This window comes from Ambystoma mexicanum, chromosome 4q (assembly GCF_040938575.1).
Source record: "Ambystoma mexicanum isolate Mex_15411 chromosome 4q, UKY_AmexF1_1, whole genome shotgun sequence".
NCBI lineage: Eukaryota > Metazoa > Chordata > Amphibia > Caudata > Ambystomatidae > Ambystoma > Ambystoma mexicanum.
The window spans coordinates 737,209,244-737,353,422 of record NC_090928.1 but is presented as its reverse complement, the minus strand read 5'-3'; the positions used below and the strand labels follow the sequence as shown (position 1 = coordinate 737,353,422).

The window sequence follows — 144,179 nt, the reverse complement described above, 5'->3', positions numbered from 1 at the left end:
GACTGGAAGGGATACAGCCCTCAGGACAGGACATGGGAGCCTAGAAAGCACGTCCATGCGCCACGCCTGGTAAGATGATTTCATCTTAACCATCCGACCATACCAGGGCCAGACGGAAGAAATACCCTGAGAGGGGCCTTGGGGGGAGTGCTGTCAAGATCCATGCCCCTGACCCCCTCAAGTATAACAGCCCCCTGGCAGCAGTGGGGGTAAAGCCCTTCACACTGGCCCCAAGGGCCTTAAAACTCCATCAGAAAAATACATGTAGTCAGTCATGGCACCTTTGGTGCCAGGCTCATTATCAGGAATAAAGCAATACCAAGTTTTGGACCTTAATCCAACATGGAGGCCTATTACACAGCTCAGTTCTTTAGAACCAAGCCATGTGGTCTAGTGTTTTGGGTGTGGCTGGGCCTGGAACTACTTGGCCTGGAACTACTTTACCTGGGCTATTTAAACCACACCCAAACAGCAGAAAATGCTTTGCGTTATTCTGCACTCCTGCAGCGTAACCATGTCCAGCTCTGCCTGATCTGCTTCTCCGGCAGCCCGATCCTGAAGCCCTAGATCCGGATTCCATTAATAACCTGGAAGAACAAGAACAGCATTAGCGAGCAAGAACACTTACCTGTGAAGTAACCGGCCTTGAATCCATCCTGCGCTTCACGTACCTCGCCCATCTGCAGAGTTTGCCTCAACCTGCAAAGGTAAAGAAACAAGGAAAGCATTAATAACAATTCTTACATGGGCAAGCGGCGAGTCCTGGAAGCACCCTGCACTTCTCTTACCTCGCCCATCTCTGGGTTTCACTGAAACCTGCAAAGGAGAAGGAACAAGGTCAGCATTAACAAAGCACTTACCTGGGCAAGCAGCGCTTCGATCGCTCATCACTCCGGAACATCACCGCAAGCTGTAAAAAGAAGAGAAGAGAACAGAGGTTAGCAATTAACACCAATGAACAGCGCAGCGCTCCGCGCATCAATAACTCATCATGGTCTTCGCCATCGGCAACCATCCCTGTGAAACCAAAAAGAGACATTGTTAGGGAACAGCATAGTGGAGCAAGACACCGAGAAGACAGAGAAAACGGAGGGAAAGAAAGAGACAGAATAAAGACGGAAAAGACATTATAACTCACCTGGAAGACAGCAGGCAGAGTCACAGCCGGTCTGGCCCCGACATAAGAGCACATGGACAAGTGAAGCAACTAGGTCCACGGAACGCCTGCACCAACCACGCGCCCCTGCACAGAGACGCAGGACGGAGAGTTCAACGCACAAAAACCTAAGGTGAGCAATAACCCCAAGGGAGGAGATTTGGACCAGAGGGAGGTGGGAGTCCACCCATCACAGAACCAGTATCTTAACCCTCCATTCTCCTGTATAGGCGCTACTCAACGTCTGGCAAATAACCAAGCAGAGAGGGGTCCGGGATATCGCTTAGACCTCCAGTATCGTGTGGCGCCCCCATGGGTACCAGGTGAGTGCAACAGGCAGCCGTCGTGGCCGAACCACCCGAGGACTTCTTCATGGCCGCCGCAGACACTACAGAATCTGGGGAAGGCTGGGCCCGTAAACACTTGGGCGTGGAGTCCGGCACCTTGTTCTTCTCGAGGCGATCCCTCATCGTCGGAGCCATGAAGGGTTCTTCATGAGGGCCAAACCCTCGTCCCAAATGTCATCCAGGAGTGGGACCGATAGGATGGTCTTCCTCTTCGCCTCTCTGTGTGGATATAAGAAGCCCTCCTTCTCCTCCGGAGATGAAAAAGTTTGACGCTCTGGAGATCATTGAGTGGAACGAGCCAATCTCGTCCGGCGGCGAAGATCTGGGCAGCTGTGATGGGAGGTCCCCTAAACTGCCCTTGTCGTCCATGCCCTTCGTTGCTGTGTCCGGATCCGTCTCATCCCTCGGGGTGGAGAGCGGGGCGACGGGGGCAAAGGGTGGTGAAGAGGTGGAAGGTGCACCCTCTTCGTGGCTGGGGGTTCCCCCATGGTGGTGCCGGCCGTTGCGGGCGGGGCCCCCGGCACATAGGAATCCTCGTCTGGATCTCCGATACCAGCGTATGCAGTGCCGAAAGGATGTCCACTGAAGGCCTCTAGGAGGTGCCCGAGGAGGGGGTGGCAGCTGAGGTGCAGCCGGAATAGGCCGCTGGGGCCCCGGCTGGGTTGTTGCCTTTGTTGGCGCGCTCATCATAGGGCCTGCTTCCCAAGTTTCCCTCCTCCTTGTAACGCTCACCTGGTATCCACGGGGATGTCACTCAGCCTGTTCTGACCTCTTACGACCTCAAACCCTTCCATGGAGCCTACTCAACTGGAGACTGGGCCTTGTTTTCTTGGAAAGTGTGCTCTCCATCCTGCTTTCAGCGCAGGGGCGCGTTGATTGATGCGGGCTCGTTGCTGCCTAGTTACTTCACTGGAAAGAGTCCGACAGGTAAGTATAATGAGTCTTTTGAACAGTTCTCTAACTTCGTTCCTTTCCTTCCTTAGATGATGGCCGGCGTCCGGGGATGGCGACGTGCTGCTGAGATGAGTAGCGCTGAAGGTGAGTGAGAGCGCGATGCGAGATGCGACCCTTTCGTATTTGTATTGAACTGAGTTATTTTTCTGTGTCTTTTAGGTGCCGTGAAGTTTTCAGCGTGGATGCCGGTTATGGAGAAGAAATGCGGTGAGTAAGCGCGGTATGCAGCGCCTCTAGATGTTTCCACGCTAACCTGGAGTGTCTTTTCCCTCTTGCAGATGGATGAGAAGTTCCGGAGACAGAGTTCCCCCAGAGCGGCTGGGATTCAGGTAAGCGTTTGAAGCTCGTACAGTCTTTAAAAATAAGCAAAGATTTGCTGAATGCTTACTAATGCCTTTTTTCTGTTCTTTTCCCTTAGGAAGCAGCGTGCTGGGATGGGAATGACACCGCCGAAGATGCCCGTAGAAAAGAAGAAGCGATGAATGATGGGCAGAAGCGCCGCAAGGTAAGGCTGTTCCTAACGGTGTTCTTGTTCTTGCAGGAGAAGAACGCAGAAGAAAGATGCAGGCCTACTGGAGACCGATCCGAACATGGTGAGTGTCACGCTGCATGTGCAGAAAACACAAAGCATGTTTCTCAGCCTGGGTGTGGCTTAAATAGTCTCTGGGTATCCCAGGTGTCTCTGAGCTGAACCACACCCAAAAGACTAGACCGCACATGCAGTTCTGGGAACCAACATATGTGGGGGCATCCATCTTGTCCCCATCAATGCACTACAAGTCCAATCCCCAATGTTATCCTATGGGAGTGAGTGAGTCTGGTGCCACAAGCGCCAGGTCTGACTCCAAGTGGGTCTTTGGAGGGATGGGCCATATAGGTGATTGTGGCCTGGCTCCAGCCTGACATCTTGGAGGGCTGGGGACATGAGGGGCAGGAATCATGACACTCCTGGATGGTTTGCAGACCGTTGAGCTCCTCCTCAGAGGAGATATCCGTACCCTGGAGGGTCAATGCACGCCCCCTCCTTTGCTTTCATCGGTGAAGGTCTCCGGGAGATGATGGGCATCTTCTTCTCCAGGGTCTTCTCTATGGGCTGGAATGCGACCTCCTTCCTGGGAGGAATGGACACTCTGGCCTTAGGGGTCGCATCCTGCGGGGCCGTCTCGGCAGCATTCGCTAGAGATGCCGCCATCCCTTTGATGGAAGGCTGGGACTTCGTTGGGGACACCTGGGCCTTCACGGTCAGGGCCGGAGCCTTGTCCTTGGCCTACTCCTTAGGGGGAGGGTCTGAGTCCCGCTCCCTCTTGGGCTTCTCCGGTGGGATGGACTTTTGCTTCTCCTTTAGCTTGCCAGAATGGTCCGACTTTCTCTTGGCCGAAGATCCTGAGAGTTGACTGGTGACCAAGGCTGCAGATGTCGAACGTGCCCAGGCCGCCGAGGAGGCTGTTGCAATGGCGCTCTCGTGGTAGTGGACACGCGGTGCTTAGCCATCTGTTCGAGCCCCGTACGAGGGGCATCCCCGAAGGACTTAGAAGCTTGCTCAGACTTCTTGGAACTTTGAGAGGCATGCTGCTGGGACCAACCAAGAGCAGAGGCCTTGGCCTGTATCCACTCGTTCAGCCACCTGTGCCAATCCCTGATCATGTGCGGGGCCATCTCCTGGAAAAACGCACAATCCTCCTCGTTGTGCACCGGGTACAGGCAGTAGAGGCACTAGGAATGCTTGTCGTCCGAAAAGACATTCCGCAAGCTGCAGCTGGAGCAAATCCTGAACAGGGGAGCTGAATCCTTTTCCTCCGACATGGTCCACGCGGCGTAGGCCTGAGAATCTTCTGGAAGCATCCATGAAGAAACTCGACGAAATCTGCCCTTGAGGGGCACTGAAGAATCCAAAAACGGGTCCCCATTAATCGGAAGGTTGATCAATGGAGCACAAGGCCCGATTGACCGAAAAATTGAGTAACTGTAAAATAAAATGCAAAAACGCTGTAAAAGCTCGAGAGTTAAACACGAGGACTCCCAACACTTGAACGTGCAGTAAAAATCTGAAGATGGCTGCCTGAGAAGGGGCTAAGGTAGAGGGCAGTCATTGGCTGGGGGCAGTATGACCCAGAGCTCAGTGATTGGTTGTTAGGAGAAGACAGTTCAGAAATGAAACTGACTTTTCTTTACCGAGGATTCCCAGCCTGACGACGGGGAATATTCATGAGTAAGTGAATCCATGTCAGACCCCATGCTGGACAATAAGGGGGAGAAGGATGATCCTTGTAGTACTCCGCATGTGGATTCTCTTGGGTTGGATTTGAAAGGTTTCCTCCATATGGTCTCTGTTCCGTTTGTTAGGAAAGATTCGATCCACTGTAGGGTGCTGTCTGTTATTCACAGTCCTTCCAATCTCGTGGTGAGTATGTCGTGATTAACTGTTGAATGCCACAGAAAGGTCAAAGGTCTAGAAGTATCAAGGCAGTAATGTTGTCAGAGTCTGCATTTGCTTTTAGGTGATGCCATAGTGAGAGAGTGCTGATTCCGTTCCTCTCATTGGTCTGAAACCAACTTGTGCCTGGTCTAGTAGGCAGTGCTCTTCTATGAATTCTTTGGTTGTTTTGTACATGTACGTTTCGAGCAGTTTAGCAGGATATGGGATGTTGGAAATGGGACTGTAATTGGAGAGGTCATCTACATTACCTGCTGTATCTTTGAGTAGCGGCCTGATGTACTTAGGTTTGAAGGATTGTGGCACTTTCCCTGTAGAGATTGAAAGGTGGAGGATATTCCGGTGGTATTCCATGGGAGTTCCTTATCTGAGGAGGGATTTGTATATCTCCGGTGGGCAGGGATCCTCAGGGGGCCCTGTTTTGTTGCTTTGATTTACCAGTTTGACGAAAGTCTCCACTGATATTTCGGGGAAGGTGCGTAGTGTATTTGGGTGTTCCTCGTAAGGGTGGGTGGGTTCTGTAGTCTGATCTCTTGGTCTGTTTTGTATGGTTTGTTGGATGGTAGGGATTTTGTTTTGAAGTGGTTTGCTAGGTCATTGCATAGTTTCATTAAGGGTATTGGCGTGTTGTTGCAGCCAGGTGGATTTTTTTTAATTTCATTTATGATTTTGAAGAGTTCTTTTTGGTTGTTTGGTGCTTTGAAGGTTCAGGTGTCGTAATTCCTTTTAGCATTTCCTTTTTGTATGAGTGGATAAGTTGTTGAAATTTCAATTTATTTCCACTGTCGTTTTTGATCCTCCATTCTAGTTCCAGTTTTCTTTTTTTTCCTTTTCATGGCACTGAGTAGTGGGGTGGACTATTTTGCAGTTGCTTTTTTTGCGTGAAGAGGTGAAGGGTTTTTCTTTGGCGACTTTGTCGATTGTTTTTGTGATATAGTTGTGGAGTAGGGTTACTTTTTTGTCCAGGTCAGCTTCTTCCATAGTTGTTGCTTGCGGTTTGCTGAGTTCCAGAAGTTCTGTTAGGTTGGAGTTTTTGATGGTTTTCCAATTTCTTTTCATGGTGATTGGTGGTTTGTGTTTTTGCTTGTTTATTGGAGTGGTCAGTGTGATTATGAAGGGAATGATGAGGTGGTCGCTCCGGGGTATTTGAAATGGGGGTGCCGTGGTAATGAGTTGTTTATTGGCGAAGATTGCATCAAGTGTGTGCCCTGAAGTGTGAATAGCTACTTTGACTAGTTGTTGTAAATTCATTGCTTTTAGTTGGCTTGATAGAGATTTTTTGTGTGGTTGTGGTTTCTTCTTCGAACCAGATGTTTGAATCTCCGAGGACAATCGGATGATTATGTTCGATGGCTAGGTTGGTGAGTGCCACCATGAAGGTTGCATCGTAGGTTGGTGGTGTGTATGTCAATACGAATTTCATGTTTGTTTTGGTGTTTACTGATTGGTGTAGGATTAAGGATCCACATTTATCAGTGTTTAAAGGGTCTTCCAATTTGCTAACCAGGTGTTTCTTGTGGACGATTGCCAGTCCACCACCTCTTTTGGTTTTCCTGTTTGCTTGGATGCATTTGAAGTTGTTAGGCAGGCAGTTGTTGAGGGTGATCTTGTAGTTGTCCTCTAGCCATGTTTCAGTTACAAATAGGATGTTGATACCTCTGTCACATAGGAGATCATAGATTTTGGTGGAATGTTTGGACATTGACCTGGCATTGATTAGATTGTGGATTTTTCTGGTCTGGTTTTGCTTATTTGCTGTTCCTTGTTTTGGTTTGTGGATGTTGAATCTGGGTGCTTCTGTATTGTTGTTGATTGGATTAAGATCAGCAAAGGCTGCTTCTTCATTGAAGCGGTCTGCTAGATTGATAGTTGGGCTGTTCAATCGTGGTGCTTCTCCATTGATGCCGATTGGTTGAAGATTAGTGAAGCCCACTTTTTCATTGAATCAGTCTATTAAGTTAGTGGTTAGGTTGTTTACTACCATAGCTTCATCGTCCAATATGGTATTTTGTGGGTATCGATAGTGCCCTTCTGTTCTTGTGATGTGTGGGGTGAAGGGTGGAAGTTTTCCCAGTCTCTTCTTGGATGTTCTTGGAGGGGGGGGGGTTCTTTGTTTGTCCTTATCATTTAGGTGTCGAGGTACTGCGATTGTCGCAAGGTATGGTGTAAGATACAAGGATGTATCTCTTACAATGGTGGTTCTTTTGATAGCTGTATTTGGCGGGGTGTGTTCTGCAATCGGGGCTGCTTCTACTGGGGCAAGTTGAAACTGTGCATCCGTATTAGGTGTTGCATGTTCCTGCTCTTTTTCTCTGCGTCCATTTCTGCATCGGGGCATTTCGAGTTTTCAGTGGCAAGGGTTGATCTCAGTGCAGAGTTTAGAGGGCAGTGGCCGTCTGTTGTGTCTTGTGCATTATTGGCGTTTCCTCTTGCATTACTATTCCAGAGTACTGGCAGGAGCGGTATGTCCTTTCCAAAGGGTGGTTAGGTATATTCTTATGGGGTTACTATCCAGGTGAGTGGGGTACTAGGATCTGGATGGTTCAGCTATTAGGCTAAGTGAGGGTAAGCATTGTAGGTTAGAGGATTAATAGCTAGGGAAGCTGCTGTATGGTCTTGGTTGTAGGTTGGTCTAGAACTCAAATTAAGGTAGGTATCGATGGAGTGCCCAGGGGTTGGGAGCAACAAGATATATGGAGCCTATGTTTCACTAGCATTGTAGTAGAGAATAGCACACAGTACTTAATGCCTTGATTGGGAGACCTAGAAGGCGAGAGTCCCTAGGTTCAAACCATCGTAGGTGGTAGAGTAGTTAGGTTTGGAACCCTTTGGACACAGTGTTTAACGCTTTGATTGAGAGACCTAGGAGGCAGGAGAGAGGCTTGGTTTCAAACAGTTGTAGGTAGCAATTTCAATAGCTATAATTGAGACACCTAGATAGCGGGAGAAGGCCCAAGTTTCAAGGATTGGCAGGCAGTAGTTTGGTACCTAGAACTGAAGGACCAGGCAACCCTGGAGAAGGCCTAGGCAATTTCTAGATGTGAATCAACTCAATATGAACAACTCTCTATCGTGCAACTCGGCCAACATCCGTAACTATTGTTCTCCAACATGGGTTTGGCATGGATTCAAATGCTCATGAATATTCCCCGTCATGCTGGGAATCCTGGGTAAAAAGAAAAAACGTTTCACTTTCACTTACAAACTGTATTTCTCTTCTAAACCAATCACTGTCCTCTGGGTCATACTGCACCCATCCAATGGCAACAGTTGGTTCGCCAACCTATGACAGTACATGATGCAGCCAGAGAGTCACCACAAGGCCTTCCCATGGTTCACAGGACCAAAGTTCACAAACAGCTATGAAGTCTTTCGGAATCCCTTTGTGCGTGCCAAGTAGAACTTCGGGGCACGAGCGATGTCCAGCGTGTGCAAGGCCCTTTCAGTCGGTGACCAAGGTTTCGGGAAAAAAACGGGCAACAAAGGTTCATTGAGGTGGAATTCCGATGGAACCTTGGTATGAAAGAGGGGTGCGTCCGCAGCACCAACCTCGATTCGTGGAAAGTCAGGTATGGCCGCTTGCATGATAGGGTCTGTATCTCACCCACCCTCCTGGCGGTGTCAGACTTGAAATCCTGTGGGTTGTCCGCAGAAGCTGCTGAACTCCCCGTAGTCCCCAGCGAATGCTGCCCTCTCAACTGATTGCATACAGTTAAGCTGGGAGTATCCCTAAGGGAAAAGGGGAGGTGGGACAAAATAAAAACATCAGGTCTTGCTTAACTTCTTGAAGTCTCTCAAACTACGAAAAAAAAGAAAAGAAACAGCAAATCTGGGTCACTAATGTTTTTTAGTTGTTAATATCCAAGAAGGCAAAGAAACACAACACCATACCAGACTCTCCTCTTCTGACAACTTGGAGGAATACATTTCTTACTGAATGAAGCTTGAAGTGTCACTCCCACAGTTTCTGCCTTAGATTGAGAAGACTGGTTGCATGCAGTATCAGTATTTTATATTCCATATAAGGATTAGTCTCATCAACACTAGGGTTATATATTCTTCCCATAGTGAAGACACGTTACTCTTCAAAGCTGCAGAATATATATTGAAAGGTTCTTCTCACTCATAAATATTCAATGTTTAGGTCTTTGGCACAGAAAATCATTAAAGGAACCTTACTACTGCACATGCGTGAATTCAATAGTATCTGAATTGGTTCACTCTCAATGGACGTATCGATTTCTACCGCGCATGCGCGAGTATGCAGTGTTTCTTTTGAAATCTTTGGAAAATGCGCATGCGTGAGAAGAATAGTGTTTCATATAATTGTTCTCCCGAGACGTGCTCACGCGATGGACAGTGTTCCTTCAGATTAATCCTTAGCGGTGCGCATGCACGAGGAAAGCTGTGGCTTAGATAATTACACGCACACTGGTAAGTAAAGTCAGATTTCACCGTGAGACGAGTAATGAAGATACGCAAATCAATAAAGTCTTACAGAGCTCTCACCACCCGAGCACCTGTCATCGCTGTCATTTGCGCAGACAGTGGAAGATTTCTAACAAACGCGTACCGGCGCTCCGATAGAGCACTACAATAACCAGTGCCCTGAATAGTGTCATAGCTCCGTAGGACGCGCATCACAAACAAGAGTTCCTTTTACATGAGTTTGAGCCCCAGACACGCTTTCCTGGCACGCGCACAAAATGTTACGAAGCACATGAATGATGAAACGGTTCAATATATCAATTTCAGTCTTTCTTTTCGCTTTAGCTTCAACAGACTCTTTACTGGTGAGGAACAAGTAAACTGGAAATTAAATTAAACTAGGGGAATTAATCTCTCACAGAGAAACAGAGTTTAGCAATTTTAAAGGTCACTTAGCTTGCTTCTTTCTTTAGCTGGTGATTTCTGAAATTACTCCTCAGTTCTCCGGACTCTCTCCTGATCCTGATTGACTTAACATAGGCATAAAGGCCCATCAAAGTCACAAAACATCAGAGTTTCAAACACAGGTCCTTCCTGCTGGGCTGCTGACAATGAAAGGCAGTATATGATGTTCAGTCTATGCCTTTCATACACTCCAGGCCAATCAGAGAGCTTGCTTGGAATCTCCATCTTGGATTGGGAAGCTCTCCACACTCTGTACCTCAAGGTTAAGGCCCAAACCAAAGGTATAGGAAACAAATATTCTCACAATCACCATTCAACCTGACAGGCGGAGGTGATGGCCACGAGGAAAGCAGTTTTCCATGAGAGGAAAAACTTGAGGGGCCTGATGCAAAGGCCTGATGGGCCCTCCCATTTACCCCCCTCCCATGAGCCTCGTCAGCACTATGTTGAGTCTCACACAGGGGCAGGAGCCTTCACCGGCAGGAAAGAACAAAGCCACCAGAGGTACCAGGTCTAAGGGCTAGAAGAAGCTCAGAAATTTATTTTGAACACTGTCTCTTTTGGTGTTGACATCCCTACACATAGTATGTTTAGTTGTGAGGGTAAGTATAGGTTTTGGACACAGACAAACCTTTAAGTTGAACTTACTGACATGTCCTTAGTTTCTTTAGGTAGGGAAATCCCGCCTTACCATAGGGCAAGTTAGGCCTTATTCCAACCTGACATTTAAAATAAAATACTTTTGTTAAGAAATGTGAATCTGTTGTCTGTGTCTTGCTTCATGATGGCTTCACAGTATAAAAGTGAAAAGGGAAAATGTCTTTAACCTGGTGATCCAAATAAAGAGTTCATGAAGGAAAGATAGAACAGCTCCAACATATATGCTCTACAAAGAAAAATAATTTTGGTTCCATAAGGTGGTTCCCTTCCCCTGGATTCTTCGAAAATGCCAATGATTCTTGGCCTAACTGTTTTTTGTGTCTTTCTTGGCCCACAACAATCCTGTTTGTTACAAAAGCTACTTAGCCTAGTAGTTCCTTCTTTCAAAAGTTCCTCCTTGTTCAGCAAACACAGTTTTATATCCTTTCTTTGGACTTTATGTAGATTTGCAGCTGCCGGGTATACTCCGCTGGCAAGACTTCTCATGCACTTACAACTACCTGTTTTACTCGCCTGCCAGGACTGCTTATATTCACAGATAACAGATCCTCTTACTTCCACAATTGCATATATCTTCTTTAGTATTGCACATCTGGTTGATTCAATATTTGCTCTGTGTTCCCCCCATATTTGCATTCCATGCACTCATATATGACTTATTTTCAATATGCCTCCTTGGTTTGCAATTCGTCTCTTTAATGTCTCCATTTCTGCAGCTTCACTGAATGCCCCGGGGTCCCCCCTTTGCTTGAGTTGACTCACTGGCTCTGTGTGGCATCTTCGGTCCCAATTGCGCTTCCCTCGGCCATTACAGCAGAACTACTCCCTTATCATGTACCCGCTGTTTGTTCACCCCATCTAACTTCCCACGCATGTGGTACGCGATCCGACCCCACCTAATATATGGTATGTCCATCGCACATGGACTGCCCCAACCACCCGTACTCCATGTTGCCACCATCATGAAGTAGGCGGCAACCTGCATTTGGTCCATGCACCACCCTTAGCTACAAGTAACCTGCCTATTGTTGTTTTTGCATTGCCCTAGTGGAAATTGAACCTGCCTACTGCTGATTTTGCATTGCCCTAGGGGAAATTGAACCTGCCTATGGCTGATTTTGCCTTGCCCTAGGGGAAACTGAATTTGCCCATAGATACAAAGCATATCCCCTAGGTGCTCACCTACCATGCTCCTTAAGGCCCGCCTCACTATACGGTTCCTTTCTCTGCCCTCTGAAATAACATTCTTCACTCAGCCACGCATGTATCCGACACGGCCGACTCACCCTCAGCCACCAAACACTTTGGGCCTCATTACACGGTAGGCGGTAAGGGTTTACCGGTACCGGTATTTTACCGGTACCGGTAAATCCTTACCGCCTTACTACGAGGTTCCTTTGCGGGTTGGGGAATTTAACGCATGCTTTTTGCAGGCGTTAAAAACCAACCCGCAAAGGGACCCAGGGAGCTAATTACGGTACCGCAATTTGCGGTACCGAAATTAGCGCCTTCCCCATTCCCATTATGCCCTATGGGGCAAAAATGGGGAAGGGCAATGGTGGAAGGGGGAAGTACCGCCCCGCCAACCTTGGAATGGGGCGGTAATTCCTTTTTCCACCAAGGCGGTACCGGTAAATTACCGGCATGAACCATGGCGCTAAGAGCGCCATGGTTTACCGTCTACCGTGTAATGAGGCCCTATGTCTCACCCCAGTCTTGCCCCACAGACTTCGCGCCTGACGACCTCCACAATGGACCCTACGACACCCACCTTAGGCCTCCAACACCTCAATACTGACATCAATCCCTACCTCAATGACCCAGCTCTCTGGTTGGAACACTTTGTTAGCAAACCTACTCCAAACCAACCGTGCCCTCATCTCTTAGAAATAAAAGATTAATCACTAGATTCCGCATACGCCCTTACCCGTTATAACCTCCCTAAGCAAACACGACACACACTCCCATGCCCACCCACTGCACTCAATAACAGCAAACTCCCCTCTACAGAGGCAAAACTGCCTGTCATCAAAGACGCCCTTATCAACACTAGATATTCCCCAAACTCTAGGGCTGCAGCCGCAAAGCCCTCAGATTGAGCGATCCTGGATTGTGATGCAGGATTGCGCCTCATTCTCAGGTGAGAAGATCCAGGACTACTGGTAGCTTGATCGCAGGTGACGCTGACAGGCTGAGAAGGTCGGGATACCAAATCTGCCTCTGCCACGTGAGAATCATCCTGCACCGACACGGTCTAAATATATTGATGACTCATTGCAGGAGAGGCAACAGAGCAAACACGAACAGAAACATCCCTTCCCACAAGGAGAACGCATCCCGCAGGCTCCTCAGCTGGTGCATCTGCTGGGAAACTTCTGGCGTTTGGAGTTCGATCTGGGACCTGCCCCGCTTGGTGAAGATGTGGTCCACCTGGCCCTGCCGAAGTTCCCACTCATGGCAGGAGCTCAATTCCTTGCTGAGGGAATCCATGATGGTGTTCTTGACTCCCGCTAGGTGGAGAGGCACGAGGAACATTTCTTGTCCGATGGCCCAGTGTCAGGGCTGGGCAAGTTGGTAGCATCTGGGGTCCACAAACACTCTGTAACAGGCAGCTTTATGCTGCTAAACCACTGTTTAAGCCTTCCATGTGCTATTCAAGGAGGCTAATCCATCCTTGTTGCAGGCAGAACACTTGGGGCAAAGAAGAACCCGAGAACTAAGTTTCCCAGCAGGCCGTGTGCTCCATGGGTCTGCCGGCAAGGAAAGGCAAGGAAAAGCAACACCCAACGCACTGTGCAGGCCGCTCCCGCGTGAACCTGCTTGCTGTTCCAGCTCTCGGAGAGGACAGATGTCTCCACCGAAGCTCCTGTAAGGCACGCCTAGGCGGGGCTACAACTGCCTGAACACCTCCCAGGCCCCGCTCCACAATACAGATAAGTGGAACTTTAAGCTTCTACACCGTATGGGCGCATGTTTTGGAACACAGTGAACACCGTAATGAGGGGCAGACACTAACCGCATGAAAGCATGCATAAGGGAGTGACTGAACGTTGAGAACCGAACTCAGCCCAGCTTCGCGCGGCAGCAACCCCGGCCATGTGGTCTCTGTGTTAGCAACGGCAGATCACGGCTGGCAAATGAACATGTAAGTTCTGAGTGCTTCAAATCCGTCCCGTGCGCATCAGAGAATTTTCGGAAAGGGCACATTAGCAAGCCAGCAGCGTCTTACCCTACGCACCTGCTGCCCCTTCTTACTTATCTTTTGGTATTTTCCAGTGTAACGCACATAGAACATTCTGAACTTTCCTGATAGCCCATGAGGAGCGTTGGACTTCAAACTGCTGCTAAGTGTTTTTACATTATTTTCATGTGCATGAGCACTGTGCATGTCCTAGTTTCACGTGCTGCCAGCATTTCAAATGCATAGCATGCATGCAGGGCATAGCCAGCGATTCTTGGAAATGACAAATGTCAAATCAGTGCAGAGACACTTGGGGGAACCGCTATAAGTCTATGCCATTGGTCTCCGAGCTTGTGCTGAACACTCCTAACAGAGTATGTGTGCTTGGTTCTAGAGCCCCAGGCAAAGGCTCCATCTGGCAGTGTGTGGTTGAAGCTCCATTACAAAGGCTTCCTATGAGCTTAGGCAATCCAAGTTAGTGTGTTGAGTGATTGGGCGGAGTATAAATGCCACGCTTAAGGAGGCCTGCAGCAGGAGCTGAGGAGCATGTTACCCTGAGATCCCCCAACCACTTCCTAACCCTCTTTCTGGTTACCCTGTGTTAGGGAGAATTCTCATAAATGGCTAATTTCCCTTACCTACTGAGTCCCTCAGCAGCTTTGCTGGATTTCGAGGATTTATTTTTTTCACGTAGTAAGAATGTGAGCCTTTTTTCCCCACTCTTACATGTGTTTTGCTGTATGTGTTTTTACTATTTGTGTGATCTTGGGCTCTGGATCCTCACCTACTCCAAGAGCACCATTTTTGTGTGCGTTACACAGCATCTTCAGTGCAGTAACACAGGGTTGTCTTTTAGACTTCCCTCTGACTCCATTTTTCTGGGACTGACTACTGTTTCCCAGAAACATGTAAAGTTGCCATTAACTTTATGTAGCCTCTTTAAACAACAGACCCAGTACACCCCATTTTACATGGAGTATTGCAAAGGGGTAATTCCTACCTCTTTTTGTCTGTGTCTCTCGGAGCACTGTTTTGCTCCCTTCACATTAAGACTTGGCTGGTGGCAGTGGTAACTACTCTAATTTTTCTACCGCGGTTATGTTATATAACCATGGTATTGTTTTAGGCTATCATATTAGCCTCAAACATAAACCCGCTTGACCAAATGCATTTTATTTTGGGTCCGGCTGGGTTTATTCGCCATTTATTTTTGTTAAAGTCTTTTTCGTGTTCTTCACTGCACGCCAAACCGGGGTTGATTCCTTTGTTCGCCGTTTTTCGCGGGCTTCTGCACAGAAGCCCTCCATAAGGCGCCTGAAAGTCTGCGTAGGGAGGATGTGAGGGAGGGGTTTTAGGACCACTGCCATGGGTTCCCTTGGTAAGCCAAGTCACACTCCTGTTTGATTGGCTGGGTGACTGTCCTTGCCCGGACAGCCACCCTGCTGTGTGATTGACAGCCAGGCTGAATGAATGGGGGAAAACTGCATAAAAAGCAGGTCTCTTGGACTGGAAAGGCAGAGTCGCCACTGGAACGAAAGAACCAACGAGGAGCTGATGGAAGAGAACCCCTTCAATGACTGAACCGTCCTTTGAAGCTCTGCTGCAGGTCCGAATCGTCAGAATCTGCCGACAGAGAAGATCCTCCAGGGAACTTCTTCCCTTGTGCTGGTGGGACCAACCAGCTCGCCCAAACTGCAAGCCAGGACCCCTCATCTGGTCAAATTCACTGTACAGAGCTACAGTGGGCCGGATAGCCAGGAAGGTCGGACCCTGTTTGGGTTTTAAGGAGCGCACCTTTTATTCGTTGCTTTGCTCTGCTGCTGGTTTCTTCCCTGGGTAGTGAAGGACCCTCCAGTCTTCCTACTTTGTGTCAATCCGACAGTCGCTTCAGGAATCGTGAGCCCACTGGAACTACCAGGAACGTCCGCCTCAGCTACAGCTTCCTCTCCGTTTTAAGGTACTGTGCAAACCTGGTTGCTCGTTTCGTTCAGCCGCGGGGAAAGCGTGTGAAATCTTTCTCCAATCCGAGGGCTTGTCCTTCTCTTCTCTTTGAACTAACTTTTCTACCACCCAACCTCCTCCGTGATCCGTGGCACAAACTTTACCGCAAACTACCCTGAACCGTGTGATCTTGAGCAAACGACTTTTGTCCTATTGACTTTGGCCCTAAGCCTTTTTGATCTGATCCTATCACTGTAGTTCCTCTTGCTCCATTGCTCTGAGTACTTACCTGTTGGTGTGGTTCAATTTGTGTATAACTTTGTCTTTCCCTCTCTTTTAAATTGCTGGAGTGCCATTTTGCTCCCACTTCATTTTGTGAGCTTAACTTGTCTGGGATTTAATGGAAGTGGTGTGGTGTATTAAGAGTGTGATTTTTAAACTGCTTATAATAGTGTAATGTTATACAACTGAAGAGTGAAATAAAGGTACATTCTTTTACTTGAAAACCTTGAGTTAGTGTTTACCTGAATCATAGTAATTGCTGTCCTTTGTGTAACTATTTGATATGGCTCACTTCTCACCTACTCTTGAGATAAGTCTGGCTGCTCAGCCATCACTACCACTTTAACTGTGTAGTACGGGCCTGTACCAAAGGTGAATTTGAGCTGTCACTTGTAGTCTTAATTGTGTGTGGTGTTCCTAAAGGGTGCTGCATATAATTCTGCCTAACACCGTGCATCCCTCTACCCATCCAATCCACAGACCCTAATCCTCTTTCCCCGGTGGGTTTCTGTTGCCTGCGGTTCATACTAGTCCCAGGTGCCAAAACTCAACGGGCAGGCAGAAGTTTGTGCTGCCTCTGCGCCAGTCAAGACTGCAGACCCGACACCCAGTGAGTCCTGTGCTTCCCTGGAGAGCACCGGTGATAGAGTGTCCCCTTGTTTTCTGATGTAGAACATTGTGGTGGTCTTGTCCATGAAGATCCTCACCACCTTGCCCTTCAGAGATGGAAGGAATGACCTTAGGGCCAAGAACAGTGTCGGTGGCTCCAGGATGTTGATATGGAGATCCTTCGCCTCTGGCAGCCAGAGGCCTCTGGCATGCAGACGTCCGGTGTGGGCTCCCTAGCCTTTCAGGGAAGTGTCCGTGGTGACCGTTTCCTGGAATGGAGGGTCCTGAAACCCTGTGTCCCGGGGGATGTTGGACGGGACACCCCACTACCTTATCGCCCAACAGAACTCGTCATCCAGAGCAATCTTTTCCATGAAGTTTCTGGACACTTGCACCCAACGGGCATCCAGCAACTCCTGAAGAGGTTGCATCTGTAACACGCAGTGCCGGATGAGGTAGATGATGCAGGACGTCATCATGGCAAGCAACAACTTGATGGTCCGCACGGTGGCCGTCTTCATTGACCACAGCCGCTGCACCTTAACCCTGAATGGCCGCTACCCTCTCCTCTGATGCTAGGCAGGACACTGTATAGAGTCTGGCCCCCAGGAATAGCACGTTCTGCGATGGTGTCAAGAAGGACTTTGGATAATTGATGGAGAATCCCAGATCCGTCAGCAGCTTGACGGCTGCATCCGTGGGTCTGACGGCCAACACTCGCGAGTGGGCCGGATGAGCCAGTTGTCGAAGTACAGGTATACGTACTTCGACATGTGTACCTGTGTAAAGGTACACAGACACAGATAACGCCAACAGTGCCGGGCACTTAGTGAAGACTCTGGGGCCGATTTCAAGCCGAAGAGTAGGGTTTTGAACTGGTAGTGCTGTCCCTGCACTACAGAGATTAGAAACTTCTGGTGTTTCCTGTGAACGGGGAGGTGGAAGTAGGCGTCCTCCAGGTCCAGCGATGTCAAGAAATCCACTCTTTGCAGTTGGCTGAGCATGTGCTGCAACTTGACCATCCTGAATTTCTGAGACTTAAGGTACTTGTTTAAGGAGAATTCTCATAAATGTGCCAATTCCCTTCATCATAGAGACCCCCACAGCAACTTTGCTGGATTTTGAGGACTTGATTTTTTTTTTTACCTGGAAAGAGTGCAAGCCTTTTTTCCCCACTCTTTCATGTATTTTGATGCACGTTTTACTCGTGTTCTTGGATTATGGTGTTTTAAGATAACTCCATAGGCATTTTCTCATTTGTGTTACACGGCACACTCAGTGCAGTGACACACGGATGTCTTTTTAGACTTCCCAAAGGTTTAAATACTTTCTCTGAACTACTGTTTCCCAGAGAATGGAAGGTTAAATTGACTTTACTAGTCTTTTTAAATTCTTAGAGCCAGCACACACCATCTTCCTATAGAGTGCTGGAGGGGTTACATAGTATCCCCTGTGTCTAGAAACTCATGTAGAAGTCAAATGATACCCTTTTCTATCGTAATGGCTGGTAGCAGTGGTTTTAGAACAAACTACCATGATTGAGAAAAATTAAAAAGAAATCACAGGAGCCATGTTTTTCAAGATGGTGCCTTAAGCCCCTTTGTTTAAACGGGTCCCGGTCTTCTTTATTCGCCATTTCTTGTTGGAAAGGTCCTTTTAGAGTTTGTCTCTGCGCGTCACACCAGGTTTGGTCCCTTTGTTTCCATGCCTTTGGCGGGATTCAGGACTGAAGACCGCCTTTGGCTCCAGAGTGTCTGGGGTGGCCAGGAAGTGAGGGAGGTGCCCAAAACTATCTGTGCTTAGTCTCCTAGTAGACCCAAATGCACTCTGGCATGATTGGCTGGCTGACTGTCCGGCAAGGACAGCCACCCGCCTGGGTGAGTGGGAGCTAAGCTGGAATGAATGGGAAAAAACTGTTTAAAAGGCGAGTCTCCTGGACTGGAAAGCAGAGTCGACCACTGGAACAAAAGAACTGAAGACGAGCTTGAAGAGGACGGCTGCTGCAACTCCTGGACCGTTGGTTTGCCCGGTGAAGCCCTGCTGCAGGTCCGAATTACCAAGTTAATCTCGACAGAGAAGCCCCTTCAAGGAGGACTTCTTCCTTTGAGTTGGTGGGACCAATCAACTCGTAAGCCACCTGGATACCATTCTCGAAACTGGTTAGGATTAACCAGGGGGAAGGACACCTTGTGCACTTGAACAGCTACTCGAACTGAAGTGACTCCATTTTGTCAGCGGTTTCCGATGATCCCGTGCAGTGCAGGAGTCCTCACTCTTGTCCCCATGACTGAGGCACAGGAACAGTGAGATCAGCAGGAACCAACGTCTTGAGCTGCATCTTTTGCTTCATACCAAGGTACTGTGCCAACCCGATTGAGAGAACGCTTCTCTCGCAGATAGTTTGTGGAACTTTCCCAAATTACAGGCCTAATCAGTGTGCCTAGCTGCTCAGCTTGCTACCACAAAACTGTGTACTACACACTTATACCAAAGGTTGGTTTTTGCTTACACCTGTAGTCCTAATTGTATGTGGTGGCCCCAGAGAGTACTGCATGCAATTCTGCCTAACATTTGCCGCAGGTCTAGAACAGGCCTCCAACCCCCAGTCTTCTTTCTTAGTAAGAAGCATCTGGAATAGACTCTGGTGTCCCGGAGTCGCTGGGGAAACAGCTCTATTATCCCTTTTCGTAGCATGGCCCATACCTCTTCCAAGAGCCGAAGGATGTGCTGCTCCCGACGGGCACTGGAGGGATCCACGGACACTTGTGCTGAAATTCCAGGTTATGTCCTTGAGCGAGAGCACCCAGCATCCATCTGTTGGTGGTGATCTTTTCCCACTCGCTGACGAACCTCGTCGGCTGGTCTCTCACAGGGGTGCATGGGTGGGGGCCCCTGACGTCTAGGTCAGTTCAGGCTTGCTTTGGTGCCGGAACCCTGCTGGCCACGCTGTCCTACTCCACCACATGCCTGGGAACAGCCTCTATGGACTTCATGGGTCATTGATATGGAAGGCTGACGGTACGAGGAAAAAAAACTTTTCAAAGACTTGCCGGCCTTTCCCCTGGAGAAGTGAAAGGAAGAACAGTGGTGCTGGAGGGTGCTCAGAGAATGGGCCGTCTATGTATCTGCCCTGATGGCCTGTAGGGACTCTGTGACCTTCCCGAAAAGGTTATCTCTGTCGAAAGGCATGTCCAGTACCCTCGTTTGGACCTCATGGTGGAAATTCATGGCCTTAATCCAGCCTTTGGTGATGAAGGCAGACCAGGTTTCCCATCTTCTTACCCTCGCTGTCCTGAGGGACTGAACATGACGAGGACGGGTTAGATGACCGTTTCCTCACTGCTGCCAAACCTATCAAATCAGACGATGGTTGAAGCATCAGGCTCTTGGGTGCGGATTCCGGCACCCGGTACTTCTCCAGCCTTTGCTGCTTGGCTGGAGCCGTGCAAGTGTTCTTCAAAAGGGCCAGGTCCTCCTCCCACACAACCTCCAGGAGGGGCACCACCATGATTCTCTTCCTCTTGGCCTCGTGCCTCTGGTACAGGAATCCCTCCTTCCTGGTTTCTCGGGCACAAGCAAACAGCTCAGAGGCTCCGACTATCATGGAATGGAATGACACCACCTCTTTCGATGGGGACACCTGAGGCTGCGGGGACCCGCTGCCTGCTCTGATGATATCGTCGTTCGTCGTTGTGGCTGTATCCGTTCCCATGTCTGGTTCTGCTGGGGAGAGGGTGCCCGACGCAGATGTGGAGGCTGAAAGGGGGCCGTCAGATGGCACATCCGCTTCGTCAGCGGTTGCTCGGGGCCTGGTGGACAGTTGGAACAGGTCCACGAGGCATCCTCTTCTGGATCTCCAACACCAAGGTGTGGAGTGCTGATAGGATGTCCAGAGACATCCCTCGGTGGAACTGGCGTGTTCTGAAACACTAGGCCCTGTACCTTCGTCACCCTCCTCCTCTTCCACGTCCTTGTGGACCGTATGTAGGGACACCAGGTCCTCATCGTAAATGAATGAATTTTCCATGGCTTGGTCCACGTCCTGGGACTGATCCAGAGCCACCTCCTCCCCCACCTTTTTCCACCCTGAGGGGCTGGAACCGTGTTCTGAGATGGTGTCCCCCTTCTCCAGCGTGCTGGTAGACCTTGTCAAAGTCACCACAGTGGCCTCGCGCCTCAGAGGGAGGGATACCTTCAGCGCTGTGGGGATACCTTTTCAGGGTCATCCCCTTTAGCTTTCAAGAGAGCAGCCGCCAACAGCTCTATCATCGACAAAGACTTATGTGCCGACTTTTTGGGCAGCTCGGGCTGCTTCTCCTCTGTCCACGGCTTCTCTGGCTTCTTCCGCAGTTCAGCTGGGTTGGACACCGTTCAGTTCGAGGAGGAGCTCGATTGTCGGCTGGCAATGGAAGGTGATGTCGATTGCGCCCTGTCTGCCGCGGGACCCGCTTCTGTGGCGACCCCGGTGGACCCGGACCTGCAGCGCTTGGTTTTATCTTGGGCCCCCACTAAGGAGGCACCCTTACACTTACAGCACTTAGAAGCCTGCTCCTCTGACCGACTGGCCTTGGGTGAGGCATGATCCTGCTTGAAGCACGGGGCAGAGGGCTTAGCGTTCAGCCATGCCACCAGTCAGTCTCCTGTGTCTGTCCATTGTCGTCTTCTTGGAGAAGCTGCATCATATCTCGCAATCACCTTCCTTGTGGTCCGGATGCAGGCAGTAGAGGCATTGCAGGGGCTTGTCTGCCACAAACACATTTCAAAGCTTGCACTTGGTGCGGGACTTGAAGAGGGACTTTCATTCCTTCTCTGTCATGGTAGGAGGGTGCAAAGTTGGTCCAATGGCCTTCTAGAAACTTTGATGATCTTCACCTTTGAGGGGCGCTGAATTTCACCGACAATGGATCCCCGCTGTCGGCAGATGGAGAGAAGAGCACACAGGCTCTTTCGGAACAAAAATAGAACAATTTTCCATGAAAAAACGTAGAAGTAGCTCGCAGAGCAAACTCAAGGACTCCCAAAACTGAAGCGTGCGGTAAAAATCTGAAGATGGACTGCCAGAGGAGGGGCATATGGAGAGGACTGTCATTGGATGGGGGAATTATGACCCAGAGGACATAGATCGGTTTAGAGGAGAAATACAAATACAGTTTGTAAGTCAAAGTGAAACTGTTTCTTTTTACAGAGGATTCCCAGTCTGACAGCGGGGAATTGTCATGACCACTGCTTCCAAGGAGTCAGGAGAAGCCCAACGCCCTTGGAAGCAGGCTCATAACATTCATTGCAGACGCCAGCAAGTCCCTTTAGGGACCTTTTGGGCCTTGTCCTGGCACCGGTGGTGCCAGGCTCATTGCGGAGACTGGTCCCGGCACAAGAAGCGCCGGGCTCATAGCAAATTCAGAAGTGCTTGGGTGGACCTACCTGCAGCAGACCATGCTGCTTCCTTACCAACAGGATGAAGTCTTCATCCTCCTCTGGCAGGAACTACTTTTCTTCTGGGTGGGGCTGGAACCACTCCCTAGGACTGGAACTCTTCTGGAAACTGGAACTCTTTTTCTTACCTGGGCGAGGCTGTGGAAGAAGATGCCGAAGCACTCCTGTGCACTATTTAAACCACACCCGATTGGTGCCACGTGCTTCGCGTTATTCTGCATCAGCAGCAGGACGCTCACCGTGTCAGCTCCAGGGAATCTTCCATTCCAGCTCCTGTGAACGCGAAATCTCCGGATTTACCTGATGAGGATCCATTCTTCAGTCTTCAGCAGCATCTGCACAACAACAAAAACACAGATTAGAAGAGTCAAGGTCAGCGCTTCAACTTACCCGATCCACCAGAGCGTTTAAGGTATTCGCTGCACCCTTTCTCCGCCATCGAGCCCTGCAAAGACAAAAGAACATTGGTTAGTAACGTTTTGTTTCTGAACGGCTTACCTTTGCGACGTACGCTCCAAAGTCAGCTCACACCGCACTCCGCTACCTGCAAGGCAAAGAGAGACATTAAGGTGCGTTTAAAGGCCTTGAACAGACTTTCTACTTACGTGCCTTCCTATTCTCCATCATCTTGTTCGCGCCTCGGTACGAACCTGGGCATCATCACCGGCGCCTTCATCATTCTCCATCTGAAAGCAAGAGAGAGACATTAAGGTGCGTTGAAAGGCCCTGCACAGACTTTCTACTTACGTGCCTCCACGAACTTTGGCATTCTTTCGCCATCATTTCTTCTCAGCCAACCCTGCAAGAAAGGGACGTTAAAAGAGGACATTAAGGACTTGATATATGCAAAATCCGCTCGTGCAATTAACGGCGGCATCGCTCTCTACTTACCCTCTGCAATCAAGAGGCTGATCCCAAAACCAGTGAAGTAACTGGACCCAGAGCCCCTGCACAAGACGCAGGATGGAGAGCCCGGCATTCACCTATTTAAGGTGAGCACAGTTAGCAACCGAGTACCACGGGAGGAGAGCGTGTGGGGGTAGAGACTTCATCTAACCTTCCAGCTACTAACACCCCCTGATCTTTTCCACTTGTAGACATCTCACCCTCCAAGTCAAGCTTTCGGTGAGAAGGGGACCAAACCAGGGAGCCAGACGGACCCTACGCCTAACTTTGAAGACGGTTTCACTGCCCAGCCAAGACCCGCGCCTCCGAGGGAACCAGGTGAGCGTTACAGAACGCGAAGCCTTACCGCATACCCGCCCAGGCGCAATGGAAACCTCAGCCACAGACCAATTGGCCCAATTGCTTGGGGAGTTGAGGGCAGAAGTACACGCAGCACGCCAGGAAACGAATGCCTTAAGGAGAGAGTTAGTTGTTTCTAAGGAGCGAACTGATGATCTTGCCAGACAGTTGTTACAAGCCCAAGCGGGACAAACTCCTCTGCCCGCCTCGGGAGGGAGCCATGCTCCAACGGCTTCCACTAATCCGGTGCAGATTAATCTACCAGGAAATGTACCTTTGGCCCCGCCCGAGCGTTTTTCTGGTGATCCAAGGAGATTTGCTGTCTTCTTCAATCAATGTCGCTTGCACTTTTTGTGTAGACCCGCCGCATTTCCAACGGACCAGGCCAAGGTGGCCTTCGTGCTCTCATATCTTAGTGGCAGTGCCGCAGATTGGTCTATACCTTTAGTGACTCAGGATGACCCTGTTCTTCATAACTTCCAAGACTTTCAAGCCAGTATGGAGAGATTGTTCGCACGACTCTCCCAGGGTCAGGCCTTGGATAATGAACTTCTTTCACTACGACAGGGTAATCAAGACCTCTTGACTTACATTGCGTCATTTAACAGACTAGTGGTGGAAACCGGATGGCCGGAAGACAAGAGAATCACGCTTTTCTACAGAGGCCTGCGAGGGGAACTTAAAGACGTTCTGGCCCAGGTGGTAAATCCGCCACAAGACTGTTCTGAATATATCGATCTGGTGGTTCAATTAGATCACAGGCTGCAGAATCGGAAGGCCGATCGTTCCAGATTTGAATCCCGTGTTTTTTCAAGACCACAGAGCTCCGCTAAAGGAAATGATTCCGTGGAACCCATGCAAATTGGGGTCGTGAAAGGACCCCTAACCCAAAAGGAACGAGAAAGGAGAAGACAATTGCAATTATGCCTCTATTGCGGAAATTCTGGACACTTTCTTCGAGATTGCCCTGTGAAACCAAAGAAAAAGATGGTAGGAGCATCCGATAAAGGTGCCGAAGGTTCTGAGTCGGAAAACGACCTCACCCGACAAGTGTAGAGGTCTGCTTGCCGAGTGTTAAAACCAGTTCTTTGACCTCGCATTTCGTCATGCCTATGGTCCTCGTGAGTCCAGAGCAGCCCAATCGTATGCATGCCATAAAAGCATACATTGATAGTGGCGCGATCGGCAATTACGTGGACTGTGAAATGGCCGCCAGGATGAATCTATCTCTTTGTCCTAAGGCGGTGAGAGACGTCATTACCACAGTGGACGGTACGGAAATAGCTTCCGGACCAGTAACTCACACCACCTTGGAAGTGACGTTGGTAGGCCAAGATGGACATCAAGAGAAGATCGTGTTTGACGTGATCATGGCTCCGCGATTTCAAGTTATTCTGGGAATCCCTTGGTTGGAGAAGCACAATCCTCAAATCGACTGGCGAGCAAAGACAATTCGGTTTCCAGAATGCGCTCCCACCTGTTATCCCCAGCCTCCCACCAAGCTGGCAGCAATCTCCTCTGAGACTCCACAACTGCCTTCTGAATACCGGGATTATCATGATGTCTTTCGGAAAGATCAAGCTAACACCCTGCCTCCTCACAGGTCATACGACTGTCAGATAGACCTGATTCCAGGATCCATTCCTCCGTGCAGTCGAATTTATGCCCTTACTGAACCAGAAAATCTTCACCTAAGACAATATTTGGACCAATATCTGGCTAATGGATTTATCCGTCCTTCAAAGTCCCCAGCCTCCTCAGCTCTGTTCTTCGTTCCAAAAAAAGAGGGAGACCTGAGAACATGTATAGATTACCGTGCCCTGAATCAGATAACAATCAAGAACAGATATCCGTTACCATTGATCCCAGAACTACTTGACCAAGTTAAAAGTGCCTGTATTTATACTAAGTTGGACCTCAGAGGAGCTTACCATTTGGTACGAATAAAAGAGGGCGATGAATGGAAAACGGCCTTTCGTACTAAGTATGGATTATTCGAGTATCAAGTAATGCCCTTTGGATTATGCAATGCACCGGCCGCTTTTCAGTACTTTATGAATGACGTCCTCAGAGAACTCATTGATGTGTGTGTAGTTGTCTATATTGACGATATTCTGGTTTACTCGGCCTCAGAGGCTGATCATCGAAAACACGTCACAGCGGTACTGGAGAGGCTCCGTCAACACCGACTTTTTGCTAAGCTGGAGAAATGCTTTTTTCACGTTACTGAGGTCGAATTTTTGGGATTCATTTTGTCACCTAACGGAGTTCACATGGACTCAAGAAAAGTGGACGCTATTCTTAAGTGGCCCTCACCAACCTCAGTAAAAGGAGTCCAAAGCATGTTGGGCTTCGCCAACTTTTATCGTAGGTTTATTCCAGACTTCTCTCGAATAGTTCAACCTATTACAGCCCTTCTCAGAAAAAACAAACGTTTCGAATGGTCTACAGAAGCCGAACAAGCCTTTCAAGAACTGAAAACTAAATTCATCTCAGCTCCGGTTTTAAAACATCCCCGCCCGGAACTTCCCTATATTGTTGAGACCGATGCCTCCAGTCTCGCGATGGGAGCAGTGCTTTCGCAGAGGGACCCAGAAACAAACCAGTTGCACCCTGTGGCCTTTTGGTCCCGCAAATTTTCGGCTCCCGAAATCAACTATACCATTACCGATAAAGAACTTTTAGCTATTAAGTCTGCCTTTGAGGCCTGGCGGCACTATCTCCTGGGAGCCCGACACACAGTCACCGTCATTACGGATCATCGCAATTTACAATACTTAAAATCAGCCAAAGCTCAATCCTCTAGACAACTCCGTTGGGCACTATTTTTCGCCGAGTTCGACTTTGTAATTACTTACCGACCAGGCAACAAGAATGGAAAAGCGGATGCCCTCTCCCGAGTGGGAGTAGATGAACTCACGACTAGTCCTGAACCCGTACCAATAATTCCGGAACAAAGAATCCTGGGTTTAATTAACACACAATCCCTTGAAGATATTGAAGCGAAAGTTAAAAAACTTATGACTCCAGCAGAAATAAAAGACTGGAAACTCAAGGGGAAATACTTTACAATGGAAAAAGACTTGCCATACTTTCAAGGTAGATTATATCTGCCATGTACGGATTTACAATCACAGGTCATTTCATGTTACCATGACTCCTTAATGGAAGGGCATCCCGGCATTGCTAAAACGTCTGAAAAAGTAAAAAGACATTTCTGGTGGCCCTCTTGGAGGAAGGACATTAAAGATTTTGTAATCTCCTGTGGGGTGTGCGCTCAGAACAAAAGCCAGAAGGAGAAACCATCAGGCCTCTTACATCCAATAGACATTCCTCCTCACCCGTGGCATACTCTCTCCATGGATTTCATCACGGATTTACCACCATGCTCCGGATATAATACGATCTTAGTAGTTGTGGACCTATTTTCTAAAATGGCTCATTTTATTCCATTAAAGGGGTTACCCACAGCTTCAATTCTAGCCCGGGAATTCCTCGAGAACATCGTTCGGTTGCACGGCTTTCCTTCAGTTCTAATCTCGGATAGAGGAAGTCAGTTTATTTCCCACTTCTGGCGGAGTTGCTGTCGTTTAGCCCAAATTGACATAAGGCTTTCAACCAGCCATCATCCCCAGACCGACGGGCAGACCGAGAGGACCAACCAAACTCTGGAACAATATCTACGCTGCATGTTGCAGCAAGCAGAAGGCACTTGGAAAGAAATCCTCTGGATTGCGGACTACGCTTATAATAATTCAGTCCATTCTGGAACTGGAAAAACCCCTTTTTTCCTCTTGTATGGAATCCATCCCCGCACCTCAAATCTTGATCCACCTCAGACTCTTGGAACACCTGCTGTAGATCACCTGCACTCTACAATCACTCAAGCCTTTAAGGAAGCCACTTCTCACCTTCAGCAAGCCAAGGAACATTACAAGAAGGGTGCAGACCAACATCGAAAGGAAGCTCCCCAATATCAAGTGGGAGATCAGGTCTGGCTGTCCACCAAACATTTACATTTACCCTTAAAAGGACCACATACTTTCAATCCACGATACCTGGGACCCTACCCGATCACCGCCATAATAAATCCAGTAGCAGTAAAATTGGGCTTACCTACTCATATGAAAGTTCATCCCGTCTTCCACGTCTCCTTGCTAAAAACCCATGCAACCTGGAACCCGTTTGACAAAATCTCCAGACCCTATCCTAGTGGATGGAGAACTGGAGTTCGAAATTCAGAACATCCTATACTCCAAGATTTCCAAATCAAAACTATATTATCTGATTGACTGGAAAGGTTATGGACCCCAGGAACGATCTTGGGAACCATCGGAACATGTGCATGCACCCCGTCTGGTCAAGAAGTTTCACCAAACTTTTCCCAACAAACCAAGACCCCCGGAGAAGACGAACTTGGGAGGGGCCTTGAGGGGGTGGGGGGGTGCTGTCATGACCACTGCTTCCAAGGAGTCAGGAGAAGCCCAACGCCCTTGGAAGCAGGCTCATAACATTCATTGCAGACGCCAGCAAGTCCCTTTAGGGACCTTTTGGGCCTTGTCCTGGCACCGGTGGTGCCAGGCTCATTGTGGAGACTGGTCCCGGCACAAGAAGCGCCGGGCTCATAGCAAAATCAGAAGTGCTTGGGTGGACCTACCTGCAGCAGACCATGCTGCTTCCTTACCAACAGGATCAAGTCTTCATCCTCCTCTGGCAGGAACTACTTTTCTTCTGGGTGGGGCTGGAACCACTCCCTAGGACTGGAACTCTTCTGGAAACTGGAACTCTTTTTCTTACCTGGGCGAGGCTGTGGAAGAAGACGCCGAAGCACTCCTGTGCACTATTTAAACCACACCCGATTGGTGCCACGTGCTTCGCGTTATTCTGCATCAGCAGCAGGACGCTCACCGTGTCAGCTCCAGGGAATCTTCCATTCCAGCTCCTGTGAACGCGAAATCTGCACAACAACAAAAACACAGATTAGAAGAGTCAAGGTCAGCGCTTCAACTTACCCGATCCACCGGAGCGTTTAAGGTATTCGCCGCACCCTTTCTCCGCCATCGAGCCCTGCAAAGACAAAAGAACATTGGTTAGTAACGTTTTGTTTCTGAACGGCTTACCTTTGCGACGTACGCTCCAAAGTCAGCTCGCACCGCACTCCGCTACCTGCAAGGCAAAGAGAGACATTAAGGTGCGTTTAAAGGCCTTGAACAGACTTTCTACTTACGTGCCTTCCTATTCTCCATCATCTTGTTCACGCCTCGGTACGAACCTGGGCATCATCACCGGCGCCTTCATCATTCTCCATCTGAAAGCAAGAGAGAGACATTAAGGTGCGTTGAAAGGCCCTGCACAGACTTTCTACTTACGTGCCTCCACGAACTTTGGCATTCTTTCGCCATCATTTCTTCTCAGCCAACCCTGCAAGAAAGGGACGTTAAAAGAGGACATTAAGGACTTGATATATGCAAAATCCGCTCATGCAATTAACGGCGGCATCGCTCTCTACTTACCCTCTGCAATCAAGAGGCTGATCCCAAAACCAGTGAAGTAACTGGACCCAGAGCCCCTGCACAAGACGCAGGATGGAGAGCCCGGCATTCACCTATTTAAGGTGAGCACAGTTAGCAACCGAGTACCACAGGAGGAGAGAGTGTGGGGGGTAGAGACTTCATCTAACCTTCCAGCTACAAACACCCCCTGATCTTTTCACTTGTAGACATCTCACCCTCCAAGTCAAGCTTTCGGTGAGAAGGGGACCAAACCAGGGAGCCAGACGGACCCTACGCCTAACTTTGAAGACGGTTTCACCGCCCAGCCAAGACCCGCGCCTCCGAGGGAACCAGGTGAGCGTTACAGGAATATTGATGAGCATGTGAATCCATGCTAGACCCCATGCCGGAGAAGTTACATTATTTGCTTGCTTTTTAGCATAGAATGGTCATATTTGTTTAGGAATAATGTTTATATAATGAATGGTTACAATACCAAAAAATAAGGTTTACTTACTATTTTGTGAGTTTGTTATGCACTGTGTGGTTGCTGTGTCACACAGCGTGTGAAGAGTTTCAGTGAACTGATGATAGGAGGTGTAAAGTTATGCTTTGTGTGTGGTATACTCCATAATATTGTGTGCTGAATCACAAATGAATGTTTAAATTTGTTAAGGTTTAACTGTATAAAGTTGTATATTTGGGGTGCACTCAATATTGGTAATGTTGGTTTGTGTATAGTTTGTGTCATTAGAAAGGTATAAAAAAAAATGGTGTGATCCCTGTGCTTTTGGATTATGGTGATGCTACCTGGTCTCAGGCAGGTACGCGGACGGTAAAGCTGCTACATAGGAGTGGAGAGTGATTTATACGTGTAAAAACTGAAAATAGATGTTAGGAACTTCTATGAAATTGGGGTGTAATGATAAAAAAAAACCTATGAAAAATCTTTGTTAAAGGGATGTCATGAAAAAACAAACAATTCATCAGTTATAAGCTATACAACCATACCTTTTCACCATCGCCATGCACTTCCAAAACTAGAACCCAGGACACCAAAGATGACATCACAAATGACATGACTTGATGGGGTAACCACAGAGAACTTAATGTACTAATGTATTCTAATCAATTTTTCCCAGTTTGCTCATTACTTGGTGAAGAAGATTTCTTTGGCCAAGTTAGAAGTTACAGAACTGACCATTGTACCTCCAGCCTAGCTCTGCCAGTTGGAATTTATGAACAAGCAAGAACTGCGATAACAGGTACTTGCCTTAAGACTTCTCCGCAAAATTCCCACTTAGAAATGGGGTCAAAAATGCAAATGTCTTACCTCTGCATATTTGATCTTCTGACAATCCTATTCAAATTTCTAAGTTATACATTTTAGAAAATCCGTGCTGTCCAAAACAATGGCACAATCACAGTAACCAGTAGCAACCCATGCAAAACCTGTCAGTTAGAATTTGATGAGCACTAGCTTGGCTTTCGGGTCAGCCATGAAATGTTTGGTCTTCATATTGCAGATAGGTAACTTTTGGATTTTATCACCCCTGACGTTTAACTCTGAAGTTGAATACGATACATCAAATTACAGAAACTAAAAAGCAGTAAGAGTGTTATGTTCTTGGTACAAAAAAAGTCAGAACAAATAAGTAATATTGTATTTATTTAAAGAACACGAAAAGATATTAAAATTATACATTTTTTAAGTGCTTTATTTGATGAACATTCATGTGTCTTACGACATTTGCAATGTCACATTAAAGTTACAGTACTAACATTCACCTTGAGGTACTTCATATTTATCTGTCATTAATACTGCAAACCTGAAGGGTTCAAGTACTGTTCAAGCACACATTGGCTGCTGCCACCTGAAATTAACTCTGCTCCTTACAACAATGTAAAACAACTCAGTGCAATCATATAGAATTAGAGACTTTTCACTTAAATATTATTTCAATATTATTTATGTATATTACATATAGACATACAAACACTACTCCGAATTAACATAATTACATAGACTCATTTAGGGATGTTGTGCATTCAAAAGCCTAACTATTCAATGCCTTAATGCTCTTGAGAATACAGAGCAATTTAAGATAATTGAATAGGACATTAACCAAACTGCAGTCACTGGCTCCGATTCTTTAAAAATAGGTTAACTGATTTCTATATGCTCACAAAATGTGCCATCGTTTAAAATAGCCACTGCATTCGTAATTTTCATGTTCTATAGCCTTGAAATTTATGGATATTCATGGACACAAAAGATATATTCCTTCTGTAAATGCAAATGTATTGAAATGGTTTAGGATTCTCTATTTGGAATGATACCTGGTAATCATTGTTGAAATGCTTTTATGCTAAACATGGATAGTTTTTCATGGTAAAACCAATGTGTAAATCGGCTTTCCAGCCCTTTAACTCAATTGAGATAATCACCACTTGCATTTTCAATCTGCCATAAAACTATAAATACATACTATATACACTAGAAAATATTTGTATGGATATGTACACATATACACATTTACAATATACTGGGCGACTGTAAACTTTGCAGTTGTCTTACATCTAAAAAAAGAAAGACCACTAGCAAAAAGAGTATCGTAAAAACCACAACATGAAGAGCTTAGATACCAAGGTTTCTCCAGATCCACACTATATTTTGAAATTCAAGGAAAGATACAATGTACTGATGCAGACTACCAAAGAAACGAATAGCAGAAAAATAGCTCTTCTAAAAGTAAACAAAAAAATGTAACTCTAGTACAATTTTCTGAAGTACAAAGTAGGATTGTCTTTTGTGCTGGGCTTCATCTTTTCATATGATGTTAAAAATAAAAAAATCTGTCTTCAACTGGTCAAAATACTTCCAAGGTATTACGGAGAGATTTAATATTTCAATTTTTTTTATTTACTGCATATTTGGGGAGATGTCTTGCTACAGGGAACTGTCCACAAAACAAGCTGCTTCCTTTCCATGCTTGCATAACTACCATGGGACTCCTTACCTCAGCTAAAAGTAAATAAAAAAGGAGAATATCAGATCGCAAAAAGCAGTTCTCTAGTGTTGGCATCTTTTATAAATCCCTGCACTTTGAAAACTTCCCCAATCGTCTGGCTTCAAATCCTCACTATTAAGTAATGCAACACGAGTTCTAGTATGGAGCCTAGCATCTTCATTTTAGTCCGTTCTGCTGGAACCAATGAGAGAGGTTTGATTCCGCCCCCACAGACTCATCTTCAAGTTTGCTTAGCCCTTACATTGCATGTATATAATCATTGGATCATTCACAATGTATATGCCTTGAAAAATCTACAAATCAATATTTGTTAGGGAAAGGGAGGCACACCTCAATTCTCCTAACCAAATAGTTGCCAAAACGCCACTTGTTCCAGCAATGACTCTGCTTTCACAGTCACAATCACGCAGTAATGTTTTGTGAAGTATTTAGAGTCCTTCAGATCTCTTTATTGCATCATTTTTCTACTGGGATGGTTGCATCCACAGATGCAGGTGTTGCCCTCTCTCACGGAAGAGATAGTCACGAATTGTAGAGGATTCAATTTGCTGCAATATGGAAAATAACAGTACGTCAAGAGGAATTAGAGTCCTTCTTCAGAAAAGGGGGTCAGGCTTTCAAGTAATATCCAAAAGCAGGGACCAGTTAATAAACTTTGAGAAAGTGCAGCTCGTGTAGAAGCAGGGGGTCCTCTTCTCATCTAGCAAATTCAGTACACTGCTGGTGCACAATTGTCTATAAAGTAGGATGATAGACGCTTGGTCATAGTGGAATTCAGAGGGCAGTTTAGGTACAAAACGAAGATGGGTTTCACCACCACTTTATATTGTGCAAGGCTTGATAGAAAAATCTTTAATAACTCCTACTGATCTCAGGTAATGTGGTTTCCAAAAAGAAACATATTTGCCTTCTGCATTTATTTGAAGGTTGGTTAGTAAGATTTGTCAGGAATGATTTCCAACAGAGCTACAGGTGTCGTAGCTGTGTAAACTGTTCCAATCAAACCATTACAGTAATGTTTTAAAGTTGAGAACAGATAAATTGGATCAGAATGTTGCCTGCTGTGGCAGTTACATGTACTTCAAGTGAGTTCTGTGGCAAGTCTCACTTGGTTAGGTGCAGAAGATAAGGATCCAGTGTAGTAAATGGTAACAGCTATGTAGATTTGGCAGGTTATACAATAAGCAGAAATGTTTCTATATTTAAGACCTCGGAGTCGTGGGAACTTTTGCTGCACAAGAAAATGTTGTTTGATATTTAAAAGATGGAAGCGCACATGAGCACAAACAAAGCAGTTTGGGTTGGGACGTAAAATTCTGTCCCATTCCTTTGTAAGTCTCAGGAGCACTTTGATGATAATTAGGTTTGGGCATCATTTGTCATGGAGTTAATTAAGCACTAGGGGGCTAGAAAGACTGTGGAAAAAGCGTGCCATATCCTTCTGATCAGGGGCAAGGGTGATAGAGGTCACACCTAATTTTACTTCCTTATTCAAGTCGCTTAGATTTAGCAGTTTGAGGGAACTAAATCTCTGAAGTTGCACACAGGGGAGATGGGCGGGGGGGGGCCTGGTGAGGGGGGACTCAGAGACTTATAGAGGATGTGCCCAGCATATACTGATGTTCTTTTACGAGATGTTTGCTTCAAATCGTGTCCACCGCCCGACAAACAAGCTGGTTTCCTCTGAAGAATTGGTGCATTTACTGAGCTGTAATTTTGCCAGTGCAGGAAAGGTATGGTAATGGAAATGCCGCCACTTTTTTCCCCACACGCCCAAATTTGTAATGAGGCCCAAAGTGATGCTTCAACAATTCATATGTATTTTAGCCCACACAAAACACATACATCTTGGCTTAGTTTGGGTAGAAGGATCATAGATCCTATGAAAACCTATAAACACCTGACATTTTATGGGAATAGGGAAAAGGAGAAAATTCAGACAAATCATCTTACAACAAAAATAAGATAAAAAGAAAAGAAAAACTTGAAAATGCAGAATAGATGCATAAAAAAGTGTATGGATCAAAAAAAGAAAATAGACTTGGGTTCACCAAATTTCAGCACATTATTGTCACTATGGCCATTCATGTGATTTTTTCAAGTCGGAACTTAAATTCATAGGGCACACAAGGTTTAGACCTCATGGACATGGCTGATACAATGTTATATTTCATAAGGCATGTTGCTTGTTGTAATCACAAAAATAAAGACTGATTAAATTCTATTTTATGTCATGATTTATATACACACACCCACCCACCCAAATCCTTCAAGGTATCACTTGTGTGTCAAACAGAGTGATCCTTTCACTTGCATATATCTGATAAAACAAGCCAAAGCCAACAGGAAAAGTCAGTAGTTAATTCTATCCTTCAATGCCCCAGAGAAGTACTTCTATGTATAGGTAGAGATGACGAACCACCACATCCTTAGGGCAGACAGCCTCTAGATTATGAATTTAGAGGTCAGTGTGTGCAATACAATTCTTTCTGATCCAAGGTTCGTAATAATGTTATCAACTAAGCCTTGTTTTCCCAGACCACGTAAACTTAAGCATGTCAGCAAATTAAAAGATCTGGCATACATACTTGCGCAGAGTCGCTATGGGATGGAAAGCATGCCACAGTCCGAGAATAGAAGTGTGGTGGAAAGACCTCCAGAAATGGGCAGAAGCTGAAACTGCAGTATGGCAAGAGGCTAGCAACTCTGGTGGGCAGGAGGAAGCAGAAACCTTGACAGCCTGGAAAAATTTGCTAGCCACGTTGTTTGGGCCCACGCAAGACTGGTCGAGCGACCAGGACCCAGTAGAGAACATGGGAGAAGGACTCCAGTCGCAAGATGAAGAAACAGAATGCGTAGAAGAGTAGGCTTCGGTGGGTGGGAGGGTATTGGGGAAGCAGTAGGCATTGTTTGAGTGATGTAAATTCGAAATGATATAAAATGTACTTGAAGTTTGGTTTGTGTTGTTGTTGGAAAATTAATAAAAATTGTTTAAAAAAAAAACGAAGCCTTGTTCAAGCAAAATGTGGAGCAAGTAGTTCATATCCTCAGTCAGTTCCAAATACCAGTTAACCACATCCCATTTAATTAGTACAAGTTGGCCTACCTGGCTGGTGTTCCAAACGGAAAGGTTTCTTCCTTGGAGGCCAAATAGGTTTGGCGATTCCCCCAGCACGCACGTGGCTTCCAGTGTTCATAGGTTTGCAGGGGTGATATTTCCTAATGGTTCTTGATTTACACACCTTGGGTTCCCAATCTAGTATGTCTTTTATTGGCCTCCAAGAGGTAACCTAGCCGTATATGAATTGTTCATATGTGGGAAAAGACAGAAGCTCAGTTTGCAGCTGATGTCACTAAGAATTAGCCACTATACCATTTTGGAGTGGTTTAAGAAGCCTACTTGATCTCAATATGGATGGAGAAGGTCACCCCTAGTTTTAGTTTTATATGAGATAATTTGTCAAGAAGAGCTCTAGAAAAGGACTTCATCCACTGGTACAGCTCGCAAAAAGAGGGCTCAGAGGATGGTTGAGCTTCAGAAAGCTTCTTATGTTTACATGGGAAGAACAAGGAAAGCTCTGAAGAAGAAAAGCAGGCCTGCCTGCCTGGGGAACACTTTCGCTGAGGAAGCTCCAGGTCCGAGAAGATGCTACTTGCAACAGAGATGGATTAAATACCTGAATGACCTAATGAATATGGACTATAGGGAATACCCAGAGAACCCAAACATGCAGAACCTACCCTTTAATAAACAAATAATTTTGGATGCGAAAAGTAACATTGCCGAAAAGAAATATCTAGAAAACCAAAAATAAATTCAGAGGGGGAGAAAATATTCCCCGTCCAGAATAGTGTCTCAGGGAACCTATATCTTTTGAGAGTCTCATATCGAAAACTAGTGATGTCTAGGCACATTGGAGCAAAATGTTTCTATAAGTGAAAATAAATGCCTGCTGCTGATAACACCCAGTCTTTGGTTTATTACAAAAATGCTGGCTGAGAAAGGCTAATGGTAAACCGAAGGATGGTGTGGCACCAATGAAGGTAGTGGGTTGGAATACAGAGCCCCAAATAATCTTGGCCTAGGAACACTATTTCCTTTCATACAACATGCCTCGGAAGAGGAAATCCTTCAAGCTTTTTCAAACTGGAGTCAGTTGCGAAGGTTCTTTGGCAGTTCTAAAATGTCTGGAGTAGAAACAAAGGATTCTTCTCATGACCAAGTGTACCAAAGTTGTCAATGAAAGAATAGACTTAATCCCAATAAACCTTAACAGTGGATTTTGACTATCGATTCAAAATGACCAAGTTCCTCAATGTCTCTGGGTATACTGACAAACACGCCTGTTTACAAAACTAGTGGAAAGGGTTTGGAATAAAAGCTCACATGACACAAAAGGATTTAAAACGCAACTACAAAATGAATATCAAATGCAGATCTATAATAACTGCGAGACCCAGGAGCTGCAAAATTAGTCATCTTCCGGTAATGGCTGATTTCTTCCAGGATGTTCCTTTCCTGCATCTCTCTCTGCTGACCTCCTCTTCAAAGTGAACATAGTCCTACACTTTGACACAAAAAAGGTAGCCCCGTGTGCATCATCCGAGCAGGCGAGGCATGCATAATGCTGCAGTTTCAAAAAACCGTAAAGTTTCAACTAGAGCTTGCCGTTCTTGAAATCGGACTGCAATGACCACTGTCAAATGTTTCAGTCCAATACAAAATCACATACAAAAGGAAATCATGAAGAGTGAGGAGTTGACGGGGGATTAAAGCAAATGCAGAGTGCTGGCTGGCTGAGAATCTCTTGACTAGATTAACTTTGAAGCAAGTGTTCACAAGAAGAGAGCTAGAGTTAACAGTATAATACCAACTCCAACGTGAAATGGCTACAACCACAAGGTAATGTTTAATAAGCAGTAGCTAAATGTTTTAATCAGGGGCCACATAAATAATTCCACCTCAAATAGACATGAGATAAATATCAGTTGAAACTAGTACTCATCAGTTAGATAGAGCCAAGTAAACTACAATGTGTGCACACACTTCTGCTTCCGGTACATTTCTTTTTGTGAAGCCTGCTTGCCAGAGTTGAAAACACTTTATATCACTATCCAATCTGCATTCATGTGGGTCACAGTCGAGACAATCAAACATAGATTTAAATAAGAATGTAGCAAACAAAGAATGCGATACGGAACTTGAAATATCCTTACATAGCTTTCCTCTCAAAGTTATAATTGTTAGAGAGAAGCCTTTTAAATGCTAGAACTTAAAATGAAAAGAAATTGTATACATGAGTTACACACCAGAGACACAAAAGCACCTTGAATTAACCCAGGAGGACATGTAATGAGGAAGCTTAAACAAAGGAAGTTCATTCCATCTTTACAGCTCTGTGAAAATATGGAATTATATGAATTATGAAGTTATCAGCCTTCCATTTGCCCACCGTATGCTTTTTCTTTCGCCACAAGGTTATATATAAATATATATATAGGTATTGTATGCAGAGTATGGTAAGAACCTACTTCTATTAACTTTATTTTCCCATAGCTTAAAGTGCATACTTTAAAAAAACCAACAAAAAAAAAAAGAATTAGAGAAGCCAGCACACGTTTTACCACTTGGAAACTAGTCAAATCAAATAAAAGTTTCTCACTTTTTTCTGCCTTTGACTACAGTATACAAAGAGTGTGGTGGGGGAAACAGAGCAGAGATCATCACAGTCTACTCTATAAACTGCAATAGAACGCACACAAAGTGTATTTTCAAATTTTGCATTAGAGACAAACCAGAAACTTTAATTATTTGGATAGCCTGCAAATACTCATCTACACTCTTGCCACATTAGAACATATCCAGAGCTTTTACTTAGCCTCTAGTAATTGCTTGAAGTTACCTGTGTATAAAGATGGTGTTAACTATAGAGGATTCTTCTGACTTTTCATATTTCTTAGATTTCAGAACTACATTTTGGAAAGTTATTACGCATAGATGTATACTTAACAGGCATATTGGACCAAGAAAGGCCACTTCCATCAGAGGAATATTTGTGTTGATTATGCTCGATACCAAAATATTAAAACTTGTTAAAAAGAAAACTTAGGACAAACACTTAAATGCAGGTGTTGCAACTATTTGACTCGACGTCCCTAGCCGAATTTTATTCAGAGCAATTGTAATGCCAAAGCCATCTTGAAGTATGATTGCCATCCATAAAACATGAATTTTTACTGCACTTGTAAGGGGAATTTTGACCAAAACAATATACGATTGAGCTAACCAGACAGGTTCAAAGACTTTGATTTCGCTGAGTAAAAGGAGAGGACTAGTGGTGTTAATTTCTACATCAACAGATTTTGTTATATTAAACAGTTAAATGTAAGCTTGCTAAACCTCCAGAAAGCTACTCTAGTAATTCATCTAGTAAAAGCAATGAACCTGCACTGCCGTCAATGTAATTATAGCTTAACTTGTCTTAATATGCTAGTCTGAGTCTTAACATAAAAGGACACTCAAGAAAATTAGGACAAAGCAAAAGGTGTTTTTGAAATGGGAATGGACAATCACTTTGGTACACCACTATTGAACCTTCATTCAGAAAATAATTCAGATCAGTGGAATCTTTGAAATAGTTAACTGAAGCATTACAATCTGTTAATGCTGCAAAAAAATTAAGTTAAAAATACTCTGCTCCAAAAACGTTCAGTCAAGGAATACAATTATTCCACCATATTTAGGTTAATGGTTCTGGTAAACAAAAAGAAAACATTAATAAAAGCACTAAAGAGAATGTTTTAACGTAATACAAGCATCTTGAATGATGCATATGTAAATTTGCTGTGTTATCAAGTGCAAATTTGAGAGCACACGTAGGGCCAAACGAAAGAAAAAACAAACAAAAAGGGACTGAAAACAAGATGTAGTGGATAGTACACGGTGCACGTGAGAGAAAGAGAAGGCAGTATGGGTGTGATTCAAATATGCAGCGTGTGTAGATGGAAAATATTCAGCCAATTTTGGGTCAGCACATACTCGTTACACTACGACAAAGCAGGGGACATGAGAGTGGCAGTTCATGCGCCGAGGCCCCGATGCAAACAGGCATGAGATGTGGTTTACAGGAAAGTGCACATCTGTTGAGTAGTGCGTTATCTGAATAGTGGCTGCCACACAAAGTCAACTTCCAGAGCGAGAATGGAGCCTAATCTGTCAAAAAGTGAAGCTACTTGACAGCAAGCTCCTCCATTCCTTCACTTCTGGCCCACATAGGTGAATGGTGGCCTCAATTGGTCAAACGAGTCATGGAGGAGCACCTCTCTGGCATGGTGCCATTACTTTCGGCACAGCTGCACAATCTACCCAACTATGTGCATGCATAGCTCACACCTGGAGCCAACCTGTGGGTCTCCATGAAAATGGAGGCTAGTGAAGTTGATGAACCAGAACACATCCTCATGCATAGAATATGAGTTCTGGAATCTGCCCTCCTTGGACTCCTGTTCCATTTGTACTGTCAGAAGAGCACTGAAACTGCACAGTTACCTTGCCACACTGAACTTCAGTCATCCCTTCCTGTCCAAAGTAACTGAGTTCATTGCTATCCAAAATCACGCTGGCTGTATAAAAGGTATCAGGCTCAATCTGAACAGGATATTCAAACCATACAGGGAAGGTGTTACTGGATCCATCTGAAAAATATTTACTTAGGTTTTGTCCTAGAAGAACACCCTGTCTTTTCAGTTCAATCTTTGCACTGTACTCGGCTGATCCACAACTGGAACCGTACAGCCCAAAGCCAGCAATGAATACCCTCTTATCAACAGCAAACTGAATGCTATCACATCGCCCTCTATACCGCCACTGGTTACTGCGGTAGGCACAGGACTGAAAGCGGTGGCATCGTTGAGGAACCAGGCCTTTTCTGGCATTGCTCACAAATTCTAGCTCCGGTTTTTTAGCAGCAGTGTACCACAGAAAGATATCATTGGTTTCCGTCAGGGTAAGGACCCCAGACTGTGCAGCTCCATTTGCAAAATCATCAAGTGCCATGGTAGGGATACGAATCAGGTATAGAGCTTTTCCAAGTACCTTTCGCTTATTATCGATGGAAACTGACATTTCTTGTCGTTGGCACTCTACTTCAGCCCAGCTGAGAGCTGCCTCAAAAACCACAATTTCTTTGGCATTTAGAGTTTCTCGTCGGAGGATGCTTTCTAACGTCTGAAAGTCGATGTCGCAGAACCCTTCAGATTTCAGAGCCAGCTCAGCTTGTGCATCAATTACTTCCCAGCATCGCTGGGTCAGATCAGGTTCTTCAAACAAACAGCTCTGAGAGAGCAGGACACAGGCATTCTTTGCACTGAGGCTAGTTTCGAGGAAATTAACACATGCTCTTGCAAGGTGAGGAACAATGTACTTTTTTGCAGCATAAAGGGTTGCTAATACTGTATCAGCTGCCAAGTCAATTTCATCACAGTATATGTACCTGGAAAAAAGAAAAAAAAAGAAAAATTGCTGTTATCAGTTCAACTTTTTTTTAAAACCAAAAAAAAAAAACCCTCACCTTAAGCCCACAAAAGATAATAGCAGCAACATAAAATCCAAAAGAAACAGGTGTTACTTACCTATAATTCTGGAACTGGATTCAAGACATTATATACTTGTAATTATGGTTAAATTGCTCAACCCATAGGAAGGCAGTATTTGGGCGGCTTATAACTTTGGCACGTTTGACGAATTTGCAAATAAAAGTACATGGCCACCTCTGAGTGATTTTGCAAAGTTATAGGTAACAGGGGTCCCAAAACCTTTGAAATCCGGATTGACATGAATGGACAAAAATGATCCTCGCGGCTACAGCCCAAACAGCTGCACTGATTTGTACTAAACTTGCATGAGGAGCAATGGTGGCCTTGTGCCAAAAGCACGTTTCTGCAAATTTAGTGTAATCCGTCCACTAATAAAAGCCCACAATGTAGGTTGAAAAAATTCTTGATATTTGCGTCCGGTCAGTGGGCTCACTTCCTAATTCGGTGTCCGCGGACACCTCTGAGCCAATCAGAGAGCCGTGCAATGTTTGCAGACATCAGACGTGCCGCTGATTTGAAACTTTGAATGGTTGTGCAAAGACTGAATGGATTGTGTCAAGTGGGGGCTAGGTTATATCACTATTTAAGATCTACATTTTGAAACTTTTCCAAAAAAAAATAAAACACAGACAGATTTGCATCAAACTTGTGCCAGGATTATTTCGCTAATCGTGTTTTTCATTTTCTGAAAAGTGTCATAATGTAGGTCCAATAAATAGTCATATAACTGAGGTGTGGCCACTGGCTATGGCCACCAGGGACTAGCAATAGGGTTAAAGTGGGCATGGCTGTGGAGTAACTTACACTTTCTCAACTGCCTACGACCCTCAAACAAATTGGTTGGTAAAGAGGTTTAACCATAAACCAAAGAGCATGAAAGATGCCTTAGAAGAACCCCCGAGAAGAAAGTGGGACCTTCTACTGCCATGCCTTCTCTTTGCTTATAGAGAGGTGCCTCAAGCTGGAGTGGGTTTCAACCCCTTTGACCTCCTCTATAGTCATCCTGTCAGAGGACCTTTGGCCCTGATCAAAGAATGTTTGGAGAGTGCTCCATCCCTACAGCCAGTCTGTGTAACTGAGTATGTACTAGGCCTCAGGAAGAGGATAGTACTACTGATGACTGAAGCTTCAGAAAACGTGAAGCCCTGGTCAAACATTGGCATCACCAGAAAGCTAACATGGTGGAGATTACTCCACATCAGCTATTTCTAGTTATGGTTCCTACAAGCAGAGAGCCTTATAGGACAAATGGATAGGACCCTTCAAAGTTGTAGGCAAACTTGGAGGTCAATTATTTAGTGGAATTGGGTAACCCAAAGGAGGCCCATGCGGTCTTTCACACTAATCATTATGAAGGACTAGGTCTCTAGACCAGAAGTGGGAGCTTTGTTCTAGCCTCTGATCAAGAGGAGGACCTTCAGATGAAACAATAGGAGTGAAACTCTCTTCTGATCCGACTATGCAGCAACAGGCAGAGTACAAAGCTCTGTTAAATCAGTTTGCCTCTCTGTTTTCTCTCGACACCAGGCTTGACCCCTTGGGGCCAGCATGATATCCTCACTGGCGACAGTCTCCCTGTTAAAGGCAGGAGCTACAGAATGTCTGAACATGTCAGAACTCATATAAAGGAAGAGGTCTACAAGATGCTTGACCTTGGGGTTATTTAGCCACCTACTAGTCCAAGGGCTAGTCCAGTTGTGCTAGTGCCAAAAGCAGGAAATTCTGCATAGACTATAGGGCTCTGGATGCAGTTAAGTCTGATGCCCACCCTTTACCCAGGACAGATGAGATGGTGGACATACTTGGAGCTGCCAAGTTCCTCTGTACATTTGACCTGACCTCTGGCTATTGGCAAATAGCTCCGACAGACTATGCCAAGAAAAAGAGAATTTTCTACCCCTAAAGGCTTGTACCAGGTTAGGGTCAGGCCTTTTGGACTACAAAATGCACCTGCCACATTCCAAAGGATGGTAAACCATGTTCTGAATAGTTTAGAGGACTTCTGCATGGCATACATGGATGACATTGATGTGTTCAGCCTAATTTGGGAAGATCATCTTCATCACCTAGGCTATGTGTTACAGGTTTTGGAACAGGTCATCTGATCATAAAGGCAAGTAAATGTAAAATTGGTCAGAGCAAAGTGGTCTAACTTGGTCATGAGGTAGGAGGAGGTGCGATTAGGCCCTTGACTAGTAAAGTACAAGCTGTACAAGACTGGACCACACCCACTATTCCAACCCAAGTGAGAGCCTTCATAGGTCTCACAGGGTACTACTGAAATTGTATTGAGAACTATGGCACCATAGCTTCTCCCCTGAATGTCATATCGTCTCCAAAATGTCCAAAAAAGATCAGATGGAATGAACAGTGTGCTAAGGCATTTGAAGGGCTGAAAAAGGCCCTCTGCAAAGCTCCACTCGTAAGAGCTCCTGGTGGTACCCAATCCGTTATTGTACAGACAGATGCATCAAATACAGGAACTGGGGCAGTCTTAAGTCAACTGGATGAGCAAGGCAGGGAACACCCCATTTGCTTCATCAGCAGAAAACTGAAGGACCGGGGCACACGGCGGGCAACCATAGAGAGTGAGTGTTTTGCCACTGTGTGGTCTCTGAAAACGTTTAGGCCATACTTGTATGGTTCTACTTTCCTTATTCAGACTGACCACCAACCCTTGAGATAGTTAATGCAAATGAAGGGGGGAAATCCAAAGGTGCTCAGACAGTCCATCAGCCTCCAAAGGTTTGATTTTACCAGTGAGCATAGGTAAGGGTATAATCATCAAAATGCTGATGGTCTCTCCAGGAAGTATGAACGACAGGAACAAAAGATTCATTCAGGAGTGGATAAAATCCTCCTGTCCCTTAGTCGGGGGGAGGGGGAGGATGTGGAGGGGTGAGTGTTAGGGAGATTTTTTCAGTTTCTCTGCCAATTCCCTTTAACCCAAGAGATCCCCAGCTCTTTTTGAAGGCATCTGGGATCTTTTTGATTTTTAACCACCTCAGTGAGTGGAGCTTTTACCTACTCACTCAGGTGATTTTCTCCGACTAGGATTTTGGTAAACTCTATAGGCATCTGCTTTTTGCATAGTGACACACAGCACCCTCTATGCAGTGCCACTGAGAAGTCTCTTGGACTTCTCTTATGTTGAAATACATTGAACTACAGTTCCCAAGATTAGTAAGATAAAAAGTTATCTTACTTTCCTTTCTTTTGTGGGTCCAGCAAATACCACCCTATGTGGAGTGCTGGAGGGTTACATAGTAACTCCTTATCCCACTTCCCACTAACTAACTTGAATGGCTGGTGGTAGAGGTTACATTTTACTACCTTTTGTACTACCTTTTGTGCAGGGTACTAGGAGGCGGATTTTTCAGCTGCAGTACAGTACCCATGGGTGACCATTTTTCCAAAAGGGCCCCTGTCTTCTTTTGTCATCATTTCTTCTTTGTTAGTTCCTTCTGGGCGTTACTCTGTTGTTTAAACTAAGTTTGAGCCCTTTGTGTGTTTTGCCGGGCTTAAGCCCTGATCCCGCCCAGGCTCCAGTGTGTCTGTAAAGGCAGAAGTGAGAGGGGGTCCTGAAACATCGCTGTCCTTGGTCTCTAGGTGTGCATGACTAAAACCAGTTCTTGCTGGCTGGCTGTCCAGGAGGGCAGCCACCCCCCATCCGATCGACAGCCCTAGGGCTGTGCATATATGGCATTTTGCATAAAAAGGGTAGGCTTTTTGAACTGCAGGCAGAGTCGACCACTGGAACAAGACATCCGGTGAAGAGGAGCAGCAGAGACGTCAGCAGCACCTTCCAGGTCTGCAGAAGAGCCAGTGAAGCCTTGCAGTTGTGCTGACCCAGTTATCGTTTCGACAGGGAAGATCTGTGCAGGACAACTTCCTCCCTTAGGCTTGTGGGGCCAACTAGCCTTGACACCTGCTTCATTCTGGCTCATCCCCCGACTTGCTGCGACTTTCCTAGGCTGCAGAATCCCAATGCCCGTGGACCCCTGACCATCACAGAGTGCGTCGTCTTCCAGAAAACGAATCCGGCCAAACCTTTGTGTGCATTCAGGTGGATCTACAGAAGCAGGAAATCTGCATCCAGAGTCCCCTCACCAGAGTCCAGGACCAAGGAAAAGCCAACCAGAGCTATTCTTTCTTTCTTGGCACTGAGAAAAGGCGCCAAAACCACAGAGCCACTGAATCGTGTGGAATCCATTGCTGCTGAGTCCCTCTCCAGAATGCTGCTGCAGAAGCCCGCCAGACGTCCTCCCTTTCATCACCACGACCAAGGACAAGAACAAGGGACTGCATCCAGAAGAAATCCACCTGGAACCTCCTCTTCAATTCTAAGGTACTATGGGGCTTAGGGTACCACTACCTTTTGTGATTTATGGTGTTTGCTGGCTTGGCAAGTACTATTTTCACCTCTCTAGGGTTGACCTCGACTCACCAGTGCAGGCCTTCCAGCTAGTAGGCTCCTCTTGAGCTCCTGAGATTTTTCAAAGAACTCCTGACTGTTTGATTACAATTTTCTTCGAAAAGCTGCATCAGAACTGGAACTGTCCCATTGACTTCAGCTGTCCTGGTTTCCTAAAGGCTCCTCTTCTGAACCGTATTGGCTTTGGCAGTGCTTGTTCCCTTACAGGTTTGAATTGTTGACACTATTATTGCTAAGATAAAAGACTGCCTACATCCCTCTGGGAGAAACCATCTATTGAACCAGTCGCTAAAGTGTGTTCTACTTTGACTAATCATTTTCTCCTCCAAAAGCAAATTTTGTAATGTCGAACAAAAATAATTGCTAATACTGACATTGATTGATGTCACTCTGTGTGCTGGAACATGTTTAGCATAGAAAGAAGTGATTCATCTGCATTATTGATTCTTGTTTAAAATTCTATCTTCCATTGAAGGTTACTATTGGTTGCTACTTTTTTAAAGAATGCTTAATTTGCCTTGTGTATATATAAATAATGAAATATAACTAAGTGTGTAAGTGTTTACTTGGTGACTTGTGTTTACGGATTTCGTTGTGCTAATCTACAGGTCACACTACCCCTCCCAAGATAAGCCTGGCTGCTCAGTCACTCTACCAACATGTGTAGTACAGGCCTATATTAAGAGTTGGGTCTCTAATACCAAGAGAGAAGTCTTGTGAAGTCCCACACGAGTTGGACTTTACACAATCTTACCAAACAAACACAAGCTAATGAGAAGGGTGAGAATCATCATTGGGAAACTCATCCTTGTCCCAGTGAGACAAAGTGATAAGAAGAGTGAAGAGCAATATTGGTTAGCTCCCACTCGTCCCAGTACTAATCAGGTTTTCAAGAATGAAAAGCCTCAACAAGTATTGTTAAAGTCTAAGAAAAGTGAAGTTGCCTTAATCAGGAAAAAGATTGGACATTGAAACAAGAGATGCTTATGTTTGTGAAAAGAGCAAATGATCTTATGAAGTCAAGACTAGAGGTGGAGCTGGGGGGTGAGGGGAAAACCCTGTTGAGTGAACTGTACGACTTGATAAGTCAACACCAAGAACCATTTAAGAATTCTTTATTGATGAATACTGCTGAGGAAGCAGCCCACAGGAGAAGGGCTCACCTGTGCTTTAGTTGTTTTGCTGGTGGCAGGCTCAGGTTAGCCGAGTTTTGGACTGTAGACAGACTTTTCTTTTGGACTCACTTGGGACTGACAAGCACCCTAGTAAGTTTTTTTTAGGCAGGGAAATCCATAGTTAAGGGAAAGCTAGGCATTTCTTTAGTACCTTAAATTAACACAAGTCACAAATGGAAGTACCGAGTCTGTCTCTTCCTTCTGACCCCCACAGTCTGTAAACTGGAAAACCCCTTCTACACCCATCGTGGTACATGCTGCTTTCTTTGCGCTAAGGTCACTTGTCCTGTGTAATCCGAGGTAAACATGGAAGCCACCTGACCGTGTGTGAATGCCCCCCCCCAACCCGAGCCCGATTCGCCCACATAGGTGAGCTTGCAGACACTTGTACTGGCGCCTCACCTGGCTAAGCACATAGCGAGGGATGAACCCGACCAGGAACCACAAGAGTGCACTATATTGCAGAAATGCATGGCTGATCAGTCAATTCCATGTGATCTCAAGATAGTGGCACGTGGACTAAAACCTCCACAGTCAGTCCCATGTGTATTCAGGAGTGGGGGAAAGCTGCGTGCCAGCACCTGGGAAGCAGTATTAGCTAATCAGCCCCAAATAACCGAAGCAGGAGGTCAACAGGAGCCAGTAAAACATCAGAACCAGTGAGGGCCAGACGTCTGTGGACGGCTCTCGGAGAATGAATGAGATCAAAGCCAAGGGAAGGTCTAGAGTTGTAAGCCTGCTGAGGCTACATCTCAGACCTCAACATGAGCCAGATACCCAGAAGGAGATCCAAGAGCCTCTTAAGAGATTTAGGTTTTGTCCGAGGTGGGAAGCCTGTTGCTGGTGGGTTCAAATCTCACAGCCTGAACAAAAAGGCTTAAGCAAAGGGAGTTGGAAGTGGGAGGAGGGGGCAGGGGAGAAGAGAAACTTGCTGATAGAGAGGAGGAAATATTATCTGAGCAATGAGAAGAAAGGGAGTAAACGCGTGTGGGGAGTTGTTTAAGGTGCAATCCAGGTGTTATATCCCAGAGACACTGTTTGAGCCAAGCATCAAGCTTGGTACTACATCCTTGAGAATGTGTGGTGGTTTAGAGAATTCAGAGTAGGAAAGGAAGGTCTTAAGACACAATAAAACCTCCAACACTAGTTATTTCTTTGGACTTTAGGTCAAAGCACCTAGGTCTTGAAAGTGTTCATCCCATCTAATCAGTTGGGTTTGATAATGTAGTTCTTGACTGATGTTTTGCTGCTGCTTCGTCAGAAGGAGCACAGTACGATTATCTTCCCATTCGAGCTATGAGATCAGCAGGAAATACTGTGAACCAGTCATTTTTCTTTTTTTTTTATTACTGTGGCACTGTAATAGGGCAGCCATTTAAGTCTAGTGGCCAAACAGCATGCCGTACCTAGATCAGAAGGTGTAGAGGCCTCATTAGGTTGGTCTTCATTTGCAAATAGGGTGAACCTTCCATAGTTCATCCATATTTCCATCACTAGTTGCTGCCTTATTCAAGACAAAAATATGAAGTCCTTGAAAGATGTTGACAACCAGAGTAGTTTGATTCTGGTGATAAAAGGACAAACAACAAACATTTGAAGGGCTTGTGGTATGTTTGGACATCTAAAACAACTTTACAGCTCAATACGCATATCACTTCTCTACAACAGCACAGCTCTGCAAAAGGTTGCTAATAAATTCTACTGTTTGTCCTTCGCACCGGTTCAGGTGGCCAGGACAGTATCTACTGCTCTGTCAGAGGTCTTGGTTTGAACAATTCATGGCTTGCTCCGGGGGGCTGAAACAAGAATGCATTGCAGAGGGCATCTTTAAAAATTAAGGCACGCTAAGGAAAAAGCAAAACAATTACAAGGTTGTTTCAAAAGAGCTGCAAAGTAGAGGTTTCAATCTTACAGTCACCTGCTGTCGACCTTGAAGTGTTTGTTTGCCTGTTCGACGCTAAGCAAACATCTTTTTGGGCATGGATTACCGAACAAAATCGTGTTTGCACAAATGCATTGTGAGGATGTGCAACTGCATGGAGCACAAACACGGCATCTCTTGCAAAATGTGTTGGAATATCGTAGGTATCTTTCCTCTATTACCCATCAATCGTTCTCTCAAATGAGGTTACTATGCCCAGCAGCTTTTGCATTAATATATATGTACACACAGGAGGAAAAACCGCACCGGGCTGACAAAAAGCACTCTGAATCAAAGCGTTGGCCCCGTATAGTAGAAAAAAGAAAAATCAAACAACGTAACTGTTAGGCAAGAATCTATGTAGTAACACTGTGGGAGACTACACCAGCCTCGTCCTCTTGGCAACAGCTCACCCAACCTTTGGTATAGGTCCAAACTACAACAGTTGGTAGAGTGACTGAGCAGCCAGGCTTATCTCAAGAGGGGTCAATGCGAGCTGTAGGGTTGCAACATATATTTTCACAGTGACAAGTATACAAATAACACCTTAAGGTTTCTTGATTAAAATATTATTTATTTATCAATCAGTTTTAAAATGAGCCTTCTTTAGAAGGGAGCAATTGGCAACAATAAAAATACACTTCAAAATACACTCCTTCAGTTCAACAAGCGAGTAGATACCCTTTAAGGGTGGTGCACAGATTTTCCTACACCGCGAGGTGACTTAAATAGCTAGGACACCGGACATTCATTTATCACTTTTCACACTGAATTGATAATACTGAAGTTATGGCAAAAAGGAAAAGGTTAGGGAAGGAAACAATGGTTAACAGGTTTCTCACACAGGTAAGCACTTTTGAACCCCCAATGCAATGTAGATTAACCCTTTACCAGTTATACAAGTAAGGTATGTATGACTTTTTTTAGGGATAGTTCAAATGCAAAGTCAGAGGTTAGAAGAGTCTTCAGGGAACCAGGACAGCCAATGTCACTTGAGCAAAGTCTAGGGGAGCTAAGGCACTAAGGTAAGCAAAAGTCTTGCACAGTGTTACAGAGTTTGTTGAAAAGAAATCACTATTGGGCCACAAGCTGGGAAGCTTGTGAAGGGCAAAGCTGCAAGCAACTCTGCAACAGGGAGCAACTGCAAGCCTCAACTGAGAACAGGCAAGCTACATCAGACAAGAGGTACTTCTTAGTTCACAGCACCTTGGGTCTGAAGAAATTGGGTCGAGCTGGCTTTGGTTCCTGTTGCAGTATGGCAGATCCTTTTGTTCCTGGGCCTCAGTCGTGGGGACAAGAGGGAGGAGGGCTGGGGACTCCTGCACTACGATTCGAAGGTCGGCGGCAGCAATGGGCAAAGTTCACATCAGTGGCACTTCACGGTTTCAGCTTCTCGCGAATAGCACCACCGCAGTTCTTGGACACCCTGTGGACTTTCCCTGCTTCTGGGGTTCAGCGCTCTGTTGAGTGGCTCAGGCTTGGCCAGCCCTGCATCGAGGGAGTCCAGAGGATCTTCCTGGAGCTCGGGTCTCACTTAAAAATGATGCACTCGATTCTGGTGTTCCTGCCCCCTGGCACTCGGTTCCTGCAGCAGCAATGGAAGTACAACCAGCAGAGAGGATTTTCAGTAGAGTTCGCCTTGGGGAGAAGTCGTCCTTTATTGGGCTTCTCTAGCCGAGGCAAATTCGGAGCTTCAGCACTGCAGCAGGGCTTCGCCGGGCAAACCAGCGGTCCAGGAGTTGCAGCAAGCTTCTCTTCCAAGTTCTTCTTTGGATTCCTTCGTCCAGCGGTCGACTCTGCCTTCCTTGCAAAAGACCTTGCTTTTATGCAAGTCTCAATTCGCAGCCCGTCACTCACACAGAAGGGTGGCTGTCCTCCAAGAACAGCCAGCCGGCCAATCACCTTTGGGTGCATTCCTGTAACCAAGGAGACCAAGCACAGGGAGTTTTGGGAACCTCCCTCGCTTCCTGCCCTGCCAGACAAGCTGGAGCCAGAGGCAGGCTTCACCAGTGAACCCCGCCAAAGACAAAACGAACAAAAGTGACCAAACCCAGTTTGGCGCGCAGGGTAAATCTCAAGAAGGACCTTTACAACAAGAAATGGTGAAAAAAGACGACCAGGGCCATTTTGACAGAATGGGCAGAATGGGCACCAACGGGTGCTATACTGCAGCTGCGAACGCAACCTGCGGTATAAACACACAATTGTAGGAAAAAGTAAACAACTGCCACCACCAATTAATTGTAGAAAGGGTAACAAACATGTTACATGAGAAAGTAGACAAAGTTACTAAGTAACCCCTCCAGCACTCTATGGAAGATATTGTGTGCTGGGTTTACAAAGTTATAAAAAGGTAAGTAAAGTCAATTTCACTTTACTGCTCTTCGAAACAGTAGTTTAACCAAGAGAAGGTATTTAAACCTTTGGGAAATCTCAAGGACTTCCCTGTGCCACTGCACTGAGGGTGCTGTGTGTCACAATGTAAAAAGATTATGCCTATGAGCTTGTCAGACTCCAAAACCAAAAGAAACAGTGTTTAAATCAAAGATAAATACATGAGAGAGTGGGAAAAAGGTCTCACTCTCACCAGGTTTAAAATGAAAAGTCTTAAAGTGCAGTAAAAGGGCTTGATATCTCTAAGGTAGAAGGGAATTTGCACATTTCTGAGAATTCTCTCTAACAGTAATGTAATGAAGACAAAATGTACGGTTTAAAAATGGACCACAGATGGCGATTGCAGGACACCAGTACACACACACACTAGCGGTCCCTGGCATAACATACGCCATTCAGGCAGATCTTAAAGGTCAATATTGGTCGGTAATTGATAGGACCACTTCTGTCGGAATTACCAATGATAGCTTCCAGGAAGGGGGCACAGGTCCCTGTGACTTATTAATGGCCAATGAAAAGGCTATACATTTAGGCAAGTCTCTTCTTTTGAAAGGCATATTTGTATCAGATGGAATGAGAGGTATGCACAGTATAAGAACAGTATCTAAGTCCCACCAAATACACAGGCCTGTATGATGTGCCTTTGTAGATGCGTTAATTGTCAACCTTGTTCCATTGCAGAGTGCCTGTGATGGCATAAGATTGCGTAGTAGCATAATTTAAAGTTTCATGAAAACTTATTCCACCTGAAACTTGAGAGTCGAATAGGCAATTTCAGATAACAAGTCACACATGCCAATGCAACATCCAGTAGCCACCCTTGGAAATTCAACTCAAATTCTAAGACACCAATGAAAGCAATGTGGGTATGCAGATTACAAGAGGGCTAATTTATACATAGCTTTATCAACCCAAGCCAATCAGTTCTTTGGGATGCAGAAAAGTCACATAGGTGTTTCACCCTCATTAGATATCCTCAACATTTTGGTTGGAGCATGAAAGCGATCATTCTTGGCACAGATTTCAAGGTGCTATAAACACCTAATCTTATGACTCAACCATCTATCAACCATGGGAACATAAAAGCAGGGTTGGTGTTCAAACCTGTGACTGGAGGTTGCCCACAGAGTTCTACAGCATGTGCAATGGCAGACCGTGATCAACCTGGAACTGCAAGTTTCTTTTCCACGGTTTGACACAAGGAAAGGTTACATGTTTTTCAGTGATCTTTAATAATAATCAGTCACAAAGACACTATGGATGGATGAAAAGGCTATCTAGCTGAAATCAACTGGTGTACAGTAGGGCTGGAAACAAGAATTATTATTTTTTAATGGCCAAGCCAGTGGGGTGGATGCATGAGAATTGAGGAGTCCTGAGGAAAGGGAGTGCAGGTCCCAGGCCTAGCTTCGGGTGGCAATAGCCAAGATACCCAATGGTTGCAATGTTAGCCCTGCAAGGCATGCAGTGTTAGCATGGTGGTCATCTTGTGCCTCAAGTGCGCTCATTGGTGGATCCGGAACTATGGAACCATGAGATCCTTCGGAACAAAAGAGATGGAGAAGGTGGTCTACATCCTGATGAGGAATTGGGTAGGAACTCGATAACTATTTCCATGTAATCTAATAAGAATCATCGCTCATGTGGTACAGCCATCTTGATTGCTTTCATGGTATATAAATGTTTTATATTAGGTTTTCATCATTGCATTGTATGTGGTGAAGATTTTGGTCACACCTTGGCGCTACGTGTAGCACTCTGGGGCAGCTCGCCTTTTTTTTTTATTTGCTTTTATTGGGTTCCAGCCCTATCCCTTCCAAACTTGGGGGTCGGGAGGCACACAGCATTGGGGCCGTACATTTAGGATTCCCCCTGCGCCATTTGCCTTTCAACTTGCCGGTGCCTGCGCAACAGCAGTTTTCCTTCTGTTAGGCATCCCTCCCCTAATCTCTCACAAACATTGCCATGTGGCATACCTTAGGGCTCCACAACTTAAGACCTCTCTTGACATTTAGTGGTCTGGTCTACCCTTTACACTCTACCAGCCAGGCAGGACTGAAGCGATGGGTTGCTTTAATCACCATCCCTGGTGCCCCTGTTGTGAAACCCCAGTAGCTTTGTTATTTTGATAGTCCACACACTCAATAGGCCTATTTCCATAATCATTAGGGGAAGTGCCATACTAGCATCTATCGCTGAAATGCTAATCTTCTCTTTCGCCCCTTCCTCCATATCACGTTTTCTAGTTTACCCCTTTTGGGCTATCTTTGGAATTTCCCACATCTCTTCCCTAAACTTCCCACCAATCCTCATTTTGTTAATCAGATTATCTTTTTGCTCCCTTTCATGCCCTGCATTCAATATCGCACCTCACATGTTATTGTCATATCTTTGCAAGCTACTTTAAGCCTCTATACTGTCATTGACACACACACACAGACACACACACACACACACACCAGCTCGAGGGATTATTTCGACTGAAGCAAAGAAGGTAAACTGAAACCCAATGTTACCCCATCATGCAGAGTAAGGATGGTAGAATTGCTGTTATGGAGAAATGTAGTTTAAGGCGGCAGACCTTTTAATCATAGAACGAGCAACCTGGAAAAAGTTTCCACAGTCATGTATTACAATCCTCTTAATTTAGTTATGGCCTTTTACACAAGAAAGCAACTCCAGGCACACATTGCATTCTTTTTGTTCCTCCAGCCAAGGAAATGTTACTTTTTTGTTTTGTTTAAAGAATGGTCTGCTCTGTGGCTTTCCTTTACAATTAATTTCCCTGTGCAACATTTGATAAAGAGGTCTGTGGAACTTCGTAAGCTAAAATCTGCAACTTGTGTGATTTTACTAACATGATGTCTACCTTTTCTTTGCTACGAGTAAATGGAGGTAGAGTAAGTAACCTACCTCTTCTCTATAAAATGAGCAAAAAGTCAACACGATTACCCAATTCCTCATATGCCAATTCCTCAGACGTGAGTCGAGCGGAAAACAGAGACAAAAAGTCTGAAAGTCATGTCCAAACTCACACAAACATTTTGGCAGGACGAAAGCTGGAATTGTGAGGGTCCCAACAGCAGCTCATTAAAAGAACCTGGACAGTATTTGGTGTGGGGGAAAGTGTGTTGCCGGCAATTGGGATGTTCATCGGAGAAGCACCTGTACACGGCTCCCATCCTCCACAGATCGTAGTGGCAATCATTTTTTCAATTGCTTTTCCTAAAATGTGCATGAGTTTCTGGTTAACAGTTTGTAGTCGTTTGCGATTATTTTTCATTTCTTTTAGAGTGGTTGGATGAAAAGAAGTCTTTAGCTGTTAGGAGATTTGGATATTATATAATAGAATATTGATATAAGACTTCAGAAGTGGAAACGAACCAATAGGTTTTCCCCATGGAGTGAAAGGGTGGAACAGCACATTTTTTCTTGTTGTAACCAAATGAAAAAACAAAGGATCATCTTTCTCTTGTCATTATGAACGACAACGCATACAATATCCATAGATGACAAAAGTTTTATTTTTTTTTGTAAAGTATTTTATTAGCATTTGTGCAAATACATATGCTTTAATAATTAACAGATATCAACGTAACAAACATAACCAATGCAGTCTTCATGTTGCAGTGTGAAGTTCTTGTTGATTTGAGTGGGGAGGGGGCAGGTGTCCAGCGAATCCGATGCCAGAAGGGGTTGATTTCAAGGGCTTTCCATCTCTCGGGTGGTTCTTCGTCAACTTGCTGTTAGGGGTGCATTTTCAGGGGGGTTTATGGTCTGCGGCGTACTGTATGTCGCACAGCAGAGCTTTCCATGATTCTAGGGTGTCATTGGCATTGTCGCCGCCTGTGTTGATTCCCTCCTGCCAGGCTCTGGTCTCAGCTTCCGTCCATCTTTCTAGGTCTTTAAGCCATCGTTCATGCCTCGGACCCCCCCAGTGACTTCCAAGCCATTGCTATGGATCTCTTTGCGAGAATGCAGGCTAAGTCCATTAGTTTGAATAGGTGTTTTTACTTGCACATTCTGGGATGGGCCCCTAATAAGCATTCTTTTGGGTTCCACTCGTATCTGGTTAGGCCAGCGTTCGTGCAGGCGTTTTTCACCATGGACCAGAATTTTGCCGTTTTGGTGCAAGTCCAGAAGATATGGATCATGTCAGCTTTGTCGTTTCCGCACCAGGGGCATTGTGGGGATACCTGTTTGTTGAAGGTAGCCACTCTGGATGGGGTCATGTACGTTCTATATAAGACGTTCAGATGGATCTGTTTGAATCTGGTGTTTCTTGACACTTCTTTGGAGTATAGTAATATTTGCTCCCATTCGTTATCTGATAGTGTGGTTTCCAGCTCGGTTTCCCCATTTTTGTCTCAGCGGCGTGCTTTTCGGGTGTTTATTGTATAGGCGGGAAACCGGTTTCCAGCCGTCAGCTAGGTCATACATTTCCTGGAGGAGGGGATCTGGGGCGGGTTCCTCTGGCCACATTGTCCATTGTTTTTTGGCAGTTGTCTTAAGGCGATGGTACCACAGAAATTGGCCACTCGTGATTCCATCGTTTGCTTGTAGCGATTCCAGTTCTCTGAATGTGCCCTCTTCATACATATCGCCCCATGTGTAGATTCCGGCTCTTTCCCAGTTTCTGGCCGTCGTGAGATCCGTCTGTTTTTTGCAGGCATCGGCCAGGATGGGGTTGTTGGGAGTGTAGGGGTGTTTCAGTTGTCGGAGGAAGCAGGTTCTAGCCCATACCTGCCTGCCCAGGGTTATTATCATGGGGACGTCAGATGGTTGTTTCATCGGGTTCCAAAGTATCTCTTTGGGGAATAGCTTGGAAGATGATTGCCGCAGCAGCCCCGGATCATCAGAGAGCCATTTAGTGATGTGACTGAGTTGTGCAGCGAGATAGCATCTTTGGAGGTCTGGTAGTTGTATCCCTCCCTCTTTGTACAGGAGCATGAGTATGGCTAAGGAGAGTTTATGTCTGGATGGCCCCCATATGAAGTCCTTGATTAGGATTCCAGTTTTTTGAAGAAAGGAGGTCTGATGTAGTGGCAAACATTCACAAAGTAGTATAAGAGTCGGAGGAGGATTATCTTTTTGACAATTGCTGCTCTGCCCATCATTGAGAGCGGAAGCTTCGACCAAAACTTCATGGATTTGCAGAGGCCTTTTATCGCTTTTTCCATGTTATGTTCGGGTGTGAGCTCAGGGGTGTGGCTCACGTCGACACCTAGGTACCTAAATACCTTCGGTTGCCATTTCACCCCGACGTCTAAGTCGGAATTGTCCAAGCTCCTGAGCCTTGCTAGTGGGAACGCACAGGATTATGGCCTGCTAAATTCAATCCCGGAGTATCGGGCATAATTGTCCAGGATGTCTAGCGTGACTCGTGCATTGAGCTGTGGGTCCTTCAAGTATAGGAGAACGTCATCCGCATACAAGGATATTATGGAGTGATCATTGCCCAGCCTGATACCCGCATCAAAGTGCTGTTTTCTGAAGTAAATGGCCACTGGTTCCAGGCCTAGGATGTAGAACATCGGAGATAGCGGGCATCCTTGTCTAGTGCCCCGCTGTATCGCCCAGGATTCAGAGATCTTTCCTCCAGTCTTTACTCTCGCTACCTGGTGAGTTGTATAGCACTTCGACCCATCGCACAAAGCCTTCGCCGAAGCCAAACTCTCTTAACACCTCAATCAGCCATTCCCAGTAGATGGAATCGAAGGCTTTTATGGTATCGAGTGATAGCACCGCTAGGTCTTCGTCTCTGTCGTAGGTCTCCGCCACAATGTGCTGAAGTCTCCTCAGGTTTGCTGTGGTGTTGCGTCTTGAACGATGCCATTCTGGTCTTCATGGATCAGGGTTCCCACCACCCTCGCCAGCCTCTTGGCCAGGATTGTAGTCAGGATCTTACTATCGTAGTTTAGCATTGCAATTGGGCGGTATGAATCACACTTGTTGGTAGGTTTGTTGGGCTTAAGTATGGGAATGATTATTGTTTCTTTCATGGAGTTGGGTAAGATTCCATTTTCGTATGCCTCCATATACACCTCGTGCAGGCCTGGGGTTAAGGTAGCTTCATACGCTGTGTAAGATTTTGACGGAGGTCCGTCACTCCCTGGGGCCTTGCATGTAGCTAGAGATTTAATCGCATCCGTCACGTCCTCCACAGTGATCTCTGCATCTAATAGTTCTCTTTGGTCTTCCGACAATCTTGGGAGCTCCATTTCCTCTAGGGTGGCTCTTATGTCCTCCACTGGTAATATTGTGTCATGTACGTACAGTTTAGAGTAGAAATCGGCAAATGCACGGTTGATATCTTGCTGGGTCCTATGGGTTACCCCCTTTTCATCTGTAATCTCAGTTGGGAGGTGTCTTGGGAACTCGCGTTTACAAAGCCAGGCCAACATCCTGCCAGTCTTGTCTGCCTCTTTGTGTGCCTTGGCTGTGTAAGTTGTGCAGTCGAATTTAGACAATCTGTTCCAGGCAGAAAAGCATTCCTCCCGAGTTTCTCTTAGTTTTGTCTCAGTATCCGGTGAGGCATCGATTTTGGATTCCAGATGCGTGATCTTGGTTTCCAGGTCTTCTAGTTCCATTTTCAAGTGTTTGCGGATGCCTCCCGCTCCAGATATCACCTCTCCCCTTGTTACTACTTTCATGGCTTCCCATAGTGTGCCCCAACTTGTCACTGAGCCTTTATTAATGTCTAGGTAGTCTTCCAGTTTGGTTCCAAGTTCCTCCTTGAATGACTGATCTGCGAGTGCTGCCGCTGGCATTCTCCATAGTGGGATTGGTGGTCTGGGTCCTCTTAAGTGTCCATTGCATGACCAGCGGGGAGTGACCCGAGATGGATCTGCCTAGGTACGTTCTGGATTCCACCTGTTGTGCCAGCTCTCGGTCTATTAGCAGGTAATCTATTCTTGTGTGGATCTTGTGTGGGGCCGAGTAGTAGGAGTAGCTCCTCTCAGTGCGGTGTTGTTCCCTCCAGATGTCCACTAGGTCGAGGTGTTCTATTGTACTGTTTAGTGCGTTGGCTGCGGTGTTTAGGTGGCGCGGGGGGTCCGATCTGTCCATAGTTCCGTTCCTGATGCAACTGAAATCGCCTCCCCATATGAAAGCTCCCTCTCTGCGGAGTATCATTTTGGCGCTTAACATTTTGAGGTGTGAGGGTATTCCGTGTTGTGGTAGGTATGAGTTTACCAGGCATACGGTCATGCATTCGATAGTTCCACATTAGGTATCTGCCCTCTTTATCGGCTTCGCAGTCCAGTAGTTGGCATGGCACTGTTGGGTTTATACACGCGAATACTCCTCTGGCGAACTTGGAATAGGGTGCCCCTCTACCGTTCCCTCCCCATCGTTCAGACAGTTTGGATGTGGCTTCATCGGTAAGATGGGTCTCTTGAAGCATTGCAATCGAGATCTTTTTCCTTTGCAGGTAGGAATGGATCTGGTTCCTTCTCAAATATGTTCCCATTCCCCTGACATTCCACGTCATCACCCTGAGTTGAGATGCCATTGAAATGGTAATTTGGTCTCTACAATCCGGTCACCCCAGATTTCCCGGGGGAGTTGTTGCCCCTGGCTGTGAGGTTCCTTGCCCAGGTTTCGGTGTTCCCTCGTCTCTGGTCCCCGAGGTCGAATGGGCACATGCCTTTCCCTCCTTGGTGTTTTGAGCACTGCATAATTAACAGAACAATTAACATAACTTGAACTGGTGCGCCCAGCAACTAAAAGTTCCTTTCGGTGCTCAGGCGCCCCCGTGCTGTCTGGACCCATCCGGGTGTCGGGCACGAGTAAGGTCGGTCAGGCAACTGGCCTGCCTTGAACTGTTCGTGGGAGTGGGGCCCTGTGTCTGCCGTGGGGCCGAGCGAGGGCCATATCTATTTAGCTGACTGTTGTGTGGTTTTACCTCCTTGGTTTTAGTTTGCCTTGTTTATGCGTTGGCCTTGTGAACCATGAGCCAATCCAAGCTTCGGTCGATTGCGACGGGGGCTCGTTACTCATCCGAAGGCTGTGTGTCTTTACCCTCTGCCAGGTTGTTGTCTTCCAGCCACATGTTGGCGGCTGCAGGGGTCTCTTAAAAAAAAAAAATAATAATAATAAATCGCACGGCCCTTGTGAATCACCTTCAGTCTTGAGGGGTATAACAGCATGTATTTCAAATTCAGGTGTCTGAGCCGCGCTTTGATCGGGACAAATGAGTTTCTCTCCCTCTGGACTTTCTGGGTAGTCGGGGTAGATGGATATTTTAGAGTCTCCTCGTTCAAAGGGTCCCTCTTCTCTGGAGTGCCGTAGGATGATTTCTCCGTCTTGAAAATGGAGTATTTTGGTGATTATGGGGCGAGGATGTGAGCCCGGTGGAGGTCTCTTCTGTAGGGATCTATGCGCCCTTTTGACCGAGAAACCTTGCGTTAGTTTTTCAGCGCCTATCTCCTGTTGTATCAGGGACTCTATGTAGGCCGTTGGGTTCGAGCCTTCGCTTCCTTCTGGGACCCCAAGTATTCTGACGTTACTACGCCTAGCCAGCCCTCGGCCTCCTCAGCTTTGGCATCCTTCCTTTCCAGGTCGACAACCTTAGCTTTCAGTTCCACGTTTCTTTTATGGTTGCCTCAGCGCTCGTCACCTCGGTTAGGTTGCGGGCATCCTGGGGCATGAGTTGTATTTCGGATTTTAACTCGCCAATTCTGGAGTCCATGAATGTCCGTAAGGATGCAATGGCTTCCAACACCTGGGTTTGGTTTTCGGAGGATTCAGCTACATTTGCTTGTACCTGTTCGGGGTGGAGGGACGTGGTCGCGGGGGGGACTTTGTTTTGGTGGATATGTATGTGTCCATGGTGGCTATTTTCCCCTTGTTTCTGGCAGACATGATGAGGGGTGTGCAAGTACTCTGCCCCGTCTGTTCCAGGGTAGGAGCGCCCGCACGCTGCAGCGACCTGGAGGGGCAGCCGTTGGTTGGGTGGGTGGACTTGGCTTGGTCCTATACACTGTGTGTTGCACAAGTTGTTTCCAGGGTTCGGCCTGGTGAAATAAGTTTTCCAGTCTGTTCTTAGGGGAGCGTTTGTAATTATGCCAGTGGTGCGTATCTATGGTCCCCTATAGTGGAAGTGTTTGGCGGCCTTGTTGATTACGAGCCCCCTCCCGCGGTTCTCCTCACCTCGAGTTCTTTGGGCTCTCTGCCGTGGAGGCGGCGGGCGCTGGGGTTGTGTAAGGGATGGGGTCTGTGCGTCTCCTCGCAGCATCGCTCTCTGGCGTTCCGACTGTGCTGCTCTCCTGTAGGCCGTGGGCCAGCTACTTCTTGTCCCCTCGGCTGGTTGTAGTTCTCCGTGCGGCAGGGCCGGAGCCCCGTTGTCGTCAGCGTCGCTCTCCTGCAAGCCACGGGCGAGGGGGCTACCCCGGTTGTTTCAGGGGTCGGAGTCGGGATCTGGATCCAGCTTCCCCGTGCGGGAGCTTCTACTTCTTGCCTCCCTGGGCTGGTTGTTTGTGTCCTCCCGCAAGGCAGGGCTACAGCGCGTGTTGCGGTCTGCCAATGATGACCGTGGAATCGTGCTGGAATGAACCCGGGCGGGGGGGGACGGGGTTGTCTTTAATCGCGATCCGCCTCAGAAGCGTTCACCAGTTGTGGATTGGGGCTGCTGTGAGGGCTGCCGCTGTTTCTGTCGGCGCCGTTTTCAGTGGGTGACCGCCATCTTGGATCTCGCTGAAGGTGGGGGGGGAATCGTTACGATGGCGATCCTGCTGGTTCGGAGGCTTGGATCCCAACGAAAGTTGTGGGGTCGTGTCGGAAGCCGGCTCCGCTTCACTCGGCCCGCTTTTCTTCGTCACAGGTTCGATTTGGGTCAGGCAAAAAGGATCAAGATGCGGCGTCTCGGCTGGAGCACGGCGCCTCAGCCTCTACTCGCCATGAGCTCCAGGCCACGCTCCCCCTGACAAAAGTTTTATATATTATCTTGGAGGAGACCTAAATCTTTTGTGATAAATAAAGTCTGATCATTTTTTTTTTATCAAAAAGATCAAAGCCCAGATGAAAACCCAACTGTGGTCTGCAAATCCTTATTTTCTGGGGAACAGGATGCACTCCAGGGATGGGGGACGGCTCTGTGACTTGTGCAGATAACACTACAATATATTAACAAGTACAGCCAACATTATGCACCCGTAGAGATTGGGTGGTGCAAAAAGTCCCATCATCATAGGGGGCAACCCCTCTCAAAACTACAGATGTAGAGTCCCTTTAGCCCTCTCTGGTTGCCAATCCAAAAATAAAAAAAAATAAAAAAATGTTTTACATTTAAAAAAAAAAAATATATATATATAAATATATTATATCCTGTGATGCCTATGAAACATCAGAACGCCTTGTTGTAATGTGAAAAAACAAAAAGGTATGGCAGGAGGGTGTTTTAACATAAGAACAAGGTCACAGGATGTAACTTTCCAAAGACAATAAGAGGCACCATTCCTTCCTCCTGGAGCCCGTGCATGAGACAGCCAAAGCTGACAGCTTGCAGGTTGGAGCATCAGTAGAGGCTCGTGTAGGAGCTGCAGAAAAAGTGTAAACAATATGATGGGGAGCCGTGCAAGGAGCACATCTGTTTCAAGCTTTTTAGCCCCAATACAAACAGACAGAATGTATGCTAAAATAGTAACCAATACTCTTTTTGCTATGTCCATAGCACTGCCACATCAGTGTGTGCTCAAGATGAAATATTCATTCAACCAATTTCAAAACTACTTCATGAAAGAAATTGACTGTTTTGGGATCCACATCCCAGGTGCAGCCTTGATTAAGAGATATAAATGTTCTGGAAAAGTTAGCAGCACAAAGCTGCTTACTAAAATAAAGCAGCACCGTACAGGTGTTTTGGAGAATCATTGCTAGTTGATCATTTGATAATTAAAAATAGAGAGTAGAACCCTCCAAATTTGGGCAACAGAGGAGTTTGTTATGGGGGTGGGGGGGCTAGAGATGTGCTCCATGAACAAAAGGGCCACACCCCCATGGATCCTTTTATCGTGTTATCAAGACAGAGCGCAGATACTGGCTTACCAAAAGCCATACGGATTACCCCATCTATTTAAGCTGGTTACTCCCATCACCAATCCCCAAGCATGGAAGACGACCTCCGATGAGGATGTGAAGATACAAAAGGAAGCTGCTGAATCGATCCCCTGTGCTCACTGTACCCGTCCCTGCTCCTCCTTCATCAAGTGTGTGCTCACTGACAAGTGGCGACCAGGGTGAGGAGCATTGCAGATTTCTAGGAACATGTTGCAATTTCTGCATTGGAGCATATAGTCTCATTTGCAAAGGAGACTTGCACTGATCCTACCCATGCCCATGCCATGCTAGTTGCGTTGGTGAGATCAGCTTGCAGGGCCCCGCACAAGATGTCTGTACCAGCTTATAGTAAAAGCTTGCACTCGCTCTACTATTTACTTTCACCGGCCTATGAGTGAAGCTTCCCTGGTCATACCCTTTGTGCATCTGTATGGTAGGGATGTCTTCAGTCAGCGTGCAGAGGAAATGCTAGCATCTTTTTGTAATCGCCCAGTTGATGGTGCACTTGTTTGTGAGGGACGCTTTAAACGGTTTGCTCTGAAGTACTTGTTCAATTTGTGGGGGTTGCTTGTCCTTGCTCTGTCCATGGGGCGAGGGGTAAGTTGAGGAGCATGGCTACACACCATGTGATGGGCGGGACAAGGATGAGAAAAAGAAAGAACCGCATTTGAGAGCAAGGCAGGGTAAGGGATACATGGCACTGAGGGGGCAGCAAAATTACATTTTTGCCTAGGGTAGCAAAAATCCTTGCACTAGACGAGAGGACACATGAAATATATTAGTTAAAATCTCTCCAGATTCTCTTGTGTGGTTATCCATCTTGTCTTGTGACAATCCCCCTAATGCGAGCGGCTTAGGTTGGCCTTCTTGGTATTCATGTGAAGGACTTACAGACCAGGACAAAATACAGTAATAAGGGCTATTCTTGCTCCTAGTATGTGAGCCAAAAAAGTTAAACCTTTGAAGTGTACACTTTCTGTCTTCAAGACTGCTACTCCGTAAGAACTCAATGAAAGATTGGACCATTTCATTCAGTAAATGGTCATTGTGTGGTGTGTGGCAACTAGACTGACCCCTGCGTAATTTACCACCCACTGATATAAGTGATAATGGTTACTTAGAAAAGTCAAGTAATCGGCCCGAATTAGTAAATTCCAACACGGAATACAATGTAAAGAATGCTGAAAATGTAGTTCTCACTGTTGTCCAATCTGAGCTTTGGCCCAGGGAAAAGCAGTTTATTATGTTTTGGAGGCGGTGGGGCGGGGTTAATGATGATCCGGTAATCAAACTGGGGCACTCTTGCTTGGCTGCGCGGGGACTACTGCACTAGTTTTTCTTAGGAATAAAGAAATGTAAGAACCAGTAGGAGGAGCTAATGTGAAGGTAGCACCTTTTATAAAACAAAAAACATTCTGCTGTACTTAAAATAAACCGCTTTAACATTTAAATTCATACGGACCGAGTATGTAATATAAAGCTACAACTGCTTTGTTAAAAAACAGTTGCCAGATGGGCTACATCTGATGCAGCTTTCTAAATGAAAATGTGTTCATGTCGACAAGTATGTTGGATATTGGAAGACTAGATGAAACCAGACTAGATGAAACCTGGAAAAATTGCCTTAATACCAAAAATGCATTACAATAATTAGAATCCTGAATGCGATGCCACACACGTTCCTGTATCGCTTTTCAAATGTCAGCTTAAATATAGCTTTCATTTGTAAAAACGCACCGTGAAAAAAAGTCACATTGGTGTTTTCAGCATAGGGCAATCTGCCTACAACAAATGCAAAGATCGAGCTTAATTCACCAGAGAAACTGCTGGAGACACTCGTATGAATGCACAACAGTGTGTTGCTTGACTGGGTCAGAGACGTTCATGGCATACCAATTTGCTCTTCAAACCAAAAAGCATACTTAACATAGCAAAGGAGTGGATAACAGCAATATGTTTAAACCTAGAAAATTATCATTTTGACTTTTGGTATTCAAAATGGCTTAGTGTGTAGGCCCACGAGTTGGAATATCAAGAGTTCACCATGCCAACATGCGTACTGCAGAGTCCCACGAGATAAGCTAGGTGTTGCAATTGAGGAAATAATAGAAAGTTTGTAGATCGGAGCAGTGCCTTTGTACATGCTTTAGTCAAACACGTTATTTAAAAGAATCAATGCTGTTTTATCAGCTGAACAAGGCTTACTTCAACATAGCAAGAAAAGCTGCAGGTTCAACATCAGGAATACGAATTTCATCGTTGTCCTCCGCAAGCTCCCCGTAAAACATTGCGTGGAATACAGAGCTCCCGACGGCTAAAACATACTAAGGAGAAAAGGAAAGCCCATTTGAACATTCAAACATCTGCAGCCGAATAACTGACACAAAAGTGGTAGGTCTACTAATGTCCGCAAACACCAACACAACTAACCAAAAGAGTAAAGCCCACTGAAAATTAAATATGTGCTTTTAATCGTCCTGCAATCAGAAATTCTGTAAAACAGCTGAATAATAACGAAATTAATGTTTGCAAAGTTATGGGCGATTAACATAGCATGTGTATATATGCCAGGATATTAACCACAACCCTTCATGAACACAGTTAAGTTTAACTCTACAAGTGCAAGTTAAAACAGGTTATAAAGTCGAAAAGCTGAAATACTAAAGCACCCGTTTGCTTACTTTGTGTCCTGGCAACCGCTGGGTCCCACCTGACGGCCCCACCACAAAATGAACATCTGCCATCAATTCATTGTTGAACATCACTGCATTTCTATAAACAGAGGGCACACATTACTGATGAATACACAGGCATGCTCAGTCATACCCATTTTAACAGATTAAAACGCTAAAAGGTGATTGGATAAAGCAAAGCAGGGTATGCAATTAACTGTTTTACAAGTCAGTGTTCAAAAGGGGCAATGCACCCGTAGGAGGAAAACTAGCACAAACCTTTTATTGTGCATCCATCAGGGGAAGCACTTGAAAAGAAATCTCGTCTGCATAGAAACTATTCAACTAAAACAATGCTTTAATATACATGTACTCACACATGAATAAGAAAGGCAACCCTCAAATGTGTAACGCATCTACCTAAACACACCCACAAGTATTAATGTAAATGACTTACCTCTCTCGGATGGTGGGATACAATCCTTGCCAGTTGGGAGCAGGAATAGTGTTGTTGTTGTTGAGGTTCTGTTGGTGGTACTGCTGGACTGCGTTTGGATTTGAGTTGGCAGGCTTCTTGCTGGGAAAGATCTCAGCAGCCATCTTCTTCTTTCGGGTCTTTAGTGTAATGATTTCATAACAAACTGGTGGCAATTTGCTGCTGTTGCTAGCATTACCCTTCGGACCTTTCTTTGGGCGGTTCTTCACAGACTCTGGAAGCATTAAAAAGAAAGTGAGGCATTTCATGTTCTTTCCCTTGGCATCGACCATGAGTACAGCTTGAGAGGTCAACTAGGTTTAGAGCATGCAGAAAAAATAAGGAGAGTCCCAAGAGGTCAAAACAACCGCGCAACAATGAAACATAGCTTCTCTTTAAAGGCAAGGTGACCTTTTACATAGGATAAAGCCGAACAGCGCTTCAAGTTTGATCCAGCGTTTCATTTCGCAGACACATTCCCTTCATGTTGTCCAATTCCACTGGTTACCAAAGCTTCCTAAAAAGAGTGCGCGCCCCTGCGAGTGCCAAGTAGCTGCTGGAATATGGAAGTGGTGGCACGGGTTTTGAATCGAGCTCGCGTCTGGAGCTTCCACCACAAGCCTGCAGGGCTGCTGAAGTTGTGTTGCTTGGATCTTGTAGGAGTATGTATTACAGCCCTGCAGATGGAGTCAGTCCGCGTTGAGAGCCAATCGCTGAAGTCGCCGATACCGATTGGACAAAGGAGCGCACTGTCACAAAATGCAAAGCGTATAGCAATAACATTAAAGGCACAATACTCGCGCTCTCCCTTTCAGTGCCGGATGCACGGCTCATGAACATTACAACGGTAATATTATACTTTTACATATCACCACAAGAGTCACCATAAAACGCATTGATGGAAAAACACAGATGAAGGAAAGTGCCAACTCACGAATTCCGTATTGCAGTCGCAATCTCCCTGCATTGGAAGTGCCTCCAGCAGCCACGCAAACAAGGATCGTGAACGCACCCGTGAATGCACGAAACATACTATAGGCAAAAAGATGCATGCAATGCAAACCACATTCTCCGAGCCTCAGCAAACGAGAAGAATAACAAAAGGAGACCGGTCAGGCGCCGAAACAAGCAAGATTATGTAACGTTTCTTAAGTAAATTGCTCAGCTCGGAGATAAAAAAAAAAAAAAAAAAGGAGACCGCCGAATGCCTTTCTATAGCAAATAACGCAAACCTCCTCGCGCAGTTTTGAGTCTGATGCTGCTTGAATAGGGATGAGATCACAGCATTAGCCTACAGTCAAGAAACATAATGCCTCCTGACAGGAGTTTCAAACCACCAAGCTCTTCTAATTACGCCAACAGTTAGATCAGATATGGTTGCAAAGAATAAGAAAAGGGCAAACGTCTCCCTCAAGTCAAGAGGAACGAAGGTGAACACATTTAATGAACGTTTAATAGCAATGTCCACGATAATTTTTTATTTTTTATCTGCCGCCGTGTTTAGGCAATTAATGTCAACTATTATTTTGCCTCATACATTTTAGTACACGTAGTGAATAAAGCCAACGTACCTCATGGCGAAAAAGACCCATCCAAAAGAATGAGCAATTTAAGAAAATATCATTGCCTCACACACGCCCGCAGAAGCATTCATTCCTGCCGTGTGAGGGTAGCAGCTTAAAAGTGCAAGAGGGAGAAGTTCCTTTACTGTAGGAATGGAGTGCGTGGGAGACACAAGGAAGAGACTCATTACGACTCTGGCAGTGGCTGTGTCGGTAAAAACAGCACGGTTGCCGTCAGAGTTGTGTTTTTTTTTGGCGCCTGGCTTTGGGTAATTACCGGGGCATTACAGCCCGGCAGTCCCGGAAGCCAGGCGCCAGAAAAAGTAACTCCACATTCCCATTTGAGTCCAATAGGACTCAATGGGAATGGGGAGGACGGAAGCACCAGCACCGTGTGCAACAGTGCCAGTACTTCAGTCAAAGTCTGCGAGCGGTTGCCTTTCTGCCCGCCAGGTGACGGAAAGACACCCGGCTCGCAGACTTGTACTCTGCCGGTCCGGTAACAATGGTGCCAGTGAGCCTACCGGTACAGTGGTTACCAGACCGGCAGGGTCATATAAGGCCCTCTGAAGGGAATTAAGGAAATGTAAGATGCAGATTACATACTGGTAATCTTGATTACATCTAGTCCTACTCTTCCTCATCGAAGTCCATACTTATAAAGGCAGTCTGCCTTTCCACCAGTCTAATTCACAAATTCCTATTGATGCTTTCTCCTGGTGGCAAACTTCACAATTCTGCCCCCTTCCCTGCCTGCCCCCCCCTCCACTCCCTCAAGGTAAAAAGGTGTGTAACCTTCCCCTGCCTCCTCCCAAGGTACAAGGGTGAGCAAACTGAGGAATTTGACCATTCGCACTGTGGGTGTGCGCGTGCCCAGGCTTTTTTGAAATTTTAAATGAAATTGAATGATCGTAGATCAACCTCTGGAAAAGGTGCAGGGCTTATCCGCACACATTTTCCTATGCTCACCACACAACATACACATAGACATGTGTACTCTGGGTGGACACATCCTGCAGTCACCATCCCCCTGCAGTCACCATCCCCCGTCGCATTTAGTTGGAATATGACAGCCAAGAGTGCATCAAGGCATCTCAGAAGGGGAGGCCAAAACCTTCCTCCTGCCATGGCCAACCTAACTAACTAATTAATTGGATACCCTGGGGAAAATCTTTGCCTCTATCCTGCTGCAGCATCTAAATCGTTGGGCTTGTGATGTTGCCCGATTAGATCCCAAAAGAACTTGTTTTGTCAAAGGGGTGGCCACCTACATTAACCGGTTAATACTAAACACTTTGAAGACTAAATCTAAGCTATAGTTTGCCTTTATAGATCTGGAACAGGCATTTGATAGCATAAGTAGAGAGAAGTTATGGGACAAAATGAGTGCATGGGCATGACCACCCGACTCATTACGGGTGATTAAAGCACTATACTCTGAAACGAAAATCCAGGTAAGACTATCTAATAATCCTGTGTTGTTCAGGAAAATACATACATCCATGGGGCTGAAGCAGGGCTGCCCGCTGACCCCAATACCCTTTAATTAGTACATCTCAGACATGTCAAGAGAGTCAAGCGGGGGTGCAAGCTTTTCCACCAAAAATCTATGGTTGAAAGGTCTCCTGGATTATGTATGCAGACAACCTGGTAATAACGGACCAGACACCGATTGGGCTTCAACGAAGAATGAGCCGGCTAGTGGCATATCAGAAGGAGAATGGTCTACGTGTCAATTCTAAGAAGACCAAGCATATGGTACTACTGTCAGGCAGGGGGGGAAAAGGGCTCCCAAATTTAGGTGATTAGTGGATGAAGAGATGCTGGAATGTGTGAAGGACACAACAAATGTGAGTGTATCCATCAACTCTAGCATTATCCAGACTCAATGGATGAAGAATGTGAGAATGACAACTTGGACCTCTATGTTGCACAAGTGGTATGGAAAATTCTCAATACCTTCTGTAATGACCTTCATAAACGGAAGGGTGTCTCCATTCTCATTTATGGAGCAGATACCACATTGAATTTGCTAACACAATTTTGGGCGGGATTGGAGTTATTACTGGAAGCGGGTTTTTCATCTCCCGCAATCCTTACCAATTGCCTTAATTAGATATGAGCTGGGGCTGCAATCTACTGGCTCAATTATTGGTTGGAAAAGTCTGGCATGATTTAAGAATTGTGTGGAACTGGACTCGTTTCGTCGCTTCAAGACATTGAGTAACAAGGGAAATGCTAATAGGGATTGGCTGTTAGACATTTGTAAGAAAACATTTATGGAAAGACTTCTAGGCCTAGACTTAACAAGAGAAACCCTATTGGAAACTCCTGATAAGGTAAATGAGTAGATAATGGATCAGGACTGGATAAATATTCAAGAAACAAGGCTAAAGTATAAAAGGACTCTTAAGATGGTGCTAGAGAGATCAATTAATCAACTCCCGGCTTACCTTATCAATTTCCCTAATTACCACAATCGAAACTTGTTCATGCGATTGAGAGTGAATATCCTCCCCACACGAGAGGTTCTGGCCTCATGCAGGCGGATACATAAAACAGAGACCTTTTGTAGGTATTACAGTAAGAAGGAAATAATGGAGTTCAAACATTTGATCATGGAATGTTCAGGGTTAAACAGGTTAAGAAGTAAATACATGAATGATGTGGGAAAGGGTTTATACTCTCCATTGCTGGAAGAGTGGTGGAACATGTTTGTAGTGGGTGAAAACTTGTCGAAAATGTTTGCAACCATAAAATTCATGGAAGCTATTTTAGAACTTTACATTTATTTGATGGAGGAATGGAATGGAAGGTGTGATATGAAGATTTGGTATTTATTTCATGGATAGGGTGGACATGGGTCCGACATGTGGGACCTGAATGTCAATACAATTTGAAATGTTATTTATGAAAGGTTTGTAATAAGCCAAACACAAAAATAAAAAGTAGCACCTTTAATACATTCCCCCTTCAATCGATCTTTCTATCAACATTCTGTCCCTCTCAATCCTTCTTCCTTTTACTTGCACCCCCACACCCTTGTTACCCTGGTCATGTCCCTTCCTCCTCAAACTGATTTTTGGGGAAGATATAGCTGGATATCTTTGTTCCATCAGGTGAACACTCTCCCCATAATGCTTTGTATTGTTCAGGTCTGGTAGAGGTGCTGTGAACATTATTTCTACTTCATTCTCTCTTTCAATCATACCGGGGTGATCTTCGCTGAATACCTCCTCAACCTTCATTTTATGCCATTATATAACCATAGTTTTGCTGTGTTTTTGTGATTTCAATATTTAAATATTGACAGGAGAGATCAAATGGCCAGACCTTAAGAGAAATAATGAAAGGTGTATTCTGTCACAATGCAGAAAGCGGCCATACGGCAATGATTTCAATACAGTTTGTGCTTGCGTCGGCTGAATGTCACATACATTTTACTCTCTTGCAAAGGAGAAAAGTCATTTTTACTCTCTTAAAATCACATTTACTCTCAAAGTTTAAAAACAGGGAGTAAAATACTCCCACCTCAAAATCTTATCTGGAGCACTGATTGTTCTTATTTCCTCTACTGCATCTGTGATTCTTCCAGTTGCAGCATCATAAGAGGGAACTGAGGTATAGCAGGTGCTCCCTATCTTATGGCACACCCCTTCTACACCACCATCATAAGTTCCAAAATAAAACTATTTTGGAGAGTTGTTAGACACGATTGTATGCAGTGCCCTTTGGGTGCACTACAACAACCCTGACCTCCTGGCAATAGGAACCCAACCTTTGCTAGAAGTCTGTGCTACACAGGTTGGTAGCATGTTGAGCAGCCAGGCTTATCTCAAGAGGGGTCAATGTGAGCTGCAGGGGAGATGCACAGAGATTCACAGTGACAAGTATTCAAATAAACACTTACATACAAGGTTTCTTGAATAAACAATTATCAGTCAGTTAGAAGAAGCCTTCTTCAGAAGGGAGCAATAAAAAAGCAACATACAAATACACTTCAAAACTACACAACCCTAGTTTCTAAATCCTTTTGGTATGTTCCACAGTCACCGCCTACACCCTCAGGTGACTTCAATAGCTAGGGTGCTGGGAACATGAATATCCTACTGTAGCATTTAGATCATTCTTAGGAATTGGTCAAAAGAAAAGGTTATTAGATCAAACAAGAGAGCACAAATATTCTGAAGCAGTCATTCAGTGTACCAGGTAAAGCTCAAGTCAATGGGCAAAAGTCTTATATGAGCTGAAGCACTTCTGGTAGTTAAGTAGAAAAATCTTTGCACAATGTTTTAGAAGTCATTGAAGAAAAGAAGAATCAATGTAGGGCCACAAGCTGTTTAGACTTGTGAGTGGTATAAGATGCAAGCAATTCTACAGTAAGAGGTAAGTTCCCTCAGACTTTACAGTACCTTTGGATTGAAGAAAAAGTGCAGCAGATGACTTCTGTTCCTGTGCAGCTCTGCATATCTCACTGTTCCTGGGCCTCAGTCGTGGGGACAAGAGGAGGACATCGGGGGACTCTTGCACTGCAATGGGACGGTCACCGCTCGCAACCGGCAATCTTCAAACAAGTGGCACTTGGTGTTTCACCTCCTTGTGACTACCGCAAATAGCAACACAGAGGTTCCTGGCTGCCGAGATGGACTTTCCTTGCTTCTGGGGTCCTGCACTCTGTTGAGGGGGCTCGGGCTTGTCAGTCCTGCTTCCTGGGAGTCCAGAGGAACTTCCTGGAGCTCTTGGCCAATCAGGTGTTCCTCTCCCTGGCTATTCGGTTTCCAGCAGCTGCTCTGTGGAAATTGACCAGCTCCGTGAAGATGTCCAGGTGGCGTACTTTGGAGTTGATTGGTCCCACCAACTCAAGGGGAGAAGTCGTCCTTGCAGGGGCTTCTCTTTTGATATGAATTTGGAGTCTCAGCAAAGCAGCAGGGCTTCACCGGGCAAACCAACAGTCCAGGAGTTGCAGCAGGCGCCCTCTTCAAGTTCTTCTTCGGTTCTTTCGTCCAGTGGTTGACTGCCTTCCAAGCCAAAAGCATTGCCTTTTATTCAGGTTTCTCCCATTAATTCCAGCCTAGCCGTCAGTCACCCAGCAGGATGGTTGTCCTTGCCGGACAGTCAGCCGGCCAATCACTACAGAGTGCATTTGGGTCTCCTAGGAGACTAAGCACAGACAGTTTCAGACACCTCCCTCACTTACTGCCCCCGACAGTCACCCTGGAGCCATAGGCGGGCTTCACTCGTGAATCCCGCCAAACCCAAAGCGAATAAAGGGACCAAACCTGGTTTGGCGTCCAGAGTAGGTCTCAAGAAGGACCTTTCCACAAAGAAATGGCGAAAAAAGAAAACTGGGCCATTTTGACAAAAATGGTACCCTTGGGTGCTTTTACGGCAGCTGCAAACGCAGCCCGCGGTAAATGTACATCACAGTAGTTAAAAGTAAACCACTGCAACCAGCCATTTAGTGAGGAAAGAGTAACATAAAAATGTTACATGAGAAGAGAGACAAAAGGGGATAATAAGTAAACCCTCCAGCAGCCTATTGAAAGCTATGTGTGCTGGGTCTAGAAAATTACAAATGTAAGTAAAGTCAATTTCACTTTATTGCTCTGGGAAACCGTAGTTTGTCCCAAAGAAGGGATTTAAACCTTTGGAAAGCTGGAAGACTTCCTGTGCCACTGCACTGAAGGTGCTGTGTGACACAATGTAAAAGATGATGCCTATGGAGTTTATCAGGCCCCATACCAAAAAGAAACACAAAGTTCAGAAATCACATTAAAAAAAAATAAACAAAAATAAACACATGAGAGGGTGGGAAAAAGGGTCACACTCTCTCCAGGTTAAAAAAAAATCAAGTCCTCAAAATACAGCAGAGTTGCTGCAGGTCTCTAAGGTGGAGGGAATTATCACATTTCTGAGAATTCTCCCTAACAAGGGTCATTAATCATAGGGCCCGTAGCTCCACACACCGCGCCAAGTCCCTTTCCAGTTGCATTTGCCAGTTTAAGCAGTTTGTAACGCGTGCACTGCAACCACTTTGCATTGGCTGCCGCTTGTACCACTGGAAGCCGGAGGGAGGCAAAAAGACATATGCTGAGCTGAACAATTTCAGATAGGGTGGAATGTTCTCTAGGCTCTTGGTAAATTCCGCTGAGATGTAGTTGCTGCTGGACCTTTTCTTCCTTGTTACTTTGTGTTTGTTTCTTTGTATTTCTGCTGGCACTTTCTCTTCATACGCGAACAACTAATAGAGTGTTAACAAGTCTGCACGGGGCACAACTAAGGTAGGATTAGAGCGTTACCAGTGCGCACACCCCCTTCCACTCTGGTGGTAGACGGGCATATTCTCCGTTTCCCCATTTCCAACAGGAGTCCATCAAAGCTGCAGTCCCCTTTAGCAACGCCTGATGTCCATCATCCTACTTCAAGCAGTATTCATCCCCAGCATTATTGTTCCATTTGCTCTGAAACACAATGAATACTGTGTGAAAGGCTTTATGTTTTCTGGACATGGTTTTTCGTTTATCCACGTTTAAGCATAACTGTTCCAAATGTTCTTAAATCCGCATTTATTTTCTTAACCACCCTTTTTTCGAAGCCCACCAGCCCTTCTGCGCAGCACTGCGACATTCCCCTTTCCTACCTCCCATTGTGCAGCACCGAACCCCGGATATGCCTCAGGGGTCTGGTGTGGCACCATGGCACATTGTGTACTCCATGGTGGTCTTACAGTGTATTCTTTTATGGACAAAGGGCGCCTGTTTTCCCTTTTGTACCCATGCGTTACATATTCCAGAACCATGTACTTACTCTTCTCCTGGGCCATACTTTCTAGCTCTATAAAGTTGTCCTCAAACACCTCGTCCCCCTCATCAATCCACTGTACTTCTGCTGTATGCCCCTGGAACATACCCGTAGTCCTACACAAGGCCATATGTACCAGACATTCTCCCTCTTCTGCAGTCACCTCTTGTGGCAAGAATTGCTTCAGCATTCCTGTGAGGTGTGCAATCAGCGAGCACACATAGCATGAACCACTGGTGCTCCCCCGTCCCAGCTTCTTTTCCCCATACCATATGTTTTATAAGGCCAGGTCCACCCCCTACCTGACAATTTAGTAGAATTCTATTGGGTTAGCTATACTTCGCTTAGTGTGGGTCACCATATAACCACCAGCTGATGGGCCCAATGCAGGTGTTAAATGCCAGAAAAAAAGAAGACACAAAACAAAGATGCAGAACAATAAACCACATTTTACATTTACCCCACTCTTCTCTTTATTCCCACGCCCTCTTCTTTTTCCTCGTCAGTCATTTCTATTGTGGGTTTTCTGGAACACCCTATTATCGTACAATATGTTAATGTAAGTTGGCTAATACTCCCCATCAAGTGATTCCTCCTCTTCCAGTTGTGCTGCTGGTATCGTGGCAAACGTGCGAGTTGTGAATCCATAAAAGTCGTTATTTTGTTTTCACTGCCATGGACGTTTAGAAGACCACTTCAAAAAGGACCACAAAACCGAGGCTCTTTCCACTTTCTCACTGTGATTCGAATAAGTATGTTGGCCCCTGGGTAAAGAGGCTGTGTTTGTGGAAATGCTCGACGGGCTTGGGCACACTCTTCAATGTTGGTTGACTCACTTGTAGATTGCTGGACCTGGCAGAATATGTAGCGAAGCACATTGGTCATCTAAGTAAATGGTCTTTAATTTCATTGCCAAGGATTTCTGAGGTACGTGAAGGAGGGACTGGCACATGCACTGTCCTTCCGGTTCGAATTTCATGTGGAGTAAGGTGGTGCTCCACAGAAGGTGAGTTTCAAGGGGCGAAAAGTGAAAGAGGAAGACAAAAAAGCCAATTTCGGCACATATTAGTCGTTAGCTTAGCCAAGCGCTCTTTTAATAATCCAAGCCGGTCAAGTGGCACAGCGAGTAGAGCGCTCGTTTTGAAATCCGTGCAGAGCTTGCTAACGCAGGTTCGAATCCCGGCGGGGCCAAACTCAGCCTTTCATCCTTCCGAGGTCGATAAATGAGCACCACACACCATGGGTAATAATAAGCAGCGCTCAGATACCTGAGGGTTTGTAGCGCTATATAAATGCCAAATTATTATTATTCATTCATTCTCTCCACAATTCCGTTCGCCTGTGGCAGGTACACTGAAAAGAAGTTTGTGTTTGATCCCTAAGAGATGCGTTATCTCCCCAAAGAGATTGTGGGTGAAGTGTTGGCCATTATCTGACCTTATCGCCTCACATACACCCCCTCTTTGGAATACATCCCTCACTAGGAAATCCTCAGCGGAATTTGCACCATTCTTTGCACGGTGGGCCCTGCCGCAAGCCAACACGAAAATGGACAGACCACCACAATTAGGTACCTGTAGAAGGCACATCTTTCTTGCATGTCAACATAATTGATAAGCAAAGGCCAAAAGTGCCCTTCCGGCCGTGGTGTCGTTCCCTGCAACGTTTTTAAAGTATGGCCAGACAAACTTTTTATAAACCATACAAATTCCCATAAACTCATTCACTCACTCACTCATGCATGTTTGGAACGCAACATTCCCTTGCTCAACTCTGCAACTATGCTTTCTTTGGACGCATGGTTGTGGAAATGCAGCTGTTCTAAAGCAACGTTTATAAATGTACTGGGCATTAGAGGCTTTTCTCTGCCGCCAAATCAGGCCAGTTGGCAACAGTGAACACCCTCTCTTTATCCAGTTTTTTTCCTCTTTTGGTACCTCTCCTTGCAATTCTATAATGTGTACTATGGGGACTGGGGTTACATTTCCCTCCCCTTCTTCCGCGCCACTCTTCTTTCTTTCTGCTGCCATGAGTGGCACAGTTTTCCCTTCTCCAGGGTACCTCTGAACTCACCCTCATCTGGTAAATATGCTGCTGCCTTTGTCGCTTGTCAGCCATTTCATTCCCCTTTGATATCCAGTCTTGTTTTCCTTTGTGTGCAGCGCATTTTATTATCGCCATCCCTACTAGAACTTTTAGGGCCTCAATTAATTGTTTTAGTAGTTCTTCATGTTGTACAGGGGACCAGTCACTTCTTTTGAATCCCCTCCTTTCCCACTGTGCCAGTCCCGAATGGATCGTTGACGTGACATAGGCAGAGTTGGAAAAGATGTTTGCTACATGCCCCCCCCATCATTTTTGGTGCTCTTTTTATCGCCGCCAATTCTGCTGCGTGTGCGAAATAATGCGAAGGTAGTCGCTGCGGAGATGCTATTACATATGCCCTGTTTATACAGCACACTACTGCCGTACCAGTAGGTCTCCTTGCGGTCTCTGGTTCAATACTAGATGACCTGTCAATATAGACCAGGGCTGCTTCTGTTATTTCCTCTTTTACCTGTACATTTCCTTCTATCCTGTCCAGGTGCGCTGCAAAATCTTGTATGTAATCCCCTTCCTGCATTGGTTCTGCTAGGTAGATTGCTGCGTTTACGCTTCAGCACCTTACCACCTCTATGGCTGGGTTGGTTAATATGGCCTCATATCCCGATGCTATTTGGGAACTTAATGTACTTTTTGATTTCTGAAGAATGGAGAATAAGGAGTGTTCCACGTACAATACTTCAGGACAGCCATGCAATTGTTGATGCCTCTTCAATTGCAAACGCTGCAGCCGCAAGCGATTGTTCACAAGGGAAGTGTCCTTGCATTACTGTGTCGACTCTTCCACTGTAGTAAGCTAGTGGTTGATGACCCCGTGGCTTCTGTTGCGTGAGGACAGCCGTCACCACTGAGCCATCTGAATGGGATAACAAATGGAATTTTTTGAAGTAATTTGGGTAGTTATCACTTGGTGCATGTGCCAGTGCGTCTTTTAGTTCTGTGAAACTTTCATTCATTTCAGACGTCCATTTTATGTCCCTCTTGTTTGTGCTTCCTTAAGGCCCTGCGGTAGGGGTTTAATAAATGTGGCATAATCAAATGCCCATGCTGTGTAATAATTGCATAGACCTAGTAACTTCTGCATCTATTTCACTGCTCGTGGAAGGGTGGTGGAATGAATGGCCTGCGTCCTCTCGGGTGTTACTATCCCCAAGAGATTGATGGGTGGGTCTTTGGAGTACAGTAAGGGAGCTACAAGGCGTTGTGTCCCTATGATTAATGGTAAATCTTTTTTTACTGGAACCGCAACCATCTTCCAAGAAAAGCCTTGCGCATCCATCACTTTGTTAGATAATGGGAAATCCCCTCCCTGATGCAGGATTTGGCTGCTCCTTTATCTATTAGAAACAAGAACTCTCTTGATCCAATTTTTATTGCTACCTCGGGTTCCTCTACAGGGTCGTCAGTTACTGCTAAGATTGGACTTGCACTTTCTGTGGGCTCCTCTATTGCTGTGCGTTATGCGACGGGAAGGGGAAAGGGTTTCCTCCTACCACGCTGACCCCTCGGTAAATGGGGCACCACGTTCTGCCCTAGCACCACTGTGGTTCCGCCTCTACTGCGGGTAGTTCAACCATCACTGGAACCGTTACCCTGCTGTTGGATGTCCTACCTTGGGGCTGCACACTTCCCTGCTGTGCTACCATCCCCGTTGGTTGCAACTACACTGGAGGACACCATCTGCTGCCACTGCAGCCCCTGCTGTTGCTACCTGGATTGTCTGTGCATGGTGCATAAATTGGCAGGTGCGCGCCAGGTGTCCCATGTTCCGACATATGTATCATGATCAGAAAACCCTGTATCCTGACCGATACCCCCCTCTTCCCCGGTGTGGAAACACTCTTGCTATAAAAGTATGCCCCATGAAATTCACCTGTGGTGGTGTTCCCCATTGTGGTCCATACTGCAGCAGCACGTACCCTCCTTGTTGTGGTCTATGTCCTATGGGAAACCCTCGGTGTAGTGCTGGTACCATAGTAACAGCGTTTGGCACTCACAGTGCTCCTTCCATGGTGTATTTAGCCAGTTTCTTTTGTACTCATCAGTTTACTGCCTTTGCGACATTCTTGGCTGCCTGCCTCTCATGTTCCTGCTTCCTCTTACAATAATGTACTATTGGTGCTTATATTTCGAGCCAGTCCTTCGCTTCTATACCCACTACCTTGTCCAAGGAAGCCTGTACTTCTACTGGCAGTCCTTTTACCAGTATGTGATAGACCAATGGAATGCATTTGTCCTAGCACCTTCACGTCTCTTGGGTGCATAAATACTGAACTTGCTTTATATATTCAGCTGGGTCATCGTCACCTTTCATTTTGTAAGCCATCACCGTTCCCAAGTCACAGCTGTCTGGATACATGTTCCGTAAAACTTTCCAGGCATGTGCTCGACAATTGGTAAATGGAGCTCCGTCATGAACATGGGTGCTCAATTTCACTCCTTTAAAGCCAGCCTGATTCAAATTTTTGTCTGCCTATAATTGCAGCAAACATTCATATCCCCTATGGCCAGCATCACCCCACTGTCTTTTTCTCGAGTGCCTGTATCCATTTGCTGGAACTGGCTACCAGGGAGGGCAAGCCACATATTAGGTTGTCCCGGTCCATTGTTTGCCAGGGCACGGAATGGGCTCCCCCTCGTCCCTTCTGTAGTAACAGCATTACCCGTGTCTTCGGTCATGTCCCTTCCTCTCTGACAGCTTGTGTCAACCCCATATCTACCTTCCATTTCCTACTACGTAAGGGGATGGACCAGTCCCTGTCGCAACCGTCACGGTCCGGTCGTATTCTTCCCGATAACCATTCTCCCTTATCCCCTTCACTCTTCTTCCTCAGTTCCTCCTCCATTACCCGTTCCGCCTCACTAAATAACATACCCACTTTTTGGCACGTATTCTTTTCCATGTCTGCTAGATATTTTCTTTTGCCTTGCTTGTGCACCTCCTCGCTTTGTGCTTCTTTCTCCATTCATCCCCATAGCTTTCCTCAGTTTCCAGCCAGGGGTTAGTATACCCAGCGGCTGGTTGCAAGGTGGGATATAACTCATAGGGTGGGGGGCTTGGCCGCCCTCTCCCACTGTCTTCTTCTTTCTTCAATTTTTCCTCTCTAGTCTCCTTGTATAATTTCTAGAGACCCGGTATGTTTCGCCTTTTTTTTTTTAGCTTGGAGCCTTCATATTTCATTAATGGGTACGAGAACATATTTTCCATTATCTTAATGTCAAACGTCCCTTCCCCAGGCTATGCATGGAAACACTGCCCTGCAGTCTCCCCGGCCCACTGATAATTGTATTTGAATAGTTTATCATGATACTGGGGCAATTTTCAGAACATGTGCTCTAGGGGGCTGTGCACATAAGCCATTATTTCCTTTCTTTTTAATTCTACTACGCTGTGTTCCCTACCTTCTCTTGTTCTCCCAACCCCCCCTTTTTTCCCCAATCACACTTCTCAACGTTCTCACTGGCCCTCTCTGCAGTCCCTACCGGACACTCCACTCGTTCACATTGGCCCTCTCCAAAGGCCCAACCACTCACTCACTGTTAGTACTCAACAGTCCTCTCCATGGGCTCATCGCTCCCTAGGTTAGCGCAAGAGTGTCCAGTGACAATTTTGGTGGCTTCATCACATGGCACATTCTTAGGAGGACTGCTATTTTCTCCATTTTTTAATCCAATTCTTTCAGAAAAGTTTACAATTACTAACACCATAGACTACAATGAAAAGGCTTCCTATGAAAAATAAATATTATATAGTCAAACAACGTTGGCCAAATGCAACAGTGCCCTGCCTCTTTATATAGCCGGTGCCACAGGGCTAGAATTGGCTAGACTCTAAATTAATGTGCAAATAATCTCATATAGCCAAAAGGCACAAGCCTTGGCTAACCAAACAGGGAAAAAAATGCCCAGGCACTCGAAAACCGCACTGGATAAAAGATACACTTCATTATTATCTCAGCATCACAACAGTATAAAAACATACATGTGGGGTACACTCCAATGAAGACGAACCAGGGAAAGAAGCACTTACCCCAGGGGATAAAAAAACACCACGCACCGCTCTGTCCCGAGCTTCCTCAGGCAAAGTTTAATCATAGTTGTCCGTGTCCCATTTACTTAAAAACAACGTCTGACAAGCCACGCCTCTCCCGCGGCAAATCAGGTGACTAATTGACCGCCTATGGACATATGTGCCCAACAGGTCGGCCATGGTGAATGGTAAAAAAGTAGCACAAATCGCTTAAAAAAACCATGGTTGGCCGAATATTGATTATAAATGTATCCTAAAAAATGACATTAAGTGCCACCTGAGTGACTTGGCCTAACAGACGTATATAGTGTGTTGCTGAGTGTTCCCGTGTGGCTTGGCATTACTTTATTGTTGCGGCGTCTCGAGGAAAGTCTTTCAATTGTTTCCACTGGCGTACGTGCTGCAAACGCATAATGGACGTACTTCTCTTTAAAAACTGGATCCATAGCGGAGTGTGTTGCTGAGTGTTTTCGTGGCTCCCGAGGCTCGGGTGGCAGCTGGGCCCCACTGTATGCACCTGCAAGCTTCCTCACACAAAAGGCTGAATTTCGTCTGTTCATCCATGTAGGCGGTATGCGGATATTTAACCGCTACATCCGCTACATGTTTCATTCATTTCTATTTCACGAGAATTACATAAAATTACTGTCTAAGCCGTAATCTTGAAACTAGTGCTTACTGAGTGGTGCGTTACTGATCCGCAGCTGCACTGACTCTGACTCGCATTCACCAGCAGCTGCGATAGGCACTGCTTTTCCAGAAACTGCCTCCTAACTATGGAGGCTGTAGAACTTGTTGTAGGGATTAGACCTTTCTGCTGGTGACGGTGACTGTGGGATACACTCCTTTGAACCACCCAGCTTTACTTAATGGTCTGCTTGATGGTGGCTACTGGATTTTGTATTATTAACTGGTTACTCCCCCTTGTATTTACATTCGTCCTGTGCGACCAATCTAGTGGGTGCGGGTATGCCCGGTAAAATGGCAGCAAGGAAGCAGTTTGTCGCTCTAAAAACTATATGGGCTCCAATCAGGAAATCAGGCTGGAGCTTGTCAAGCCACATTTGAGTCCAATGAACAAGGAGAGACTAACGGGGGCATTACAAAGGGCCCGCAGCGGCACTCAAAAAGGCCCACTGGATGCATACTTTCCTACCAAGTCATCTGCCTTGGAGGCGGTCCTGGTTAACGGCCGAAGTCCTGCATAACTCATTAGAGGCTGATAATAGCTTCCACCTGTTAGATCTGGACAACGATTTGTTACTTTAACTTTGCTATGCTCTACAAGGAAATCCACCTTGTGGCCTACGACATGGAAGAATCTGGCTGTCTTTCCCCTATGGGAACGGGGCGGGGGGATATCCTACGAGTGCTGAATCTGGCCAGGGCACTAATCGGCCACTGGAAGACTCGACAGCAGCCCGCACTGGAGGGCGGGGCGCTTCAGTACCTGGATGCTTAGTGACCTTGGCCCCTCGCTCAGCTATTGATGCAACAGCCAGTAGGCTGCAGGCGTCTACAATAAATAACCAATGATTATCTGCAAGCCCTAATCTGCTATACGAATCAGAATCAGCATTCCCTGGCTCAGTGCATGAAGACTATAGTACCCATAACATCACTGGAACCGCACAGAGGCATGTAGTATTACATTTCGCTGTAAAGATTCTTCTGAAACTCTGTGGCACGATGCATGAAGACCTGAAAGTGCAGAGGGCGACTAACGCAGCAATGTACAGGCTATTAACCCATCATAAACCTTCAGATTGCCTGTCTATTATAGATCTTCAGGACAAAGCAACTAAAAAATCTAAAATGCAAAACCCTAAAGACTTCCCCCACAAGACGACTGACTGTTGACGAGGACACGGCCCCCGAGAATGTATCATCAAATAGCAGTGACCCACCGGTAAATTCGCAGACGTTCTATCCCTCTAGGAAACAACTGAGACTTGCAAAAAGACTGCATCTAAAGTTCTCCAAACAGTCTAAACGCAGATTGTCATCTTTGGTGGAGAATACACTGGCAAAAGCACAACCACTAAACTCAACTTTGCGCGCAGGCAATAATAATACATCAAAGAAACAATGGAAAAGAGCTGCCCAGCACAAAAGAAGGTCTGCTCAGTCAGTGGATACTTTAACAAGTTGGCTGATAGCGGGTTTCTGAAAAAGATCAACTACTGCAAGAAGAGCGAGTCTCCCCTATTAAAGGAATACAGATCCCTCTCCAAATCCTGTCAATGGGCATGAAGAAGTCAAAAGGATCATAACTCGACCTATTGGAACATGGCCGAGACTCCAGCCCTAGGAAAGTTCCCACTTATCCTAGACAAGAAAAAACCTCACTATAACATCAGACACTTCTAAAACCTGCCGCCAAACCGCCAACTAAATCTATCAACTCTCATGGCACTGTTCAGTAAAATTCCATCTTTACGGATACTGAATTCAGGAGACTTTATTGAACCGCAGCACAATCTGCGGGGAAAAATAACAGATTCACTGCTGCATACCTGAAAGAGTGGTGCTTATACGCCGACATCAGTCTTCCCTTGCTTATTTGGGAAACTCATGGGATATTCCGCTCTCTGTGGAAGTAAACCCTACATGCTGCACAGAGTGTTATGGCCCTTGAGCGCCTGTAATTACTATTCCTCAACAAAAGATTTCCCAGACACCTGTTAAATTCAACGATGACCAAGGATGGGAATAGCTGATGAGAATGATCCCCCAAAAGAGATCAATAGAGTGAAATAATTCTATTTTAAGCTGAAACGTGAGGGGGTTCAATCATTGGCTTAACCAGGGTGGGTCTCGAGAACTGCTTATGTCCTGTGAAATTTTCATCCTCCAGGAGAGTTGGGTTACTTTCGAGTTGGAGTTTGATGGGAATGTAACACACCAGACTAAGGTCATTAATGGAAAGCGTGGTCGACCATCAGGTGGACTATTGATCTGTGCTAAAAATTGCTTTAATCTTAGAATTATTCACCAGGGCCAATTGGGAGGCAATATATTGGCTGTTGAAATATTTCCACCTGAGGGATGTGGGGTAAGCAAGAAAATATTGGTAGTCAATATTTATGATTCTCCCGGCACTCACATAACGGAGTCTATATTCGATGAATTGGACTCCATACTTTACTCATGGTATGCAAATGCAGATGGTAATCCAGTGATCCTCTGTGGTGATTGGAATGCCAAATGTGTGGATAAGGATGGGTGTGGGGCATATGGAAATGTTTATGATCACTGCGCAACGACAACGGGCAAATCTAACGACAAAGAAAGACAGTGGTTGGATTTCTTGAAAGAATGGAATTTGACCATATTAAACGGCTGTACTTCTGGGGACCAACCTGGTCAGGTGTCTTGGTTGGCTGGTGAAATAGTGGCAAAACTGGAGTACATGGATGCAAACGATGGCTTACTGGGGCAAGTGATGCATCTTAAAATTTCCCTCAATGATCACAGTGACCACGCCACTCTTATGCTGGCAATTGGGCCGACCATAGTGAGTGAGGGGAATGAGGTCTGTAGAGAGGCGATACCCAGCCATGCGGGGAATAGAATTTGATGGACACAGAAAAACATTGAAAAGATGTGTACTATTACTTTACCTTTAGGATACGCGGTGGGTAAGACATTACAGGGTAAAAACCCCGAGGCAATTGAAGTTTGGATTCAACAGTTGACCTGCTCAGTCTTTAAGAGCCATATTAAACCTGGTATAATGTGGAAAGCTGGGGGGAGTAAACGTTTTGACATTAACGTTCGCGATCAAAAACGCAAGATGCGCCGAGTGATTAGAGCCGTTAGGGCGCTAGCTTCCTACTCTGGTGTAACCTCCAAGGCTGGTAGCAGCGTAAATACCATAAGGCGGAAATTCTGCTCTTGGCTGAGATATTAATCAGCTATCTGAGCAAAGATCTGCTTGGCAGAATTTTGTACAAGTAATGATTAGCAAAGACAGCTGAAAAATATGGAATTTATTAGCAAAAGCAAGGGGTGAACAGTCAACCAGAATTTTGAACCCCATATCGGGTGAACAATGGGTCATGTGTAGATCTGCTAAATTCCATATTGACAAAACCCTTCCCCCTACTGCAGAGCACCTCTCTGAGCCCTGGCATTTACCTCTGAGCCACAGGATACTGATGAATGCTATTCTGAAACTCAAGTCATCTAAAGCCCCTGGCCCGAATGGTCTGGCAAATGTAGTGTTAAAAAAAAAAAAGATCTGAGCAATTGGTCCCAGGTCCTGTTAATTCTTTATTCTCCGGGTTTTTAGATCCCACACTATACCGTCTTCATGGCAACGGTCGGTGCTTATTCTGGTGCAAAAAAAGGGGGCCGGGACTAATGTTGCCAACTATCGACTTCTAGCCATGTTAGATGTTACCAGAAATGTGTTTGCGTCATTGGTGCTAAGGGTATTTCAATCCTGGGCCACTACTAATTAGATCCTTAATTTTGCCCAGACAGGCTTCCGCCCGGGCTCAGGCACTACTCACAACATCGGAGTACTTAATCAACTTATTCAGACCACACGTAGTAGAAAGGATGCCACTCTCTATATCGCATTTATTGATTTCTAACGTGCCTTTGATCAGGTTAATCGGGAAACTTTATGGGCAAAGCTTAGAGACTTGAATTGCCCGCCCTGGTTATTACATATTCTATTTCTCTTGCATAGTAACAACTTAGCTAGCGTACGACTGAACAATCAGCTGGCTATTTATACCCCCCAACTGGGTTTGACTATCAATTTGGAAAAAAACTAGCATAATCCTGATGACCAGAAACAAGGTTAGTAGGACTAGGATAGATACCTTAATTGGTACTATAGATTACTCCTTATCCTAGCCCTATTTAGGCTTGGAGCTTGACGCCCAGCCAGATTACAAGCTGATAATAGCCCACAAAAAGCAGCGAGCTAAGCTTCTTACTCTACAAGCATGCAAGTTTGCCAGAGGAAACGCAGGATATATAGCATGGAAGGGATTATTAAGCTTTACCAGCAATGCTTTATCCATGCCATCCTGTATGGTCTTGATACACTAGCTATTTGAGATCTTACTTGGCTAAACAGGCTTGAAGGTCACTATTGCCGCTCAGTATTGAGCCTAGGACCTTCTTGCTCAATGGAATTCCTTCGCCTGGGACTAACATCATTAGGGGGTATGGCACTTCGGGCTAGGGGGTGTCTTTACCTAAAATCTTGTGCTGACCCAGTTTGTAAGCTGCTTGCAGTGGTAGGGCAAAATCATGATTCTGAGAGGTACTGCAAGGCCTGAATATACAAGTCCCTGAATTAAACGCTCTTCATGGAGATTGACTGGTCTTACATCCATATTAGAGATAGATCTTCTGTGCATCTGAAAAAAATCTTTTGAGCACAAACTCAACAAATGGGACGGGTGCAGGAACTATACTCAGCTTTGAAAATTAAAGGGGTATGAGGCAGTGTCGCATGTAGTACATCGATACAGGAAAATCCAGCCTTACCTACTACTGTGTCCCGCTCCGGACATAAGACACTTGCTATTGAAACTCTGTATAAATCAACTACCGGCAATGACTGTTTTGGGCCCCGTAAGGGTAGCATTTGAAGACAGGCATTGCTGTATTTGTGGTGTATCAGGAAAATTGGAATCAGCCAGACATGTACTTACACAATGTGTCAACCTGGGACCTTTATATATGGACATGCAGAGCAGATATGTCCACAGCTACGAGGAAATCATTGCAGACTCTTTCTGGGACTATTGTTTGAACTCGGATACCATCACTGTTCAACTTGCTTTATTTAGGGTTTGGCTGCATGTAAAATCTCTGTTACCCAATTAAGGGTATAGCTTCTCTACTCTACATAGAGTCCCTGAAACCAGGGCAATGCTGGGTTTTACTGCTTACATTATCCTCCATGAAATGGCTAAAGATCTGTTGAAGTGGTTGAATCACATAGTTTTGAAACAATTTGGAAGGCTGTGAATCCATTCTTACTCTGATTCTAATGTTCTTTCTTGATGAACTTTTTGATGAATTGTAGAACTGAGTTGTATGTGTCTGAATACACATATTCTATGACTATGTTTTATTGTTTATTCAGTTAACCATTATTTCACATGTGTGTGCAGCATGTAATTATGTATTTTATATGTTCAAGTTCAAATCTTGAACTAAATCACAATAAACGTATTATTATTATTATTATTATAATCTCAAACAAATGATGGGAGCATTACGTACTAGTGTACACCTAAATTCTGATGGTCGCCACTATCTGATATGAATATCAGTACAGATGTGACTAGCCCTGCAGGGGTCAGTGTATACAGGGCAAAAAACATAAGGCAGCAGGCTTATTATTTACATTGTGAACTAGTATTTCACTCCGCCATGACACTTTAGTCTGGACAATATAGGTCACTGCATGGTGATGTAATGCATGTCAAATAAAACACAATTCTTGCAGCTGACAATTATACAGTACCTTCCCGTTTTGTGGCAATATGGATTTCCCCATTTCAATACATGTGTTTTGCAAACTCTGAAGGCACCACTCTGTAAGCATAGATGACAGCACAATAGCAATTTTCAAAAGGACAATGCTCTATACTGAACAGTCGATTGGACACTATATTGGTGCTGGTACCTTAGCATTGTTGGTTAGGCAGCTGCTGCCTTATGCTTTTTTGACACGTATACACTAACCAGTGTAGGGCTAGTCGCATCTGTACTGATATGCATATCAGACAGTGGCTACAATCACAATTCAATTGTACACTAATACGTAATTCTCCCATCATTTGTTTGAGATTATGATATACGTCTGTCAGGCCAGGTCACTCAGGTGGCACTTAATGTCGTTTAGGATACATTTAATCAATATTCAGAGCAAGTGCGCTACTTTTTTACCATTATAACATGGCCTACCTGTTAAGGAGACATGTCCATAGGCGGTCATATGACAATAAGTCACCTAATTTGCAGCGGGAGAGGCGTGGATTGGCAGACGCTGTTTTTAAGTAAATGGGAAGCAAACAATTATGATTGAACTTTTCCTGAGGCAGAGACAGAGCAGAACACGTGGCGTTTTCTTTTTTACACGCAGGGATTAAGCGCTTCTTTCCCTGCTCTGTCTTCATTGGGGTGTACCCCACATGTATGTCTTTACACTGTTGTGATGCTGAGATGAGATAATAATAAAGTCCATCTTTTACCCAGGGAGGTTTTCGAGTGTTATGTTAATGTTAAAGGATATTTGTACCGTGCGCTATCACCACCGGAGTGGTCCCCGGGCGGATCTGAAAAAGGAAAGGATATGTGAGCGGTGAGTTATTGGGACAGAGCAGGAAAAGTGTAAGAGAGCAGTGATGTGCTGTTAGCAGCTTCAGTTCGGTTAGCACAGTTTGCTGAGCTTAGGTGTGCTTTTCGGTCGGTAGTCGTCGTGTTCAGTTGTGCAAAGCTAGGTGCGATTTATTTGGTTGGTGCCGTGTAGTGAAGTTTGTGCGGTTTGCTGTGCTTTAAGGTTATGGTTGTGTTTAGTTAGGGTTTGACAGGTGTATGCAGAGGGGTGATATTGGTTGGTTATTGGCTTTGCTATCTAGGTCCGATACGTGCTAATTTCCAAGTTCTGTCGAGATGTGCCACGTGAACATCTCGCCATTTCTATTTAGATCCGGCACTTGCTAGCATTCACTTTCCTGTCTAGAAGTGACGCAAGCCAATATTTACAATCCTGTCTAGAAGTGATGCGAGTCAGTATTCACAATTCTATCTGAATGTGGCAAGGGCCAACATTCAGGATCTTGTCTAGATGTGACACAGGCTAATATTCACAAATCTGTCCAAATATGGCAATGGGTAACATTCACAATTATATCTAAATATGGCAATTGCCAACATTCACAAACCTGTTCAGAAGTGACGCAAGCCAACATTTACAATCCCGTCCAGATGTGACGTGAGCTATGATTCGCAATTTTATCTAAATGTAGCAATGGGCAATATTCACCATTCTATCTAGATGTGGACATTCTATCTAGATGTGGAAATGGCTAACATTCACAATCCTGTCTAGATATAACGCAGGCTAATATTCATAGCCATATCTAAATGTGACAATGGCTAATATCCACAATCCTGTCTATAAGCGGCGCACGGCTGCATTGACAATCCTGTTTAGATGTGACGCAAGCTAATGTAGGTTAACAAGAGATGTACAGTAGGTAGCCCTATCGAATTGGAGGAGGAAACAGTAGGAGGAGGAAACAGTAGTGAGGCGAATAGCCAGGAAGCAAGGGTCAGTGGGAAGCTAGTTCCAGAATTTTGACCCAGGAAGACGATTTGGCCTGCTTACCTTTGCGAGGTGGTGGCATATTGTTGTGGCACTTGGATGTGATTAACAGCGCCCTTGTTTGTTGCGCAGGCAGTACAAAGGTACGGCGGCAGGGAGGGGCGCCTTCCCTCTCCATTGCTAGAGGGGCTTGGCCCTTACAAGAGGCTCTTTGAGGGGGCCCAGCGTTGCCAGCTCCGGGGGTTACTGCAATGATAAACAAGGGCCAGCCAATCAGGCAAGGGCAGCCCAGAGCAGTGCACATAAGCTAGTCGGTCTGCTTTGGCTGGCGGCCATCATGAAAAGGCCCACGTGGACCGTAATGTAATGAACTGTGCCCCCAGAGAGTTGGGTGCAGCAGATGGTGGAAAGGTGCCCGGCTCGTCAAAAAAAAAAAATATAAATAAAAAGAAAACACAGGACTAGCTGCAAAACACAAATGGAGGCAAACAGTTAAGCGATGGATGAGACCTATTTCTCTTAGATTAAAGGAGAAGAAAACATCTGCAAGAGCCACGTATTGGATAATTAAAAGCATTTAAAGTCTATACAAGATAGAGCGAGCAAGTCTCTAGAGGCCAAGAGGAGCAATGACACTCGGTATAATTAAATCAAATAGCAGGAAATAAGAATCTGAAATGGAGAAATTCGAAGTGTCTTCACATGTGACTTAGAGGCTGATTCTTAACTTGGCGCAGTGAACGTGCTAAAGAGCACGATTCACTGCGCCAAATCAGGACACCCAGGTTCCATCACTATTCTCAAGTGGGCCTGGGCGTCATCGTAGTGCACAACAGTGCACCTTAAGCATTGCGCCTGTTTTTGGCTTAACGGGCGCAATCCTGAAATCTTGGCAGCATTTTTGTAAAATAACGACATTCGTTATTTTACACAACTGCTGCCGAGAACACGGGTGTATATGAACACTTTCATATACACCAAAGTAAGCAGCTTCAACGTTGCAGGATATAACAATGAAGCTGCTTACTTTGTATATGAAAGTGTTCATATACACCCGTGAGGTGAGTATGAACACTTTCATATACACAAAAGTAAGCAGCTTTAACGTTGTATCATGCAACGTTGAAGCTGATTACCTGCACTGCAACAAGCTTCTTGCGGCACTCCTCCAGAATAACGGCACCAAACAAATGGTACCGTATACGTGCGCTACTCCAGCGCACATATTAAACTGGAGGAGTGCCGCAAGAATACCAGTGTATTCCGAAAGTGGCACATTCCTACCGACTTCGGAAGAATGCGCTACCTTCAGAATAGGTCTGAAGTACCAAAAAGGTTGTGAACGCTTTAAATGATCTGGTTGGTACTTAACACCAGATGAGAATCGGGCCGTCGGAAGTCGAAAACAAGGGCTATTCATTAAGCCTCGGATGAAGGTAGTGATGCGCTTTCACTCCCTTGAATGTGCTAGAATAGATAGCAGGCTACACGGTCAACTATAGATGGGAAACTTTGGCTCATGGCCGGACTGATGAGAGATGGTGGACTAATTGGGAAAGTAGGGAGTAATCTGACGTGATTTAAGTACCTGGGTTTCGGTTTCCTTGCGTGCTGCTAGCCGAGCCGAAAGTCCAAGGTCGGTGAGAATGCCAATCAATCAGTGGGTCTATGGGGCAACCTGCTATACAATGTTGCATAATACAATGTTGCATAGACCAATCCGCTGCCATTTTGTTCGCTATAATCAGTATTATACATATTCGAGGTGTGTCTTACAGATAAAACAGCCAGTGTCTTACAGATAAAACAGCCAATGAAGTACTAACCCGTACACATTCTATAAATAGACATGTTCCCCATACCAAACCCTTGCGCTAATACGTTTTATGGTTTGCCACATAGGAGGACGTTGTAGATTATGTATATTGTGATACAAGACCTCTGTGTAATCAAGTTTGTGTGCGAGTGTGCAAGCATCCGTCTGATGTCTGCTAGTTGACCCCGCTTTATTAAACTGAGAATAAAGTAGTTATTTGCCATATTCTGTCAGTCGGTCCGGTTATTTGGTCCGAGATCTTTATTGGTAATTCCATCATCACAAAAGATGCATCAAGGTGCTAGAAAACACAGTTCTTCCACGTCGACATCTCCGGCTGCACCTGCGCATAAGTTACATAGCGCAGCGGTCAATGATGTCTTCACTCCCAGGAGTGCCCCTTCCCTTTCCCTGCTGCATCCCCTCCATCAGTTACATAATTTCTAGGTCCACCCCCCCTGAATCTGCACCTTTACTGCATGGTCAACAGCAAACCACCCTGCAAGTTCTGCGACACGTGTGGGTAGGCACGTTATAGTTTTTGAGAGGTGACAGACTTTGAAGACCCTGCCATGCGGTCAGGTGTCTTGACCCACGTTTGAATCATTATGCTACAACATTTGGTGCCGTGGGCTTAGAAAATCCAAGATGGCCGAAAAGCCCACATTTGCACCAGAATCCAGGAAAACCGCACAGTTTTTGCGCACACCAAAATGGTTGCCTGACTCTGCCACCCACTAGTGCGAGCGCGAGGGGTCAGAAGCGCCATGAGTGAAACGTGGTGCCAAAGGAAAAACAGCAGTGCCTGTTAGCTAAAAAAAAAAGCGCTTTGAAATCACCTTTGTTTCTCTGAATGAAAGCTCAAAATGCCTATTTCAAACCTCAGTAAGCTTTTTGAATATCTTACGAACACCAGCAGACATCTGGCAGAATGAAGTCTTGTGTGCATACAAAATCTGGAAAGATGAAGAGCCTAAAACAATGTTCATAACAAAACTGGCTGAGCTGTGGATGTCAGCAGCTTAAGTGAAATTGGACTTAAAGCCACTAAAATCGAAATGTTTAAAATAAATGAGTGATTGGAGTGTCACATAGGTTGCAACTGTTTAAATGTCAACTTAGAATCAGAGTTCTAGCTGCATGTGTCAAAATTGTACGTTTGATTTGAATGAAGAAAAACTGGAACAAAAGTGACATTTGGCTGAAGCCTGGCTTAAAGAGATTGAATTCTGCCCGGCAACTACCCCTGACAGGAGTTGAAACTTGCCCAGCAACTGCATTAACAGGACTGGCCTGTCTTCTCCTGCCCCCACTAAAAGGAGATTACACCTCTCTGATTGAATTAGGGGAGGGGCACCTGAGACTGCAGGAAACAGAACAATGAACTTTCCTTGGCTCAGGCAAATGCTAAATCAGGGGGTCGTAAATGGCTTCCTCCCGGAAGGAAATGGGAGGGGCGCTGCCTCTGTGAGCCAGCTGAGCTGGAGGCGGGGACAGATAGAAATTCCCCCATGTGCTTTGGAACCTAAACCACACCCATCTGGGCCAGAGCATAATTTTAAAAAGATGGATAATTCATAGTACGAAGTGCCAAGATTATGTAAATAATATCATTATTCCTGTGATTTTTCTGTGCACATTTTAAGAGGTGTTAGAACTCTGTAGTATGTTCTGGGGAGTAGTAGCGGAAAATAGGGTGTTACTCCAGTGTCTATATGTTAAAAATCGGACATTCATCATCCGATGCCCATATTCCTTGCGCACATTTGTGTAAATTCTGGAAAAGTTTAGAGGTTATGTTCTGGATGAAAAGGGCAGAATTCTGTCAGAAGTGGACACAGCATCTTACAAAGACAGGGATCGGATGGTTTGGCGCTACAGAAAATATGTTAACTGGACATATAATATTAGAAAAATTGTAGATAGATAAATATGCATTTAAGTCAAAAATAGATTTGTGTGCAAAGTGACAAGGGGAGGATCCTCTGACCCATAAACATACCTCATCACGATGACACTCCATTTCCTTCCCCCAATCAAGGGAGAGAGGAGGACTTGGCCAATGATAAGTTGTGAGGGGCAGGCTTAGTTATGCCCACGCACACACCCATTTTCAAAAGACATAAAAAGAACCACTGAGACCCAGGTAGAGACACTCACTTCCCACTTCAAACTGATTTCCTGCGAAGTGCTTTGCCAGAAGACTCCAGAACCAGAACTTAGAATCCAGACTTCAGAACTTGTAGCAGAGGGGCCTAGTCCACAAGCTGAATCCTTCAGAGGCCTCAGAATCCAGCAACCCAACCAAACTATTCAACAGCCAGGCAAGCTGTTTGATTCTGGCCTAGAACCCTGTGCCAGAACCCAGAAAGCAGAGCTGTATCCAGACCGCCTTGCAGTGCCGATAGAAGACCAGACCCAGACCAGACCGCTGTGCAGTGCCAGAACATTTGCCAAAACCAGAGACCCAGACAGATCACTGTGAGCAGAACCGGTACCAGAGACCGTCCGTGGCGAGTGAAGCCCAAACATGACCAGATCTTGATGGCCCATTTCAAATTTATAGTGCGAGTACCCACAGAACTGTGCATAATCATCTCTAAAATAATCTAATTCAAACCATTTCCACCTATTTAAAACTGCATCATAGAAATTGTGTGTCCATTCTGTGATTTCAAACCTGTGAAAGTGTCATTTGTCATTCTGAGCTTTACTTTATTTTTGAGAATCTACCTCCACTATATTGTCCGTATCTTTTGAACCGCGTGTGCTAGGAACAAGATTTAACTTTAATTTTAAGATCCTCAGCTTTCCACCAAGCCCTAAACCGACTTTCTACTCCTTATAGTTTTTCCGTAATCGCGCTCGATGCACTCGGAAAAAGTGCAGCGAATTGCAATTTGAATCAAATTTCTCCACCTGTCAAAAATTGCTGTCTTTTGCTTGCAACTGCTGAAATACGTTTTCAACCTGATAATCCCTCATGAATCACTGATAGTGTTGGTGTTGACCTGAACCAATCTTAAGTAGCTATCACCTACCCTGAATCTCCTATAGTGAATTAAAATCATTTTTAGCATATTTTTACTTCATTGTAAATCACATTAAAATTATTTCAGCATGTTTTAAAAGCATACCGGTTGCTCCAAGCTTGTTAGGGGGGAACTGAATTGGTTTTGCATTTGATTGTATTCCTGAAAATTGTGTGCTCTCCTTCCATCTCCTTATATTGCATAGGGGGGGGGGGTGAATTGTCAAAAGAAAAAGTGATCATATTATCTCTTGTGAAAACCATCTCAGTTATTTCTGTGCTGCATTCTTTTCCATCATTGCATTTCCTTGAAACCATAAAAGCATTCTCAGCTACTTTATCCTCTCTATACCAACTCCTAATTAAAAAAGTGTACTAGTGCAATATTATCCATTGTTGATCACTGTCATATTCATAAGTGTGCTATCAAATATTAATTTATTTATAATCTTGTTTCATTTTTCAAATAAATCTTTTAATTTGCAAAACCAACCTACTTCTTGGCTCAGTGAGGTCAGGGGGATTCAAAGAGAGGAGCGATATACAAGGGTTTAACATCCAGATATATGAACTTGTCATAAAAATATATAAATAAGGGCTTCATTGGGCATCCCAGACTAGACACTGACTTAGTTGGAGTACTGAATTGAAGTCACTTAACAATGCACAATAGGAGGAAATGCCAAAAAGAACCTGGAAGCTGAGAACCTGAATCCTCTTGTGTAGTAATGCTCCGACTGAGTGGAGACAAGGAACATCAAGTCTGCACAACCAGACAAGGCCAGGTTTGCAGTGACACCAAGTCACCTGGGAACCAGAATCCACCAAGAACACATGAAATCTCACTACCAGCCAGGGCAGCACTCAAAGATCTTGGAGAGTACCTGAAAGGCTTGTAGTGCAACCAGCCACCATGACAACTACTATTTCTGAACAGTAGGCACATGTGCTACTGGAAAGTGGCGTTGTTAGTTACCCACCATGTCTGAGCCGTTCTACTGGAACCACTGGGCGCATATCCCATTAGAACCCTTCACTGGACTGTACTTTTTCAGCATGGGAGACAACTCCTGAAACTAACTGGGTTGCATCTGGGTCAAAGATTTGTTTGCGCCAGAGATTATTTTTTGTTGTCATATGTTGTAACAGTTTGTAGTCCTCCTGTCCTATGTTGTACCACTAAAACACACTGCACTTGCCCATTCTGAATGTACCAATGCCTATTAAGAATGTTATTCTCTGTTTAGTCTTTAACCCTCCCTGCGTTGGAGCGCTTTGAAACACTTGTTAAGTGTATAGGCACTATACAAATGACCAATAAATAAATAAGAGTGAAGTTTCCATGCGATCTAGCTCAAGTCAGTGCCCTCCCCATCGAAACCCTGGCTGTTATGTAGCAATCCTAAGGAAGAATTAAATTCCTCGATGTCTGACACAATAGCTGCATTATGTCGGGAGATGGCTAGACCGCAATATGCCAGCATGCAGTCCATGCACCCGACATGAGGGGGCGTGGGGAGAGACACACAGACGCAGACAGACACTGCTGATGGCGACAACAAAGCGTAAGGGGGGGGGATCTCCCAGGGGGTTTACAGGTACAGTGGATCCTGGTGATGACAGGTCCAGTCATAAACGTGGCAAATCTGACTGTGCACTTACCAGGATCCACAATCATCATACAGTTGAACTAGACTGCTTTTGTAGTCCCAGCGAGTGACGTTACCTGCCCATTCGGGGCAGCACTGGTTCCGAAGACACTGAACTTTTGTAGACTCAACGGTCTTGGAGGGACCAGCTGGCCCGGAATGCCAAGTTTTACTCCACCAGCTCCAGAGACATCGGAAAGGCCCACAAAGTTGAACAACGGATCTGTGGGAGAGGCGAGATTCCCTTCAGCGAGGAATCGGAATGCTGGTCCAAGGAGACGTGAATGATGTAAAAAGCCATGTGCAGGCAGGATACATCCAGGATCCCCATTGCTTGTCCCATCATCGTCACACAGAAGAAGAGTCATCTCCAGATGTGCTTCGACTACTGTAATCTTAACACTTGCACTTTTTTTCAGACTAATACACTACACCCTGGGTAAACTAGGCATTGAATTGCCTGATGGGTCACAAGTGTTTTTTTTCGGTCGTGGACACGCAGGGCATCTACTGCCAAATACTGATGCATCTGGACCATGAGAAGATAGCATTTATCAGCCAGTTAAAGGAATAGTGCTCTCAGAAATATTATTGTCCCGAGGGTTCGGGCATGTGTTTTTAAGCATAAGTTGATCGATTGTACAAACATTTCCTATGCGCTTTACCGTAGTTTTCCACTTTTGTACACATGCAAAATCAGGCAGCAGGGCGCAGCTATTTTATGATAATCTGATCCGCTGTCGCATCGCCCAAGCAGGACTGCCCTGACGGCACTAAATCATTTCCACCGCCCCTGAGGCTGACATCACTAGACGCATACCGCCCATTTCACAACGCCAAAGCACGTCTCGTGTCAACATTGTCTGCGCTCCAGCTAATGACGTGTCTCCTCAATAAGTATAAACAGACCGCTTCTCAACAGACATCGGATTTTCTTTTCCATTCCTTTCACTGTCTTTTTTTATTTTTTAGTATTCTGTGCCTCGCTTCTGTGTTCTGGTCAGCTACCTTCGTTACTTGCTGCACGTGCGAACAGATACCAGTACCATTACTATTTTTTTTGTTTCCCCCATAATGGAAACAATACAGCCCTACCAGTATGAGCAGGAGTATTCCAAGGCAGAATTACTCGAAAGAGAAATATGCGTCAACGATGGGGCTTCGGACGACAGTTGGGAGGACGATTCTACAGATCAAGAGCCTGGGCCTAGCGCATGGACGGCGTCTCCACCTAGTGTGCCTGCAATCGGTGCACGCTAATGCCAATCGAGGAGAACTGCTGCTGCCCAGAAAACTCTGGATGCTTGTCCTACAGATCGGAAGCGAGGCACGGCCGCAATGCATTACCGAGCTGCCAGACTTCAGGGCAGCCTGCCTCACACGGTCCGTGTTGAGGATAATGATGGTCCTTATGCATGAACGTCGAGCAACAGTTCGCCCTTGCAATCCAAGCAACAAGTAAGTGTACTCTAGTCGTGATTTCATGGTTGTCTCCGATATTGACGTAACTTTGATCTATCAATGCCAAACAAATGTAGTCTTGCAATTCTATAATAATAGTCGTTCAATATTGTACAGTGTCTAGGTAGCATTTCTACTGGCAACAATGCCATTGGATACAAGAATTGACATTGGCAACTAAGGTTTAATACACTTATCTTGTTCATTTAAAAACAGTTTGTATCTTTCTCTTTCACAGGTGGTACAGGCTGGTGGCCTATCGTTCATTTACATAGTGGCTTCACGGGAGGCTTGGATACAGCGTTCGACGAGTAACACCCGCCTGTGTCGTTGGTGCCATTAGAGAAACTTTCCCCAGTGACAGCGGTCAGTACAGGGGATTTCCCCTCACTGTGCAGCAACCGGAACTTTACAATGTGTAGTAGTTTTGTGCCATCAAAATAAGAAACAAAATAAAACACTATCAATGGTTGTTTCAGTGAATCAAGTGTGTCTCCATTCAGCAGTGTTCTGGGTCTTGACTGAACACCTCACGCACATCCACCACCTCCATTTTCAAAGCCAGTTTGCACCAGTGGATGTGCGCTGCCAAGGGGTGCTGTCAGAGGTGGGAACGGCCAAGGTGCCAAACACCATGTACACTTCAAAGGTATCTTCCGCACAGGGGCCATTATACACATGGCCTCCCCAGGCCCAGTGCCTCCAGGCATGCTCCCCTGAAGCAGGTCGTGCCCCTACATTCCACATAAGTGTATCTCCATTCAGCAGTGTTCCAGCCCTTTCCTGTATGCCTCAGGCCCCTCCGTCACCCCTCCATTATCAAAGGCAGTTCGCAACAGTGGATCTGCGCTGCCAAGGGGTGCTGTCAGGGGTGGGAACGGCCAAGGTGCCAAACACCATGTACACTTCAAAGGTATCTTCCGCACAGGGGCCATTATACACATGGCCTCCCCAGACCCAGTGTCTCCAGGCATGCTCCCCTGAAGCAGGCCGCGCCCCTCCTATCCACATAAGACCACGACATATACACGTCATTCATTCACATACACACCCACTTTTCGAATTCTTTATAAACCTCACATTTATCATGAGCACATCCTGGAGCACTGCAAGTCAACTTGTGAACGTGCTACCTGAGAACTTGTGACCACTGCAAGTTAGCTCGTCGCTGTGCTACCTGTGAACATCTCCCTGGTCTCCTGCCACTAACTACCCTGCTTGCAGAATCTAGCTGTTGGTCAAGGTAAGGGCAGGTCACCTAATCATATCTCCTTCCTCTCTAAATTTCTATCTATTTCAAACGAATGTACCCAGTAGTGTTATGTTCATTCATCTCATTGCCATTGCCTTGATTTTAATTTGTTATGTTATCAATATATATCAACTGTCATCAGTGTCAATTGGGATCGAATTGCATCCTTCGCGGACCTGGTCTATAAGCATGTTTCCTTTTGATGCACGATAGTACAATCAAGGGAAGAGTAACATGTTCTGATTTTCGTCACATCAATGAATTGTTTATGAAAGTTATCCTATAATACAGCCGGCCACGCTACACTGGTTTTGCTGCGGTGACCAAACCATAGCTTGCCTAGAAGAATGTATAGTACAATTCCTTCTTTCTCATGTTTTCATGCAAAGTAATTTTTGAATAATGTTGACCTTTTGTTTTGCAGAATTTCCAACAACGCCTGCATGTACGATTTTCGGTTGCCCTTCTAAGACCCATGACAAATCTGAAGGCACTACAATGCATGTATTCCCGAAGAATATAGATCGAATAAGAGAATGGGTCATTTACTGCGGATTCGTGCCGGCAGAGCTTGCAAGTAGAGTCAAAGAAGTCTTGCAGGACACGAGGGGTGATTGATTTCGCATCTGCAGCCTGCACTTTACCCCGAATATGTATGTCAAGCCATGTACACAAAGAAGAATCGACTCAGAATGACTCGTAAATTGCTCCCAAATGCAATTCTGACTCTATTCGTTCACAGGCCGCCTTAGGTGAGTCACGGTTCCGGATTTAGCTGTAGCCCTTGGGGTAGTGAACAGGTAACTAAATGGACGGATTGGTGCTTTAGGTGTAAATTGCTTTAGGTGTAAATGTCCCTTATAATACTTTTCATATTTAAAAGATTGTATTGCTTTTTAAATAAAAACCATTTTGTAAAACATCTGTCCTTGGTTTTAGGAGCATCATAGAAGACGATTTATGGGCACAGATAACTATGCTGTAGTGCCCTTTGAAATAAGCATGTTTCGCAATCTGTCTCCTTACATGCCAATTTTTAAGATTGCCATTTCTAAATCAAATCAAATTTTCCCTTTACAACGCCATGACTTTGCACTGAATATGAAGGAGCAACGTTCAGCATCCATGTCTTGCCTGGAGTCAACAACAACTTCGAATGAGTATCAGGTAGTCTTAGCTATTCAGTTCCGGAATTGTTTTATGCATGGAATTTGAGATATTATCATATTTATGTATCGTGTCGTTCGTTTACACAATGTTTCATTTGAGGTTTGTTATTGGTATGTACCATGGTCTGCATCAAATTGTGTGTGTTCAATTTACATTTTTTCATCCATACTAAAACAAGTACTGTGTTACAGGGAGATGCTGAAGCTTCAACATCAATTACATCATCCCTCGTAGTTGATCCAGAGCTAGGAGGTATGCGTATTGACAGTTCCCTCGAATTAAATAAAGTTGGTCCTAGATCTAATACTATTAGACAGTGACAATATTAGAAACAAGCAGTTTTTGCAAATTGCTTGAGTGCAACATTTCGAACAGTGTGCTTTGCACAGTCAACTTTGATCGAGCATACTAGCCATCAATCAGGTGAAATTCGAAATGTATATTTTGACTATATTACATACACGATGTACGGGTTTATCTGTGTAAGCCATGTGTGTGAAGGAATAATTTGATTTCTAATACAAATGGTTTATTTTTAATGGATACTCTTTTCTAGGGATGTATACAAGAATACAAGATCGGGATATAGAGGAGGAGGCACGTGGATCTGAGTCAGTGGACCAGCTTGCTGGTGCAGTCGTAGTGAAGAAGAAGGTTTCACAGAAAAGCAAGAAATATACGGTAAGTTACAAACAATTTCATTTTCAAACATTGTTTTTAAAACATGCTTTTTTTAAAAAATCCAAGTTGTCCAATACTGTATGTTGGATTTACATTGAACATGTTTTTCCAACCTGTCTTCTAGTTGCCCGATGGTGTACGAACTATGCAGACACAGACAGCGACAGAAATGAGAGATGCTACTTGCCAAAGTGATTTCACCATGGAGCAACTATTACTTGAAGCGCAGCGTGTTCAAATCAATAAGCAGACTCGAGATGCTTTTGTCCAATGGCCAGAAAATGAAATTAATGTGACCGGCGAAGTCAGCAAAGTGTTGTTGGACCATTGCTACAATGCGACCTCTCCACCAGGTGAAGATGAAACTGAATGTATCAAAGATGTTTTTGAATTAGTCGCAGACCACTTGACACAATCGACACCCACCAAAAAGGGCCACCCAAAAACCAATCAACATTGATGATTTCTCCGTTTCATGTTCAAGTAACGGACGCTGAAATGACAGAGACTGAAGCATCAATACAATTGACCGAGCAACTAGACTATTGACTACAGTATGTCCAGTTTGGCTGATATGTCAACCACAGTTCAGTCAGAAACATTAATGCAGGATGATAGTCTAATAAAGGAGGCCAAATACATAGTATTCGACAGCAGCTTGATGGAGATTATAATGATGCTGAAATGTGTGCATTCAGTGAGAGGGGAAATATGTGGGAAGCCATTGCTGAATGTGACTCGTGTATCACAAGGCAGTAACCTCAAAACTACATGCCACCTGTGAAATGCTCCATGAAAAATGTTCATGGTCCGCTCGACCGATGCCGGGGAAACTGCCAGCTGGCAATCTACTGTGTGCAGCAGCTTTACTTTTCAGTGTGGTTCTAGTTTCATTAATTTGTCCAGTTTGTCAATTTGTGGGACTCCATTTCATTTCTAAAACGCAGTACTAAAAATATCAACATCAATATCTATTCCCTGCCATTAGTGATGCTTGGAAAATTGAACAACTGTCTATTCAAAGTACATTCTCCAAAAACGGTTCCGGCAAGCTGGCGATGGACAGTGTGACAGCCCCAGATTTCCAGCAAAGTACTGCACATACCACTTTAGGACATGGAAAGTAAAAAAAATGCGGGTTCGGTGGTCGTGCAGGTGTCCGAATGTAAATCCTCAGTGGCCATGGAGAAACTTGGTTTTATAAAATCACTGGAAGATCTTCGATCGAGGGGAATGCAAATCAACCTCATAGCCACAGACAGACATGTTTCAATAGCCAAGACAATGAGAGCAGTTTCCAAATATTCGCCATCAATTTGATGTATGGCATGTTGCCAAATCCATCAATAAAAAAGATCTCAGCTGCAGGGAAGGTTCAGAAAATATTTCACAGTGGTCTTAGTCTTTCAGCAACCATTTTTGGTGGAGCTCCAAAACTTGTGATGGGTCTGTGGAAATTCTACTAGAAAAATGGCGGTCACTAATGCACCACTGTTCCAATGATCACTCTTGGACAGAAAACCAACATTTCCACCAATGTGAACATGGCCCTTTGTCGCCAGAGCAGGAACAGAAGAAGAAGTGATTGATTCCATCTTCCCCTCCACAAAACTCTACCAAAAGATCTGAAGGGACTCACAGAATTCTGTCACACGGGAGATTTGGAGGTGTTCCACAAAATGTGCCTAAACTACAGGCCAAAGAGATTGCATTTCGGCATAGAAGGGATGAAATATAGGACATTACTAGCGGTATTAGTGCATAACGAGAATGTAGGCCCTGAACAATTGAGGACTGCAGGAAACTTTGGGATGTTTCGCTACACTATGGCCTTTAGGAAAAGAAACATGGGTGGTCAAGCCAGTATATGAGGGAATGGAATTCGATTTTGTGAAACATCTTATTATTAATGTCTTGGAGATGCATAATCACGGAATTGCGCGCAATTTAGTTCCGAGTACACATACATTGCCAACGTGCCCTGTCCACCTAAAGCAGAGCTCGTGGAACAGTTCACTTCTTGGTTCAAATGATTAGCATCTGTTTTTTTCATCAACAATGTTTTTATGAAGTGTCCAAACAAAGCATCCAATGTGTCTTTTGAAATCTATCCTCTTGGGGGTCGTTGCTAATGTGAGGAAGGAGTGGGTCGGTTGAGCCCCAGCCAACATACTAAAGTAACATCCTGATCTTGCACTCGTGGGGGGCGCCTCCTTTGCCCATCTGCTGCCATGGGGAAGAAGGCCCGGACATAAGCAGAGGTGGGGCTATTGCTAGACACGCTTCGACTCCATTTTGTGTACCCTCTACTCCAATTTTGGACTGGGGCACATTCTGTCATTGCGAAGTTTCCCCTAGCCCTCAGCAGCGCCGCAAACCGCGAGCAATGACAGCCCCCACATTTTTCCTCCTGTGCTTCACAATTCCAGTTTTCATGGATGCGGTGAGACAAGATATTGCAAACTAAGAATGTATCTTCATTCTGAGTGAAGGTCACCAGCTTTGAATTTTTGCTTGCGAGCTGAGGAAGCCCACGCATCACACACAGTAAAAGGTTCAATTGTTTTTCGACCTTGAGAGAAAGGGACCATTCCGAATGGAATTGAATTAAAGGGGGGTGTAATAATGTAAGATATGATAAGGTTCACCATTCCAAAACTGGAAGGAACATGTAAGTTCAGTTTATGAAAAATCATTGATCCGAACGGAGTCTGTGTTACGCCAAGAGAATGGAAATGCCGAATGTAATGTAAGTTTGACTTTCGACGATTTTATCCCTGAGCGAGTCAACTTATAATTAGCTGACCGTTATTGCTGGGTTACTTTGTACTTGTTTGTTCTGTGTGGCATATTGCAATGAAACTCAAGTACAACCTTTGTGTGTACTGGTCTTTCTACCGGGCACATGGGCAATCCAGCATCGAGATGCATGTAGACCACCACTCGGTTCCCCCAGGTCCAACGCTAATATTTAATTAAAATGCCATCTATGTGTTCTCGAACTGTAGCGTCAGCTTCCACATCCCGTTTTGAGCTGAACATACTTCATAGCACTAACCACTAACCTCCGAAGCAAATTGTGGAGTACTTTCCACGTTGTTTTCTCTGTGTTCACATTGTTTCATATCTGTGCTAATCGTTAGTTTTAACATGATGCCGAATTAATGGGTACAATGATAAATTGTAATAAAGATCGGCTACTGAGACACATTTCTATTATGTTTTCCAGACAGGTACATTCTGCCATTCTGCGATTGTCATCGATTCCAGATACCAACTGACAGCTTTTTCAACCGGCAGCTGCAGATACACGTCAATAGCTGGATATCAATGACTTTTTTCGGGACGATCACCAAGGGCTGATATGCCCTTACGCGGTATCAGCGATTAGGAGCAACATAACATTGTTTACGGTGGTCTAGCGCCAAGTTGATGCACAAGCCTTGCGATTCACTGTGCGACCATAGCACTTCTTTTACCCAAAAGGAACACCTTGTGTACCCAAAAGGAACACTGTGTGACTCACGATAAACATTTGTGGACCAAGAATTTTAATTTTTTTAATTACCCATTTGATTGACAATCGCTGGATGTTCTCAAGAGCGTTTATTGTGAAATAAAAGTACTTTACAAATTGTACAGTCTTGCTATTTCATTTTAAAGTACAGTTTTTTATTCCGAATTGTGACGCGCTGTGTTGTGAGACGATGTGTTTTTATTTTCGGGTTCTGCGTCACGTCATGTAGGTGATGACTGAGGGCGTTTGGCTACGCCGCCCAGTAACATGGAGATAGGTGGAGAATATCACTTGGTATCTGATGTCAGCCTCAGGCAGGGGATATGATTTAGTGCCGCCAGAGCAGTCCTGCTTGGCGATGCAGCAATGGATCAGATTATCACAAAATGGCCACACCCTGCTGCCTGATTTCACATGTGTACAAAAATGGAAAACTACGTTAAGGCGCATAGGAAATGTTTGTACGATCGATCAAAGTATGCTTACAAACACATGCCCAAACCTTCAGGACAATAATAGTTCTGAGCGCACTATTCCTTTAAGATTTTATTCGAACATCAGGATGCCTGCGGTGTTCCAGCGTATTATGGAGAAGATGGTGGGCAACATGAACCTACTGGAGTTGCTGGTCTACCTTAATGACACTGTATTCATCAAGACAGTAGAGGACCACAACAGGAGGCTGACGGTGCCTGGGCATTTGTTTCCCCGTTTGGTTAACTAAGGCTAGTGTCTTTTGGCGACAGGAGATTGTTTGCACAATTACGCAGCGATCCCACAATGAAAACACATTTTAAAAGACTGTAAGATGTGAAAAAGTATTTTTTTTTAAAGTGTAGGAAGGAGGTTTTTAAAGCATACATCCTCCTTTTAGCCTTAAATCAGTTGAATTCAAATGATTCAGTTCAATGCATTTCTGTTCAGAGTTAAAGTGCGTGTATTACTCTAATGCCAGAGTGCCCTTATCAAAGATGTAAAATTGAGATATTTTAGCAGAGGTCAAACTTTGGTCCACCAGGCGCTCTCAATAGGAAAATAGATTAATTTCGTTTAAGCACTAGAGTCCGTCCGCAAAGGGTAACCTGGGTGTGTTGACACTTACTTCTGAATGAGTATCATTTTAAGGAACACACAAAGACATCTTGTGCGAAGCGATTATCTGAAGCGGACAGTTGCTGGCCAACCCTGCAGTATAGTAGGTGGTCTCTATGGCTCCGATCCTGGGGGCGGAAGGATACAGCGGCGCAGTCCCTAGTCATGGTAACCCACCCACCTCTATCCATGTACACAGCATTTTGGTAAATTGACTGAAATTCTCGGTTACTGTACGATGAGTACATTTTAATTTAAAGCACTGGTTTACCCCGCAGGTACGGGACTATAATTTCACGCAGCGGCGCATAAAGTAAACAAACTGAAGTTCCTGCGCTGATGAGATGAGCGGGTGCTCGCTCCGAGCAGGCGCAGTTCACCCTGCCACATAGACAATAGTATGACGGTGGGCGAGACTTAAGCAAAGGGAGGCGACCTTTCAACACCCGTCCCGGTACAAAGACCCGCTACTACGGCCAGCCAGCTCGGCACCGTATACTTCTACTCGTAGAAAGTCTGAAACTGTAAATACCTGCGCTGCAGTCATTTTCCTCGGCTGGTTTCCTGCGCGCGCGCCCCTCTTCTCCCAACAACGATTGCAAGTTTGAAATGTTCCAACCAGCATCCGCTAAACGTGCCCCCTAGTAGTGAGACACTCTCCCTCTCCCCTCGTATCCTAGGAAACGGTTTCCGCCTGTGCAGTGAGAACAAGCTAGTGACGCTAGGGTAATAGTTGTAGGACCAATCGTTTGGAACTGTATGTATCACGTGGTCGGAGTGGGTGGCAGGCAAGCCGGAGGTTATGCTTTTGTCCGACAAAGTTCGCTCGGTTTTTCAAGCTGCTGATCTTCGCCTCCTTTAAAGTGTTATTGTGTTGGCGAATCTGAAATACAATTTAGATTCCGTTGGAGGGGCGTCTTTGCATTCTCACCTTAAACTTAAACTTCCTAAAGTTATAATTTGCGTAGCACTACCCTTTTTATATGGTGGGGGGATTTAGACACATACTATTTAATTGACCAACAAAACATCAGGTCACAGGAAGTCCTGGAAATGAACATTATGAACTGTGGGAATAAACATTTCCTATAATGTTGGAAATTATAAAAAGTTGCACATCTTTTAAACGTACAAAGCTGTACCAAAATATTTTTTGCATACTTTCTTAACACTTATATTCATAACAGTTCCAGTCGTGTGCTCCAGTGGTGTAATAACCTTCAGTGGTCTAAAAGCTAAGTCTCTCCACTTTATTCCAGACGACCTGAGTTTGATGAAGACGGAACCAAGAACACATAATTTATGTCAAAATGGGCGAATAGATTTCCCTGGTCCGAGATCTGGGGAGACAGATCTGAGCCAATGACCAGCGCTGGTTACAGGTCAATATGGCAATGTTTGTATTTGATCAAAACGAGCCCACGGTCACAGTTTAGTCTATGATACTGCATGCTTGTCAAAAGTTGCGAGACTGGTGAAAAAAGAGAATTTGTTTTTTGCAGCTAAGAGTTCCATTGGCGCATATGGTCACATACTTGCCAACTGTACCGATTTAGACGGTAGGATACTGCTTTTTAAGCAGTCCTACCGCCTACCGACTTTCCTGACAGCACTACGGATTTTACAGCCTGTCTGCCTGAGGCCCAGACAGTAGAGCACTGGAGCATCCAAGGGTCGTGTTAATGGCCCATCTCAGATTTTGATTGATGACAGAGGCGTGAGCCTGGCCAGGACTGCGTGAAGCAGACACTCCAGCTCTGTCCTGCGCACCCTTGGTAGTAATGTCAGAGCCAGCGTCAGCGTGACATGCCGTGACCCAGCGGCAGTGCCTCAGCTAGTTGAGTTCACTGCCAGCCAGGTGTCTGTAGTACGACTCCACTCTCTCAGTCATAAGGTAACTTTTAAACTTGTTGTGTCCATGATGTAGGATCTTATTGTATGCACCGTTGAAAATATGCTTTGAATTTGTGCAATTCATCCCTGGACCCAGTGCTTTAAGTGGGCCCCGGCAGTCTCCAGAAAGTGGGGCTGAGCCAGGGCCCTGCCTGGGCCCCCTGTCCCACACAACATTGGCAGGACGCATTATCCCGCCGCAGCCGGGATGGGAGATGCGCCTGCCATTATGTCGGGCAAGCTTACAGAATTGCCAGCCAGCCACAGCGACGCTGAGGCTGGCTGGCACTTCTGTCAGTCAGTGTAACTTCCTCTGATGACCCCTTATCAGGGTCATCAGAGGAAGTTACTGTCCCTTTGTTTGCCCTCCCCAGGTCACTGACCCTCAGCGAACCCACCGGGCTCCATGGTCTAATATGCAGATTAAATCACAGAGCCTGCGGGTTCGCAGAGGGTGAAAGACGCAGACATGCCAACCCTCCCGATATAGGCGGGAGACTTATGACTTTTTGTGAAAAAATATTGCAATTTTCACGTTCTCCCACCTAAAATACTTTTAGCCCCAATGCAACCCTATGGGAAAATGTGCAACTCCCGATTTCTCAGATGAAATCTCCCGCCCAGCTGAGTCAGAATGTTGGCATGTCTGAAGACGCCTCGGGCTCTGTGATCTATCTGCTCTGAGCAGAGATCACTAAGCCCGAGGCGCTTTTCTCCGTTGGAAAAGCTTTATAAAAGATGCCTTGAACTGTGTACGTTTCAAGCCATCTTTTATAAAGGTAGAAATATTTCTATGTTTATAAAAGATGGCTTGAAACGTACACAATTCAAGCTGCGTTTTGTCCGTCATCAACGCTTTATAAAAGATGCCTTGAATTATTTACGTGTCAAGCCATCTTTTAGAAACATAGAAATGTTACAAATGTCTATGTTTATAAAAGGTGGCTTGAAAAGTACACAAACCATAGTAAGGTAAGCACACAAGTGTGCGTAACTTACTATGCTTTGTGCACTTTTCAAGCCACCTTTTATAAACATAGACATATGTAACATTGCTACGTTTATAAAAGATGGCTTGAAAAGTACACAAACCATAGTAGTACGCATACAAACATATAAATGCTCACATACATTTAAATATTTGTTTGCGCACTTTACTGTGATTTGTGCACTTTTAGGCCACGCCCACAATGAAAGCCATTCCCCCAAACAAGGCCCCCCCTCAATTTATTACCCCACTTAAAGCATGGCCTGGACCATTGGTGCCCCGGAAGTTTGATTCGTCACACAGGGACCCTGCACTGTAAAATCCGTACCTCCTCCTGTTCTCCACTCCGCCTGTACAAATATCTATTCAGCATGCATGCAACACTGTGCGCCCTTTCAATCAATACTTTAACACCAATAAATCCAAGGGCTGTAGCCATAGCTTTAAATATGTTACCACAGAGCGCTTGGTCCCATTTCCCCTGACGCCCTGGCAAATGGAGGCACTGCCGGCGGCACTGTAGCCACAGAGATCCACTGTGACACTTCAAGGCGGCTTAATGCGCGAGACTCAGCGTGGTGATCAGGCTCTGAGCCCTTCATTACCGCTTCCTTTAAAGGGCAAAAATGACATCACTTTAGAAGGGTTGCTGGTGCTCTATTTATTTTCCCCTTGATTTACAGTGTTGAGATGCATACAAGAACTGCAAGCCAAATGGGCTTTCATAACCAGTCACTTCTCCCTCCTGGCCCCGCTTTGCGCCAGCATTTCCCCCACTTGCACTGTGAGGTATCCCAACTGCCCCCTGTGTTCAGGAGTGGACTGGGAACTAAAAGAGGCCCTGGAAATAATTACTGGGGACCAAAAGAGGGCCTCGAAATAATTTTCAAAGTGGCCCCATAGGACACATTTTCAACAAGCCCAATGCTTTTCCTATGAGAAAAATTGGAAATAGCACACAATAGAGGCACAGGGTGCAGAGGCCCACCAGGAAATCTTCAGAGATCCCTATAGGCCAGTCCACCCCTGTCTGTGTTACACCAGCATGTAATTTGTCTTTTTAAACCTTTATTTATTTGACTTGACAACGCACGAACAGCAAGAGACGCACATAGCGTGACAGCAAGGTACAATCTCACACAATGAATACAATACTGGTGCATAGTGGGCATTTCATACAAACTAATGGGTCAGTGTCCAGGTGATATTACAAATGGAGGATTAAAGAGTCACTGCTCACGGTGTGGTGACAGGAGAGGGAAGGGCGGGGGTGGAGGATTCAGCGACCGAGTCCGAGTTCACAGTGGACATATAGCTGCAAAACCTCCGCCAGATGTCCCTTGGTCTCGAGTATGGATGTTGCAGCACACCCCAGGCCTTCTCCATATCTGACGCCCAAGTAACTGCCCTGAGCCACTGTGTATACGTGGGTGCTCTAGCCTGGAGCCAGTTCATTAAGATGCAGCGCACAGCCAACAGCATGCAGAGTCCAGCCAGCCTCCTCGAATCGCGCCCCAATGGGGGAAAGTCATGTAAAAGGCATCGTAATGGGGATGGGTCTATTGCGTGGTCCAGCATGGTAGAGAGTGTGGAACATATTTCGGTCCAGAATTGTGTCAGTTGCGGGCAGGACCAGATCACATGGATGTATACAGCCTGATCAGAGCCACGTCTAGGGAAGCTGGAGGAAAGCTTGCTGAACATGTGATGCAGTCTGCTCGGGGTGTGATGATACCTGTGCAACACCTTGAATTGTATTAATTTAAATCATGTGTTGAAGGATACATTGTGAGTGCGTGCACACATATGGGACCAGCGCTCATTAGTTATCTCCACCCCAAGATCCTCCTCCCACATGTGTTTCAGCGTAGTGAATGAGGGGGCAGCTCTGGTTTGAAGCAGGGTATAGAGCCTAGACACCTTCCCTCTCAAGGAGTCGAAGGAGCACAGCTGTTCAATTATGGGTTCATCAGGAGGTACTATAGGGAATTTGGGATATTTAGTTTTGAGACTTTTCCGGCGAGAGGAGTATTGGAGCCATGCTGATGGTTTACGTCTAAGGGAGAGTGGGAGATCTGGCCATTCGAGAAAGTTGCCCTGTACATAAACATCTCGGAGTGCCAAGAAGCCCGCATCAGCCCATCGAGATACGATGGATTGTGGGATGCATGGGACCTCTGGGAGGAAGTTCCAGAGTGGAAGGTCCCCGTGAAAGGGGTAGGGTGTGCCCAACAGTTTCCAGATTTTAGAAAGGGCCAGGGATGTATTAGCAACCAGATCTGCCGAAGCAGGGTCAGCTGGGGCGGGTTTGAGAATGAGGGAACAAATTTCCCGGTCACTGACCGTCAGTTTCTCCAACCGAACATGAGGGGGGGTCTGCAGTGTTAAACCAGTGGGAAGCAAAGTGGGATTGTGCTACCAACCAATACCTGAGGAAGTCCGGGGCGCCGAATCCGCCACACTCCATAGGGGCGGTCAATGTCGATAGTTTAAGTCGAACTACACCGGAGTGCCATAAAAAGGTGTTGGTTGTGTGGCGGAGCGTCCGGAAGAAGTCATCACCTGGCCATAGGGGAATATTAGTGAATCGATAAAGGAGTTGGGGCAGCACAACCATTTTAAGTATACCTCTTCGGCCTGCTAAGGAGATAGGGAGTCTAGCCTAGCTTGCTGTTTTAGTGGCCAGGTTTGTAAGGTAATTCAGGTAGTTCTCCTCACGCAGTGACTCGGCTCGACGAGAAACCACCACCCCAAGATAAGTGAACCTGGACTGGGATAATGTGAACCCCATTAGGTCAGAGGGGGGTTGCGTGCAGTCAGTGAGTGGGAATAGGACAGATTTAGAGCAGTTCACCTTCAGTCCGGATATATGTCCAAAACAGACCACATTTTCCAGGATCGGGGCAAGGTTAGTATCTGGGGAACGGATATAGAGGAGGGCATCGTCAGCATATAGGGAAACAATGTCGGACTGGCCCGCAGTTCGTAAGCCTCTATGAGCGTGAGATTGACACATCATGTCAGCAAAGGGTTCCATGGCTATAGCGAATATTAGCAGGGAAAAAGGGCAGCTCTATCGCGTTCCTATGGCTATCTGGAAAGGGGAGGGACACCTGTCCTCTGTGCAGACTCTAGCTGATGGACTTGTATAGAGCAGCTTAACCCAGGATCGAAAGTTGGGTCCAAATTTGCATTTATCCAGGACTCGCCATAGGTATTCCCATGACACTGAGTCAAATGCTTTCTGCATATCTAAGGTCGCTGCTACTGACTGCACTTTCGGGCCAATCCTACTGATCACATTAAATAAACGTCTCAGGTTGAGGGTGGTGGAGCGGCCCGGAACAAACCCTGCTTGATCCGGTTGAATGATGTGGGGCAGTCGTATGGCTAACAGTTTGGCGTAGATTTTGACATCACAGTTAATTAGTGAAAGGGGTCAGTGCGAGACGCATTGGGTGGGGGGTTTGCCAGGTTTAAGTAGGACCGTAATAATTGCCTCCCGGAGTGAGGGAGGGAGTATGCCCTCTTCACATGCCTCCTCCCATAGGGCCATTAGATGTGGGACCAGAAGGGATTTGAATTGTCTATAGAGTTCGATGGGGAGGCCATCCGGACCAGGAGCTTTGCCAGATGCTAGCGACTCAATGGCTTCTGAAAGTTCTTCGGGAGTGAACAGCCTCTCAAGGGAGATGCTGGTGTCAGTGGAAAGGACAGACACAGGGAGGCTCTCCAAATAGGCGTCAATCTCTGATATCTGGACACTATCAACTTTCGAATATAGGGAACTATAGAATGTTTGTAACTCCGAGGTAATGTCTTGTGGTGATGTGGCCAGCGTTCCATCGGGTCTCTCTATCGCCGGTATGTTGGGGACTCCGAATTCTCGGCTTAGTAGCCTGGCCAACACTTGGCCTGGTCGCTATCCCTCACCATATTTCTTTAACAGATGGGGGCTATCTAGAAATTTAACCTCACGTTCAGCTAGATTACAGAATGTTACTAGCTCTGAACCCAGCGACGCTAGGGTCTGAGGGGATTAATCCAGAGCATATTGGACCTCGAGAATAGATAGGGTTGACTCGCTTCTCGTGATGTCTGAGCGGATCCCTTTCAGGATACCACTGCTCTTGGAGATAGCAATACTCCTGATGTATTCTTTAAAGGATTCCCAGAGGGTCGCTTGCGATGACTCTGAATTAGCATTAAGCTCAAAGAATTCCTGCAGTTCTAGACAAAGTTAACCAGTATGACTAGTAAGGAACACGTGGATTGAGGATCAACAGATTAACAGGTAAAAACAACAATTCCAACTATGAAGGCATTCCTGTGAAACGCAGCCGCAACCCATGTGCACGGCCGTATATGGGCCTATTTCCAGGCAAAGGCTTAATTGGCAATGACAGAGCCATAATCAGTGGCATGGCAGCGGCAAGGAATCAACCAGGGAAATGTTCGTCAATGAATTTTGAGGCTTCTTTCGGAATCTTAAAGAAGAATGTCTGATTAGAGTGTTCAATTCACAGCTTGGCAGGAAATAGCATGGAGTATTTAACCCCTAAGTATCTGAGTCTCATTTTGACTGCCATAAAGGTTTTGCACTCCTGCTGTACCGCAACAGAAAAATCCGGGTAAAGATGGATCCTTGCCGCTCCAAGATGTAGTTCCCCGCTTGACTCTAGCTGCCCTCAGGAGGGCATCACGGTCCCGGAAATGTAAGATTCTGGCTATGATGGGACGTGGAGGAGCGCCAGGCCTGGGCTTCGCTATTACGGAACTATGGGCTCTTTCCACTGCAAATTGTGGGGAAAGTTTCGGCGAGTCCAGAAGTGTTAGAAGAATGCGCTCCACAAAGTCTTCCATGGGCTCTTTGATATTGTCCTCGGGCACTCCGACTATGCATAGGTTATTACATCTTGAACGAGATTCGAGATCATCATTCTTTTTTTCTACTGCTAGTAACCAATTGGAGAGTGAGGAGACCGTAGCCCGCAAGGAGCCCAAATCATCCTCTGCGGCCCCCACCCTTGTTTCAATCTCAGCCACCCGGTCATCGGTCTTCTTGATGTGTGCTTTTATGGATGAGATGGTGCCGCTCATGTCATCGAGTTTGGTGTGCAAAGTGGTGAACCCCTCGCAAATACACTCCAGCATCTTCTGCGAGTCATCGGGGGCCGGTGGGGCCGACGCCATGGGCACATCCTCCAGTGTCTCAACCGCTGACCTAGCTGGCGTTTTTGCAAACATATTCAAAGAGCTCTGTTTTTTTCTGCGTGGCAGTTCCTTTGGTCATGGCGTCAGCTAAGGAGGGTTCTGGGAATATGGGTATGCGTGGGTGGTTAGAGGTGCCGGAGTTCCGTTGCGACGTAGTGTGCAGCAGGGTATCCGAGAGCGGGATGCTCGGATCTCTTACAGCGCCGTATTGGATTCTTCCAGATAAGTTATGCCCTCAGCACTATTTGGGGCTTATAAGTGTGTCCCAGCAGAGGTTGTGTCTCCGCCCTATCTGTCTATGGGTTCACTCCAGATGCTGGTGTTACAAGTCCTGTTGGTCCCCACCTGCGGCAGTGGTGGCAGGGAACCACTCAGAGGGAGCACCACAGCGAAGCAGTCCACCAAACGTATGCAGGGTGGGTGTCGGGGTCAGCACAGGACAGCGCCAACAGATGGGGCCCAACCTGAGGTCGCCTCCTATAGAGTGTCAGGGCAAGAGTGTGTATTATATGGTGGGAGACTGGAGTTCCACTGCTCAGGGCAGCCAGCCCCCAGTGTCAGCAGATGTCATGTGGGGGGTTCCCTCTGGCTTCAGTGAAAGGGCTGATCCGTCAGCCGTGGGAGTTACTCCCAGCAAACTGTATGGAGCAAATGATGTCTGTATATGTTTACGTATACCGTGTGCTCTCAGCCCTGCAGTTGGGCATGAGAGGAATCAATGTGCCTCCAGGACAGCAGATGCAGATGCCGCGGCGGCGAAGGTGCGCTCCGCTTGTACCCCACAACCCCCTCAGAAGTCCTACCGCGTCTTCGGTCTCGTGGGAGCTCCAGTTGCAGGCAGGGGTTGGCAGGGGGCCGGGATACCAGCGCACCGGTATGGGTCCAACAGTGATGCAGCAGCTCTCCGCCAGCGCACCCGCCCCCTGCGGTGTACGCCGCCAGTCTATCAGTGCGGGGTAGGGCCAAATCCAGGCAGGCGGGGGGCCCAGCAGTCACCTAGCCCTCCCCCACAGCAGCACCCCAAGCACTGTGTCCAGCCCCAGACGGGGGTCTCCGGTGCGCACCCGGCCGTAAAATGGCCACCAGACGCGCGATTGGGGCAGAATCGTCCCTCCCCCCACAGGCCCGGAGCGCCATCACACACAGCAGCCGGGCAGGCCGCGTCCCCCGGAGCCGCTGCACGGGGAGGGCCAGGTGAGTCCTGCATTTTGAGGATCATGGGCTCCGTGGGTCGGCAGGGATGAGCCGCGGATGTCTGTTCACAGGACGCAGAAAACATAGAAAGGATTAGCTACATAGAGCTGGTTATTTTCCCAAAAAGGATTATCCCAGTCCAGAGCTCGGCACTCAGGCGGCCATTTCCATCAAGCGCAACAGCGCCCCCCACACCAGCATGTCATTTCAACTTCATTTTGAATGGGGGCTTTGTCTTCTGTCCTTTTCCATTTGTGTTTTGATTAATAATGCATTCACGTCATAGGGTTGTTATAGTGTGCGTTTGAGTATGCCCAGGCTTGTATTGGTTAGTGTGTGAGCTTGGGTGTATTGTAATGTTCATGTGTTTTTTTGGGTGCATTTGAGTTTATTTTGCTTTACGGTGCACTTTTGTGTTTTTTGTGCATTTGTGTGTGATTGTATCCCGTGCATTTCGCATATGCTAGACTAGTTTGTTATATTGATGTGACATCATTTCCTGTGATGTCATCATTATGCTAATTACTATTTTTGAACCTTTAAGATACCTACAGATTTTTGGTCACAGAATGTTGGCATGTATCTGGTTGTTCGCAAGGGAATTGGCGGGTGTGTAAACAGACACTGGCTGATTTCAACCCCCAAAAGTGGGTCCTGTGTTGACAGGTAGGCTTGTGGGGTTTAGGGGGTTAGGGTGACAAAATCAGACATGCCTACTCTCCCGAATTAGGCGAGAGACACCCGATTTCTTAAAAATTGTTGCTGTTTTTTACTTTCTCCCCCCTAAAATCATTTGTACCCCAATGTAATCCAATGGTCGAATTCAGTTTTCCTACTTTCTCTAGCAGAATCTCGCTCCCAGGTGCTGCAAAATGTTGGCATGTATGCAAAATGATTACTTCCCTGCTCGAGTACAGGGATGAATTGTAGCTAAACTGCCTACTTTGCACCACTCTACTATTAAATAATCAGTGATCCTGATCATAAAGGTGAAACAGGTAGAGCCCTTAAAGTATAATTCCTTCACCTCTTTTGGTAGCCATACTTCTGAACCATGTCAGTCCCCACACCAGGTGAAAACGGAGGATTTGCTTTTAGACGGCTGTAGTGTGATGAGCAAAAATATGCGCAGGTGCATACACCCCCAGAGCTAACCAAATTGCATATTAGGCCCATAGCCTGCTGTGAGAAATCAGAGAGTGTTCTCTCGGGTAGATCCTGCAAATCCCTTATCCAAGTGGCCAGGGAAGAGTTGACGCTCTCCTACCCCAATCCTGGGGGTGAACGAGGAGGGAGGACCATCTGGGTTGAGGAACCCAGGGTTATGCTCAGTGGAATACGCCAGGTGAGACATGGTATTACACCGGGGAAGAAGGCGAGGAGGGCGAAGTCCCTGAGGCTTTTATAGGCTGTTCCCAGTCAACTTCCCTTCCACCCAATGAGTCTCCCTTGCCAAAAGGAAAATACAACAAACCCTCCGCATCTGCTAAACCTATTAGAAACCAAAACCCAGTTGCATTGGGAAACAACATCTCCCATAATCCCTATTTTCCTGTTGACTACCCGAATACTCCCAGTCATTCTCCCGCCCCTCTGATTATTATTTTTCTAACTCCCAGCCTGCTTTTATAAAACACTACAGTTCCCACAATCTACCCTATTTATTTCCCAACAATAATCCAGGTTATTCCCTCAACAGACTTCCAAACTATTATTTTACAGATTTTTCAAAGTCATTCTACAAACACTACAATTCCCCAGATTCTCACCTTTCCGAGTTTACCAACCCTTCTATGATGAGGGCTCTAACTACTTGTGAGAGTCCGCCATGTTGTCCCAATTTTAAGGCCAGGCAAGATCAGGCAATCAACTCTGACTAAACATACCTGACTTCCCTTTCTCTTCCCCACATGGATAAAAGGCGGAGCACGAAAACACACTGGGAGCAAGCCTGAATGCACAAAGAAGCAGCTATTCCGGGATGGCAGTTTAAACCGAGGAGAAAGGTGGCAAGACCAGAGAGGACGACAAGGAAGGACTTACCCTTGCCCTTTTCACAAAAGGAACGCTACTTTCAAGAAGCCTCAATGAAAAGAAACTCAGCTGATGAACCATGTAGCAGGTGTCAGAAATACACAGGGCCCTCCCGCATTGATAGCCCAGGCGGGGAGAAGCAATTTCCACTGTGGTACTGTCCTTGACTCTGACTGCAAAGCAACGCCAATGAGTACAGAACAGCTGGTGAGTCGGGAGAAACTGATAGCAGACCAGACTAGGTTATCCTCAAAGTTGCAGGCAGCAACATTGCATGAACAAAGAACTTGTGTGGGATTGAACTTTATAAAAGAAAGTTAGGTACCAGATACAGAGTGGTCCGGCGCCACGTGGGTGGGGTCTCTGTTCGGTACCATCCCCCAGAACATATAAATACTGAATGGTGAAATAGAAGTTGTCCTGCAGCCAGTTAAGTTAAATCCTGTGCACATTCGAAAGACTTTGATTGTCTACGAATGAAAATTGGTCTGAGCCCGGAAGATGGGGATCCGGTATGAACAGAAAAACTCACCCACGAAGATATTGTTGTGGCAAATGTGAACCCGACTGAGGGATGCCTACGATCTGAAAATGGTCTGAGGCGAGAAGAGCGGTATTCATTGGTAAAAAGGGGATCTGAACCCAGAAGAGGGGGATCTGAGGTGAACAGTAAAACTCACCTGTGTTGTGGCAATTGTGAATCCGACTGAGGGATGCCTACAAATTAAAGTTGGTTGTAACCCGGTTGAGGGAGACTAATTATGAAAGAAGGACCTGAGCCCGTCTGAGGGGCATCCCGGGCAAAGAGTAAAGCACCCCAACTTGAATATCTGAAAGGAACTTGACTAAAAGAGACTTGGGCACAGAAGGAGCTGTGACCTCGTGCAGAAGAAGCCCATGAGTGTGTTGTGCTCGAGTGACCCGGCTTTTCCCGTGCTAAAAATGCGGGGAAGGGAGGCCAATGGCCTAAACATCCTGATTTATAATTTTGTGAACACTTCTTTCTTTCTGTGAACATTATCCCACACTATCTTTTAGCAAGCGGCAAGGATTGGCAATCTTCTTTTTTTTAGTATAGGCACTTTTCATTGGAATAGACTCCACTAGGACTGTATTATTATTATTTGATGGCCGTAGATTGCTCCCATCTTAGATTTATGTTTAGATAGGCATTTTTCACACCCCTGATAAAGTTCAATAAACACCCTGGAACTGTGATCACCGGTGTCTGCCTTCCTTACACTGCTGCATTAGAAACTAGGATTAATAGCTTATTTGAAGTGTGTACTAATTGCTGGCAATCATAGCCTTATAAAATGGCTTAGTAATGCTTTAGTCTTCCACCTTACACATTGTGCTATATTCATCACAGAAAACATGAGCCCTCATGAAGTTGCTTGCAGAGGGTTAATCGCAATGCTTGTATTCAGCTTCCACTTTCGCAGGAGGCTTCACCATTCACTGTAAACAGACACTGGGTTGCACAGGAAAGCAAAGTTGAAAGCACGCTGACATTGGCAGATTCTGATAAGACTACATTCCTAAGGAACGATTCCCAGACATGGAGGTGGGATGGGTAAGAGCAGGTTGGGTCAGTGAAGCATTGGACTTTTCTATCAAAAACATGTTTTGCACAACACAGAGATTCTAGAAAGTTGTGTCACTCTGATTGACAGGCCTGCCCAATAAGAGTGCATACACACATTAATCGTGAAGGACTCCTCTGCAGGCTTTACTGTTGTGCATGTGTGAAGCACCCGGAAGTAACAGCTGCCACATTTGCAAAGGTTCCTAGACAGTCACATCCCGCCTCCATGCTTTTTCCATTGAGGGGCAAGGCCAGTCCCAGGAAAGGGGTGCCGGGTACAAGGGTGGCGTGGGTCCTAGCTGTGACGGTGTTCCAGAATACCTGGCAACATTAGCTATGTAATTATGATTCATAACATGCATTATTTCCATTTTTACTAAAATTGCTATTCATTTATATTATCTGCTTCTTGTCAAAATGCAAGTATACCATATGTTGGTTGAGTTTCTTGCAGAATGAGTTCATAGTGTGTCGCATAAAATTTGAACCTGAGAGGGGCAGGGGTGTACTTAGGCTGGTCCCAGAAGCGAGTTCACACACTTTATAATGCAGCAGACAAGGGCCCATTCAAGGGTTATGACAGTATAGGGGCTTGGTGTGTGAATGAACTGAATCCATGGCGAGTGATCTGTTCCAAAAGCATGTGAGTTGAGAGGTATGGGTATCGCAAGCTATATTTTCAGAAGCAGTGGACTGGTGACAGTAGTAACCCAAATAGCTTAAGTACAATGGTTCCAAAATAAAAGAATGTGCAAACAAGGTTCTATAAAAACAGACTTTTAATCAAACAATAATGTGCAGACAAACTAATTAGAAAACACTAGAAAACCCCAACCCTTCAAATGAAAAGACCGATAATGTAGAGGTTTGTTGAATGGAAAATAGAGTAGGGTGCCATAAAATTCACTAAGACCCAAAAGTAGACAAGGGAGACAGGGCTTCTATGCTGTGCCTTAATTCTTTGTCTTGGATGCTTGACGGCATTGAGACATTCTTTTGTGTGCTTTCATGTGGGTCAGTCGACGAGTCAGTGTCTTCGAGATGAGGCAGCAATGCTGGTCCTCCGTCAGATGGCAGGTCGCTGTTCATGGTTGAAGGTCTCTCTTGGGTGTAATGGATTCCTGATGCTCTTAGCCTTTAGGGCTATCAAGAGTCCCAATTCAGGGGCTCCAGGATAAGGTGAGTACTTCTGCTCTGCACTCTCCCTCCAGGGGTTTGGCTGGCCAGTGAACAGGGTCCTAGTTCCAGTGCAGCCGGCAGGGATGCTTCTGTTCCTCAGCCGTAACTGCCACTGTTATCTGGGGCTGATTAAAGGAAAGAGCACACCTTTCTCTTTGATGCCTTTTGTCTTACCTCTATGGCAAGCATCTTTGAGATAGTACTTCCAACAGAGGTGCAGTGAATCCTTCTTGTAAACAGAGAGTCCCAATCCAGGGGCTCCAGGATAAGGTGAGTACTTCTGATCTGCACTCTCACTCCAGGTATTTGGCTGCCCAGTCCAGTAAACAGGGTCCTCTATAAATTCTATAAAACTCTATAGCTTGATCGATTGGCACACACCACCTTATGTGGAGTACAAAAGGGATGCCTAGTATCCCCCTTCTCTCTGCTACTGTGACTTTTTAAGTGACATAGGGCCTCATTCCGAGTATGGCGGTAAGGGATAGCGGCCACCGGTAACGAGACCGGTGGCGGTAATCCCTTACCACCATACTCCGAGTTCCCTTTGCGCCCTCGCCCTTAACGCCTGCTTTGAGCAGGTGGTAAAGTCGAGGGCGCAAAGGGGCCTCCAAGCCAATAACGGTGACCGTAATGAACGGTCACCGTTATTTGCATCTTCCCCATTCCCATTGAGCCCTATGGGGGCTCATTTGGGAATGGGGAAGAGCCTTGGTGAATGGGGAATTACCGCCCCGCCAACCTTGGAATGGGGCGGTAATTCCGCCATCCACCAAGGCGCTGCCGGTCCGGGCACGGCGTCAACCAAGGCGTTAATAGCGCCATTGGTTAGCGCCGTACTCGGAATGAGGCCCATAGACAATTGTCTAGTTATGGCTGGTTGCAGTGGACATGTTCTACCAACTCCTGTGTAATTTTGTACCGCAGGCTATGTCCATAGCCTCAGTAGTGCACAATAGGGGTAACCAATTACCAACTTGGGACCTCCCTTCTTTTTTCACCATTACTAGCCTGGTTGTTCTTTGTTCGCCCTTCTTCTACCATTCTTGGAGGGAGAGGTCAGTGTGTGCGAGTTGCCTTTGGTGGGAACCCTTTGGTGTTCCCGCCTACGCTCCAGAGTGTCTGGGCCTGCAGGAAGTGGGGGAGGAGTTTTCCACCCCTTTTCTTTGTCTGCCAGAATGCCTGAATTGGACCAGCTACCACAGGTGGTCTGGCTGTCTTGACTGGACAGCCAAATGCCCCTTTCTGTAAAATGCTGAGAGAGATTGCAGAGGAGTGTGTGCTGGAACTGTATAAAAGGTGAGTCTTCTGGAGTCAAAAGCAGGTTGACCAATGGAATCTGAAGTAACCAAAAAAGAAGACTACCAGAGATGCCTGAAGACACTTTGCAACACTGTGAAGTGACCACTGCTATCCTGACACTGTTTTCTGTGCGACAGATGAGCTCCGAAGAGGACGACCTTCCTTTTGGCTGGTGGGAACAACCAGACCCAAGCCAAACTTTGAATTGAGCCATCTCCTTAGGTCCTAGGAGTTTCCAGAGTTCAGGAACCCGAATACCAGAAGACCTGCTGCCCATTTCAAGTGCAGCATTATGGAAAGGCCGACTCCGTCCAAATCTTTGCTGATCCTTCAAGGACACTCCAGAGATCCGACTCAACTCACCCAGGCCCCCTCTTAAGAGCGTGGGACTGCAGGAAGTGAAGAAGATTACCAGGCGATTGTCTTGCCTTCTATCATCAGACCAAGGAATCCAGAGGGTGGGTCCAGAGCTGCAACATCGCAGAACATCTAGCACAAACATTTTCTTCTAACCTAAGGTACTGTGGGAAACAGGTTATTGCTTACCTGATTCCACAAAGTTTATCCGGAGTACTGGAGTGCACGTATAGGTGTCCAGGGCAACCCCCTTTTACCTCCGACCCAAGCCTTTGCTTGTGTCCATTCATCGAGTCCTATTTAGGGTCTCCATCGTTAATTATAACTTGCTGCTTCTAAAAGACTAGAGGCTTGAAGAAATCCACAGTGACTCTTTGTATTCTGCTGCTTGTCAAGACTTTGAGCACTCTCCGAACTGCCTTTAGCTAGGGTTATGTTTTTGGACTTAAAAGACTTACTGTGTGAAGACACCCTCTCTAGAACCTTGAACCAGACTAATGTTACTCTAACTAACCCTTTTTCTTTGTTTAAGTTGCTTTCTTATATTTGTTTGCAGAGGAAATGTCTTACCGTAAATCTGCTAACAACCGTGAATGCGCGTAATTACCAATAATACAACAGCATTGGGCCTCATTACAAATTTGGCGGTAGCCATGCCTGCATTACAGCCACACCGGCACTGTCCATACCGTACCGCCAGGGTTGTAATGAGGCCCATTGTCTTTTCGTAACCGCGAACGAACACAAAAGTTAAAGTGTCCTTTGAAGTATAATCAAACGTATTACAAAGTGTTCTAGTGTAAATGTATGAGGTATTTAAAGTGATTCTGGTGTAAATATAATACATATGTAATTCTCTCTAAATTATAAGTGTAAGTGCTTCTTTGATGTGCATGTCTAACTGGGTTCAGTGTACTTACCTACAGCTCATATCTTCCGCTTAAGATAAGCCTGACTGCTCTTCCACTCTACCAAGGTCCTGAGTTAGTACAGACTGATACTAACAGCTGGGGATCTACAAACTACTGGGATAGCTGGGATAGCTTACTAAATTCTTACTGTCAGTAGGACTTTAGGAAAACGTCCCTAGCACTGGTCTTTCATCCTACCTCTCCCTTTTCACTACTCTAACAACACTCTTTCCCTCCAGGAGTCAGCATTATAGTGTGAGAATAGCTTTGTTATGTTAATGATGTCTATTAGGCACTGGTTCTTGAAGTAAGTTTGTGCTAGCCGGTATTTTATCTTCAATTCACATTTATTACTTACACTGTAACAACCCCATGTGTACCAGTCAATCTCTCCCAGCAGCAGGATCCTAAACTCTCTAATCATTCCACTAACTCTACATTCCATTCTACACACACTACTCCCAACATTCCTATACCATTTTATGAAATACTACACCTCCCGTGATAACAAACAAAATAAAAACACATAAAAGTATACAGTAAATCCTGACTAAAGGTAAATATTTATAATGAACACAAAACTATTAAATATCAATCTATTTCTTGTAGACCACATAGTCATGGAATTAGTTTGGTACCATTTTACTTCTTATGCTTCTCATTACCGCTCTTTCTCCTTCCAACTTCCTGACAATAGTACCTACTGTTTAAGTGCCGCTGCTCTGCCTAGATCTGTAGAACCGCATATCTTGCATCATTAGTCACTATAGCACCACCGCCCATACAGCATTCCACTGCCCACCAGCTCTGCCGCCTAGTATCACTTGCCTGAGAACCTTACAGTTACGCATGCATACAACAATGCTGTGCTCAGCAATCTCCCGAATGGCCTATCTCTGTAGCCTAAGCCTTATAATGGCCACTCTCCTACCAAGAATCCCTACCACCACTCATACCTATTCTCCACCTTCCTACCTGTGTAACATCCCTCCAGCTAGTTGCAATACCCTGGTTACCCCTCGTCCACTCACTCTTGAGGAATGGATTATTCGCTTCACCTCGCCACCGACGCCCTTGGTCCCTTGCACCCTCCCCTGAGGAATGCAAGACTAGTGTCTCGCATCTGTCACAAGGCATCTAGACCCAAGACAGTTAAGCCCCAGGTCACTACCAGACCCACCTCTGCACAGTCACCTGTCACCACATATTTGCCCTTACCTGATGACAGAAAGTCCAATCCCACACCACAGCCCCACCCCCATCCACCCACTTCTCCCGACATCAAGGGAGCCCCTACCAATGCTCACTACCTAGTAGCTCACACTCTCGATATTGCTGACTTTGTGGCCATAACAGAAACTTGGCTGAACCCTCCTACTGAACCCTCTTTAGCGCTAGCACTCCCAGATAACTATACTTTCATTAGAGCCGATGGAACCTCTGGTAAAGGGGGCGGTGTCGCATTCATAGCAAAAACCCACCTCCGCCTCAGAGAGTTCTCCAGCACTCCATTACCATCAGCCGAGCTACTCTCAGGCAAACTACCACTTACCCCCACCTGGACCCTACTCCTACATCTCATCTATCAGCCACCCGGCCCCGTATCCTCCTTTGAGGAAGACATCTCAACCCTCCTCACTCAAAACACCAAACCTGGCTCTCAAATCATCCTGCTAGGGGACCTGAATCTAGGCTTCAACAACCTCAAAGACACAAACGCCACCTCCCTTGAGAACACCCTCACACAACTTGGATTTAATCTTTGCACCACTGAACCCACCCGCTGCAAGGGCAGAACCCTGGATTGGTTGGCAGATCTTAATTGCCCCACCACTATCCTTAACAATGTATCATGTGAATGGTTCGACCACCATTGTATCACCTTCTCCATACTGGAGAAAGTCAGCTCTAGTCCAGGACCTTCTGCTGCCCCCCCTACCTTGTCCAGGAACAAGCGTAACTTAACCTTAGATCACCTATGGCCCCTATTACAGCCCATTGGCAATATACCTCATGATAAGGACCCCGCCTATCTAGTTAAAACGTGTAATACCACCATGGAGCAAGCCATTAACAAGATTGCTCCGTTAAAACTTCGAAAGGCTAAACCCACTTCCCATCTAAATAAGTGGCTCACCGCTGACCTAAAATTGCTCTGCAATGGAAAAAGGTCAGCTGAATCCACCTGGAGAAAGACTCCATCCTCCCTGAACAAAGAGAAATTTGTCACTGTAGCCACCTCCTATTAAGTTGCCATTCTCAGAACCAAAAGAGTAATATACAATGAGAGACTAAAGAATGCTAAATCGAATACAGAGGAACCTTTCACTATTCTAAGGGAACTAGAGTCTCCTGTGCCACCCACTGAATCGTGCTTGATGTGCTAATATCCAGAAGACCCTCTCAGATAAAATAACACTACTTAACTAAAATTGAAACAAAAATAAACAACCTACCCCCTACCTCTATCAACACTGAAACCAATGTACTCCAAACTCCACCATGCCTACATTCCACTTTTTTCTTGTCACCATTGAAGACGTGGAAAATATAATCCGTGGGATAAAACAATCCAACTGCCAGGGTCACTTATGCCCAGAGTCGGTCATCAAGGATGGAGCAAAAGATCTAGCACCGTTCATAACAACCCTGATAAACACCTTCAAAAATTGTTCAGTTCCGAGTAACCTCAAAGAAGTGTGGGTCATGCCGCTTCTGAAAAAACCTAACCTTGACCCTAACATTCCTACTAATTATAGGCCTAATACAACAGTTCCCTTTCTCTTAAACATTCTAGACTGTGCTGCCTATATGCAAATTCAAAAACACCTGGAAGATAATGAGCTACTAGGCCTCTGACAGTCCGGCTTCAGACCCAGACACGGTACTGAGATGGCTCTGTTAGACTTAAAAATACAGATGAACGAGGCGAAAGACAAAGGTAAACTGCCTATCCTCCTTCCTTCAGACCTCTCAGCAGCCTTCGCCATGATTGACTATAAAATCTTGACTAAACACCTTACCACAGCAGCAGCCTTCTCTTTGAATTCTGCCAGTCGGATCCAATCCTTCCTTGCTAACAGAACCACCAGGGTCTTTGCGCCATCAGCATCTGTGCCACCAATCCCCATCCATCAATCCCCATCCACTGTGGAGTGCTGCAGGGCTCTTACAACTCGCCCACACTCTATAATATATTTACAAAGCTTCTCTTTGAACGTCTTCTCATCATCAATGGGAACACCATAAAGGTCTCCAGTGAAGTCAAAACGCTTGGGGTTTACTTAGACTCTACTCTATCACTAAGAAAACGAGTCAACATTACAGCCTCATCCACGGCCTACACCAACAAACTCATAAATGCCTGTTAACTGTTCTTATCCACTAACAGCTGCATTACACTTGCCAAAGCTCTGATCCTCTCGAAGTTGGATTATTGTAACACTTTATTCCTTGGCTCATCCTCTTGGAATTTAAATAAACTCAAGTTCTCCAGAACAATGCTCTAAGATCAGCCTTAAACATCCCTTGCTACAGCCATATCTCAACCCTTAGAAGGGAGGCACTCTGGCTACCTGCGCGCGACAGAATCTCCTTACGGTTGCTAGTCATCACACACAAATGCCTCCCTAACATGGCCCCGAAATACCTGACAGATACATTCTGCAGATATCAGTCGAACAGACCAACCAGATCAAACTACCTCACCCAACTCACCATCCCTAAATACAACTTAAAAACAGCAGGAGGATCTAGTTTCCCAGTGTTAGCAGCCAAACTCTGGAATTCCCTGCCCACAGACATAAGAGCAGAACGCTCCTTTCGGTCCTTCAGAGCCAAGACCAAATCCTGGCATATCGTCCAAACTACGATTTAACTATCCTTCATGAGTAATGCGCCCTCTCCTGTTGTTTATCTATATTCTGGTACTCATAGTTTTGCTTACATTTTTCCCAATAAATCTTTATTGCTTTTCTGTGTTAATTAAAAAAAATCTCCATCATACATTTATAAATCCACAAATTGATAACATCCGTTGATACCCCCACTGTTATTCCTATAAATGTACTTTTGTGACATCCATTGCCCCCCTCTGCTGTTCCCCAACCGTTTCTCAGTATATGGATGACATATCTATATAACCACATAAGTAACTCATTCTGCATAGGGGTTCCATAGTCTTCTGGCTTCCTATACCTGTATCATCTACCCTCTCCAATGTTTTGGGCATTATGGTCAATCCTCCTGATATTGTGATCCAAAGGGTAACAATTCAATTTTTCAGGTTGTTTGAGTCATTTAACCATTCCATCATTTTTTCCATTTGGAATAATTCTGTTGCTGTTCTAATTCATTCATGTTGACTTAACAAGTGTGCTTTCTACCAGGCCTGTACAACACAAGCCCTGGACGAAGTAGTAGGGGATGCACCATGTCCAAGAGTTGTGTGGTTAATTATCTTCCATCTATGTGATGCCATGTAAAATCGATAATGGGCCAATGCTATACACTGGACTTCCAATTCCTTAATCCATGAGAGGACCCCTGTCCAATAACTCTGTATCAACCTAATTTCCACAACACTTATGAATGTTCCAATCTCGCACAACCTCTCCAACATAAATGTGCGCAACTAGACTCTATCTACACATCAAGTCTAACCTGTTCGCAGTGTGGGCGTCTGCCATCAATGTAGCAATTACATTCCATGTAATTTCAATTGCATGGATCTTGATGTTGTATGTGCTTTAGTGCATGTTAATGACCAAACCTCATCTGACAAGGGGAGCCCCAGGTCTGTTTCCCATCTTTCCTCAGATCCCTTGAGCCATCCACTCTGCCTTGTATTATACATGTGTAAACTGCTCAAATTATGTTAAATGCTTCAATATCTTTCCTTTCCAGTTCTCCTGCAACATGACACCTTTCAGATGTATAAGTAGAAACCAGATATTTTTCCTATTATCATCTCCCTTTCTAGCGCAGATATAGCAACATATTTCCTCTCACTCCAGAATTGTCCCACACTTTTCAATTCCCCTTCAAACTGGGTCTGAATTCTCAAACCCGGGCTGAATTCTGTCTGAGCCAACAATAACCCCCAGAAAATGTTAGTCAATATAACTCCTTCTTATAACTTTTCCAGTGTGGACTACAAGCACATGCCTCTATAATTCCACCCAGGAACACCCATTCATCTCTGTCAACTGCTTTTTCTGCATCTTACAACAGGACTACAGGATTCCCCTCCATGTGCAGCCACTCGTATATTAAATTACTAGCTTTTCGGACATAATCTGCACCCTGCTGCCCCCAAACAAAACCAACCTTATCAGGGTGGACCAGACTCCGTAGAACTCCATTCAGTCTAGTGACCAGTATTTTGTTTAACATATATGCATCTAAATTTAGCAAGGAAATTGGCCTATATGAGCACAATCCTGGGTGTCCCTCCCTTCTTTTGGAATATCCAGTACAATTGATTTGAGGAATGATGGGGGATCTTATTATTTTCAAGAATAGAATGATATACCTCTATTAATTTGCAAGGTGAAAGTCCTATGAATTTCTTGTGCAACTGAGTAGTATATCGATCTTCTCCAGGGGTCCTTACCTGGTTTCAATTCCCTAATGATTTTCATTCCTTTGAATTATGTTATGGGTTCCTCATTCCTCTCTATTTGCTCAGTTTTAATTCTTTGTAGCTGAGGGAGGTCAATATTCCCTGGTTTGCTGTCCCTGGGCCCACGTCTCTCTAGCATGTAACCTCTCGTAATAGGTTGCAAAACATTCAGCTATTTTTTTCAGACTCTTACGTTTTCCTGTCTATTGTATCTCTGATCTTTATTACTCGTCTGTCTCCCTGTTGTTTCTGTAGCCTTCTAGCTAGTAGTGTATCGGCCTTGTCCACCTTTTCATAATATCTCTGTATAACAAACATACATTTGCGGTGTGTGTTGTCTATTACCAGTAATTTTAGTTCATCCTGCTTCTCTTTGATCAAACCCCCCTGCAATTTTCCAATTAGACACTGGGTCAAGAATGCTGCCTCAAAACTATCAGTTTCCTTTCTCAGTTGAGTTTCAATATATCCTTTCCACTCCTTTTCTTTGAGGCACATTTTGCCGTCAGCATTCCCCTAAACATTACTTTTTCCGCATCCCACACTATTCACGTTGGAGTATATTTGCTTTAGTTAAATTCAAAGTACCTCTCAATTTCTTCTTACATACAATCTCTGAAATGTGGGTCACTGGCTAGCAACTCTTTCAATTGCCAAAACCCTTTATTTTTCTTTTCACTTGGCCATCTCAAACAAGTCATCACTAATTCATGATATACAAAGGTGATCAGTACCACTGTAGAATCCATGGGATTTCTCCATTTCCCCTTCCTTTGCCTTTTGGCAGTCCTAACATTATTCTATACAGTGCCATATTGAAATCCCCTCCCAGTATTCTATGGCCCTCAGCACATTATTGCATTTCTCCATCACCTGAAGTGCTGACTCTGATTCAGAGCAGAACATATTCTTATTGTGTATTGTTCCTCTTTGTAGCCCCCCTTAGTCATCTGCAGCCTGTTGTCATATGCTTTTAGTATTTTAACCTTTGCCAACTTCCCTTGGTCAGTATAATCCCCCCCAAAAGAAACCACAACACCGCCATTTCTTTCATTATTGTGATGCCCAAAATGAAATGCTAATGTCCTTATTTCTTAGATCTCTCTCTCCCCCTCCCAGTGATGTATTTCATGAACCAAGAGGATCTAGAGGGCATACCGCTTAAATTCCCTAATTATCAATGACTCTTCTGAGGCATATTTAACTCTCTAAAATGTGAGGAAGTCACTTTCCACCCTGACGCTATATTACTGGAGTCCTCCATTTTGTTTTGTCCCAATACTCTTTCCCCCCACTTGTTTGTCATTCATAACAACCATGGTGCCCATTTCTTGTCCCATGTTTCTATCCTCTTTAATTGACATGTGATTTCTTTAAATCCCTTTGTGTCTCCCTCATCCATAACCCCTTCAACTCTTCCCCCTGCCATTTCACCCTTCCACTTCAGAAAAAATCATTGATATGTATTTTTATTTGAATAAAGAGTCTCCTGCTCCTACCTCTCTCCCATACAGGATTTTGGGTGTCATTAGTGTGAGACTAGCCTTCTCCAGTCTGTGAATCCAGGTACACCAGATGTATGTTTTCTGTCTATCCCCACTCCCTTCCCACTTCCTACATCTACAATCTTTCATATTGTGAATTTCCTCCAGTCATATCATAACTCTGACCAATTTGAAACACCTCTTCTCCTTATACTTTTCACCTCTGAGCTCAGAGTGTTTGTTTATGTTGTTTAATTTGCTTGTTGAGCGTCATCACAAGCTCGGAAATACTGGGGATTGGATACTTGTCTATGTTTAGTTCTCTGCTTAGGCTGTAGAGGTCAACACACAGTCATAGGTTGTTTGATTCATGTTTTGTTCATGAGCACTAGCAGGTTCAACCACTCTGTTGCCTTGATGTCATCTATAGTAACCTCATATATTAAGTCATCCATTAGTCACTTCAGTGAATCCTGTGCCATGGTGGGTACAGGAATATATGTTTGATGGTGTTGCCCCTTTCTTTCTTTCTATGACCTGGACATATTATAACATAAAGCCACCTGTGAAGGTGTAATATCGTGAATGCTTTTAGATTCTTATATGGAAAATGTTGCTGGTTTTCTGTCTCAGAAAGTAAGCACTGCTAAACATGCAACTCTTTCAAAAGGCTCCATACTAAAAAGTATATTTTGCACGTATATATGTTGCTGTGCCCTGTATACTGATACAACATCATCTGCAATCGGATTTGGCAACGTGGCACCCACAGACTAGCAAGTGCATTACTGAAACAGTCTGCGTGAACCACATTTCACATGGATGGCCTTTAACCATGGGAATCAATGATTTGAACTATATATAACTGTGCTTCGATATGTCCTGGTGGCAAAACCTTGGTTAAATGTACATATAAAATGGTGTCTTGTTTGATATAGTGGTCTATGAGCAAATTTGATGTTATTCTAGTGTCACACTGGTTTCCTGTGACTCACGCAGCTACCAGAGTCCTTTGTGTATTGCTGTATTGCTGTCTGGATTTGGGAGCATCACTCAGAACAGATGTTGGGCCCAGCCCTGAATGTCTTTTTGTTCTCGGCTGGGAAGACATGACACCTTCCCAGGAGAAAAGGACATACTCGGCGGGGTTAGAGTGGGGGCTAGATACTTCAAGGATATCCGTGCAACACATTGGGGAAGTCACAATAGGTGGGTTCTTTTTGATCTCAGACAGACAGAAAGACAGAATGAATAGTGTATATGAGGAAGGGATCCGTACTCTGAAAGAAGGGTCCCACCATCTTGAAAATTTGTGGGACAAGCTTCCTTATTGTAATCCCTCCTAACCTTCTGCCGGCAAGGCAGCTGACATCAGAAGGCAAAATCCTTGGTACAACTGTAAGGGTTGTCCCCTTCATAAGGCTGGGTATGGACCACTCTGCTGTGGCAAAATGACTATATAAGGGGGTGAAAAAGCCCCCACCTAGTTGAGTCTTCTTTGAATTATCTTCATGGAACTCTTTGAGATTTCTTAAACATTTTCCATAGAACCTTATTTATTCAAAGACTGCCATAATTCCCAAGCATTGGGACGAAGATAAGGATTTCAACGGCAAATGCAGACCTTCCCCATAACCACTTCAGAGAAACATTTTAAACAGCCTGCTGTTTGGTAGATGGACCGCTGCTGAGACACTGGTACCTAGGGCTCTGTCTGCTGAAATACCAAACCAGCAATTCTCCCTTGCCACTGTCCTGGCTATGATGGGCACACACATTTCTCAAATTTCCTCAAAGACCTAGGACGGGGTGCCAGAGCACCATAATACCAAAGTAAGCTGCCTCTGGCTCTCCCCACATCACTGAACTGTTAAGGGCCAGTTCTAGTGCCATTTAGACCCTTTGAGCCACTACAAGGACTCTCCAGAGCTGCTTTTGACACCCATGCTTCAAACTGCTTTGAGCACTTCTGAGCCTGCTGACTTGACATTGCCTCTCTGGTTCCCAAATTCTTCGAGCTTCAAGCCCTTGGTGAACTGCAACACTGTGTTGTATGCAGTTGTGCCAACTAGCGCTGAAGTTGAATCGCTCGACTGAACAATTGTCCTTCATATCGTGCAGATCAGCACATCGCCACTTGTCCAAGCTTTTTTGTGCCTCAAGCCATTGCGGCTTTTGAATTGAATTGCATCACTCAGCCTGACTCGACTGGCCAGAAGTACGCAGTAGCCTTGCCCGATGCCGTTGAGCGCCTGAAAAAATACATTTAGGTATCCAGAGTGGTTGTGCCCCCCGCGGCCTTTGTTCATTAGGCCCAGTTGACATTTAAGGCCCCACTCTTTAACTTAAAAACATATTCTTGAACTTGAACCTACTAAATATTAGCCTGCACACTAAATACTCAGAGTGCCTTTTGCATCAAAAAATGCATTATTTATGTATTTCGATGTAGATTGCAAGAGTTTTTGATAACTTGTTTTCCTTTTATTGTAAATGAAGTATTTTTTATTGTAGAACTGTGGTTCCACATTTCTTATATTTTGGTACCACAGTACTATTGGTTTGTAGGTGCTTGCTCACACCGTCTTGAAGAATATAGCCTGGCCTTAGCCCATGCTTCCTTAAAGAGGTGAAGGAGGTATACAATTCATGCTGGCCTGTTCACCTTTGTGTTTGAGATCTTGGCTGGATTAGTAGCACTGTGGGGCTGAATAGGAGATTAAAAAACACTACTCATCCCTGTATTACTGCAGAGCAGCAGTCATTTTCTCAACATATCCTTTCACGGGCCTGGGGTGTTTTTGAATAGTGTAGGATATTTGTTCCTCGGTTCTTCCCATGATGTTGAGCAACAGTCATAATTTGTTGTTCACTGCCCAATCTTGGCATTTCTTTTTTGTTTTGTACACCTTAGCTCTGATTTTTCTTTGAACCTTATCAGGCTTATTATTTAATGAACATTTTCTCCACCATACATTCTTGGGCCAATATTAAGCGTCCTGAGTTTGACCTGATCTTTTCCTATTATTTCTATGGATTGGAATTGTGGCAGAAAGTGATCCTGAATCTGGTAACCCACTTACTTGTTTGTGTTCTATGGTAATGTCACTGTGTGATTTGTCTTTTCCTTGTTCCTTGGCATTTACGGTACATATGACCCCCTCGCTTTTATTTGACGAATCACTGGACTCATTGCAAGATTCTAGGCTCGCTACTTTCTTCAATGTGTTCAATCTGCGTGTGTTCAGGATGATTGCAGACTGTGCTTTTTTGCAAGTGCCATGCAATGATCTCCTCTAGCTAGATGTGACTTACTGTAACACCTGAAACATCTTTTTACATCAGGAGTTTGGAATTGTCATGCAGATATGTCCCACCTTTCTCTCAGCAGCACATCATTTACCTTTGATTTTTCTTACTGGCAAATTTGATTTCTCCAAGACGCGCTGGGTTTTCTGTGTCCTTGTTCCTAGTTACCATCTATTTCAGTGCTCTTGCAATGGTCATCAATTCTTATAAAGTATATTTAGCTTGTGCAAATGTTTCCTCTTTTTGTAGTTTGTTGACATTTACTATTATCATGTCTCTAACCCTGGTGTCAGTGGTATCTTTGAACTCATGTGCAACTGTTGGTTCTTTTAGGGCTCCCACATAGTCATCGGTATGCCGGGTTCCTCGTATAGAAAACCATGCAATGAATCACAATGTTTATCTTCCCATGAAGACATTTCTCTAATCTTTTCTTGACTTCTATGAAGTCATCATTTTGGTACTATGGAAGTTTATATGCAATTAAAGCCTCAACGATTCTTTGTTATTCGACTCCCATATGTTTCACAAGCTTGGATATTTTCCTTGCTGAGGCAAAACCTGCACCATGTATTCCGTCTTAGTGTATGTCAAACATAGTGCTCAATTGCCTTCGAGGAATCAGACATTTACCTGGAGTTTGTAAAAAGGCAGATGGTGGTGTGGAACACTGCATGTTGCGGCAGATAATTGTCCCTTTTGTAACTATAGGATTACTGCACCACCACTATGGTGATTTGGCCCAAATTAAAGGCTGTAAGCAAGGATAGAAGGGTAGTGTAAACATTTATTTCGTTTATGCTTTTCACACATGACACATGGCATATACAGGCATGAAAACATATTGCATTTACAAAGGTAACCCTCTAATTGTGCCGTGGTTGATCAGCGTTCTTGCCACTCTGGGATCCTGTTCTGTTCTACCCCTCAAACACCACTCATCACGAGTGAGAGTAAAACCTTTGGGCATCAGGCCGAGTATTCGCTCCAGGTTGAATCTCATTTCAAGTGGAGAGAAGTCTAGAAATGTAGGTTGGGATGTATGTTGTTGGATTGTGAAATTAATACATACATAAATAATTAAACGTTCAATTTTGAATAAGTGATTTTAATTTTGGGCAGACATTTTATTCCTTCAGATTATGGATGCATGAAGGCCAGTGGCCCTTTCCTCAAGAGGAGCCACTATGGACCTAACTTGGTAGGTGGTGTGATGATTCTGATGGATCAGTCACTTTTTTCTCAGCGGTAACCCCCTGCCATCTGACCAGGGGAGACAGCCTCCGGGGATGTATCCTGACTTCATCGGGTGGGACACGGTATCCCTGCAAAACAATGTATCCTAAATCTCCTTCATACAACTCTACGAATAATTACTTCCCTAGTGGGCTCATGGGATGCACCTATCCTTCCTGTCCCCAAGAAAGTACCAGCACAACGAAGAATGGGATTATCGTGAATGAAGATCACTCTCCCAGCACTGCAACGAGGTAGAGGCAAGGAGCAGTGATGATCACTTCCCATAAAAACTGCTGTCGGCATTCTAGTCTTTCCCCAACAACTTACACGAGAAAGAGGCAAGGAGTAACGATGATCACTCCCCAACGACTGTCAGCAGTCTAGTCATTCCCCAAATCCTATCAGCCAGAGCCAATATAACAAGCATTGGCAAAGCCAATAGTTTTAGCTTTTGCACTTTTTCATTTCTTTTTATATTTGTTGGCATAAATGTGTGTATGCCCCATAAAGAACAGGCCTAGCCCAAAGAACATGCAAGGTGAAGGGATCGTCATCAAGTGCCTATTATTGGGTGAGCTGTTAGCATCTGCTGGTTGATTCAATACTTTTAACATTTTAAATCAGTAGTTGAGGCAGACAGACTTCACTGTCTACAGCTTGGTACATTGGCTGATCCATGCTTCTGATCAATGTATTATCCAGCATGGCATACAATAATCATGTTAAAATACACCTATAATATCCAATTATCCTTGGACATAAGCAGTTCCCAACAGAGTAGTGTAATCCTTCCCAAACAATTTGCTTCAAGTAAAAAATGTAGGACAGAAAGATAGACATATGGGGAGGAGGAAGATTCAGATGGAGCGAGAGAAAGGGAAATTGTGACTAAGAGAGTGTGCCTGAAAAACATTCTAACTTGGATGAGGGGCTAATTTTGAAGGAGAAGAGGGAAGTATTAGGATGAAGTAGAAAGACTAGTATAGAGGGGGGACCAAATCTGACCTTCATGTCCCCCGCACGACTCTCAACATGGCGCCAGAGAAACAATAGATGTGCCTCACTTCTAGGCTCATCATCACAATCATCAATATATTGCAGGGATAAAAGCGATATTCTCTCAGACAATCATTTAGACCATACCCAATTGCTGATTTGGATGACATGGAATTGACATGAATTGATCAGGTCGACTGACTAGGAAATCAAAAATCAATGTCGTTACCACTGACATCATGACATAGCTGCATTTACACATGAAGTACATATTCATCCATTCATGAAGTTACACAGACCTGCACTAGTTTATTGCATATAAGCACAAAGCACATGCTTGGGACCCACTTAGGCAGAGGAAGAACACACAAACATATCTCTATATTCATGTCTTTCACTAAAGCTGAAACCGCAAGATGCAAAGAAATCATACATTTAGCTTGCACATGCTTAACTGCGCTAACATGGAGAAGCCATAAGGAATAATATAGAAGTTATAGTCTTTCTGAAACAAACAAGAAAGGAGAGACATATTCTGACTACACAGACACGCTGGCATGATCGCTGCAGCTCGAGGTGAGCAGAAATTGGACACCAAGCCAAGAACAAAGTAGAAGCAGGAAAATTCCAGCTACCAAGATAGTAAGTCACCTTCTAAAATGCAGACTAAAATCCTTATAATTACAGAAAAGAGGGCCTTGTTTCATGGTCTCGAAACATTTCACCCAGATGGAGACAACTGTTCCCAGAGAACCAGAGGGCAGAAGATACTAGTGTTGCCCATGATTCGTTAACTGACTGCACTCTCACAGGCCTGGGTGTCAGAGAATAGAAACATTAGGGAATGCTTCGCACCTCCGTGTTTTATCTCATTACCTTGAAGAGGTGCATTCAGTCTGAGAACAGTCTAGGGCCCCAGGGTTGGCAAGACAGGTTCTGCCCAATCCAAATTCACCTTTCCCAGGGGGATATCATTTGTTGCACGGGCCAATGGTCTTGCAGCGACCCTACAACATTGTAGACGGATGCAGTAGAGGTGGTACTAGGAGGAGCCACTGCATATGCCTAGCCAATTGGAATGCTAACCTATAGAAGTTCTAAATGCAGCTTTCCCAAACTGATCAATGTGAATGTCTGTCCAAGAGAGAACCTGGATTTGTGACGTCACACACGGATAAAACCGGGTGACACATGCTTAGAAGCTGAGAGCTCTGGACAAACTTTATTTTTCCGGTGTTTATTTGCTAATAAACAACAGTAACCTTGCCCCATGGCTGAGTCTCCGTTCTTGTGGCTAGGAGTTTTCTGAGGGGCCCATGTGTACTCTGCTTTTAGTTGGGGTGACTGCTAGAGGACCCCAGGCACTCTATGCACTGGGATGAAGAAGAATCACTAGGGCAAAGAAAAAGGACTAGAGAGAAGGAGAAAAATGACTAGGGTGATGACGAAGAACTAGGATGAAATAGGACTAGAACAAAGTGGAAGTACTAGGATAAAGCAGAAAGGCGAGGGTGAAGGATAAGGACACAATGAGGGAGAAGAAGCACCGAGATAAAGTGGAAGCACTAAGGCCAAAGAGAATGACTAGTAAGAAGGAGAAGGATTACAACCTAGACAAAGGAGAAGGGGAAGAAAGAGGAAGGACTAGAAATAAGAGAAGGACACAAAAGAAGGCTTAGAATGAAAGAAAAGGACTAGGGCTATTATGAAAGAAAGATTAAGTGGAGGGAGAAGGTTTAGGACATATGGGAATGGCTAGAATGAAAGAGAAGAAGGATTTGAAAAAGGAGAAGTCCGAGGGAGAAGAAGAGGAAAGACTCAGATGAAGAATGTCTAGTACGAAGAAGACTGCAGCAAATAAATGCAACATTAACAACACTAGGTAGCGGTGAAACACTAAATGCCCACTGAAAAGCTATAAATCCAAGTGGCTGAAGTGGAGGAACTGGTGTTAAAAAGCGACAAGGTGATAGCACTTCTGTATTCCCAGATAAGCCATTCTTATTAGTTGTGGCGGAAAGTTAGCAAATGCCAACATTCCAAAAGTATTTGTGATTATATGCCATGGGTTATCAGATTTGTGTAAGGACACATTACACATGCCATAAATAATATTTCATTACCTTAGTCCACAGTATCATTCCTTAACACAGTACCAAGCCCATGAAATGATGCCAAAAACTGACATTCATTAAATAAAGTCACAGGAGGTGGGTATTCGGCAGACAATCTCTGAGAATGATAACAGCCTAATGAACCCGGAAATAACGCTGCACAAAGTTTAATCAGGACAAGCTAAAATAAATTGCAGTGAATTGTTCCCTGCACAGAGCACACGCACTGATGGAGAGCAAGCAAGATGTAGGTGCAGAAATCAGGGCTGGCTCCAAGCTGTGGCAGGCAGGTGGCTACTCTCCTGCATGGTACGGCCCCACCTGAGTCTCTTGCTGGCTGCTGGCTGCTGCTCTCTGTGATGCAGGGCTGCAGCAGATGAGAAGAGCAGTCGGAGCAGCAAGTGACAGTGTCAGTGGCCGAACAGCAGTCAGTGGCAGGGGAGTTTGAAGCACTCCTAAACATAGTTATTTTATATACATTTCTAAACCAGCAATTTCACCTTACTGTAATGCCGATAGATCCCTGCTCGGCTGCAAACCATGAGGTGAAAGAAAATGGTTGCCTTGTTGAAAAAAGCAATTACTCTAGAGTCAATATCATCATACTGCCATCACTCTAACATACTGCCAACCACTCAGGTACTGCTTACATTTCAACACACTAGACCAACTCCCACCAATATGCACATGGCCATTATTAGAACCATTATGCAACAAAACATATTTATACCAGTAAGTGGTTTATTTTTTATACAAAATAAATACCAATATATCACCAAATTAAAAACTCTAGTACAAGTCAAATAACTTTTTTAATAACATTAACACATGGCGGCCCCATTTTAAAAGTAAAAATGGCTGAAAATTCAGCACACAATACAAATGCAGGTAAAGAGTGCAAAAAGGGGTGTAGTTTAAGGGAAGATGGCTTGGAATGGGAGGAAAATCATATAGATTTGACTTAGAGATCGGTGTTAAAGGGGTGGGGCACATAGCCAAAAAACACATATCCATCCTCATATGTCATCTGAAATGAAAAGCATTAGAGACCCTCATTTAAAACCCCTATTACAAGCTCTTATGTTAAAGCTCTTATTTGATGACAATAGTTTCGGCTTAATGGTAACGCTTTCAGCACCACCTAACATCCAAATCTAAAGAGGAGGAATGATGCAGGAAGTGTGAGAGAGGTCCTCCCGGGAGCACCTGCCTGCAGGAATCCTGTGCTGGAGAGAGAAGGGCTCTATACTGCTGTGCCAAAAGAAGCAAGGGGGAACCTGGGAGCTGGAAAGCACTGGAGGTGTCAAGAAGGCCAGTCAACGCCCTCCAGGTAGTAGGGGAAGCCCTGGACATCAGCAGAGTGCCACAGCCCAGAAGAGACTGCAGTCTCCCTCACTGAGGGCGAAGCTAGAGAAAGGCTGATTCTTTGCCCAACGTGGGTGAAACCCATTGAAGTTTATGGGAAGACGTCTGAAGGAGTTTGTTGGTGTGAGCGGGCTGGTCCTCTAAGAAGGTGCTGCTGTTTGGGAGAAGTCATCACACCTCTCTGCAAGGCTTGTGGAACTGGGAAACACAAATAGGTGTGGCGGAGCCAATGTGCTCGCCAGCAGGGAAGCAGAGGAACGCTCTGCGAGCACAACATGCCGCAGACAAGCCAGGAGCCAATGGCAGATTTCTGGGCATTCAGCAACCTGAGAAAGCAGCATTCACCTACTGGGACCTGAAGCAAGACAGGTGTGCTGAAGTGAAGCCACAAGAGAAACCGAAACAACATGAAAGCAGTTCAGAGTAGAAAGCAAAGCCTTGCCATGGAATTTGTATTTGTATTTGTATTTGTTTTATTTGTAACGCGCACCTTCAGGCCCGGAGGCATCAGGGCGCAACTTTGGACAAGGTTACATAAGCAAACAGTTACATATATTCAAAACATTAAACAGTGCACAGTAATTCAAGGATAACAGCAATATACATATTTACAGAAAGTAGATTAGGGCAGGCGTTTCCCAAGGCAAGTCAAGAAATCAAGGCTGGTTGAAGAGCCAGGATTTGGTTTTAGATTTTAAGGCACTAAAACATTCTTCAGATCTGATTGTGAGGGGGAGGGCATTCCAAAGCTTGGACGCTAGGACGGGGAAGCTAGATCCACCCGCCTTTTGTAGTTTGAACCTAGGAATGGTTAGGCAGTGGGTCTGAGCCATTCTTTGCGGGCGGGTAGGCGCGTGACGGGATAGCCGACTGCAGAGGTATGGTGGGGCTTGGTTGACTAGGCATTTGTGGGTGAGGCCTAAGACTTTCAGTGAAATTCTCTGTTTGACAGGTAGCCAGTGTAGGTTGGATCTGGATTCCGAGATGTGGTGATTTCGTGGGATGTTTAGGGCTGCTCTGATGGTGTTATTCTGGGTGATTTGCAGTTTGTTCAAATTCTCTTGGCTGGTTCCAAGGTAGAGGGCGCTCCCATAGTCAATTTTGGCCATGATGAGAGTTCTGGCCAAAGTGACCATATTAGGAGTGGTCAGAAATGGCCTGCAAGCTGCGATGAGTTTGCAGGTGTAAGCTAAGGAGGACCTGACTGCGTTTGTTTATCGGGAAAGGGATAGGGTGGCATCAAGATAGACGCTTAGGGTTTTGGTGTCCTTTGACGCTTGGATGGTGTTGCCATCGATAATAAACGATTGGTAGGATGGCTCGAGTTTACTGAGACGTTGCGTAGTGCCCAAGATGAGGAGCAGATTGGGAGAAGACCCGCATGGATCTATTACTCAAGAATGATTTGATCCAGGCCGTGGCTGATGGTGAGAAATGCGCGGCCGAATGAAGATGCTTACATAGGATTTGGTGATTGACCAAATCGAAGGCTGCAGAAAGGTTGAGTAGAAGTAACAAGGCAAGTTTGCCATTGTCCTTTAGCACTTCAATTTGGGTTTTTAAGTCTAGTAGAGGTGTCTCTGTTCCATTTCTACGGCGGAAACCAGATTGTCTAAGACCTAGAAGATTATTGACTTACAGGTGCTCTTGGATTTGCAGGTATGCTGCATGGTCTAGAATTTTTAACAGGAACGGGACTGTGGTAATGGGACGGTAGTTAGTAGGTATGCTAGGGTCGAGGGACTGTTTTTTTTGAGAAAGGGGATCACCCATGCATCATTAAGGTTGTCGGGGACAATTCCTGTTTTAAAGGAGGCATTGATGAAGGAAGTGATAAATGGGGCCAGATCGTGGGCAAATTCCTTGATAATAGGGGCAGGGCAGGGATCGCCCTGGCAGTTGGACGGTTTGATCCTCAAGATAATGTTTTCTACCTCTGCAATGGTGAGCGGTGAGAAGACAAATCATTTGCAGTTGGGCACGTCAGGGGAGAGAGCCCCTTGCTGCGGCAGGAGGGCGATTGTCCAGTTTCAGGCTGTCTTGTTTGGCTGTGATTTTAGATTGAAGCATGGTAATTTTATTCAGTAACGCTGCCTGAATGTTAGCACACCATTTGCTATCTTTAGTGCAGGTGTCGGGGGGGGGGTGAATAGGGTTTCAAGCTCTTTTAGGATCTTAAATAGTTCCTTAGAATTGGAGTCAGCATGCAGGATGCGATTATTAAGGGATTCTTTTTTCACCTCTATAATGGCTGCTTTGTAGGTGAGCGAGGCCAGGGAGAAGCCGTCTTTATGTGTGTCAGAAGGGTGGCTTTTCCAACGGTTTTCGGCACAGCGTTTGGTTTTGCGGAGTACTCTTAGCTGCGGGGTGAACCAGGAGTTCAAGTGTGCTCGTGGTTTGGCCTTCCTCAGTTTGATGGGAGCCATAGAGTCTATAGCTGTCAGCATGCTGCAGTTATAGATGTCTGCTAAGGCAGCCGGGTCGTTACACGAGTCAGTGGCCGCTTTAAGTGTAGGGAGTAGTAGTGGGAGGAGTTTCTCTTTGGTTATGTCCTTTTTGTTTCTGGTCGGGAGAGCAGGCGCTATCACGGTCGGGATGCGGGGGATGGCTTCAATATTAAAGGTGATAATGTGGTGGTCTGACCAGAGGCAGGGGGTGATGGCCAGGACATTGATATTACAATTAGAGCTGGCTAGCAAGTCAAGGGTCCTGCCTTTAGAGTGCGTGGGCTCTTGGATGTGCAAGGTGAAGCCAGAGTTGGAAAGGGCGTTTTCCAGATCAAGTGCAATAGGGTCTTTGGGGTCACCGAGTCCCAGGTTGAGGTCACCCAGGATGATGATTTGTGAGTTAGTTTTAGTGTTGTGAGGAGGAGGGTGGATATGTCGCCAACAAAGGAGGGTGCAAGGCCTGGGGGTCGGTAAATTAGGTGGAGGGTGGCTGTTTGGTTCGGTGTTAGTGTGAGTTTGACTGATAATAGTTCAGCTGACTAGAGTTTGGTGTTGGTCATTACTCTTAAGTCCAGAGTGATTTTATGGATGATGGCAAGGCCACCACCTCTAGTGTGGGACGCAGAGGTGCGGTCACATCTCATTATACTAATGCCGGGTGGTATAGCAAGGGACAATGAAGGTCCGGATGCTTCATGTAGCCAAGTTTCCGCTATGGCAATGAAGTCAAGATCTGATGATGTTATAAGGTCTGCTTTGTCTAAGGCTTGTTTTCAACTTCCCCTTCCCCAAGTTCAAATAGTTCCACAAAAAAGGCTTGGGGATCCCTTTCCTAAGTGCAACACAATTCCAGGGTATCTTGGGGTTCCCTTCCCCAAGATCAACACAGTTCCAGAATACCTTGGGGTCCCGTTCCAAAGTTCAACACCGTTTCAGAATATCTCAGGGTTCCCTTTCCCAATTTCAACACATTTCCAGAACACATCGGTGTTCCCTTCCCCAATTTTAACATAGTTCCAGAGTATCTCATGGATCCCTTCCCCAAGCTCAACACAGTTCCAGACTCTTGACTTTCAATTATACTTTCAGTTGCACTTTATAATCCTTGTAACAGTTCAAAAAGATGCTTTCTTTTACTCCAATACTTATACCACACAGTCTAGTGTCTTGACTTGCCTTGGCACTTTCCCAAGTCAGGCTACTTGATCTCAGCACAGTTGTTTGACCACAAGGTCCACTCAGTACAGGTCACACAACCGATAACCCTTGGCACGTTATGATGCTTGTGGTTTCTCTTGGTTTATTCCAAAACAGGAGGGCTAGGCACAGTTGTTGAACCACACGGTTCACCCTTTACAAGTCACGCAACTGATGACCAATGATAGTTGGTAATTAACGTGTGTATCTTCCCTGTCCACCTGTATCATATGTCACCATATAATGCCATGTTTCTTTAACAGTTTCTTTGGTTGTCTGTCATTGACCAATACAAGCTCCCCTTCTCTGAACCTGTCAATAATCAATATTTGATGTACTATTCTTCTTGGTAGTCTTTTCGGCTTTGCCACAACTTGTATATTGGCTGTCCTTTGGCTTTGCCACAACTTGCCTTGACTTTATTCTGTGGTGTATATCCTTTTCCACCACCTTGCTTTCACATTGTCCATTCAAGTTCAACAGCTTGTCTTTCACACTTGCTTTGCACTTAATTCATAAGTATTCCACTTGTCTTTCACATTTGCTTCTTTTCATTTAGTTCATAAGTATTCATTATGGGCTTTCACTTTGCTGATCAATGCTTCTCAATGGTTTTTAATACTTCCATAACAGCACATCAATCGCTTTCCACTTATGCTGTAATATCAAATTATTTCCATATCTTCTCTTTTGTTCGGTATTTAATAAATGTTGTTGTAGTTCACAAAATACTTGGTAACTTGTTCATGATCCAATGTTCTTTCATTCATGTTTCAAGCCCCATTCTTATAATTTTCAGTTCGATCTCTCTTAGCAAAATCCAAATCCCACCCCTGGAGTACCTCGGTATGTGTTTTCCCTATATTTCACTCACTGAGGCTTGTCCGAGCGCCTTCCTTCTGTTCTCTGGCTTCCACTTCATTCCCGGGTACATGTCAGGAGCTCCAGCGAGCAGTGCTCGCCACCTGTGAACCTCGCGGCTGCGGCTCTTGGCTCTTCTGAGTCTTCCGAGTTCCCCAGCTCCTGCTAGGGAACTGCAGGGGCTCCGACCTCCTCACAGCCCGTTCAGTTCGTAGTGCCTCTCTCACCCCTCTGCAATGCAGGGCATCCTCTCCACCGACTCCTCTCCAGCTTGCTCCTCGTCTCGCAGCTGTGTCCTTCTCACCAGGCACGTCCCACTTTCCACATAGCTTTGCTTGCCTTTTAAGCACCTATGGCCTTTTAATAGGTTGCAGGTGTGAGTCCTTTGCCTGACCATACTTGTACTAATTAACTAGACACGCCTGACCCTCCATAGTCATCTTCCTCATCTCAGTGCCACAGTGGTTGAATTTATTAGCAGTGTGCATCACTCCTAGTTGTCCCTTCCTCATCCCAGTCTTAAAGGCATATGATTGTGGGACAGTGTGTTTTTGTGGAAGGGATAACGACTGAAAATGCCCTATGAAGGCAGGGGAGGGTAGAACTCATTCTCATATGGAAAAGGGGGTTACCATGTCTCACTTGAAGACATCCACTCTCTGAGGTACCTCCACGCAGGTGATCCTCCCTTGCATATCTCCCCGAGGGCAGGATGAAAAAGTGATGGCCTTTCCTTGGCCACCTGAGAGGAGGAGCAAGGGGAGTAGATGGGAGGATTCCCTCATATTCCTTACAATACTTTTGATTTGTAGTGTGTCCTGAAAGAATGTTTGGATACAAGGACAGTTTGATTTTGACATCCTGACACGTACAGAACTTTAGTTTTTGGTTTTAGGTTGGGAAATTCCTCTCAGAGCAGGGTCAGAGAGGCCTTTTCCTAACCTTTTTTGTGTTAATAAAAGCCTTTAACCAAAAGCATGGCAACCTTGCGTCTGACTTTAATTTCTGACTCCTCACAGGGGCTAGTGTGATGTCATTGATTGACAAGACTTTCTAAGTGAATAGGAATGGGAATATATAGATGTCCCCTTATATTAATTTTGCCTTATTTGTGTACTACTATAGAGAAGAGAAAAAGGAAACGCAAGAATTCCTGAAGAAATTGGGAATCTGCATCAAATAAATGAACAGGCCCAGGATTTATTAATGGGAAGAGAGGTATGTAATTAAAAATCATACTAAATTACCATTTGAGGGATGAGGGTACAGTTTCATGCCAATAGAGAATGATACTTTGTTATTAGATACTAATAGGGTGTCCATTTTTTGATTAACAGGGTTCTCCCCTACAAAAGAAGATTTTTAAATCCGGCACAAGACAATTTCCCCTGAAGGATGTCCTACATGACTGTATATCAAGGACAGAAATTTGTACAAGTCGGGTCGTTTGTATTGCACTAATAAGAAATAGGCCAAAAGTAGTGAGGCATAGGAATCAGAGTGTGATATGTACGCACAGTGTGTGATCCTAAAGAAATTATTGCAACATTACTCACCTATGGTTTTTGGGGTTTTTAGAGAAAAAAAGGGGGTTGAGGGGGACCCCCCCAAAAAAATAAAAAAAAGGGTTAAAATAAAAAAAAAAAAAATTCGACCATTTGGTTTTCGACCAAATTGGTTCGACCATTTGTCTGGTCGACCAATTTATTTCGACCAAATGTCTGGCAACCACTCTGAGGAGGTGAGGTAGGAAGTTTGAATTTTTAGAGACATCAGAGATGTGGGCAGAGAAGGAAAGCATGGAGTCAAAGATGACCCTGAGGTTCTTAGCCTTGCAGGTGGGTGTCGGAGGGGGGACAATGGAGGCCGCCCAGAGAGTGAGGGGAAATGCCATGACCACTGTGAGGGGGCACAAGTTGTGCCACAAGCAGGCTTCCCCCAGAACCCTGAGGGCCTTAAAACCACTGCAAAAGGGCTCCTGGAGACAGTCCTGGCGCTTTTGGCACCAGACCATATATAGGAAGGAAGGGCTGTTCAAACTAGGTCCCATTTATGTACATGGGCCTTTAAATCCAACATGGAAGCACCCACACAGTCTAGTTCTAAGAACCAAACCATGCGGTCTAGTGTTTTGGGTGTGGCAGGCCTGGAACTACTTTCCCTGGCACTACTTTACCTGGGCTATATAAACCACACCCTGACTGCAGAACACGCTTCGTGTTATTCTGCAACCAGCAGCGTGACGCTCACCGTGTCCAGCTCCTGGTCTTCAGCATCTTCCTGTAATCCTGCAAGAACAAGATTATTCTGTCTTACCTGAGAAAACACCATCCAGCACTCAGCATCTCAACTGGGCTGCAATCTGTGGAAACCGAGAGAAGAAGAAACATCACTCACCTGTGAGTACTAGCTTAAGGACTTCCGGCAAACCGCTACCACGGCTGCTGTTTGAACATTGCGACCTGCAATAACGAGAAAGCGAAAAACAATATTAGAACGTGCGCTTCCAAAGCATCAAACAGTCTAACCTGAATTTCATCGCGCTATGCCACGCTTCCTTCTGGAGCACCACAGCAACATCTGCAAAGGAGAAGAGACATATTCAGGTTCGCTTTAAATATCAAACAACCACACACCGCTGTACTTACCTTAACAGATTCCGGGGGCCTGTTTTTCATCGCGCTCTCATCCACTCTCAGCACCACAGCGGTCTGTGAGGAGAAGAAGAAGGAAACACAGGTTAGCTTTAAAAGACAATAAAGGCGCTGCGCTTCGCGCTTTCTCTTACCTAGAAACGTGCCTCTCCATCCGGCATGCCAGCATCAAGACCTTCGCACCTGAAAAGAAGGAGATAAAGACATTAACGAATTCCCACCATAAACAGAACAAAGACTTACAATTAACAAATCTACCTGCCTACGAGCAGATTCGGGGTCACAGCAGGCCTGGGCCCAAGGAAGGCGTCCTGCACCAGTGAAGCAACTCAGGCAGCTTGCCAACAAATGTCAAGCCCCCCTGCACAAGAAACGCAGGACGGATAGTTCACCCTACAAATAACTAAGGTGAGAAAAGAACCCAGAGGGAAGGGAATCGGTCAGAGGGAGGTGGGAGATTCACCCATTAGAGACAGTTATCACAAATCCTCCCTTCTGTAATTGCAGAGTCATTATTCAGCACTGGGCAACGACGCCTCCAGGGTTACAGATCTCAGAGCCTTCTAGACACCGCCGGGGATATCAGGTGAGCGAAACAGGAAAGGAGTGGGAGGGTGTGCCAATGAGGAGGATCTCAGTCTTGCTGGCATTCAGGCAGAGATCATTGGTGGCACACCAATCCTGAATGGCAGATAAGCAATCAGATATGGAAGAAGGAGATGAGGTGGCCTGAAAAAGAGTTGAGTATCGTCAGCATAGCACTGGAAATTGGAGCAGAAAATAGCAATACCGTGGGCGAGAGTTGACGGGTATTGATTGAAAAGCCAGGGTGAGAGCTTAGACTCCTGGGGAACACCGCAGGCAGAAAGGGAGATAGAAGAAAGGAAGGACCAAGCTGGACCTGGGAGGGTCGATCAGAGAGGAAACAGGTCAGCCAGGCAAGGCCCTGATCGGTGATGCCCAGGTTGCTACAGAGACAGTTGAGCAGGATGGTATGGTTGACCATGTCAAAGGCATGCCTGCAGCTGCAGCCTGCGTTAGAAATTTTGGTTACCCTGTTACAAGTACTGCATTATGTATATTTTACATATAGGCTCCAGGTCGACTCTGGAAAATGACATTCCCCATATGTGTGATCGTGGACTGTGCCTTGGTTCTTATATCTGGCTTATATCTGGCTCAAATGAGAGCATCTGGAAACAAGGGGGTTAGTTTTATTTATTTATTTATTTATTTATTTATTTGTATTTGGTTTCAGAAACCGAACCTTTACAAAAAAGATATTCCAATACAATAAAAAAACAACATACAAAATAAAATTCAAAATGACATACCTATTAAATATTAAAATTTCCAATAATTACATAACATCTTTT

At 45.3% G+C, this 144,179-nt stretch overlaps 1 protein-coding gene across 3 annotated transcripts; it reads right to left on the bottom strand.

The window, feature by feature from the left end:
• Nucleotides 1–30,279: 30,279 nt before the first annotated feature.
• Nucleotides 30,280–103,537, bottom strand: BTBD3 (BTB domain containing 3). 3 transcript variants are annotated; one of them, XM_069608331.1, is made up of 5 exons: nucleotides 103,387–103,537; nucleotides 64,367–64,619; nucleotides 63,919–64,009; nucleotides 63,443–63,561; nucleotides 30,280–40,151 (listed from the first exon to the last, which is right to left on the bottom strand). In XM_069608331.1, exons 2-5 carry the CDS (start codon nucleotides 64,507–64,509, stop codon nucleotides 39,119–39,121), a joined length of 1,386 nt encoding a protein of 461 aa, XP_069464432.1. In that variant the 5' UTR covers nucleotides 64,510–64,619; nucleotides 103,387–103,537; the 3' UTR covers nucleotides 30,280–39,118. The 3 variants fall into 3 exon arrangements, with proteins under 3 accessions (XP_069464432.1, XP_069464433.1, XP_069464431.1); XM_069608332.1 differs by lacking the exon at nucleotides 103,387–103,537 and adding an exon at nucleotides 64,796–65,052; XM_069608330.1 differs by lacking the exon at nucleotides 103,387–103,537 and having other exon boundaries at nucleotides 64,367–65,053.
• Between the last annotated feature and the right edge of the window lie 40,642 nt (nucleotides 103,538–144,179).

Coding starts and splice junctions, on each gene's coding strand:
- BTBD3 (XM_069608330.1), bottom strand. CDS start 64,677: ATGGTCGATGCCAAGGGAAAGAACATGAAATGCCTCACTTTCTTTTTA. Junction 64,010..64,366: donor TATCCCACCATCCGAGAGAG/GTAAGTCATTTA, acceptor CTCTGTTTATAG/AAATGCAGTGATGTTCAACA. Junction 63,562..63,918: donor AGCGGTTGCCAGGACACAAA/GTAAGCAAACGG, acceptor TTTTCTCCTTAG/TATGTTTTAGCCGTCGGGAG.